This window comes from Nelumbo nucifera, chromosome 1 (assembly GCF_055504915.1).
Source record: "Nelumbo nucifera cultivar China Antique chromosome 1, China Antique-T2T, whole genome shotgun sequence".
NCBI classification, from domain to species: Eukaryota; Viridiplantae; Streptophyta; class Magnoliopsida; order Proteales; family Nelumbonaceae; genus Nelumbo; species Nelumbo nucifera.
In genome coordinates, this window is record NC_142649.1 from 211,774,901 (window position 1) to 211,919,079 (window position 144,179).

At 39.5% G+C, this 144,179-nt stretch overlaps 3 protein-coding genes across 10 annotated transcripts in view; 2 read left to right on the forward strand and 1 right to left on the reverse strand.

Moving 5' to 3' along the window:
* Positions 1-16,712: 16,712 nt before the first annotated feature.
* Positions 16,713-21,284, reverse strand: LOC104590595 (tetraspanin-8-like). The gene is made up of 3 exons (XM_088896096.1): positions 20,870-21,284; positions 20,559-20,752; positions 16,713-17,110 (listed from the first exon to the last, which is right to left on the reverse strand). Exons 1-3 carry the CDS (start codon positions 20,895-20,897, stop codon positions 16,775-16,777), a joined length of 558 nt encoding a protein of 185 aa, XP_088752222.1. The 5' UTR covers positions 20,898-21,284; the 3' UTR covers positions 16,713-16,774.
* A 357-nt stretch (positions 21,285-21,641) lies between these two features.
* On the forward strand, positions 21,642-109,015 carry LOC104590598 (glycerol-3-phosphate acyltransferase ATS12, chloroplastic-like). Of its 4 annotated transcripts, none has more exons than XM_088896094.1 (14): positions 21,642-21,802; positions 21,913-22,267; positions 26,658-26,755; positions 42,843-42,929; positions 43,197-43,294; positions 43,929-43,986; positions 44,709-44,810; positions 44,902-44,963; positions 45,052-45,162; positions 50,176-50,254; positions 56,975-57,094; positions 57,184-57,297; positions 105,548-105,725; positions 108,435-109,015. In XM_088896094.1, the coding sequence occupies exons 2-13, from the start codon at positions 21,979-21,981 to the stop codon at positions 105,680-105,682; spliced, it is 1,353 nt and encodes a 450-aa protein (XP_088752220.1). In that variant the 5' UTR covers positions 21,642-21,802; positions 21,913-21,978; the 3' UTR covers positions 105,683-105,725; positions 108,435-109,015. The 4 variants fall into 4 exon arrangements, with proteins under 4 accessions (XP_088752220.1, XP_088752219.1, XP_088752218.1 ...); XM_088896093.1 differs by having other exon boundaries at positions 105,548-105,704; XM_088896092.1 differs by having other exon boundaries at positions 105,548-105,678.
* A 26,871-nt stretch (positions 109,016-135,886) lies between these two features.
* Positions 135,887-144,179, forward strand: part of LOC104604806 (TOM1-like protein 1) — a 19,807-nt gene continuing 11,514 nt past the window's right edge. Inside the window, exons 1-2 of one of the 5 annotated variants that reach the window (XM_010269351.3) lie at positions 135,887-136,043; positions 136,284-136,966. In XM_010269351.3, coding sequence (XP_010267653.1) covers positions 136,448-136,966 — 519 coding nt within the window. In that variant the 5' untranslated portion in view covers positions 135,887-136,043; positions 136,284-136,447. The other 4 variants (XM_010269355.3, XM_010269354.3, XM_010269353.3 and 1 more) reach the window with 4 other exon arrangements.

Sequence of the window (144,179 nt, forward strand, 5' to 3'; positions counted from 1 at the left end):
TATTGGATGCCGCAAACTCAAACCAAAGTGCGTACTCCAGTTTCACCCCGCTTGGCCCGTGTAGAACAACGCCAGCTCTGCTTCCTTGCTGATTAGATGAGTCATCTGCATGGAGGATCCAGGGCTCCTCATCCCAAGTTGGCCTTGCTTTAACCGGGACCGGTGCTGTACTGGTTGAGGCCTCCTCTTTGTGTTCGAGCTCCGTCAGTTCGGGGACTGCGGTGCTGAAGGTACATTCTGCTACAAAATCGGCTAAGGCTTGGGCCTTAATCACCGTCTGAGGCTCGTACTGGAGGTCGTATTCGCTGAGTTTGATGGCCCACTTCGTCAGTCTGCCAGATACCTCGGGCTTGAGTAAGACTTGCCTCAGAGGTTGGTTTGTGAGGAGTACGACAGTGTGGGCTTGGAAATACGGGCGGAGCTTCCGAGCTACTGTGACCAGTCCCATAAAATATACTTAACATGCACCTTTGAAAAGTACTTGGAGCATTGCACAAACCAAAAGGCATCCGTCTATAGGCAAAAGTGCCAAACGGGAAAGTAAAAGTCATCTTCTTTTGGTCCTCTTAAGCAATCACTAATTGATAGTAACCTAAAAAACCATCAAGAAAACAAAAGAATGCCTTACCAACTAACCTTTCTAACATTTGATCTATGAAGGGTAAGGGGAAATGGTCTTTTCTAGTGGCTAAATTAAGTTTCCGAAAATCAATCACCATACGCCACCCACTTTGTAACCTCATTGGGACCAGTTCATTATTTTGATTTCTTACCACAGTGATCCTAGTTTTCTTGGGTACAACATGTATTGGACTTACCAACTTACTATCCGAAATAGGATAGACTATCGCTTCATCTAACAGCTTAAGGATTTCTTTCATTACCACTTCCTTCATTGCCGGGTTGAGCTTCCTTTGCGATTCTCTGACTGGCTTGGCACCATCTTCCAAAAGAATTCGGTGCATGCAAATTGATGGGCGAACTCCTTTTATATCAGCTAAAGTCCAACCAATTGCTGCTTTATGCTCCTTCAAAACCTTGATGAGCCATGCCTCTTGATCATCAGTTAACCCTTTTGCAATGATCACTGGCAATGATTCTTCATCACCCAAATAGGCATACTTAAGGTGATCTGGCAAGGTCTTCAACTCTAACTTAGGAGCCTACAAAATAGAAGGTAACAATTTCTTATGAGAAAATGATGATGGAATATTAGAATTTGTTAACCTTGACTCCAATATTGGCTCCGAAGCTTCACAGGATGAATCTTAACTCTTCCTTCACATCCAATTGTGCACTCAATTCAAGCTCCTCATTCATATCTTCTTTTTCAAAAAATTCCTACACAATTGAATCAACAATGTCAACTGAACAAATTGAATGACATTCATTGGGGTACTTCATTGCTTCAAAAATGTTAAATTTAACAATCTCGCTGTCAAACTCCACGGAGAGAGTACCCTCATCCACATCTATTTTGGTTTTGGCCATTTTCATAAATGGCTTGCCTAATAGAAGTGGATCTGAATTTGTGATAGTGTCTTCCTCCATCTTCAAGATTTAGCTGGAAATATTAGGTCATTAACTTGCACCAAAACATCTTCAACAATCCCCTCAGGGTAAGCGTTAGAACGGTCAGCCAATTGAATGACTACCCTAGTCTCCTTCAATGGACCCAAATTCAAAGCACAATAGATTGAGTATGGCATGACATTGATAGATGCACCTAAATCTAGCATGGCATGCTCAATTCTTTTCTTGCCAATCACGCAAGGTAAAGTAAACATACCTGGATCAGCACACCTTTCTGGCAAGGTTCTCTTGATGACAACTAACACATTCTCCCCAACCCTTACCTTCTCATCACCTCTCAGCTTCCTCTTGTTAGTGCACAACTCCTTTAGAAATTTTGCGTATTTCGGGATTTGCTTGATGGCATCTAACAAAGGAATATTTATCTCCACCTTCCTAAAGGTCTCCAAAACTTCTTGCTCGTACTCTTCTTTCTTAGATTTTTCCAACCTACTAGGAAAAGGTGGCACAATGGCATTAGAAATCTTAGGTAAAGGGGAATCAGGCTTTACCTTATTGGAACTCTCAGGTGGATCTTGTTCTTCCTCTTCTTTCTGCTCTTCATCCACTTTCTTTGGTGAAGTAGGTTGTGGCTGCAATTCCTTCCCACTTCTCAACACCATTGCACTAGCACTCTCCTTGGGATTAACCACCGTCTGTGATGGTAGTTTTCCAGAGTTTTGCGCCTCCAACTTGCTAATAGAAGTAGTAAGTTGACTGATTTGGTTCCCTAAGTTCTAGAGCCTTAACTATCTCATCTAAAGACATACCTGAACTTGAGGGATGATTTTGGCTTTGGGTAAGTGCTGGAATTGGAGGTTGTCTGTTGAAAGCTTGAGGCTGGAATCTCTATGGCCCACCTTGATTTCCATAGCTCAGATTGAGATGATCCCTCCACCCAGGATTGTAATAGTTAGAATAGGGATCATATTTGCGTTGAGGTTGACCAGGAAATCCTCCTATGGCATTGACTTGTTGCATTGAATCATCTTGCAATGATGGGCACATGTCCGTAGGATGCCTAGGAATTGAGCATATGCCACAAACCTTAGTCATTTTTATTTACCATGCAGCCAATTGACGAACCAAAGCAGTTAGATCAGAAATTTGACTTTCCAGATTATAATGGCTTACCTCATTAACACGTCTGATAGCTCCATCTGTTCTTGCTCCAAATTGTTGAGAGTTCTCAGCCATGTTGGAAATCAATTGCCAAGCCGCCTCAGGTGTTTTGTTGACTTAAGGCTCCTCCACTAGCTGCATCTACCATACTCTTATCCATAGGTTGGAGTCCTTCATAGAAGTATTGGATTAAGAGCTGCTCAGGTATTTGGTGGTGTGGACAGCTAGCACAGAGTTGTTTGAACCTTTCCCAATACTCATATAGTGTCTCACCACTAGACTGCCTTACCCCACAAATCTCTTTTCTAATATTTGCAGCTCGTGATGTAGGGAAATACTTATCTAAAAACACCCTATTCATCTCATCCCATGTACGTATTGAACTAGGAGGAAGAATATATGACCAGTCATTTGCCTTATCTCGTAAAGTAAAAGGAAAAGCTATCAGTTTTACCTGTTCCTCAGTCATACCATGTGGTTTCATGCTTGAACAGACAACATGGAACTCTTTAAGATGCTTGTGAGGGTCCTCGCCTGGAAAACCATGAAAAACAGGAAGCAATTGAATTAAACCTGATTTAAGTTCAAAAGCTACCTCAAGAGTGGGATATACTATGCACAAAGGTTGTTGATTCATGACTGGTGCAGCTAACTCCCTTAGTGTTCTTTCTCTATCAGCCATCTTTTCTTCTTCTTCAAAAATAGATCTATCACAAGTTTTCAAGTCAATATCGAAATTCACCCTTGGAGGTGAATGACCCTTCCTTTGCTTAGCCTCCCTTCTCAAACGACGGGTTGTCTTCTCAATTTCAGGAATATATTCTAGTTCACCTTTTTGAGAAGAACGAGTCACAAAACAAAAGAGGTTAGCACAAACGGAAGGCACGAAGCTAAGAAATTAAAATAGCTCCCTGGCAACGGTGCCAAAATTCTAACGGGTTGTTGAAGCCCTCAAATTTAATTCTAGTCCCACCCTACGAATAAAATTGTAGTAACAGTGGTACTAGGTCGAATCCCACAGGGAGCCAGTAATTAATTTCTCAGCCAAATGCACAATTTAAAGAGTGGGAATTTCAAATAATTAAATTTCTAAATTAAAATAATAATTAACACAAAATAGCAAATAACAATTAACAATGAAAATTCCAGTCTTACTAAACTCTGATCCAAGGGTTCAATTTGAGTCAATTGATCACCGATCATAGGCTAAAAATAGCAATGTTGCAATTCAAGCATTTAACTTTTAGATTTATTAGGATAGCCATAATAAACCTTATACCTTCCTAATTTAGTTGACCAAACCCAGCATTCAATCAACACTTATCATTAACCGACTGGGCACAATAGCGTTCCATATCAATTAATGATAGCAATAAATTCTATGAAAACAGTTAAACCAAAATAAAAATAATTGAGATAGCTGCAATTATTAAATTTTGTTCTGTTGATTCCCTTTAGGTTAAAACATGCCAACACATTGGTCAAAGGCTGTCACAAACAATTGACCCACAAAGATATTGACCTAATTGCTACTTGTACCACTATTCGTGACAATTACGGATCACTGAATCATGGATAGCCGTAGAAAGATCAATATCAATTAATTTGTTAGATTAATCAACATCAACTTCCATAAAAATATGCACAAGAATAAACGAATACTTGAATTAAAGGCAAGAATTTAAATTAAGCACATAACCTCACGGTGACACAATTGAACCAAAAATTCCCCTTGAATCAGAAAAGAGAAGCTCAGCCACTCATGGTTGTCATCTCCGTCGCTAAATTTTCTTCAGAAAATTAAAGGGGAATAAAGAGAAAATAAAGAAAAAGATGATATTGTATTGAAAAGAGAGAGAGAAGTAGTTGGGCGGCTGTGCATATGAAACGTACGTATATCTCTTTCAGCAAAAGAGACCTATTCCTACTTATAAGGAGAAGTTTCCTAAATTTTAGGAGCTTCCCTAAAAAAATAATCTCTAAAGTTAAGTCATAAAACAAATAAAACACTTCTAAAAGAGTTGCCCACAAGATTAGGACTTTTAATAGTTATTTCCTAATCCAAAAAGATAATAAAAGATTCAGAAATCATCAACATATCGTTTCTTCTCTCGCAGGAATTCAGACTTGTAGCTTCCTTACGACATGCCCGCGTTGTAACTAATGTGCGATTCTGATCAGCAGGCAACTTCAGCACTCTTCAGCCATTACAACGCACCCACGTTGTAACTATTGTGAGACTCTTTTCAGCAACTATGCAGCCCTTTTTGTCCTTTCATTCTTTCCATCATATTAAACTCCAAATTATACTTCAAATCCTCCCTTTTTAGCTCCAATTTGATTCAAGCCTTCAAATAAACAACATTAACACAATTATCATCAAAACTACCTCAAATTACACAATTATTAACCAAAAACCCAAGGAAAACAAGCAAAATCACATGCAATTTGTCAATCTATCAGCTGGCTACTGGGCTCGGGAGCATCTCTCCTTTAATCCCCCTGTCGATCTGCCTGGTTTTTATTACCTTTTTGTACAAAATTTTTTAGGTAGCCGTGACGGATGAGCTCTTCGATCTCGTCGTGGAGTTTTTTCAATCTTCGGTACTATGACCGTGATCTCTATGAAAGTGACAAAATACATTTTTATTTCTAAGGGTCGGGTCCCCCCTCAACCGGGGTGGCCACTTCACAAAAGAAGCATCCTTGACCGCCATGAGAATTTCCCCTCGCTTCGCGTTGAGGGGTGTGAAGCTTGTTCTTTCAACCGGGGGAGCTCGGGGGTGAAAATCCAACCCGTTCCCTCTCCTGGTGGGGGACTTGCTTTTCTTTCTCTTGCTGCCACCATTGTTCGAGCTGTAGTATTTCCTCTTTCTTTTCTCTACTAGGGCTTCAATCCGTTGGTTCATCTCCTCCTCAGTCCCGATGAACTGATCGGTGAGCTTAAGGAATCCTGTGATGTCTTTGGGTTTGTTTGCCACCACATGCCACTTGAATTCGCTATTGGTGATCCCCTTTTTTGCTGTCGTGAGTCTTACGACAGGGTCTAAGTCTGGGATTAGTAGGCAAGTGTCATTGAAAAGTTTGATGTAGCTTCGAAACGACTCTCCTTCCCTCTGGACTATACTGAGAAGGCTTTCTTGCGACCTCGGACACTTCTTACTGGTGATGAAGTGCGAGGTGAACAACTGTACGAGCTGCGCCCAACTTTTAACTGTCCTAGGCACAATGTTTCTATACCAAGTGCGAGCTACCCCTTTGAAGGTTGTGGAGAAAGCAACACACATGTAGGCTTCGTTAGTGAGGTGCATCTGGGACTGGAAAGAACCTATGTGGTCATTTGGGTCGAAAGACCCGTCATACTTATCCAGGGGGGGAACCCTGAAGTTCATCGGCATCGGGGAGGCCAGGAGCTCGAGGGACAGTGGAGAGGGTACAGAGAGGAGGGGAGCGGTTTTTGTGATTCTCGAGCTTACCTCCATTTTACCTTTAAGTTGCTCAGGTCGGCTAGGTCTCGCGAGCTGGCCTGGATTTACCGCCCGAGGTGCTCCAACATGTCTCCTTTGCTGTTGCTTGACAGGTTCCGTAGCAGTGCTGCTGACCTCCGCACTGTCAGATGGTGCTTTGGTCGGAAGTGACTCAAACTGCCGGCTACTACGGACTGAAATGTCTTTCCTGGAGTCCTCAGCTAGGACCTCGAACCGGTTTCCTACAAGAGTGCCTTCAGGTCGCGAAGGTCGAGGTGGATTGGTTTTGGTGGGCTGAGCATCTCTCGACCTACTTACTTGCTGAGAGATGAGAGGGACTTGTCTTTCTCTCCTACCGCGAGACGAGACCTGGGAGGTCTCTCCCCGGCAAGGACAACTGTTTTGGCGGCGAGGCTTGCTCGGGGTGATCGGACACTGAGGTGGTGTTGGTTGTTGGTTCTGTTGCAGTGGTGGGAACTGTTGCTAGTACATGTGGTGCAGAATTTGTTGTTGGTACTGCTGGAACTACTGGACCTGCTGCATTTGGGCTTGAATAGCTCATACAAGCCCACGGGGAGCGGTATGGTGAATTGGCCTATACAGACAGTTGGGAACTGAGGTTGCCCCCCAGAGACGTTTGCTTCGTTGTGTTGTCTGGCATTGTTGGGTGAAGCCATGGGTTTGATTTTGAGTTTGAGGTTTTTGGAATGGAGATACAAGGTTTTTAGTAACAAATTCCCACAGACGGTGCCAATTGATGTGGCGTAATCTGGCTACTCCCTACTGGAGATGATCTGGCTGCCAGCAACGATGTGAACTGGATAGTCTGCAAGAGGGGGGTCAAAGATCCCTGGGTGGCTCACCCGGCGGGGACACTCCGATGGCTAAGTTAGCACAGTATAGTAGTAGAGAGCTTGAAGATGATAACAGTGAGAGAGCTAGAGAGCGAAGATTACACACACAACAATAAAAATAGAACGTACCTTCGCCCCTGGGGGGGCTGAGTCTTTATATACTGAAGTCCATGTGGGTTGGTGGAACGGTTACTAGATCCTTACTGTATTGGGACTTGCTTGCGTGTTAGGTGGGTAAAATGCCATCAACCGGTAAGATTGTTCCTTCCCGTCTGAATCGGGGAGTTGGTAAACTAATGTAGTCGTTACAAAGTACGGTCTGTGGGGTATAGATTACGGAGGTGTGCTCCTCGAGGTTGCCATGCGGAGGTCTGAATGGTAGGCGAGCTGCCTGTAGGGTACCAGATTGTTTGATGGCGAGCTGATAGCGAGCTTATCGAGCTCGTGCTCTTTAGGTCCGTTCTGACATGAATGCCGAAGTGCCCTTGGACCGAGGTGATCCTGGTGCAATCTTGCACCAAGGTATACTTGTCCTGAAGTAGTCTCGACTGAGGTGGTTCATCTGTCCGGGCTCAATGTGTAACGAACTTGGTTCCGTTATCCTGGTCGCGATCTGGTGCTAAGACAATCTTAGTTCGGGATACCCTTAGCTTGGGGTATCCGTAGTTCGGGGTATCAAGGTACTCGAGGTCACCTTATAGCGAACTGGTCATGCTGAGCTGTCACTTGTGTTGAGTCATGTCCATGTGTCGATCTGATCACGTCAAGTTGTCACTTATGCCGAGTCACGTCCACGTGTCTCCCTGCCACAAGGTCGGGCCAAATTCCCCTTCATCATAACCCAAAAGGCAATTAAAGTTCAGGCTATAGTAGATTATTTGGCAAGAATCCCTTCTTTCGGTTACGATGCTTTAATGATGGATTTTCAAGATGAATCTATCTTAGAGGTACAAGGCCAAGCTTGTGAGAGATGGACTGTTTATTTAGATGGATCCTCCAATTTGAATGGTTGGGGAGCATGTATTATTCTTGTACATCCTAACGGTTTGCATTATCCTTTTGCTATTAGCTTGGATTTTGCTAATACCAACAATGCGTATGAGTGGAAAGCTTGTTTGAGAGCCCTCTACATGGCAAAAGATTGGGGTGTTAAGGAAGTGGACGTTTTTCGAGATTCCTTCTTGGTCATCAGCCAAGCCCGAGGTGATTGGGAGGTCCGGGATGATCAGGTGGCCCTTTATTATAATTGCCTTCAAGAGGTGTTGAAGAGCTTTACGAGTGTTACTTTTAATTATTTGCCTCGTTAGGATAATCATTTTGTTGATGCCTTGGCAGCTTTTGGATTAGCTACAAGATTTTTGGACCAGGATGACTTTGAACCCATTGACTTGTATAAGGATATGGAACCTACATATAGACATGAAGGATACACCCTCACGATAGACGAAGAAGAGTTTGTTGGGAAACCGTGGTTCTATATGACACTAAAAACTTTTTGGAGCATTAGATTTTTCCAGAAGGGGTGGATACCAAGGACTAAAGGGTTCTGGCAAAGTTAGCTAGCCAATTTATTCTATCTTAATGGATCTTGTACAAAAAGTCCTCAAGATTACCTTGGGTGAGGTGCCTAGATGAAATGGAAACACAAAAGAAACTAGAAGAAGTGCATGGTAAAATCTGTGGACCTCATATGAATGGGTGCATGTTAGCTAAGAAACACCTTCGAATGGGTTTCTTTTGGATAACAATGGACGAAGATTGCTACAAACATGTCAAAAAGTGTCATGCCTGTTAAGTGTTAGTAACAAGATTAATGCACCACCATCGAAATTGTATTGTTTCACATCTTCTTGGCCTTTTTTGCTCAATCCTTTATCTGAACCCCCAACTCACCCTCAAACATGGATAAACCATTTCGAACCCCACCTCTTGTCCAAATTCCCAAAGTATCCATGACAAATTACCAAAGTACCCCTTGACCTCATTCCCAAATCTCCAAAACTACTGTCTTTTCAAGCCACCAAAAATTCCTCTCATGCCCAAAATTCCCAAAAATACTCCATTCCAAACCCCCGAAAAGCCCTGAATCTAATTACCAAAATACCCTTCAAAGCCAAAGTTCCCAAAAATATACATTCCCCTAATTTCCCAAAATACCCTCTAACAAAAATTACCAAAATACCATTAACCCAATTCCCAAAATACCCCTCATTCCAATAATTAAAATACCCCTGACTAGGCCACCGAATTATCCATCAGATCAATTACCAAAATACCCCTGACCAAATTCCCGAAATACTCCCTTCTAATTACTAAAGTACCCTTGACCAGGCCATTGAATTACCCTTCAAGCCAATTACCAAAATACCCTTGACCAAATTCCAAAAATACTCCCTCCTTCCAATTACTAAAATACCTCTGACCAGGCCACCTGAATTACCCCCCGAACCAATCACCAAAATCCCCCTGACCAAATTCCCAAAACACCCCCTCCTTCCAATTACTAAAATACCCTTGACCAGGCCACCCGAATTACCCTTCAAACTAATTACCAAAATACCCCTTCAAAGCCAAAGTTTCCAAAAATATCCCTTCCCCTAAATTCCCCAAAATACCCTCTAACCAAAATTACCAAAATACCCCTTTACCTAATTACTAAAATACCCTTGACCCAATTCCCAAAATACCCCTCCTTCCAAACTTACCAAAACACCCCTTCTCTCAAAATTACTGAAAATACTCGTCATTTGCCCCTTCTTCCCAAATGCCTAAAAACCCTTAACCAAATTACCAAAACGACCCTTTACCAAATTTCCAAAAATATCCCTTCACCTAAATTCCCAAAGTGCCCTTAAACCAAAACACCCCTTTACCAAATTACCCCCTGACCTAGTTCCCAAATTACTCCAAGTTTCCAAAAATATCAAGTTGCCTTTCTTTCCCCAATTTACCACTTGAAGACACCAACCTAGTGAGATACCTCCCCCCAAACCCTAGCTTACCTACCTAGAACCCCCTTCCTCTCAGTTTTTGTTTAGAAACCCCACTTCCTTCCAATTATAAAATAGGGGACACAGTTCCCAATAGGGGGTCGGAGAAAAGAAGCTTGGAAAGGGGGGTTTTCACTCTCTCGTCATTTTCCTTTGGGGAAATCTGGAGCTACCAAATGGAGAGTTGAGAGAGAGATCTGAAAGAAGAAAATAGAGAGGGTCCGTGAGAGGGAAAGGGAGCTAGAAAAGAGAGAAGATGGGAAGAGGGTTTTCACTCTCTTGCCATTACCCAAAACCGTTATTTCGCCAAAAACTATTGATTTGGTTAGTGAATCGCTGACCTGGGCAGTCGAACTGTTCAAACCGTCTAACGGTTTTGGCCATTTTTTTGTCAAAACTGTCTAATGGTTTTGGCCGTTCAAACCATCGAATGGTTGGATCGTTTGACCTGGGAACCGTACCCCAGACCGGTTCGTTGTTTGATTCGGTTTTGAAAACCTTGCAATTTGGTGCATGTAGGGTTGCACACCTAATCATATTGCAACATATAAGCTTTTGCACTACACCCCAACTAACATGTCTAGGGTTATGAAATGGCAAATTAATTTGGTTATGTTAATTCCTCATGGCCCTGTTTGTTTCACGGGAATAGGGGTTTGGAATTGGAATCAAAATGGACTATTCCGATTTCAACTGTTTGGTTGGGTGGAATTGGAATCCCATTCTCATTCCTGGTGGAATGGCTATTCCTTCCCCTTTCCTTGAAATCCCATTCTTGTTGATTCCAACTTTCATTCCAATTCTATCTGAAAAACAAACTATGAAAATAGACCATTCCGATTACAAAAATTTCAAATCCGATTTCAATTCTGGTTTTGACTACAAACCAAATAGACCCATATTTCATTTTTCAAACTTAAAATATAATTTTGACTTCTCAATTTGAAAGTAAACAAAATTGGGATAACGATTGCGAGCCAAACCTTAGCCCATTTTTTCTCTCTGAAGAGCACATTCCATTAATAATTCTTTTTTCTTCAATTTTTAGATGAAAGCCACTTCTTATTCTTTTTCATTTGTTTTCTTCTTCTTTCTTGCTTGAAGACCTATAAAGCAAGAGAGAGAGAAAGAGAGATCTTTGCAACGTGACTATTAGATATAGCTGTTCTAAGTGTTCTTAATTATTTTTCAATCTTCCCTTTCCAAATCAGATTTATAAAATTCCAAGTGCCTTTTTTCTGGTGATGTTGAGAAATTCCATGAATAAAAAAAGAACGTTCATGTTTTTTTTTCCTAGTGGCATATGCAAAGAATGAAAGAACCCACAAAAATCTTTGGTTTGACTTAATTATTGCCAATAGCATTCATGAATTGCAAATACCTCAAGCTTAATAGTGCCGAAGCCATCCATCATTGACTCAACTCTTGTTAAGAGGCTGGCTTAGAATTCCAACAACTAGGGGAGGAGATAACCAGGTCTTGTTGTTGTGTCAACATATATACATGATTTAACACAAAGGCTTCTATTAGGATTGTTTAATTTATCAGTTTGTCAAGTGGTGAAAATTTTAAAACCAAAGGAAGCCAGCCACTTATAACTCCAAAATCACCATAATTATTACTATTCAGTATCGTTGTCTCTCAATTTGAGATAAGATCTAGCCCCGAAGGAGACCAGATTTGCTCCTCACAAAGGGCACCTCACAACGACTTCACAGGCACATCCCACCATGCATTGGGAATATCTCCCATGTTTATGCATTATTATTCATAGGAGATGTTCACAATGCATGGTGAGATGTGCCTATGAGTTCAGTGTAAGGCGCCCTGTGTGAGGAGCAGATCCCAATTCGCCCCAAAAAGGGTCCTAACAATTAGTCACAATAGCCTTTGCTGCCATGCATTGGGAACATCTCCCTCAGTTCCTTGTCTTTCATGGCGAGATGCTTCCAATGCAGGATTACAAAAGCTGTTGGGACCTATGTTTGGGAACTCCATTTGACCATTTCTATTGATCATTGTTGCACATTGGTAGAGACAAGAGAAAAGAAAGGGCTAGTTAGAGTTGTTTTTTTTTTCAATCTATTTATTCTCTTTTTGTCTAGCGTCCAATGAATTAATGGGCCAAAAGCTACCATTTCATAATCTCACAAATGCTAGATAGTTTACTATGCAAATGTTGATGTGATGCAATGTGATCGAGAGTGTACCTTGGCATACATTGAATTAAGTGTAAAAAATCTCAACTCATTTAAGGGTTTTTCAAACATTTTTGGGATTTTCAAACAATTTCAAGTAACATTCGTACATAGGGTTTGTTTGGTTCATAGTTGGAATTGGAATCAGAATGGTCTATTCTATAGTTTGTTTGGCTCAGGCAGGAATCAACATCAGAATTGGAATAAACTGAAATGGGATTTTATTATCGGGGGAGGGGAGGGAATGACCATTCTCTCAAACGGGGGAATGTCATTCTAGTAAGAATGAGAATCAGATTTCAATTCTTCCTAACGGAACAATTGGAATAAAAAATGAATCATTCCAATTCCAATTCTAAAGCCATATCCATGTGACCCAAATGAGCCCATATTTTTGTAAAAAATACATATGTGGAGTTTGGATTATGTCCCATCATAGGGCCACACCATCCTTTGCAGACGTGCATTGGGAACATCTTGCCTTGGAAGACAAGGGAGATGTTCCCAATGCACAACTGCAAATGTTGTTGTGACTAGATCCAATCTCACCTATGCGACGTTTGATGGTCCATATTTGGCATGAAATAACATTAAAAAATGTATACAAAATGAGAGGCATTGTTGTTGCGTGCATCACTACCAAACATGCCCTAAATTTTACAAAGTTGTACCATCAACAGATTTTCAAAGTAAGACATCTAATCTAAGACTCCTAAACCTGATTATACCCCTAGTCTTAAAAAAGGTAGCATACTAATTTCTCTTTGGGCAAATTTCTTTTAGGAAATTGACTAATTCTACCCTATTGTTTACATATTATCTTAAAGTACCTTTAAGTTTAGTTTTCTGAGAAATGACTAAATCCCCCTTGCCCTTAACATCCGTTAATAGAAAGATGGAAAAGATTATTTTACCCAATATTCTTTAAATTTTCAAAATGAAACATCTGAATAATACCTTGCTGGTTATCTCCTATTAGATGAGAAAACCTTACAAACCAAAACAATCTCCCCACTTTCGACAACCCATCCACCCTTCCGACAATGAACAATGATCCGCTGTTTGATCCCATTTTTCCTATAATCAAAAGTTCTGAAGACAAAAAAGATTTCTCCCTCAATCAAGGTGAATAATGGTTCCAAGTTTGACATCAGTAGCTCACTATTATCAAGAACCAATATGTTTTTCATAGCACGCGATAGCATTTTTAAGTTAGTATTGTGAGCTAAACATTCATCTTTGCCACTCATTCAAGGAGTTGGTCTTTCATTGAACTGAAGGGATGAGAGATCCATCCTATGGACGCCCAAAAGATTGCGGAATAAGGGGTGAATTTCAAAAATTTTTCTCTCCCTTCAACTGGGAATCGTATTCCCCATTTAGAAAATCATATTTTCAATGATCAATTCTGAACCATAAACTGAACCAGATCTGAACCAAAAAGGAGTGGGAAGGATTATACCTGATACGGAGAAGTAATATCTCCCAACGAAGGTGTTCACGCCCAAGGAATGATCCAAAGACTGTTCCCACTGAAGATGGCGCAGTGCAGGTGGAGCAGAATCAGCAGTGTTCTTCTCCAAGAACTCTGTCCTTCGCAAGAATCAACAAGATGGCACGTGAGCACAGCTTCCTTTCAATCCTTTCTCAAAGGACTGATGTCAAGATCCAATCTTGACTTCTCCCACAAGTGGAGATCGAACTGGCAAACAGGGCAGTAAGAACAGGGAGGCGGCAAGAGAGTATTTGCAGGGAGCAGAATTCTCTCTTCTTGATTTCAGCACTAAAGAAAACCTGATGATCTGTGTGTATTGTGTGTCTAAAGGCTGCCGCCCCCTTCTTCTTTTATAATCTTAAAGAGATCAGCTCTTAATCAGATTAGGAGTTGCTAATCCAAATCATATTTGGTTTAGAAGTCCCTTTAAGTGATAAGGGATAATCCTTATCTTATCTGGAGATCAGATCAGCCATCTCCTAATCTGATCAGGAGGTTTCCAGATCTAAATCTTATTTAGATCTTGGACTCTCTAAGTGGATAGGTTCTAAGCCCAATCCTATTAGCTGATCCACTTCAAATTTCACCCCTTTATTAACTAAATAAGCAGCTCAGTTCAAAATGGGCTTTAGGCCCATTAAGCTTATGTGCTCACTTAACCCTCTTAACTGCTGCCCAGTTGGGCTTCTTTGTATGGCGTGGGACCCAAGCATTGATCTACACATCAGCCACATGGGTTCGGCCCAGCCTTTGTTACAAGGCCTGGCCGAATACACTGTTAAAGACAGTGCACCCCCTGAAACCCATCAAATGGGCTCTACGGGCCCAACACTTACCCTAAGAGGTCCTTGGGCCAAGCCACCTTGTAACACCCAGAGACTGTGGGCAGATGCAAGATTAGCCTATCAGGTATTATCCTCAATGGTCTTACACTTAACCTCTCAGCCCATAATGATCATACACTGCCCGACAAGAGATGACCTCTCCCTCGGCTGCAAGGAACAGTGTTGCACTCTCCACTCATATGGATCCCGGGAATTAAAACCTTCTTGCAAACAATTTAGAAACCATATATATATACTTTTATATCTTATATAAAATATATTTTGCAAAACAAATCTCAACGGTTGAAATCGGCTGCCGGCAGTCTTGGTTTCCATCAGTGAGAGTGCATCCCCGATCATTACCTTTGTCCGACAAAGGGGCTGATCCTGTCACTATGATCACCCACTCAGATGAATTCTCGGACTGTCCCAACATACCCAGGTTTTGACCCCCGCTAAGGATCTCACTGATTGGTACATCAAAGATAGCCCAATCCGACACCTAGTGCAGTATCATAATCGAGTCTAGGGGTCGGGTGTAACTTTCCAGTTTTGCCCATCAATCTCCAAGGTGCAGGGCAATACTGGAAATCTGGTCCAGTTCAAAGATTCAATTAATCCTACACTGTATGTGCCTAGGGTCTCACCCTGGCAGCTGAGACAAGCCACCCCAACCGACTTGGTGGCACTACAGTGTCAGCCTTGTCATGATAGGTCTCCCCAGACCGACCCACTGGCTGTGAACATTCTAAACTAACACGAGTCTCATTAAGTGTCCAGTTTAAGGGTATTACACAGAAACATACCAAGGGAACATGAATCAAATATGTATCTTTATTCATTTACAATAAACTCATAAAGTACATCATTCTGATTGAAGCTAAGGGCATACAAAACTGTCTAACATGAACACCTAGGTCTTATACTAGTCACTATCTATGCCAAGTGGCCTTTCCCTAGAATCAGTGGCCATTGGAGGGAGATGGGCTAGAGTAATTTGGATTTTTAGTGTTGTTTGTCTCTGCATTGATTACAAAAATAATCTTTGTCACCCTTATGATTGCTGAAAATCTATGCAGGTTGGGATAACGTGATTTGTTTATCAACACTAATTATTGAAAATTGTTTATTAACATTATTACTGAGTTTTATTTTGAAATTTTAAAGAATAAAGGACAATGTTGGCCACAAAAAGGGCAATATTGGTTTTAAAAAAATTATATATTCGGTGGTCTCACATGTGAATGGATTGTGACGGAATACTAATGGATGTTAAAGGTATGGGAGGATTTAGTCAATTGTTAGAAACTTTAGGGGTACTTTAAGACAATATATAAATCATAGGGATAGAATTAGTCAATTTTCTAAAACTTGGGGATAATTTAAGAAATTTGCCCTTTCTCTTTAAAAGGGGTGGTGAGAGCTTTTATTGTTGGATTGGAACATGAGAAGAATCGAGATTTACTCCTGAGAGTGCTTTCTCACTTGGAAGACTAACCTCACAGCCACATCCCACCTTGTATTGGAAACATCTTCCCATAAATAATAAATACAATTTTTGGTGATGTTCTCGATGTGCTATGAGATCGATGTGAGAAGTGCTCCATGAGGTGCAGATCCGGACTCACATGAGAAATACCCATCATAGTATATATTCAATTCCATATTTCATTGTTTTCTCTTGCATACAGGCTATCAAAAGCTTGCCCGCTCGCCCACCCGCCAAATAGTACTCAATCAACATCCATCCACGTGGGGAAAACCCATTGGCCACTCTATTGAGTCTATTGTCCAAGTTGAGTCCTCTACAATTTGTTGATTTTTCACAATTACAGCCAGTAATGATGCACCACCACCATGTCATTTGGCTCTTCTCAAGCCCAATGGCGTCTCCTAACAGGCGCCCCACAAAATCAAATGGAAACACCTGTCCTCCACTCGAGTTAGGGCCTATTCGTTTGCTCTGAAGTCTGACATCTGAAAGTGCAATAATTATATTAAGAGGTATATTGGTATTGGTGAACTTTTCTTTCCTCTGAACTTTGAATGTAGAGAATGTTGTTCTGAACTCTGAATTCTAAAAATTATCAAATATCTATTTTGACCCCATATATTAGAGTTTTTGTTTGCTTTTTTGGTGTATCATTGAAAAACAAAAAGTTGTATGATTGCACTTTAAGAGATAAGAGATAGGAAGAAACGAACAACCATTTTTCTCTTAAAGTTAAAAGATTCCTCTTAAGAGATAAGAGTTAAGAGGAAACGAACAGGCCCTTAGTCCACAAGTTAAAAGCTTGTCCTATTGTCTCCCAAATTTCAACAAAAAACCCAAAAGCCCCATTCATGCTCGACCCTCTCTCCACTTCCATCTTAGATCGAAATCCACTTCTCCGATGTCGGCGTTCGTTCCGGTGATCACATCGCCTGGAGGTAATTAACTCCCTATTGAAGCAATTGAAGCAGAGCTCTCCGGTGGGCTTGTCCCAAGAAGCACAATCAGTGAGGGTGCTTGTTGTGTTTGTTTTGTTCCAGATGGTTGGCCTCTCATATTGGAACTTGCATGTTGTTAGAGGCTTGCAACATCCCAACTGCAATCACAACAAGCAAATGACTACATCAAATTTTGAAGTAATTGTGGATAACAATTTTTTAACTAGAAAACTTATAAATCCAAACTGTGCTCCAACACTTGACAACAGAGGACAACATTCTGGCAAAGCGAATAGTAGAAAACTAAACTTATAATCTAAATGGGATCTAATAGCAAAAAAAAAAAAAAGAAACCAATATTTTACAAACTCAATGTTAAACAATCAGTCAAAAAGAAAATTCATTTTCAATTAGTAGTTTTCTAATAAACCTAGTTACAAAAATGCAGTGAAAATTCAGTTATACAGTCATGGTGATAGATGGTAGATACCCAAACCAACTGTGATTTTTACCAAGTGAAGGAAATTTTCTCAAATGTCTGTTTCAAGGAATAATGCTATCAAACAGGAAGAAAAAGGTAGGAAATCCAAAAATGGGAGGGGATCTACCAATAGGTTTCAAGATCAAAATCTTGGCTTCGTTTGGGTGCGGTGTAAATACAAAAGTACACCGATGTATTTGGAAAATGGCCCACCAGGTCAGCGCAAAAGATGAACCGGTCATGTTTTAATTTTACACTGGAAGATCAGTGTAAATTATGAGGTATTTTCTAGTTATGTTTGGTGTTAATATGAGTGTAAAACTACACCCATAATTGATAATGATCGTTGGTGCCAATTTCAACTACTGTATGGTATCAAAACACACGTGTAAACATCTCATGAGGTTGCTCACCCTAGACAATATGGACCTAGGCCCAAAAATCACTCATCGCTACACCAAACCCATTAACACATGTAAGATAAGAAACACATTTCTTGTACTCAATCAAGCTTTATTATAATAGAATATTATAGGGATAATTTTAACAGCACTACCCAAAAGAAGAATAATACTAGCCAAAGCCAATTAATCATCTATTCTAAAATCTATGGTGGTTGTCTTGCTGAGCTCTTTTCCCAAACATATTTTTAACTGTTTGCTCTACCTCTGCACTCTCCAGGATTTATGCCAACTCTATTAGTTGATGTTGCCTAAAGCCCCAAGATGCCATGTCTGTCTACCATTGGCTAATTGTTCCAAAAGCAATTAAGCAAAACACCAAAACACAAGTAACCCTTTTCACTTCACATCTCATCATCGCACTGCCCACTTTCCTCCATATAACTGAGCTTTTATACTAAAATGCCCATTTTCTGGCCCAACAACCACCCTCCATAGATAACCATCTATATTGAACTCTTGCTTTTGCAGATACCTATGCACTTGTCTTTTCTTTATCAGTAACGATATTAGAATAATATATTTGTAAAAAACAATATCAGAATAATTGTTATTAGAAATAATAATCCTATACACGACAAAGGTGCTCTAAAACAAGAACAGATGAAGAGTAGCCCCATCGACAAATAATATGTTGATTCCAAAGACTTTGAACTGCATTAGCAGATACAATAACCTGCATTCTTGTACTCAATTGAATCTCAAAACAACTGAATCTCAAAACAAAGTGTCTAGCCTTTCAAATAGGATGTCTCAGGATCCAAGACCCCATTCCTTTACTCACCATCACCTTACATATACAATAATTTGCATTCCAATATCATGGACAACCTCAGTCTTGCAATAGGATGTCTCAGGATCCAACCTCACTTCCTATGGTCCCCAAATATGTCAAAACAAATATTTCTATCATTTCACCAAGTTAGTTTTATTACTGGTGGTTATACTGATTAAAAAGCATGTTCCTCCTGTTAAAACCACAAAAGGCAATTACACTTGTAAGCTTATTGGTACTCATTTCAAGCCATATCTAAATCAACTCTTATCATCTAGTTCACTTCCCTGAATATCAGTACATGAAAAAAATGGAAGAGACATCAGTATTTATGCAAAATTTGCTATTTTCATCTTGATTTGACAAATTGGAAATGGGTAAAACATGAAAGCGGGAAAATGACTTTTGACATAGCTAATTCAACACATATTAAAAGATAATTTTCCTAGAAAAAACAACATGATATGATGATTCTTCTACTCATTCATTGGCAGATTTTCTGTTAGATTACCCTTAGATGGAGAAAATAACTCATGGTTTCTTTTTACCAATTACAAAAGGTCGGGATTTTAGATCTAAGAAATACAAAAAGGGTAGCAAGGGCTGACACAATTACCCAAATCTAAGAAATACAAATGCAAAAATGACAAGACCAAAGGAATACAGATCCAGATAAAAAATAACCTATATTGAAAGGAATACGGATTCAATTGAATAAAAAATCCACATATAAGAAATACAACATCAAATTGCAAATCTAAGAACCAAAATAAAAAACATACATATTTGTATATATAACTTTTGTATAGATATTTTGCATACATATTTACATACATACACAAATATATGTATATATATTTGCATAAATACATTTATATATGTATAATTTTAGAGTGGGTCCATTGACCAACCCGAGTGCATCAAATTACAAGACGGGATGGGCTTGGGTTGGGAAAATTGGGCTTGACCTTGGGCTTGGGCCGAGCTCAGGCCTTAAGCCCAAATTTTAGGATCGGGCCTGGGTTGACCATAAACCCGACCCAACCCGCCCACTTGCACCCCTACCACTACCATTGTTTCCACTCCCTTTGTCTCCCTCTCTCTCCCTTCCCCTCTACCTTTTTCTTCTTCTTCTTCTTCTTCTTCTTCTCTCATTGTTTGTTCTCCTTGTAACAGGTTCGAATGCAGAACACAGGACGCTCCCAAGCATCTCATTGCCCCCATCTCGCAATGAACAAGAAGAAAATACATACCGAGGCAAATCTAGACGTTGTCCTTCAGATTTGAGGGAATGATGTCAACTCGTTTCAGATCTAAAGACAACCCAAAATATATTTGTTTTTCTATTGTGGTTTTCTTAGATCTTTAATTTTTTTTTTGTGTTATGGTTCTTAGATCTACGATTTGGTTTGTATTTATTAAATCTATGATTGGGTCGAGCTCGGGCCAGGTTCAGGCTACCTAAGGGCTAGGCCCGAGCCTGACCTGAAAAATAAAAGAACCCAACTTCTTGGACTCGAGCCCAGCCCAAGGACCGAAAATTCAAGCCCATCCCGTGTAAAATTCCGGGTTAGGCCCGCCCAAGTTGCACCCCTGGGTAGTGGATGGTGCTGGTGAACAAAACTCGATGGTGAACTAAACTTGGCGATGCTAGAGGCAAAAGAGTCGTTGCTTTTACATCGAGTTACTTTTGGTCGAGTTTTACATTGAAAAAATCAATGTATTTTATACATCGATTATCGAAGTAAAAGGCCTTAGAAAGTGAGGTTTTACACCGATACTCGGTGTATTTTTACATCCCATCCAAACGGTTCCGGCTTTTACATCACATCCAAACGTAGCCCAAAGAGTAAATAAAACGATATGAAAAAGGGAATGATGTTACACACCTGAATCGATAAGTGACGAGAATAAAACTGTTCAACTGTGTCGGTGGCATCGCTAATGCTATTGCAGACATAGCTATTCATCATGCAACTCTTGATCTTGTTCCAGTTTTTGTTGTTGTTAGCCCTCTTCTGCAACCAATTTGAATAGTCTCCCAGTTTATAATCCTTATACCCATTACCCGAGAGAACCTCTCCTGCACTCTTGTTAGTCACCACGAAAGTGAAGATTGTGAAGCAGAAAAGAAGAACAATGAGGAGGAACATCACGCATAAGTAAATCCAGAGAAGCCATGAGATCCTGTAACACGCACCTATGAGTCTGGCGAGAGACACCAACATGAGAAACACCCCAGAGTGATAATGGATTTCTCGAGGAACTTCTCAGTCAGTGCTCGCTCTATTTGCCAGCCATATTCCATCTCCCAAGATCGGAATCGAGAACAAAAAGACCACGGAGTTCAGAATTCCGATTAAGTTGTTACACACTCGGAACAACTTTCCTCGTTCTCGAAATATCAATACTACAAAAGCAGCTGAGATTAAGAAAAACATAGTAGGAAGAGAGATAGATCAACGGCGGATTAAAAGGAATATATATAATTATTTGTTCAGGACTCGGGACTTTCGTCGATTCAAAGTTTGTTCGTATGGTGATTTTATAAAAGGACGGGGAATACCTCCGATGTATCTGCTAGAACGGTCGGGCTTCTCTCCAACTCCAAGCTCAGAAGGGGAGTAGCGGGGAGTGATTTTGGTTTTGGGTGAAATTTGGAGCCCAAGGGACAAGCTAACCAGCCGTCCCGTTATGCTCCGCACGCGCAGAGGGGGAACTCGTGCGGGAGTACACTTGGCGCCATTCGATTGTGTGGGGCGCCTGGTCGTGGGGTGGGACGCAGATTTGAAATCGGAGGATTCGAACACGCAGTGGCCCAAACTTCTTTTCTTTTCCCTTTTTTCTGCTTTCCCTCCATCTGCATCTTAATTTCGAGAATAAATTAAATAAAAATTTATTCTGATTCTCACGAATAACAAACTTCTCATCGACGTAAGGATCGTAACAATCATTCTTCTGTCTCTGTATCCTTAAAAGGCAGACGTGAAAGTGAATCTCCGCCTCTAGTTCTCTCTCTCTCTTATCACATCTCTTTTTTTTGAACCTCCAATATTAAAAACAAATAAATCGAAAAATCTCTGTAACTAAACTTCCACAGTTCCACCGATACTAGTGATTTTGATCTCTTCAGGTAAACTATTCGAGATTCGAGGCCCAAAAATAGGGTTAGGGTTTCTGTTTTCGCTATCTATGATGCTTTTCCTTACCAAGAAACTCTCGTTGCTCGTTCTTTGTCTGCAGATTCAAAATTTAGAAGTGAATACCGCTACTAGAGCTACATAGTGTCATTTCTTTCTTTTCGGACTTATGTTGAATCTTTCGGTAGCGCCTTCTGTTTGTGGAATATTTCCCAAGGCTAAGGTTTATTCTACTTCGTCTGTTCCTTCATTGATGGTTTCTCCGATTTCTTGTTCTTTTTCGATCGGGTCGAACAACTATTCGTCCTGGAAGGTTGCGATGGCTGAGTTGGTGGATGATAAAGAATCCACTGGTAAGCGGGGTATTCTGGGAAGTGCGGCGGTTCTTGCCTCGGATTCAGGGGCGGAGAAGGAAGTCGGTCATTCACGGACATTTCTTGATGTTCGAAGTGAAGAAGGTTGGTAATTTGGGTTCATTTTCTCCAGGAGTATAGAATGTGATACGTGACTTAGGAGAACTCACCCCTAAAAGCTAGCGGTTAGAGGGAGGGAACCCAAGCACATATATACCCCACAACAGCATCCCATTCTACCGATATGGGATACCTCACATTAGCATTCCATACTACCAACATAAGACAACTGGATCGTAACAGAATGACTTTGTTCTGTCTCCTGTTCTTTACGAATTACGAGTATTGAATTCTTAACAGTACAAAAGTATGGAAACTGAAACGTAGGCCAGAATTAATCTTCCTGTGTTTGTAACAACTTGAAGTGCTTACCATCTATAACTGCTACTGCATTGATTTTCTAGGCTTTGGTTATTTTTGGAATGACGACGGTAGGAAAAATCTCTGGATGGGAATAGAATATGACATATAGGAAAGATGCTTTAATGGTAGGAATACAACGCGTAAGATTTTAAATCCCATTATTTGTACTTAATTCCTTGTTTTACTGTAGTTCTTTAGCTGAATTCTGGTAACCGATTGAGTAGATTTATCTGGGGTTAGAAGTGATGCTATTTGAAGCTTTGGTCCACATTGATTTTCTAGAAGGGAATAATAATGAATAGTGAATTTATTGCTTTAGTTTGACAATGGCAGACGATTGCATGTGCAATGCACATCAGTGCCAAATAAGCAGAGATTTGATCAATTGTTGATTACAAAGAAACTGTGTATACGTTTTTAATTTTTGGTCAGAATATGGTCAACTGTTTTCAAACTACATAAACTGTTTATTCTGCTTTCAACAAGTGCAATATCATGCAATCACTGCTTGGACCTAAAGTGAACAATTAGATCCATTCTGTCTGACAGTCCTAATCTATATTTGTAATTTTGGTAGACTGTTTACAGATTACTAAATGGGAGTGTTTTGAGTAGGAGTGATCATTTCTAGCCTGGCCCATCCTACAATACATTTATATGCTATTTCAATACAACATGCATATGTGTTTTATTATATTATAAAAATATCATAATATATGGTGCCTGATGTTTGCTGATGACATAGCATTAATTGATGAAACTAATGAGGGGTTAAATGCAAAATTAGGTTTATGGGAAACTACATTAGAAACAATAGGTTTTAAAATAAGGACTAAAACAGAACATATGCAATGTAAATTTAATAATAGTAAGAGTGCAAGGTACACTTTGGATCGGAAACCTAGAGATAACCCAATGTGACCTCTTCTGTTACCTTGGTTCAATAATCCATACAAAGGAGAGATTGAAGAGGATGTTGCTCATAGAATTAGATCAGGATGTGCAAAATGGAGGGGTGTATTTGGAATCTCATGTGATTGGTGAATATCACTTTGGCTAAAAGGAAAATTCTATAGAAGGAAAATAACTATATTTTGATTTATCAAAAAAAAAACAATATTTTGGTATTTTGGTGATGAAAATAAGTTCTTGGTTGGCCTATCAAGAAAAGGACTTAGCAGGCATGACAGTCACCCTGCCATTCCAAGTACTTTCAATCTTAGCATTGAGAATAGAGGCTGCCAAAATAAAAAGTATTTATTGGGTTGAGCCATTGAGGTTGGGATATGTTCTCTAATTTGTAGAAATGACATCATTATTTTTGTTATGAGTTAGGTGTGATATATGTTAGCCTTAGAAGCAGTATCAACTTCTTTCAGTGGTTCTCCGGTCTCAGTCTCAGTGACTTTTAATAAATGCTCTATATGGGGGATAAACATGGAAGAGATTGGAATGGAGAATTTTGTGTCTGCTTGTGTTGGAAGGCTGTTGGTAGCTCTTTAATACCTTGGTTCTCCTTGGTGCTAACCCTTGATCCGTGGATTTCTGGGATTTTGATTGAGAATATTGCAAAATTGTCTTGTTGAAAGAGAAAACATCTTCTTTTGGTGCACCAAAATTTATAAGACCATTTTGATTCATCAGATGCAATTCTCCTTCCTTGTGATCATCTATTAAGTATGATGTTCGGATTATGGACTATGTAGTACTAGTAGGTTTTATCAGGACAATGGTTGGGAATTTGAGTGTAGTAAACATTGTTAAGCAAGTATAGCAAACTGAGTATACACATCCTATTAGCTTTTGCAAAGGTAAAATAGTTCCACTCTGTATCACTCTCTAATGGTAACTAATCTCTATTATATTTTTAACTTTCTTCTTTTGGTCTCTATTATATTTTTTAACTTTCTGCTTCTGGCTGATGTTGGGCTTTTAGTTCTCTGAACATCCTAGGGAGCATGAGATAGATGAGGTGCTGTCTTTTACAGAGTTCCTTAGATGCATCTTCCCTTGTATGAATAGTCATGATAGAAGGTTGTGAGTTATTGAGTCAAGAAGGCAGTTCTCTTGCTCATCCTTTAGAGTTGTTTACAAAAGGCTTCAAGGGTTAGCTAAAGCCTTCTGGAATGGTTCCTCCTAGTCCCCTTCTCTTGGATAAGGGCATTAGGGTGGGAAGTAGTTCATAGAAAGATAAAAACTTGTCAAATGCTCCAGAGGCAAAGCTTATGAAAAAAGAAAAAAAAAAGATCCAGAGGAGAAGTGCAACATTTTTTCTCATGTTTGTGTCCTGCATATGCCTAGAGGGAGGCAATGGAGCACCTTATGTTTTCGTACACTGTCTTTTGCGTTTTTCTGTAAACATTTCTTGGCACTATTTGACATGCAAGGCTTTATAGTTAAGGATATTGGGGCCTTTTGTAAGGAGGAGAGTGCCAGTCTATTCCATGATTATAATCAATATATTGTTGATATTTTAGACTTGATTATGGTCTGGGTTTCTCATTGGATTATGTGCCCTGAGTTGTTTGGGGGGCCACTATATTATTTGTTTGTGAGAGAGTTGCTTGCTAATGTGCTAATCTAGATTGTCTCCTCCTGTTTCTGGTTCCCCTTTAAAAAGAGTGTCATCAAAATCTACTGAAATTGAGGGCCCTCTAGTATTGTAGGTATTTCTGGGTTTGTTTTGATTCAGAAGTCTGGCCCCATAAGGGTGGGTGGTTTAATTGGATGCTTTCTTATATCATTAGGAAAGCACAACTCGTTTTGATTGGAGGCTTTCTTAACTCATTTGGGAAACACAAGTCTTGGACTTCAACTTCATATTTATTAAATGGACTGCTGGAGCTGTCAATGCCATTGCAACTATGAGTTTCATCAAGCTGAGTTTTGTTGAGTATTTGGGTTTGTCATATAGCCCCTGCTTTTCTGAGTTTAGCCCCAATATCTGATGAGGGAAGTTAAGATTGCTTGGTGTGCACAAAGGACTACTTAGTGGACCAGTAAGAAGTATTGATCTGTTTCAAGTTGATACTTCTAGAACACCTAAAGGTAGGCTGAAAGGCTTATTTTGAGTGAACTGGTGAAATAGGATTCATTTATGTGACCCCAGATAATTGGCATAAGGCTTCATTGAGTTAACTTGATTCATATGGTTTTACTATTTTTGTGCAATACTTATTTAACCTCTTATTGTCCTATAACTTTTTTTTGCTGCTTTGGTCTATTTTTAATGTTTGCTACATTCTAAACTCTAACAGGCACTGTATCTATGCAATTTAACTCCTGGAAATACCAATTGTCACACCTAGAATCTGAGTATCTAACTGTGGCCTGTCTTCAAATATGAGTAACTTCTTAAATTTTGAAGATTTACTTTTTCTTCATACAAAAACAGTATTTTCTTTGTAGAATTTGATCTCCTTCCATAATTGTTTGCTGCTTTTTGTTTTGCCTTTATTCTTTGTCAAAATAGATTTCCACTTCTTTTATGGCTTGTATGGACTCTCTTGATTTTCCCTAATAGAGTTCTCTATCCGTAATATTTTTCTGGACCTAGGCAAGATAAGGACATTTTAGTCACAACAAAATCTAAATTTATAATAGTGGTATAACAATAATGATGTTAATTTCCCTTCTCAAGATTTATGTATTCTCAGTTTAATCTGTAACAATAATGATGTTGACACATGGAAATATATATTAAATTCTTTCAAGAAAGCCAGCATGCATAATCTAAGTTTGAGAAAACTGCGGAGTATGTTGACTTGGTTATTTAATGAAGGTCCCCTCAAAAAGAAGTATTTGTGGTAATCTTCTGAAAAAATTACATTTCTTTGTGGTTAGTTGTTTGGATGGTTTAGTGATGTAAGTGGCTAATAGAATTATGTGATGTTGCATCGATTCTCATTGAGAGGGTATTGCTTTACTTCGGACAGCCTTATCTAAGCTTGTGCTTTTGAACATTTTGTAGAGTTCCGAACATCCTAATCAACTTTTGCATGCATCATGCCTTTATTTGTAAGTTATTCTGGGATGTTTGCTTTCTTGTATTAAGTTTGACCTGTGATGGCAGAACTGCTCTTGGGAATTAGAAAGGAAGCAGAATCTGGAAGGCTTCCTCCTAGTGTTGCTGCTGGAATGGAAGAAGTATATGAGAATTATCGAAATGCGGTAAAATATCCTTCAGTACAAACAAAATTGTGTATGTGCATATTTAAAATATATATATATATATATATATATATATATATATATATATATATTAAGTTTGAATTGAAGATATTGAACTGTTCAATAAAGTCATCTTGCTTGGAACAATGCCATACCTTACTACCTCTTTTTAAAATGTTCTTTTCTGGAGTTGAAATGTTTAGTTAATTTCAGCTTTTAAATCTAATGTTTTTGGGGATTTTTGAAGAGAGAACTGCTGACAACCAAATTTGGAAAATAGGTAGATTGAGGAAAGGTATTCCACATTGGAGATTCTTAGAAGAGATATTTGCTTGCAATCAAGGGTGAGAAATGGGTTGTGGAAATGGGACCTAGGTCTAAGGAGAGGGTTAAGGGAGTCGGAAATGGGGCTGGTTGATGAACTTATAACTCTCTTAGGGACAGTCTACTTGGATCAATCTTGCTTGGGTAGCAGAATTTAGAAACCTTCTCCATCTAGTTATTTCACCTGCTCTTCTTTCTTTGATGTTCTCCTTCAGTCCTCTAACAGTGTCGGGAACTTTCCAACAAGGGAGGTTTGGTGTAGTCCTGTACCTTCAAAGATTTAGGGCTTTCTGCTGGGAAGTGGTACTCCAAAAAATCAACACCTTGGATTTTCTGTAAAGAAAAAGGCCAAACATTTGACTTTCACCACATGTTTGTAGTCTCTGCTTGGGTTCTGGTGGGACAACCACACATCTCTTATTCTCCTGTCCATTTATTCTCTTTATTTGTTCTTGGTTCTCTTCTTTCTTTGGTTGTAGGTGGACTCCTCCCATGAATGTGGTGGGTCTCTTTGACCCACATTTCTTCAGGCAACCAAGAAACACGGAAGGGTCATGTGGAGAGCTACAAAAGCAGCTATACTTTGGTCAATTTGGGAGGAAAGAAACAATAGAATTTTTAAGAATGAGTATAGATCCAAGGAGGAAATTGAACAAAGCATAACGATTAAGGTGATTCACTGGCTGAAAACACTGGATCTGTTTATGGATATCTTAGCTGATGATATCTACAGGAATTGGGGTGCTGCGGCAGGTACTGCTCCTTTCAAGCAGGTAGTACATGTAGTTTGGACTCTGCCAACACAACAATGGGTGAAGCTGAACTTTGATGGAAGCTCTATAGGTAATCCAGGTCCTTCATGTATATGGGTGTATTCAGAGATGGAGAAGGCAGAATAGTGACTATGTACTCAGGCCCAATAGGGATGGGAGATTCCTTGAGAGCAGAGGTCATGGTGCTGCTTCAAGGGGTAAGATTTTCCAAACAGTTAGGGCTACACCAAATGTAGAAGGGGATTCCAAATTGGTAATTGAATGGATGCAATCAGGTTGTTTGGGAGCCTGGATACGTAGACAGCTCATAAGGGAAATTTACATTGTAATAAGGGAGATGGATGCTTGCTTTAAGTGGATAAGAAGATCAGTTAATGGGCTAGCAAATACTTTAGCAAAACAGGGGGCAGTTAGGGAGAACTTGGGCAGCTTTATAATTCATCTTGTATTGGTTCAACACCCTACACTAGGGGTTGATGTCTCTTTTTTGCTCCTTGCTTAAAAATCTCATTAATGAAGTTACCATTTCCAATAAAAAAAGGTTGGTGGAAGAAAGGGATGGGATGGCAGATTCTTTCATGGTGTGTGTTGCATGGACTCTTTTAAATGGATGACATGCCAATGTCGGACATGCTTTGGAGTGTCTGACACTCCGCAGATTCTTGGGGACATTTCTATGTAACATTTCCTTTTTATCTCTTGGCTTATTTGACATAAATGAGTAGTTGATTGTCATTTTTTCTAATTAAAATTAATTGGTAAGTGCTAACAAAGGTGACATTTTGTCCCTCCTTTTACAGGTATGAACTATTTTAATATTATATATTTTCCCATATATATGCCCAAGAGTTTGTTGTTTCTCATCTTGCTGATTCAGACTCTTGGACATGTGTCGGATTCTGAATCATGTGTCGAAGTCCATACTTGCATAGTCACTTGTGGCAGGACAGGGAGGAATTTATAGCTTGACTCTTGCTTGAAGGAGAGGAAGAAAAATATAAGGAAGAGCCTGAAGATGCTATACTCTTCATATTTTAATTCCCTTTGTTGTTTACTGTTTCAGAGCTAAAATTGAGTTTGTGGGTTGGGGTTATCCCAAAAGATAAAATGTGATGGTGAGAGAGACTCTTCAAGAGGAAGGGGTTGGGGAGATTGTCTTTAACTTGGATAAGGATATTGCCTAGGTTTGGATGAATTCAATATGGGTTTCTTTCAGGCTTATAGTGCTGATTTATTATACGTTTTTGGGTAATTCTGTCATAGAAATCATTATTAAGAGTTTAAATGTAACACTTATTTTCCTCATCCCCAAGAAAGGATTCATAGAAACTAAAGGCTTTGGTTGAATCAGTTTTGAGGCTTGCGCTTATAATCTTGTTATCATTCCATCTCAAGGTGCTTTTGTAAGGGTATACCGTATACAGATTTTGGATTAGATCTTGATAGCTAATCAGTGTGAATGATATGTACAAATTGCGGAAATTTGGAGTTGATTATGATGATGTTGATGAGGGATTTTGGAACAGATCTTGATAGCTAATCAGTGTGGATGATATGAACAATTTTTTTTGGAAATTTGGAGATGATTATGATGATGTTGATGGGGGATTTTGGATTTCACTCTGAAGGTCCAGTTTTGGTGGACAAGATGAGTTTGGGGATGCATCTGATCTACCTTCTTGTTGTTATTAATGTCTCCCCCAAAATCTTTATCCCTTTTCTTTTCTCACCAATAAGGGTATCAAATAAGAGAAACCCCTCTTTATCATTTCCCACTGTTGAGTGGTGTCCTTAAAGTAATGCTTAGCTGAGAACCAAAGACTGGTTCTCATTCACAAGATTTTAGATGGGGAAAGCATTTAAAGGTCATAAGAACCAAAGACTGGTTCACATTCACAAGATTTTATCTTGGTTAGAAGAGGGGATTTATGGGGCTTGTCCTTGAAAGAATTTTAGGAAAGTCTACAAGAGGAACCCTTTGAAGGTTAAAACTATACGTGCCATTGCTATGGAGCAGTTGGCCAAAGACCAAATTGTCTCAAATGGTTTTTATTCTTAAAGTAATAGTGTTGGAGATGAAAACTTGATAGTTATTTGCATGTCTAAATTTGGGGATGGTGGTGATGAGAAAAATCATGTTATAGCACCACAAACTTCGTGATGTACTTTGCAGATTTGGAGTTTAATGCCATGGTCTTAAGAGAAGGTGGTGTTAGAATAGAATTTTTATTCTAAAGCCCTCATATTTTAAAATTTATTTAAATAATGAAAATGTTAAATTTATTAATAAAGTGATAATATATTAAACGATAATTGAGGATTAATTAATTAATTAATTACAAAATAATTATAAAAATATGTAAGCTACATTACTCAAAGGGGTAAAACATTAAATTATTGTCAAATAACAATAAAGGCATTTAAAAGTTATTAAAACTTATTTAAAGAATGAAAGTTTTGGAAACTATTAATAAATTTATAATTAAAAGATAATAAATGCATTGGACAATTACTAATACAACATGCAGATTTATTGATAGGGATAGAGTTGTAAAATAGATGTTTCTTAGAGGTTACAAGTACACATTCAGATTACTGAACAACTTCACTGCATTCAGAGATCCATAAAAAAAGAAAAGCAAGTTTTCATTGTGTTATGATTCGGCTTGCCTTGGAATTCTATCTGTCTAAGATCGGTTATGTAGAAAGAAGTAGAAAGGTGGAAGAAAGAGAGAAAGAGAGAAGGGAGAAAATCTGGTTCGAACTGGAAGTCTCAACATAACATTCTCCCAGTCGGCCAAACATTACTTATATTATTAAAAATAATTGAAAAGACATGTGCCCTTATTTAAGTGAGGAGCACTGGTTCCAACACAACATTACAGATCAGCAACATTAATCTAGGTATAAAGACAGAAATACCCCTACGCTAACACTCCCCCTCAAGCTGGTCAATATATATCATATACTCCCAGCTTGTTACATATGTAGTCCACTCTTCCCCGACTTGAGCCTTTTGTAAATAAGTTAGCCCACTGGTTTCCTATATTAACATGTGTAGTGTCTAGCTCTCCATTCAGCACCTTCTCCCTCACAAAGTGGCAGTCAACTTCAATGTGCTTGGTTCTTTCATGAAACACCGGATTAGAGGAAATATGAACTGCAGCCTGATTATCACAATAGAGCTTCATTGGAGTGTTGATGTTGTACCCTACTTCCTGTAGAAGGCTCCTTAGCCACACTAATTCACAAGCGGTGTGCGCCATAGCCCTATATTTTGCTTCTGCACTACTTCTTGCCACAACCGTCTGCTTCTTACTTTTCCGTGTCACCAGGTTACCTCCCAGGAAAGTGCAATAGCCTGTAGTAGACCGCCGATCAGACATAGAACCGGCCCAGTCAGCATCAGAATACCCTTATATTTAAAGTTTTCCGCCACTTTTGTATATCAGACCGCGACCCGGAGCCCCTTTTAAATATCTCACAATTCTCAGAACTGCATTCCAACGAGGAATCAGAGGTTTTTGCATGAACTGGCTTACCACACTAACCGCAAATGAGATGTCTGGTCTAGTAATGGTTAGGTAGTTCAGTTTACCCACAAGTCGTCGGTATCTGCCAGGGTCTTCAAACACTTCTCCCATATCACTGCTCAGCCTGGTATTTGTGTCCATGGGTGTTTCAGTTGGTTTAGCACCCAACAAGCCTGTTTCTTCCAGCAAATCAAGCACATATTTCCTCTAGCACAGGTTAATACCATACTTGGATCTTGCTACCTCTATCCCCAAGAAATATTTCAGCTTACCAAGATCCTTTGTCTGAAAATGATCCTGCAAATAAGTCTTCAGCCTGTCAATACCAATGTTATCATTCCCAGTAATAACAATATCATCTACATACACCACCAACAGTATTTTTTCTCTCGAAGAGTCATGACTAAATACAGAATGATCAACTTTGCACTGTTTCATACCAAACTTCTTTACCACCTCACTGACCTACCAAACCATGCTCGAGGAGATTGTTTAAGCCCGTATATAGCCTCCTTAGTCTGCACACCTTACCATCCTCCCCCTAAGCAACAAACCCTGGTGGTTGCTCCATGTAGACCTCCTCGAGTAAGTCACCATGCAAAAAGGCATTCTTGATATCAAGCTGATATAGCGGCCACTCATACATGGCTGCAAGAGAGATCACAACACGAACTGACCCTATCTTAGCAACCGGTGAGAAGGTCTCTGTGTAGTCAATACCATAGGTTTGGGAGTACCCTTTTGCAACCAATCGCGCTTTCAGGCGTTCAACACTACCATCAGGCATATACTTAACCGTATAAACCCATTTACAACCAACAGCTTGCTTCCCAGGAGGAAGAGCAGTGAGGTCCCAAGTATGATTATGATGAAGAGCAGAGTTCTTTCATGGCTCGGCACCACCCTGGAGAGGCAAGGGCTTCCTGGACATCCTTAGGGACAACAACTGATGATAACAAGGTGACAAACTGGCGATGGGAAGCGGAAAGGTGAGTAAGTGAAACATAATTAGAAATAGGATGAAGGGTGCAAGTGCATTTACCTTTCCGCAAAGGAATGGGGAGATCAAGCTCAAATGCTGAGTGCGGGTCTGGTGCCGGATCTGTCGACGGAGATGTAGCCGGAGGAGTAGTAGCTGGTACGCGTGGGCGATGTGTATACACATGACAAATAGGTGGGCGTTCAACAGGTGGTGGCACCGGAGGCAAGGGTTTGGTCACGGCTGGAACAAGGGGAAGAGGGTCGGCAACGGGAAGTGGAAGAGGAGGAGGTGACGAGGAGGAAGAAGCATCACTGGACCCCAAAAAGAACGGAGTAGACTCAAAGAAGGTGACATCAGCACACACAAAGGACCGTCGAGAACCAGGATGGTAACACCTATACCCTTTCTGGGTCCGAGAATAGCCAAGGAAGATGCACTTGAGAGAACGGGCATCAAACTTGTCATTCCCGGGACCCAGATTATGGACGAAGCAGACACACCCAAATACCCTTGGCGTAAGAGGAAACGAAGACAAAGAGGGAAACAAGACCTGAAACGGAGAATGACCATCAAGGATGAACGTGGGCATCCGATTAATCAGAAAGCAAGAGGTAAGCATTGCATCACTCCAAAAGGGTTTGGGAACATGCATGTGATGCATGAGGGATCTTGCTGTTTCCAAGAGATGGTGATTCTTTCTCTAAGCCACCCCGTTTTGCTGTGGGGTGTTGGTACATGAGGTCTGATGTATAATGTCGTGTTGGTCCAGGTATTCCTGAAATGATGAGGATAAATATTCACGGCCATTATCAGAATGGAAAACTTTGATGTGGGTACCAAATTGGTTACGAATCTCAGCATAAAATTTCTGAAAAATGGTAAACAATTCACTTCTTTCTTTCATTAGATAGAGCCACGTCATCCTTAAAAAATCATCTACAAAAGTGACAAAATATCTGTATCCATTATATGACATCACTTTATAAGGACCCCAAACATCTGAATGAATTAAAGAAAAAGGACTCGACACACGATGGTGTGTCCCAAACTAACACGACTCACAATCCAAAACAGAAAGCTGACTCAAAGACGGGACCAAAGACTTCAAGACTTTTAGCAATGGATGACCAAATCGGCAGTGCCACTAGAGAGGAGAAAGGGATGACTGGAGAGTTGTTGAAGTTCTACCACCACCACCGTCAAGATAATACAGTCCACCAGCTTCATGCCCTCCACCAATCTTCATCCCCGTCTTGAGATCCTGAAAAACACACATAGAAGGAAAAAGGGTAATGGAGCAGTTAAGTGATTTAGTCAGCTTACTAACAGACATAAGATTAAAAGGCAATTTAGGAACATACAAAACTGAGGAGAGGGATACAGGATGTAGGTCAACATTACCAACACCACAAATTGAGGATGTGGAACCATTAGCAAGGGTGACAGATTGTGATGTTGAGCAATGAGATAAGGACCTGGAGTTCCAATCATGTGATCGGAGGCTCCAGAGTCAATGATCTAGGGATTGGGTGTGGATGCTAGACAAGCCATACCTGAGTGAGCGAAAGTCGCCGTGTTCTGCTGTGATTGGATAAACCTCTCATATTCATCATCGGGAACACTCACCATCCCCTTCACGGGACCATCTGTGGATGTAGGAGGTATCTAATCAGATGAATGATTCTCTTGTCTAAAGCTGGAATTTGAGTCACTGGTTGCGGCATGATTGGCCCAGGTTGAGGGTGGACCGTGTAGATCATAACAATAGTTAACGGTATGTCCATCCATACCACAATGAGTGCATTTCCTCGGGCCTGAGCGACGTCCTCTACCACAGGCTCCCCCTGAATCTCTGCCCCCAGTACGACCACCTCCACGATTATAAGTAGGCCCACCATTGCCACTTCTGCCATACACAGAACCACTACCACCACCACGGCCAGACTGAGCTCCCCTAGATCCACCTCTAGCACCACGGCCTCTCGATACAGCAAAGGCAAATCTATCTGAGATATTAGAGTTCTCAGTAGATCCGATAGAAATCCTCTGGAGTCGAGCAAATACCTCTTCTAAGGAGGGGAGAGTTGATCCTCCTAATATCTGAGCCCGTACTGGTTCATATTCAAACTTCAGTCCCACCAAAAATCTAGTCACATCAAGTTGTTCTCTCTATTGTTGCTGAATCTTGACATCAGAAGTGAGAGGGTGATAGACATTCAACTCATTACGTATGTTTTTCATGTTGGCATAGTACTCCTCAAGACTCTGATTGCCCTGTTGCAGGTTAAAGTACTCTTGATACAACTGATACACTCTGGTTGTATTGTCCTGACCCGAATACAATTTCTTCGCATGGTCCCACACATCTTTGGCAGTGTCAAGAAACATGAAGTTTACACTAATCCTGGGTTTCATAATATTCCACAACCATGTGATGATCTAAGCATCCTCTTGCTCTCAGTCTTCATACTCGTGATAGTCAATGGGGAGTTTCTCTTCTCTTATGTGTTTTACCTTCTTCTTTGCCTTCAGAAAGACTTCGACGGATTTAGCCCAAGGCACATAATTCTCTCCATTTAGTTTAATGGAAGTCATCTGAACATTCAGGTAGTCTGTAGGCACCATCACATTAGGTTTACAATCACTGTTATCTCCCATTCTGTTATCACCGATTCTGCACATTTGCTGAATTCTATTACCACTGAATTCTGCACATTACACACAACTAGATCACACCTGTCACACTGATTTCAGCACTTGTTGTTGCTGAAAAGTGTGCTCTTTACACCACAAACCCTACTCCTACGACTACCTGAAATCTCACCACTATATGATCATAACTCTTCCTTCGAAATACACAAAAACCAGCATAAACCCTAGCACACTACTGTCTGAAACCCTAGCATATGGTCTGAAACACACTTCCTATTTGATCCATAACAGATATCATGCACTGAAATCTCTTACCTTATCACTGAAGTAACAACCACACGAGCAGAAAATCAGTCCACACAAGACAGCCACTACACCACACAGATCGGCCCTCTATTCTTCATCGATTAAGGGAGGGCGATCTTAGAAACCACAACAACCGACCACACACGACCTGACTTGAGGCATAGAAACCTCCAAGGGAAGAGGGCGATCACTCCTTTTCAGCCCTTTCCCTTATCTCCAGTCGAATGCAGAAAAAAAAACAAGAGAAACCCTAGATAGGGTGCGTAGAGAATAGATATCTAGGCAGATTCAAGTGGCTCTGATACCATGTTATGATTCGGCCTGCCTTGGAATTCTATCTGTTTGAGATCGGTTATGTAGAAAGAAGTAGAAAGGTGGAAGAAAGAGAGAAAGAGAGAAGGGAGAAAATCTGGTTCGAATTGGAAGTCTCAACATAACATTCTCCCAGTTGGCCAAACAGTACTTATGTTATTAAAAATAATTGAAAAGACATATGTGCCCTTATTTAAGTGAGGAGCACTGGTTCCAACACAACATTACAAATCAGCAACATTAATCTAGGTATAAAGACAGAAATACCCCTACGCTAACACATTGCTTAGAGCTCTGAACCATTATTGGAACTTTTTTGCTTTCAGATATCAGAGTTTCAGATTTATCGAACACCACCTTAGTCTAAACAAATTTCAGACCTTTCTTATTATTATTGTTAAAGTGAGCCAAATAGGGGTAGTTTAGTCATCTCATGTTTATTAAGTACCTTGCTTATGTGGCAGTTTTATTAGAGATTCTCTGCCCACACTTAAGTAAGGGCAGTTTAGTCTTTGTAAAGGTTATTAGAACCTAATAAACATTAGGGGGTTGAGTGAACAGTGAATGAATCAGTTTTGACTAAACCCTCCTGTTCTCTCTTTCTCTTTTCTTCTTCTTCATCTTCTTCCTTCTCTCCTGGTTTGGGTTACTATAGCTGCATTCGAAACATGGTATCAGAGCGAGGTTCCTGACCTGCTTCAGTTTGTAAAGCATCTCAGTTGTGTTCGTGACACCTTCTTCTTCGTTTCTGGTTAGTTAATGGAGAGAACTGGTTCGCCCTAGGTATGAGACATCACAGCTCGTTTCTCTCTGCTGCGCACAGTCTTTTTCATCAAGGAAAGTGATTTCAGCAGTGAATGGTTGGTTGATACTCTCAAAGGAAGGTTGGTTATCTAGTCCTTTTGTGTTGCTGGTATTTTTGGGTAGAAACCCTCCAAGAATCAGTTAGTACTGATTGGAACCTAGAGAACTAGGTTCATTGTTGCCCTAGAACGGGCTGTGTATAGTAGCCGAATGGTGTAGGGGCTGTTGTAAGTGGTTGAGTGGGTTAGGGCTGCTGCAGGTGGCCGAGTGGTGTAAGGTGTAATGCAGTGACCTAGCCGAGTTCTTTGTGGTTGTGTACTGCCCTCTTAAATGTGTTAAACAAGTCTGAACTGGGTGTAGCAGATTTGACTGTGTTATGTAGCTTGTGGTGCACAACTTCTATTGAGTGGTTGTAAGAGGGCCTACATGTGATTAGTGAGTGCTAAATTGATGCTTATGTGGTTTGTGGGTTTGTGAAGACAGTAGTAGTGTGAATAAGAACAAGGCGTGGGCTCTCACTGTTGTGTTTAGGGGCTGCAATAGGTGCTGAAATATCAAACTGTGAATAACATTAGTCAGCTTGTAGCTGAGAAGTCAAATTAGATGCAACTGTGAAAGAGTACAATGACAGCAATAGGAGATGGGTACAATGATCAGAAACCTAGTGTGGTGGTTTTCCCCGACTACCTAAGGGTATAGATGACCTCAATTAAACTGAATGGGGAAAACTACGTTCCATGGGCTATATCTGTGGAAGTTTTTCTCAAGGCAAAGAGGAAAGTGAAGCATGTAAAAGATGAGAAGCCACCGGCCGACTCTCCAGGGTTTGATGACTGGGAACAAGAAGATACTCAAATCATGACTTGGCTGTGGAATAGTATGAAGCCCAAAATTAGTGCCAACTTCATGTTCCTTGATACGGCTAAGGATATATGGAAGCATGCTAAGAAGCTATGTTCTGGACAAGATAACACAACAAGAGTATATCAGCTTTATCAGGAGTACTTTGATTTACAACAAGGAACCAAAACACTAGAAGAGTACTATGCCTACATGAAGAATATAAGGAATGAACTCAATGTCTATCATCCCCTCACTCCAGATATTAAAGTTCATCAATAGCAAAGGGAACAACTAGATGTTACAAGATTTTTAGTGGGATTGAAGTCGGAGTATGAACCAGTTAGAGCCCAAATATTAGGGGGCTCTTCTCTTCCTACACTTGAGGAAGTATTCTCAAGGCTTCGTAGAATTTCTTTGGAATAGATAGAGAACTCTACACAGTCTGATAGATCAACACTTGTGACAGCTAGAGGAGGTGGACATAGTACAAGAGGGGGAGGTCATGCTCCCCGAGGAGGTCGTGGCAGTTCCATGATTGGTCGGGGTGGTCGTGACTCAGGGGGAGGCCGTGGCAGAGGGAAGAATAACTCTACAAGGAAGTGTACTCATTGTGGTAGGGAAGGACACACGGTGAATTTCTGTTATGACCTACATGGCCCTCCCTCTAAATGGGCTAATCATGCTGTAGCATGTGAGGTTGATATCAATGACAATAAACAGGCAGACCGAACTCCTCCCACATCTACATCTACTTCTGGGAGGGAGATGGTGAGTGTACCGCGTGATGAGTATGAACGGTTCCTTTAAACTACTTCACAGCATACCATTGCCACACTTGCCCAATCAGGTATTGCTTGCATGTCATCTAAAACCCCTCCTTGGATTATTGACTCTGGAGCCTCAGATCATATGACCGGGACTCCAGGTGTGTTCTCTTCTCTTTCTGAAACCTCCACATCACAAACTGTTACACTTGCCAATGGGTCCTCATCTCCTATCTGTGGTGTTGGTAATGTTGACATGGCTTCTGTGCCCTTATCATCTGTTTTATATGTACCTAAGTTTCCATTCAATCTTATGTCTGTTAGTAAAATAACCAAAGCTCTTAACTGTTCTGTTACCTTCTTTCCTTCCACTTTTGTTTTTTAGGATCTCAAGACGGGGAAGAAGATTGGTGGGGGGCATGAAGCTGGTGGATTGTATTATCTTGACGGTGGTGAATCTTCAATTGCTCTTCAGACTTCACTTTCTCCTCTGCAATGACATTGCCGACTAGGACATCCATCTCTCAAGGCTCTCAAGATTTTGGTCCCGTCATTGAGTCATTTGTCAGTTTTGCAATGTGAGTCATGTCAGTTTGGAAAACATCGTCGTGTGTCCTTCAGTCCAAGAGTTGAGAGTCGTATGTTGAGTCCTTTTTCTTTGGTTCATTCAGATGTTTGGGGTCCAATCAAAATTGAGTCTTATAATGGGTACAAGTATTTTGTCTTCTTTATTGATGATTGTTCAAGAATGACATGGATTTACTTAATGAAAGAAAGAAGTGAATTGTTTTCCATTTTTTCAAAAATTCCATGCTGAAATACGCACACAATTTGGTGTTTCAATCAAAATTCTCTGTTCAGATAATGGTCGTGAATACTTTCTTACTTCATTTCAACAGTATTTAGAACATGGCATTATTCATCAGACCTCATGTGCATTCACCCTTCAACAAAATGGGGTAGCTGAACGGAAGAACCGTCAACTTCTTGAAACTGCTCGGTCTATTCTTCATCACATGAATGTTCTTAAATGGTTTTGGAGTGATGTTGTACTCACTGCATGTTTTCTCATTAATCGGATGCCCTCTTTCATCCTTCATGGTCGGTCCCCCTTCTCTATCTTGTTTCCCACTTTATCTCCATTCCCATTAACTCCTCGTGTCTTTGGTTGTGTGTGCTTTGTCCACAATCTGAGTCCTGGAATAGACAAGCTAGATGCACGCTCAATTAAATGTGTCTTCCTTTGCTACTCACGGACTCAAAAAGGGTACAAGTGTTATAATCCCATTACTCGGAAGTGCTATGTCTGCCCTGATGTCATTTTTTTTGAGTCTGTCCCCTTCTTCTCAAGTCTTGAAGCACCTTCGTCTCCACCCGTACTTCCTCTTCCTCTTCCTGTCAGTGATCCAGTTCCAGATGTTGTTGGAGTAGACTCATCACCTCATCCAGTGCAGATCACCACCGAACGACCACCAATCCGGCAAGTGTATACACGTCGAACGACACCGGCCCCTCCTCCAGCTTCTACCTCATTTGCGGATCCTCTCATGGCTCCTATTGTTGAACCTTCAGACCTTGACCTACCCATTGCCTTACGGAAAGGTAAATGCAGTTTTACTCTCCATCCCATTTCCAATTTTGTTTCATTATCTCGTCTTTTTACCTCACATCGCCAGTTTGTTTCACTTTTGTCCTCTGTTTCCATACCTAACAATGTTCAAGAAGCTCTTAGTTCACCTGGGTGGCGGCGGGCAATGAAGGAGGAACTTTCTGCTCTTCAACATACTCAAACGTGGGAACTTACTACTCTCCCACCTGGTAAGCATGCTGTGGGCTGTAAATGGGTGTATACTATGAAATACTTGCCAGATGGTAGTGTGGAGCGTCTGAAGGCCAGACTTGTTGCTAAAGGTTACTCACAGTTGTATGGAGTGGACTACATGGAGACATTCTCTCCGGTGGCTAAGATTGGTTCTGTTCGTGTACTAATTTCCCTGGCAGTTATGTATGATTGGCCTCTGTTTCAGCTTGATATAAAGAATGCCTTCTTTCATGGTGATCTTGTGGAGGAGGTATATATGGAGCAACCACCTGGGTTTGTTGCTCAGGGGGAGGATGGTAAGGTATGCAGATTGAAGAAGGCAATTTATGGGTTGAAACAATCGCCGCGTGCTTGGTTCGGGAAGTTCAGTGAAGTGGTGAAGAGTTTTGGAATGAAGCAATGCCAGGTTGATCACTCAGTGTTCAGCTATGACTCAAAAGCTGGGAAGATCCTATTAGTGGTCTATGTGGATGATATTGTCATTACTGGCAGTGATAAATTGGGGATTGGCAAACTAAATGTATTTCTGCAAAACCATTTCCAAACAAAAGATCTTGGAACATTAAAGTATTTCTTGGGAATAGAAGTTGCCAGGTCAAAACAAGGTGTAAATCTGTGCCAAAGAAAATATGTTCTTGATCTATTGGAAGAAACAGGACTGTTAGGTGCAAAACCGGCTGAGACCCCTATGGAACCAAATGTTGTTGAGCAGTGATACAGGAGAAGTATTTGAAGATCCTGGAAGGTATAGATGACTAGTGGGGAAGCTGAAATATCTGACTATCACGAGACCTGACATATCCTTTGCAGTCAGTGTGGTGAGCCAATTCATGCAGAACTCTCGTATACCTCATTGGGATGCAGTTCTTAGAATTGTAAGGTATTTGAAAGGAGCTCTAGGCCGTGGACTATTGTATAAACCAAGAGGAAAACTTGAAGTAGTGGGGTATACAGATGTAGACTGTGCAGGCTCAGTGAATGATAGAAGATCTACTACAGGCTATTGTACATTCCTTGGAGGAAATCTTGTGACGTGGAAGAGTAAAAAGCAGACAATTGTGGCCAGAAGTAGTGCTGAAGCTGAATATAGGGCCATGGCACATACTACCTGTGAGTTAGTGTGGTTGAGGAATCTTCTACAAGAAATTGGGTTTCACATGGATAAACCTATGAGACTGTATTGTGACAATCAAGCTACACTCCATATCTCATCCAATCCTGTATTTCATGAGAGAACAAAGCACATAGAGGTTGATTGCCACTTTGTGAGGGAGAAGGTCCTTGCTGGAGAGATAAACACAGAACATGTGGGCTCGAATGATCAATGGGCAGATTTGTTTACAAAAGCTCTAAGCTTAGGGAAAGTGAACTATCTATGTAACAAGCTGGGATTATATGACATATATTCTCCAACTTGAGGGGGAGTGTTAAAGTGAGCCGAATAGGGGTAGTTTAGTCATCCCATGTTTATTAAGTACCTTGCTTATGTGGCAGTTTTATTAGAGATTCTCTGCCCACACTTAAGTAAGGGCAGTTTAGTCTTTTTAAAGGTTATTAGAACCTAATAAACATTAGGGGGTCAAATGAACAGTGAATGAATCAGTTTTGACTAAACCCTCCTGTTCTCTCTTTCTCTTTTCTTCTTCTTCATCTTCTTCTTCCTTCTCTCCTGGTTTGGGTTACTGTAGCTGCATTCGAAACAATTATTATTATTATTATTTTTTGCTTTTGTATGGTTTGAATGAATCTGTCAAGAAAAAGAATGAGGTCTCTAAGGCAAGCCAACTATTTGAGAAGAAGTCAATACTAGAGTTCAAGGGAATCAATGAGGAATTTGAGGATGCAAGGAATCTTAGGAAGACCTCTCTAGCAGTTAGCAGATCTAGAAGGAAGAGGAAGCACCAAGATGTATTGGTTTCAAGTGTCTTTTCTAGATTGAAAAGAGGTTTATTTGGGATTGGACCAAATAAGAAGGTGTTGAAGCCATTGAGGATGAAGTAGAATTCTCCTGCTTTGCCATTTTGGGTGGTTGGTGGTACATCTGTTTTATTGCTTCTTTTTGGGCATATGGGAATCTGGTTTCTCTAGCATTGGGGTTGAGCTTGTTGTTGGAGTTTCCTGAGGCTTTCTTGCTCAGGGTGAGTTTTGTTTATTTGTGGTTATTTGTTCTGGGGTGAGAGTTTTTGTCTCTCGGGTTGTGTGTCTATTGACAGGGAAGAGCAGTTGAGTATCTATTGGAGGAAATAGCTTCTGTCAATCTAATTGGTCTTTCAAATTGTAATAGCCTAGATTGCTTACCAGGTTGTAGGAAAGCCAAAAGTTTATTGAAATTTTATAGTGATGTGGTAGTGCAATGTAGCCATCTAGGGCTAGGGGCACTTATTGTATCCATGTTAGGGGGGGAGGGGGGAGAGGCAAAAAAGTGGTGTTGTAAGGGTGTTTGTTGGGTTCTAATCTTTGCCTTTTGGTTTTGGGTCCTTTTGTCTCTGTTGGTTGTGTTGAGGGTGTTGGGTTTTGTTGGCTGGGTTTAGAGGGTCGTCAGATCCCTTGCTCTTCCTTCTTGCTTTTGGTCTGGTCCATTGAGCTATCCCTTTGAAATTATTTTGTAATCATTTACTATATATGGCAGCCCAGCACACGTGGCTCCTGCCAATGCAGGGTCTGGGGAGGGACAGATGTACACAATCATACCCATGCATACATAGAGAGGCTGTTTCCAATATTTGAACCCTGGTCACCCAGGTTGCAATGGAACAACCCAACCATTGCATCAAGGTCCACCTTCATTATAAAGTATCTATTTGGAAACAATTTGTTTGAGTAAAATGAACAAAACTATGGAGCTTTTTGATAATCTTGGTTCTCTGATATGGTAACCAGTTGAAATTTCAAATTAGAATAGGCTGTTTGCCATTATATTTCTTTCTAAATGATTATTGTGTGTGTGTGTGTGTGTGTGATTCTATGTTCAGGTTCTTCAAGGTGGGGATCCCAGGGCAGATGAAATCATATTGTCAAACATGGCTGTTGCATTTGATCGTATGTTGTTGGATGTAGAGGTAAAATTCATTTATATGTTTATTTACTGTCAAATTTGTTTTATATGATGCAGATTCTCTGAAGATATTTCACATGAAAATTTTGTGAGCAATGCTAGGCTGTCCTAAGCTCCTTAAACCACAAAAGCACAAAACTTGAACCTGAAACTTTGTGCAAGTGAAGGGGTTATGGGATGTTAAGATTTGTCCCTTTGTGACCCAAGGGGCTTATTTGATGGCATTGCTCAAATTTTATGTGTCTTGTATGATGGTGCTAAACATTTGCAGGATCCTTTTGTATTTTCACCACACCACAAAGCAATAAGGGAGCCTTTTGACTACTACATGTTCGGCCAAAATTATATTAGGCCATTGATTGATTTCAGGTTGGCCAATGCTTTGTTGTGTTGATGTCTTAGTTCCATTTGTTGGCATGGTTTGAAAAGTAGCTCAATGATATGTAAGTTCTCCAAGTTGCTTACCCTAGGGTTCATTCAAAAAAGGCAAGACATTACATATTATCTAGATGTTATGTTATGAATAATATTGGCCAGATTGCAAACTTTGGTAATCAATCTAACATTCATTCACTGGAAGGAAAAAGAATTCTAGTGTTTTGCAGTTGTTTCTTTCTTTATCATCATCATTATTTTAATATTGTGCAATACTACACTGCTGTTCTGAACATCATATCATTTGGTCAATTTGAGTTGTGTGTGTGTATCGGCCGATACACACAAGGAATAAGATTTTGCAACATATTGGTTTGTATCAGCCGATACATATTGTATCAGCAGGGTACCAACATGCTGCTTCAAGCAATTTGAGTTGTTTTAAACGGTAATAAACATTAAATGCAGCCTCTCTTTAAATTTTGAATAAAAAACTAAAAAAAAGGCCGAAGGTTCAAAGTACCGATATACCCCTTCCTTCATATCGAGGTGTATATTGATATTGACATGTATTCCACCTTATGTTATTCTCTAAGTCTTTTCTGAAGTTAGCTCTTTTTGTCTTTAGGAGATCATACATTGGCAACATCTCCATCTTCAGTGATGTGGAAAAAAAGCTTCAGCAGGTAACTAACTTCAGTCAGTAGTTTTGTGGTTGTATGCAAGGATTAAAATTTCGTCATGTATCGGGGGCATATCGGCCGATACATATTGTATCAGTGACCCTATGCTATGCCCCTATACTAAGTGCTTTGGGGTCTGACCTATTTCAGGGGGTAGACAGGCCTTAAACTGATTCCCCTGAACTGGTTTGGAAAAATACCAAAGAAAGGAATAAAAAAAGTGGCTAAAGATGTCGATATTTTGAACGTTGGTTGTATGTTGGATATTTTGCAAGTAAGAAAGTTTACTTGCATTGATAAAGCCTAAGTGCTTTAACAAAGTGTCGTACACAGAAGTGGCCTAAAAATTAGCAGATTTATGTCTACCTTGGTTTAGTGCTTTATTTATTTATTTATTTTTCAATTGCTTTAAGTGGTACTGGAGTTTCCTTAAATCTATGGGCTGTGGTTCTGATATAACAATTGCTGGTGGTTGGGCAATAACCTGAACAAAAACTCTGATAGTTGGGAGTCTTTTCTACATGTTATTGCATATGATTTGTTCTCCTCAATGATAGTTGAACACTTGCAAATCATTGATTAAATTTAGAGTTGAACCTTAGTGATCGACTACATTTATTGGTCTGGAAGTTCCATTATTTTATTTTTTAAAATTATTCAACAATTTTCACCTTTTCCGTTCATTCTTTTTTCTGCACATACTCATTGCCTGTGATGGAATGTAGGGTCACAATGTTGTCTTGATCTCCAACCACCAGACAGAAGCAGATCCAGTTATTATTGCATTGTTGCTGGAGAAGACAAATCCACATATTGCTGAGAACATGGTATTACTTAATCTTTCTATATGGTATTCCTGCAGAATGATGCTGGGTAAGTACCTTCCATGAATTAATTGCTTTCCTCCTTATTCCACAGATATATGTTGCTGGAGATAGAGTTGTAACAGATCCTCTCTGCAAGCCCTTCAGCATGGGGAGGTGCTTATTAAGCTTTCTGATATGCATGATAATAAGCCAATTACTTAATTCTTATGAGTTATAAATATTTTAATTTCTATTTATTCAGGAATCTTTTTTGTGTGTATTCAAAAAAGCACATGTATGATGTTCCTGAGTTGGCTGAGATGAAAAAGCGAGCAAATACCAGGACTTTGAAGGAGATGGCAAAGCTTCTAAGGTATAATTGTTACTTTTATTATTTATATTCATTCCTCCAGTCCGTGGCTCAAGCTTAGGAGAAAGGAACCTTGAGCTGAAAGAACAACCCCCCCCCGGTTATAAGCTTTTCCTGGTTCAATTTTCAAGGAAACCAAGTGTGCTCCAATGAAAGCACTCCTTAGGGTAACCTCGTAACCTTATACCATTATCCCTTGCGTGGACCAGGAGACCCTTCTTGGCGGCCCCAAACCTTTTAGATTTGAAAACATGTGTTTGGAAATTCTAAAATTCATTGATAAAATAAAAGAATGGTGGATGGAAGGTGGAATCAATGTAAGGAATAGAGGAGTGAGATTCATGAAGAAACTGAAGAGATTAAAAGAAAAAAAAGTCAAAGAATGGAACAAAGAAGAATTTGGGAGATTATAAGAATCAAAAGAGAGAATTGTTAAAAGGATAGAGGAGCTGCTGCTAAACCAAAAGGAGGCCCGAAGAGAGTGTAGTGTGGAGGAAAGATCAGAAAGGTGGAGCCTAAAAGTGGAATTAGAAGAGGTTTTGAGGAAAAAAATCTCTGGGCGACAAAAGTCAAGATGTAAATGGCTTTTAGAGGAGATGGTGATACAAAACTGATTCCTAGCATTAAGATTGAAGGTCAGGTGATAACTACAGAGGAGGAAATTGTCAAGAGTTTTATGGACCATTTTAAATCGATCTTCATCTGCTTAGGAGAAAGGAACCTTGATGTGGGGGAGTTGGATTGGAATAGTGTACCTGAAACCCAAGAAGCCCTCTTAGAAAGAAACTTCAATGCATAAGAGGTTCATAAAGCAGTTTTTGCAATTGAAAGATCTAAAGCTCCAGGTCTTGTTGGGAATTCATAACAGATGAATTGATTGATGTATTTTTTGAGTTTCATTATAAAGAGAAAATTTCACCGGGACCAAATGCCACCTTCTTAGCCCTAGTTTCTAAAAATGAGGCTAAAACTCCAAAGGGCTATAGTCCTATAAGTCTTGTGGGTAGCCTTTATAAAATCATTGCCAAAGTCTTGGTACAAAGGTTAAAGACTATTTTGCCATTGGTAATACCCCAAAATCAAGGAGCTTTTGTAGAAGAGAGACAAATAGTGGACCAAATCCTAGTAGCAAATGAGTGCATGGCAGTAAAGAAGTTGGGAGGGATGGAGAAAATGGATTAAAAGTTGTATTAGTTCAAAACATTTCTTGATTCTGATAAATGGAGTCATTAAGGATTTCTTCCCGGCTAAAAGAGGTCTAAGGCAAAGAGATCCCATCTCCCCTTTGTTTTTCACTTTTGTTGCTTAAGCAGATTGATCATTAAAGCTAATCTAAACAATCTGATTAAAGGCTTGAGAATTGGTAGAAATGAGGTTGTTGTGGCTCACTTGCAATTTGCAAATGGTATAATCATTTTTTGTGAGGATTGGTAATGAATCTCGTTTGAGGAATTTAAAAGACTTGATTGATGGATTCCAAAGGATCTCAAAGTTAAAAGTGGATTGGGGAAAGAGTTGTGTGGTGGGAGTTAACATGGGAGAGGGAGACATTCAATTGATGACAGGAATACTAGGTTGTGAGGTTAAAAATTGACCCCCAGAATACCTTGGCTTGCCTTTGTGGGGTAACTCGAGAATAAGAGTTTTTGGAAACAAATTGTAGAAAGATTTGCTAGAAGGTTAGCAATGTGGAAGAGGAGCTACATTTCTATGGGAGGAAGAATCACTTTGATCAAATCCACCCTAGCCAATCTGCATACTTATTAGCTGTCTACCTTTGGAATTCTGGTTAACATAGCAAGGCTGTTAGAAAAAATAATAATAGATTTCTCGTGGGAACTGGGAGATAAAAAGGAAGGATCACTTGGTAAAATGGGAACAAGTGTGTAAGTCTAAGGAACAAGGTGGACTGGCCATTGGGAATTTGATTAAGGGAATACAACTCTTCTAGGAAAATGACTTTGGCTGTTTCCTCTAGAAGGAGAGAGGCTGTAGCATGGAGTCATTGGAAGCATTCGTGGTATGGTGGAAAATGGTTGAGATGCAAAGTTGGCATCTCATGCTTCGTCAAGCTCCCCTTGGAAAGCAATAATTGAGGTAATACCAACGTTTCTCAATTTCATTCGTTTTGATGTGGGGTGTGGGGGTAGAGTCTTATTGAGAAGATCTTTGGATTGGGGTCTTGCCCCTTAGATTGCAATTTCCGGTATTATACTCTTCATCAAACTACAAGGCTGAACCTGTTTCTAGATTTGGTATGCCCTCAAAACATGGTTTGGATTGGGATCTTGGATTCAGAAATGGGTTTAAATAATGAGTTGGATTCTTGTTCTCCTACTATCAATATTGGAAAAGGTCTTTTTGGATCAAAACTCTGATGGTACAATTTGGTGTCCCTCCCCTGATGGCCTTTTCTCTTGTGCTTCCTTTTTCAACCTTCTTTTTCTTTTAGAACCTTTGGGGGTGAACTTCCTAGTGAAAGAAATTTGGTGCAAACCTATCCCTCCTAAAGTACAATCTTTGTGTTGGGAAGTCTTCCTTTGAAACTTACACCTGTGATGTGCTACAGAAAAGAAGGCCTAACAAATGCATCTCTCCTCATGTGTGTATCCTTTGTAAGGCTAGTGATGAGACCCTTCCTTGTTTATTAATCTCCTGCTCTTTTGTGTCTTGCACTCTCTTGTTGGTTGCAGATGGGTCCTGTGTGGTGAGTTTGTTCAACTTCAACTTCTTGAGGCAATAGAAAAAAGAGGAAGATTTTTGTGGAGGGCAGTAAGAGTAGCCTTGCAATGAACTATTTGGGAAGAAAGAAACCAAAGTATCTTTAATGAGAAGAGTAAGTTGTAGGAGGAAATGATCGAAGCCATAATGGTGAGGGTTGCACATTGGATTAAGATATTGGAGCTCATCTAATTTTGGGATGTCTCAACCAATGACATGATTAGGAAATGAACTGAAGTGGCACAAACAGATAGACATAAAGAAAGTGTAAGAATGGAATGGAAGCCTCCAGAGATATATAAGCTGAAGTTGAACTTTGATGGCAGCTCTTTGGGCAATCCAGGGAGGGCAAGTATAGGGGGGGTATTTAGAAACCACCAAGGAGTGGTAGTGGCTTTGTTTTTAGGACCAATTGGCATCGGAGTCTCGGTTCGGCCTGAAATAATGGCTCTTTTACAAGGAGTGAGATTCACAATTTGTCATTTCATGGACCTAGCAAATCAACTCAGCACCTTGAAAATATAGATATACTTTTAGGGAAATTGATCTTCTAGAAAGAGGTTTAATTCTAAATTCAGCTAGGTAAGAACTGCAAATGGGATGGCGGATGTTAAAAGAAGGGGCTGATAGACCTTTTATTTTGGGCAAAGTTGTAATCAGATATAATATGGGCTGGTGAATTGCTATAACAATTGTATTAAGCTTCTGATTTAAATAAGCAATAAAATTCTTTTGCTGATAAAAGAAAAAAGTGTATCAAGAGTTTCCATCAAACAAAACTCATTGTTTTTTTTTATTCTTTTGTTCTGACCTCTTGGCAGTTGACATGACAGGTCATAAGCTATTATTATCAAACATCCAAAATCACTCTAGTTTCAATATAAGGTGTATATGACAGTTAGAGTCCAGTGGGTAGGCAGATCAGCAAACTCGATGGCTGACTCACTTGCTAAATGGGGGGTCTCTTGGGATTCTTTATTTTGGGCTACCTTGTAAATTAACTTATGTTCATTTGAATTTGTAATTCTGTGATCAATCTTAAAGGAAAGGTCACACCTCGTGCCTTTCCTTGGGTTGCCTGTAACACTTATCTGCTGGATTAATAAAATGTTAACTCATTTTATATATATATATATATAATGGTGTATTGCTGACCCTGAAAACAAATATGATATGCTGTGTATTAGTATTGTATTGGTGCTTTGAGCCTTGCTCCAGTCTACATTAGCCCTATACTCCACTCTATGTTGGAGTTTCCCTAAAGTTATACAAGCTGGCCAGAATTTCAAAATTTTAATTAAAAATAGGGTTTTATCAAAAACTCCCCTTGATTTTCTAACATTCTCTTAAACTTATCCTGACTTTTTTGATACCTCTAGAGACTGCCCTGTCAGTCATTGGGGGTGAAGAGAAGGGTGACAATGTGTCACCTTGTCCCTTGAACAATCCAGCCTACTGACCCTAATGATTAGGTGACTAAAACATCAGCCACTGGGCTGAAGAGAAGGGGAGGCAATGGCTCACCTTGTTTGATGAGACCTCTCTTGGCAGGGAGGTGCTTTCTTTGCCATCTCATTCGCCATGATTAAGTAATGTTTGGTTTGCAAACATGGGGATGGTGAATCTTGGGAGAAACGGCATTCCCATTGGTGATGTGAGGTATGTGTTCCCTCCATTTCACTACAAAACCACAATTGCCATAAGCCTTTTTAAATCAAGTGTGCCATCCTTTCCCACCCATTCTTTTGAGGTCTTGAACACATGAAACTTTCAATCTCTAATTCCATGAGCTGCTTTGTACGAAGCCCCTTGAGGCAAGCCCAAACAAGTTCATTTTAGGGTCTTAAATTCTTAACCCATATATTAAAAATGGTTTAATAATTTTAATTATAGTTCCTTATTAAGAATAAAAAATGAACAATATTAGCAAAAGGGGGTTCTTGCTAATATTATTCTTTCTTTCTTCTTAATATAAGACAACTTTTAAGAGACAAGGAGCTATTATTAAAATTATAAAACCATTTTTTATAAACAGCTAAGAATTTAACTGTATATAAATTAGAAAGTAAATAAAAAAACCAACCTACATAGTATTGATCGGAAAAATAAAAGCCATTGATTTCTATTTTTAAAATTTGCTGGACTTTTTCTTCAGTTTCCATCTTAAATGTAAAACACCTTTACCTTAAGCATTTATAGTTCACCACTGGCTAACTGTAGATTCTGGAACCCATTCTATTGTCCCACCATCTCATCATAATCTTCCATTTTTCTGATTGAGATATTTGAATCTAGGGGTGGATCACAGATAATATGGATTGCACCTAGTGGTGGTCGAGACCGTCCAGATCCAGTCACAAAGGAATGGCATCCAGTCAGTTTCCACTTGAAATTTTCACCAAATATTTTTCATCTTTATATGTTTTTAGTTCTTCTTATTTCTGATAGCTTTTGTTTAGTCTTGATAACCATCCTTATAGCTTTTTATTATTATTATTTTTTGTTTTTAGTTCTTGCTGTTATGATTTCTTTGATTCTTTCCTGTTGGATTCCAAGATCATTGTGGACATGGCACCATCTTTTGAATGTGCATACGTATTTTGAAAGTTTTGCATTTCTTCTCATGATTAATAAAGTTATTTCTTTTGATAGAGAAAATCTTGACATGTAGTTGATAGGGATGGGTTCTTCCTTGACAGTAAAGAGACATCCTGTGCTTGAAGTTGAAATATTTGTTAAAGTCAGATGCACAACATTTTGTTAAGTGCAGGGGCATCCCCAAGACAATGGAAGATTCATCTGCATTATTGGGAATCACATTTTGTATTATTCTTTCATTTTTTTGGTAAATAGTTAGTTTTGTAAATTCTCATTGAACACTTTTGACAGCATATAACTTGAAAGCAAGAGAGAATGGTGACAATCTATAGAAACAACTAGTATTTATTTAGTTTTGGGGATAGGCCAGAAGATGCAGCTTTATATATTTACAGCACTTGGTCATTTCTCTTATAGAACCTGGAGAGACCACCCAGGAACTCTCTTGGATAGTGTTAGTGGTGTTAGTGAAGGGGTATTTCAGTCTTTGTACTTGTTGAGAATGCTGATGTGTACTGTTATGTTAGTTCGAGTGCCTCTTACTTAAAGAAGGGCACTCAAGTCTTTTTCAATAAGTCAATAATATAATAATAGGTTTGGCCGAATCAAGGGATTAACTTTTTTCCCTAATTCGAACCAGCCTTTCTCTCTTTTCTCTCTTCTCTCTTTTCTTCTTTCCTCTCCTACTTCTTGCTGTCTACTTTACTCTACAGTCAACGAACAAGACAGAATTCTATGGCAGGTCAAACTTCAACATGGTATCAGAACTAGGTTCACCAAATCAGACTTGCTAGAATTCTGCCTTCTGCGCATTCGAATTAGGGTTTCACTTGGGGTTCTCAGTTGTGAGTTGGAGACTGGGAAAAGGGCTGAAAAGGAGTGATCGCCCTCTTCCCTAGGAGGTCTCTATGCCTCCGATTGTGTCGTTGGTGATTGGTTGCTGTGGTTTCTAAGCCCTAGTTAGGGCTGGTACGTGTGGTGCAGTGGTGTCTCAGCCCTTCGTATGGTTGGCCTTCAGGCGATGAGGTAAAGTTTTTTTTTATATTTTTTTTTGTTATGGAATACATGAGAGGTGTAGTACAGTTCGCATGATGGGTTCTCAGATTGCAGTATGCTAGGGTTTATGCTAGGGTTTATTCTGGTTTGTGTGTGATTCGAATGGCAATAGTGTCTACTTAATGGTGAAGCTTCCTATAGTTGTGGATTAATGTTGGTGGTGTTACAAGTGTGGTTTTCAGCTTTTGATATCGCTGAAATCAGTGTGTAGACCTCGGTGAGTAGGGGTTGTGGTGTTGTAGTTTTCAACATTTAATACTGCTGAAATCAGTGTACAGACTTCGGTGAGTAGGGTTTGTGGTGTTGCAGTTCTCAGCTGTTGAAATCAGTGTGCAGATTTCGATGAAGTGTCTGTGTGTAGTGTGCAGTGTGTAGTGCTCCTAATTCAGTGCTCAGAATTAAGGGAGTTCGGCAATGGCAGATAACAGTGATAGTAAACCTAGTGTCATGATATCTACTGACTACCTGAATGTCCAAATGACCTCCATTAAACTGAATGGAGAGAATTATGTCCCTTGGGCCAAGTCTGTAGAGGTTTTTCTGAAGGCGAAGAAGAAAGTGAAGCATATAAGAGAGGAGAAACCCCCCGCTAATTCTCAGGAGTATGAAGACTGGGAACAGGAAGATGCACAGATCATTACATGGTTGTGGAACAGTATGGAACCCAAAATCAGTGTGAACTTCATGTTTCTTGACACAGCCAAAGAGGTGTGGGATCATGCCAAGAAACTGTATTCAGGTCAGGATAATACCACTAGGGTATATCAACTGTATCAGGAATACTTCAATCTGCAACAGGGAAATCAGAGCCTTGAGGAGTACTATGCCAATGTGAGGAATATCCGTAATGAGTTAAATGTCTATCATCCTCTCACTTCAGATGTCAAAGTTCAACAGCAACAGCGAGAGCAGCTTGATGTAACACGGTTTCTGGTGGGGCTGAAGTCTGAGTATGAACCAGTACGAGCCCAGATACTAGGGGGATCTGCTCTTCCATCTTTAGAGGAGGTGTTTGCTCGTCTTCGGAGGGCTTCCATTGGATCTATGGACTCTAATGTCTCCGATAAATCAGCATTTGCAGTGTCAAGAGGCCGAGGTGGCAGAAGTGGGACTCGAGGAACCCAGCCTGGCAGGAGTGGTAGTGGTGGATCTACACACATCCGTGGTGGTGGTCGTACTGGAGGCAGAGATTCAGGGGGAGCTCGTGGTAGAGGACGTGGCTCGGGTCCACGGAAGTGTACTCACTGTGGTTTGGATGGACATACCATTAACTACTGCTATGACTTACATGGTCCTCCCTCGACGTGGGCCAACCATGCCATGACTAGTGACACCAGTTTCAGCCCTACACAGGAGAAACGGTCAGCTGACCCGATGCCTTCTACTCCCTCAGATGGTCCAGGCAAGGAGATGGTGAGTGTTCCTCGTGATGAGTATGAGAGGTTTGTTCAATCCAAGTCGCAGCAGAACACAGCTTCCTTTGCACACTCAGGTATGGCTTGTTTGGCATCCACACCCAACCCCTGGATTATTGACTCTGGAGCCTCCGATCACATGACGGGAACTCCAGGTGTGTTTTCATCTCTCACTCATTGCTCAACATCACAATCTGTTACCCTTGCTAATGGCTCCACGTCATCTATCTGTGGTGTTGGTAATGTTGACCTAGACCCTGTATCCCTATCCTCTGTTTTATATGTACCTAAGCTTCCATTTAATCTTATGTCTGTTAGTAAGCTGACCAAGTCACTTAAGTGCTCCATCACTTTTTACCCTTCTATGTGTGTTTTTCAGGATCTCAAGACGGGGATGAAGATTGGTGGAGGGCATGAAGCCGGTGGACTGTATTATCTTGATGGTGGTGGACGAACGTCAACGGCTCTTCAGTCATCCATTTCTCCTCTCCAGTGGCACTGTAGATTTGGTCATCCTTCGCTGAAAGTGTTGCAGTCCTTAGTCCCTTCATTGAGTCAACTTTCTGTTTTAGATTGTGAGTCTTGTCAATTTGGGAAACACCATCGTGTTCCCTTTCGTTCTAGGGTCGATAACCGTGTGTCGAGTCTTTTTTCTTTAATTCATTCAGATGTTTGGGGTCCTTATAAAGTGATGTCATATAATGGATACCGATATTTTGTTATTTTTGTTGATGACTGTTCAAGAATGACGTGGCTCTATTTAATGAAAGAAAGAAGTGAATTATTTTCCATCTTCCAGAAATTTTATGCTGAGATCCGCAATCAATTTGGTGTTCACATCAAAATTTTCCGTTCTGATAATGGTCGTGAATACTTGTCCTCATCTTTTCGAGAATACTTGGACCACCATGGGATTATACACCAAACTTCATGTACCTATACTCCGCAACAAAATGGGGTTGCTGAGAGAAAGAACCGCCATCTTGTAGAAACGGCACGCTCCCTCATGCACCACATGAATGTTCCCAAAACTTTTTGGAGCGATGCAATGCTCACCTCTTGTTTCTTAATTAATCGGATGCCCACGTCTATCCTTGATGGTCGTTCTCCTTTTAGTGTCTTATTCCCCAACATGTCTCCGTTTCCGCTTTCTCCTCGGGTATTTGGGTGTGTCTGCTTCGTTCATAATCTGAGTCCCGGGACTGACAAGTTAGATGCACGTTCCCTGAAGTGTATCTTCCTTGGTTATTCCCGAACTCAGAAAGGGTACAAGTGTTATCATCCTAGTTCTCGTCGTTCCTTGGTATGTGCTGATGTTACATTCTTTGAGTCTACTCCGTTCTTCGTGGGGTCCGGTGCTGCTGCTTCCCCCACATCACCACCTCCTCTTCCTCTTCCTGTGGCTGATCCACCTCCTTTGGTTCCAGTCATGCCTACGTCCTTGCCTCCGGTGCCACCATTGGTTGACCGTCCACCCATCCGTCACGTGTATACACATCGCCCACGTGTACCGGCTGCAGCTCCTCCAGCTTCATCACCGTCGACAGATCCAGCTCCAGCTTCGACACCAGCCTCCGACCTAGATCTTCCTATTGCCTTACGGAAAGGTAAGCGTACTTGCACCCTTCACCCTATTTCCAATTTTGTTTCACTTACCCACCTCTCCGTTCCCCATCGCCAGTTCATATCTTTGTTATCCTCCGTGGTTGTTCCTAAGGATGTCCAGGAAGCCCTTACCTCTCCAGAGTGGTGCCGTGCTATGGAAGAAGAGCTCTCTGCTTTGCATCATAATCACACTTGGGATCTCACCGCTCTTCCTCCTGGGAAGCAGGCTGTCGGTTGTAAGTGGGTGTATAGTGTTAAGTACTTGCCAGATGGTCGTGTTGAGCGCCTGAAGGCGCGGCTGGTTGCCAAAGGGTACTCCCAAACCTATGGCATTGACTACACGGAGACGTTCTCCCCGGTTGCTAAGATAGGATCAGTTCGTGTCGTCATCTCCCTTGCAGCTATGTCTGGTTGGCCTCTCCATCAGCTCGATATCAAAAAATGCCTTTTTGCATGGGGATTTGCTCGAGGAGGTCTACATGGAGCAACCACCTGGGTTTGTTGCTCAGGGGGAGGATGGTAAGGTATGTAGACTTAAGAAGGCTATTTATGGACTTAAACAGTCCCCTCGAGCATGGTTTGGTAGGTTCAGTGAGGTGGTCAAGAAGTTTGGTCTGAAACAGTGCCAAGTTGATCACTCTGTCTTCAGTCTTGACTCTTCGGCAGGTAAAATAATATTGGTGGTGTATGTGGATGATATCGTTGTGACTGGGAATGATAAAATGGGCATTGACAGATTGAAGGCATTCCTACAGGAACACTTTCAGACAAAGGACCTTGGCAAGTTGAAATACTTTTTGGGCATAGAGGTAGCAAGATCTAAGCATGGCATTAATTTGTGCCAGAGGAAATATGTGCTTGATTTACTGGAAGAAACAGGATTGTTGGGTACTAAACCGGCTGAGACACCTATGGAAACAAATACGAGGCTGAGCAGTGATATAGGTGAAGTGTTTGAAGAGCCTGGCAGATACCGACGACTTGTAGGCAAACTAAACTATCTAACCATTACTCGGCCAGATATTTCATTTGCGGTTAGTGTGGTGAGTCAGTTCATGCAGAAACCTTTGGTCCCACATTGGAATGCAGTGCTAAGGATTGTGAGGTATCTGAAAGGAGCTCCTGGTCGTGGTTTGCTGTACAGAAGTGGTGGAAAACTGGTAGTAGAAGGATACACCGATGCTGATTGGGCAGGTTCTATGTCTGATAGACGATCTACCACAGGCTATTGCACCTTTCTGGGGGGTAACCTGGTAACATGGAAAAGTAAGAAGCAAACAGTTGTGGCAAGAAGCAGTGCAGAAGCGGAATATAGGGCCATGGCACATACTGCTTGTGAACTAGTGTGGCTGAGGAACCTTCTACAGGAGATAGGATATGACATCAGTACTCCAATGAAGCTCTACTGTGACAATCAGGCAGCGGTTCATATCTCTTCCAATCCAGTGTTTCATGAAAGAACCAAGCACATCGAAGTTGACTGTCATTTTGTGAGAGAGAAGGTGCTGAATGGGGTGATAGAAACTGCATATGTTAGTACGGGAAACCAGTGGGCAGACTTGTTTACAAAAGGCTTGAGTCGGGGGAGAGTGGACTACATATGTAACAAGCTGGGATTATATGATATATACTCACCAGCTTGAGGGGGAGTGTTAGTGGTGTTAGTGAAGGGGTATTTCAGTCTTTGTACTTGTTGAGAATGCTGATGTGTACTGTTATGTTAGTTCGAGTGCCTCTTACTTAAAGAAGGGCACTCAAGTCTTTTTCAATAAGTCAATAATATAATAATAGGTCTGGCCGAATCAAGGGATTAACTTTTTTCCCTAATTCGAACCAGCCTTTCTCTCTTTTCTCTCTTCTCTCTTTTCTTCTTTCCTCTCCTACTTCTTGCTGTCTACTTTACTCTACAGTCAACGAACAAGACAGAATTCTATGGCAGGTCAAACTTCAACAGATAGAACAGCTCATTAGAAGGTTGCAAGCTGTAATGTCTGAAGTAAACAAGCTGTTATCTGGGATTTCCATTTTAGCCAATGATTTGGTGCCGATCTGCTAGTTTGCTGAGCTAATCTCTTTATGATTCATATGAAGATAAATTTTATGATTCTTTTGACCAGTAACATCTAAAATTTTATATTTGTTGCTCAATCTAATGCCTGCTGTCCCATTCACAATAGTATGTTTCTTCTATTTTCTTGGCTTTTTCTTGTTTCTTTCCATCATCTAGTTTTATCTTTACTAATACAGTGAAACTAATGTATGCAAATATATACAAGGTTGAAAATTGTCATATCTATGTGTCATTTACATTCCTTGTTTCCTTGTTCCCTTGTTCACTTCATTATTCTTGTTTAACTCCATTCCCTCTTCTATTTTCATAATGCAACTATTTTTGTTTTTAACTGATATATTGGGAGCAGGAGCCATTTGATGTTTCTTCAGTAGACAATATGAGAAGACTTGTAGAACATTCAGGTGTTCCAGGTCACTTCTTTCCTTTAGCACTGATATGCCATGACTTGTTGCCCCCACCACCCAAGGTCACTTCTTTGACTTGTTCTGTTACAGTTTTTATTTTGAGTTTCTGTTTTTTTCTTCAATTTAATTAAAACACAATCTCTTTCCCTAGGTAGAAAAAGAAATCGGAGAGCAGAGAGTGATTTCATTTCATGGAGTTGGATTATCAGTAGCCCCAGAAATTAACTTCAGTCAAATTGCTGCCTGCCATGAAAACCCTGAAAAGGTTTGCTCGATGTCTTATCTGTGTTTTTTTGGTAGATTTATCTGCATGGGTTACAACCATGAATTCTTGAAGTATCTTATTGAGCTTTATGTTTGATTGGCTCCTTTTGGTTTGCTATGAATCCTGCATTCCATTGAATTAGCAACAGTCAAAATTGGTTAGGTAAAACCTGATATCTATAACAATCCTCACATTCCACAAATATGGTTCTGTTAGATCTAGTACACTCTGGATGCAATCTGAAGTCGCGACATAGTTGTCAAGGTGACTAGGTGATAAGGTGCCCATGGAGGGTTGCCTTGCTTAATTGCCTAACTTTTTTACATATTGGTCTTGGATACTTTTATATTCTTAACTTTTTGAGATTATAATAAATAATATAGGCATTATTAAACTAAATTATTCAGTTTTAAGTTCCAATACTAGTTTCTTTTCATTATTTTTTTTTTCATTTGTTAGGGTTCAATCAACATCTATTTTGCCTTGAACTCTCAAAGACTTACAAAACTTGATCTGATAAGCATGGGAGCACTCAAAATTTTATCCAATCAACACATGTTGATTATTTTTCATCATCATCTTCAGGACAAAAATAGAGACTAAGCCCCTCTATTTTCTGAATTTTCTCTTTTTCTTCCATTTTCATGATTATGTTGATCTGTATATTTCAAATGAAACACATGCATTTTTTAGGAAGATTGTAGACAATTAATAGTGGAAGATAGTTGCCAATTGCTATGTAACCTAAGAAATTACCCTATGATTCATTTTCTATTAAAACAAAAGTCATCACCTAGATGACTTGGTGACAATTAATAGTGAAAGATGTGTTTTATTAAAAAACCCATCACCTAGCCTCAGCTTGATGCCTTGAAAACTATGCATGTACGGCCCACTGTCATACTTTGATAATCAAGAAATAAATGTATTAAAACACAGATATGCTATAATCAAACGAAAAAACAATCCAATGAGTGCATCCTATTGTTGCTACCCCAAAAGACACACCAACAACCTGCTAACATATGAAAAAATAGAGATTTCCTCTAGGGTTCACTACCTTACTATGACAATTTAGAAATATCAAGGTAGGTAGCCTAACATGTTGAGCAATTAGTTTAAACGACCATGACACTCTCATGCAACCCTCCAATAAAACATTGTTTTCTTGGTAGAAAAGTTGCTGAATAGAAGAGAGAAGGAAGAGAAGAGAGGAAGAGAGAAGAGAGGATTTGGAGTCAAAAAGATGGGCTGGTGGCGCCAACATTTCTATTTATATTAGGGCAACAAAATAAAAGAGGGAAAAATACAACAGTGCCCTGGTAGTTGACTACTAGGAAATCTCTTCATCTAGTAGCCGACTACTAGGAGCAGTCTTTGTCTAGTAGTCGACTAGTAGAAGCAGTATATTGTTAGTTATTGACTACTAGCAACAGAGTACATTATTTCAACACTCCTCCTCAAGTTAGGACATAGATGTCAATCATAATGTTTAGTAGGGGTGCAAGCCGGGCAGGTTGGGCCGGGTTTATGGTCAACCCAGGCTTGACCCTAAAACTTGGGCTTAAGGCCCGAGTCCATCCCACACTTTAATTTGATGCACTCGGGTTGGACTTGGGCCCAGGTCGGGCTCGGGTTGGTCAATGAACCCACTCTAAAATTTTACAAATATAAATGTATTTATGCAAATATATATACATATATTTATGTATATATGTAAATATGTATGCAAATGTTATATATACAAATATGTATGTATCTATATGTAAATATGTATGCAACATTTACATATATACATATATGTATGTATAAATGTATATAGTTGGGCCGGGTTTGGGCTAGGCTCGAGCCTGACCCAAAAAATAAAAAAGCCCGACTTCTTGGGCTTGAGCCCAGCTCGAAGACCGAAAATCCAAGCCCAGCCTGTGTAAAATTTCGGGCTGGGCCCGCCCAAGTTGCACTCCTAATGTTTAGAAAACCAGATCAGATCAGCCAGTCGGGCTGGTTGAACTGTGATCTGGGACCTTGGCCAGTTTGGTCATACCCTAATAATCAAACTTGATAAAAAACCAGTTGATTGGCTTGTTTAACCGGAAAATCGGTGTACCAAATCCCGGTTTTGTGAAACCGCCCGGGTCCTTAACAATTGAAATTTTAAAATGTGTATAGCAAGACTTGAACCCATGACCTCTAATTTCTATATATTACTTAATTACCATTAGTCCACCTCTTTACTTATGTTAATTAATGACTCTTTATTTTACATATTACTTTATTATGCACATTTTTTAAAGAAAATGTAAACTAAGGAAGTTGCCATTTGTCTATCATATTTAAATATATTAAAAGTTGTAAAATATTATATATAGTATTTATATGACCCGTAGTATATACATGTATATGTCACATCATCACAGTTCGACCTTGGTTGAACCTTTGACCTGTAAACCTCTCCCTTCTCCAATTCTATGCCTGGTCTGGTTTTCTAAACATTGGTCAATAATGCCCAACTTATCACATAGATCATTATACTGTAAGTGATGTAAACCCTAATGCTATGTTTGGTTTGAAGGAAAAGGTAGGGAAAGGAAGGGAAATGTAGGGAAACCAATACAAGGTTTGTAAAGGCTTTCTTACCTTTCCCTTCCTTTCCCTACTTTTTCCTTAAAAACCAAACACAACCTAAGTGGAGATGTTTGTAAGCTGCTCTTTAGAACTAATATATGGTGTACATACTTTTCCATTAACAAGTTTCTCCCTGATAAAGTGCTTATCTACCTCAATACCGGGCTAAGTCCTATCATGAAGAACAAGATTAGCTACAATGTTGATAGCTGCCTTGTTATCACAATATAAGAACATGGGATTATCCATAGTAAAACCTAGTTCTCCCAACAATTTCTTAATCCACATGATCTCATCCACTCTATGAGACATAGCACGGTATTCAGCTTTAACACTAGACTTGGCCACAACACTTTGTTTCTTGCTTCTTCATGTAACTGGGTTCCCTCCTACAAAGGTACAATAACCACTGGTGGATTTTGTCATCAATAGATCCAACCCAATCTGCATCTGTATATATCTTAACCTTTAAATGCCCATGTTTCTGGAATAACAGCCCAACACTTGGAAATTTCTTAAGATATCTGAGGACCCTCTTAGCAACTTCCAAGTGAACAGCCTTGGGAGCATGCATGAACTGGCTAAGAACTGCTACAGCTAGACCTGTTCATGGGCCGGGTAGCCCACTCGTCCTAAGTCGAGCTTGCACAAAATTTTAAGCTCGTGGGCTCAAGCTTTCCCAAATAAGCCTAACTTGATAATATTAAATATATAATAGAAATATGATATATATAACTTTACAATATATATAATATAGATATTATATAATAGTACAATTAATAGCAAAAAACATTATATATTAAATGTATAAAATATTATACATTATATAATATATTATTAATAATATATAATTAATATATTACAAAATGCATGTCAAAGTCGGGCTTCAGGCTTGGGCCTGGGCTTCGCGCATTATATAGGGTTAGGTTCGAGCTCAAGATCTAGGCCCAATAGTCGGGTTGGGCTCAGCCTCAGGCCTGATGATTTTTTGTTTATAAAGAGGCAAAGCCTGGCCTAGTCCGACCCATGAATAGGTCCGTCTACCTACAGCATAAGCAATATCTAGGTGTGTCATGGATAGATACAAGAATCCTCCCACTAGTCTCTGAAATTGCTTCACAACTTTGATTGTTTCACCTTGATAATCACCTAACTTATGGTTTGGATCAATAGGAGAGTTAGCTGGTGTCACCCCTTGCTTGCTAAAATCTTGCAACAAATCTATGATGTATTTCCTTTGGGAAATGAAGATACCCTTTTGTAAATGAGCAACTTCAATCCCAAGAAAATACTGTAAGGGACCTAGATCTTTCAACTCAATTTGAGTAGTAAGAAACTTCTTTAACTTCTAAGTTTTAGTTTCCCAATCACTAGTGATCACTATGTTGTCAACATATACTATTAGAGCTGCAATCTTTCCTTCCCCTCTCTTCCCGAACATGGTGTGATCAGATTGGCATTGCTTGTAGCCAATCTGTTGTATTGCTAAATGAAACCTACTAAACTAGGCTCTTGGTGATTGCTTTTGGCCATATAAGGACTTCTTCAATTTGCACACTTTTTGTTCATTGCCTTGAGCATGGAAGCCGAGAGGTTGTACCATGTACACCTCTTTTTCAAGATCACCATTAAGAAATGCATTTTTTATATCCAGCTGGTGAAGCTCCCAATCAAGATTAGCAGCAAGGGAGAAAAGGACCTTGATAGAGTTCATCTTCGCCACTTTAGCAAATGTTTCTGCATAGTCCACTCCATACACCTAAGTAAATTATTTTGCTACTAACCGAGCTTTACTACCATCAACTCTATGCTTTTACTGTGAAAACCCACTTACATTCTATTGGTTCTTTTCCTAGATCTACCAATTCCCATGTGCCATTTTTGTGTAAGGCATTGATTTCTTCTTTCATTGCATCTATCCGTTTAGGAACTAAGAGGGCTTCTGCCACACTTTTGGAAATAGGAACACTGTCAATAGAGGAGAGGAAAAGGACGCATCCATGGAAACATAGAATTTCAAAAAGGGTCACTTTCAAAAGGATGCATCCATGGAAACATAGTATTTCTTGGAGACTAGATCAAATCCCGATAACCTTTTGGGAAGAGGGATACCCTAAGAAATCTGGTGCAAACATATCCATTAAAAAGTGCAACCTTTGTGTTGGGAAGTGCTCCTTGGGAAGATCAACACCTGTGACTTGCTACAAGAAAGATGGCCAAATAAGTGCCTTTCTCCTCGGGTGTATCCTTTGCAAGTGGTGAGATCCCTACTCATTTATTGGTTACCTGCACTTTTGTGTCTTGTGTATGGAAATCCGTTTGTTCTCTTTTTTGTTGTAGATGGGAATCCCCGTAGGATGTGGTAGGCCTGTTCAACACCATTTTTTTAAGACAATAGAAGAAAAGAGGAAGGATTATGTGGAGGACAGCAAGTGCAACATTGATTTGGATTATATGGGAAGAAAGAAACTAGAGAATCTTTAATGAGAAGGGAAAATCAAAGGAGGAACTGATTGAATCTATAAATAGTAAGAACAACATATTGGGTAAAAAGTTTGGACCTCTTTTTAGAATTCTCAACAAATAACATAATAAGATCTTGGACTGATGTGGCACAAACAGTTAGACCTACAAAAAGTGTAAGAATGAATTGGAAACCTCTGGTTACCAAAAAAAAAAGATTTGGAAACCTCCATCTTTTAATAAACTGAAGCTGAATTTTGATGGTAGTTCACTGGGCAATCCAAGAAGGATAGGAATAGGAGGTGCTTTTAGAAACCATGAAGGAGTGGTGGTGGCATTATTTTCAGGACCAATTGGTTTTGGAGATTCAATATAGGTTGAAGTGATGGCTCTCTTACATGGCTTATGACTTGCAGTACAAGTTGGAGTAAGGGAATTGGAAGTTGAAGGAGATTCTCTAAGAAAACACAAGGAATGGTACGAGAATCAAGTTTACCACGAGTGGGAGACATATTTTGGATGAAACGACACCCAAAAACACAGTGGAATAGAGAACAGGGGAGCTTTGGGAAAAAGAAGTTGATGTGGGGCCATATACTTTGTAGAGAACACTGATGTGGGCCCCACGACTGTGGTCCCCACTGTGTTCGTATGACAGCACATGTAACCTTTGATTAGTTTGTCAGTGTTAGTTGGTAGTTATCATAGACAGCTTGTTTTCTCAGTTATTTATTTGTTTTATTTGCCATGTAAGCATTAAGGGCAATTCTGTCCTTTCCTACATTTAGTGAACATAACTATAAATATTGAGAGAGTGGCGGCGGCAGATTCATTCGATTTGTCCCTCCTTTCAAAACCCTTGTGTACTTTTGCTGCTTCTCCTTTCTTCTCCCTCTTTCTTCTACTTTTCTCAATCCGAAATCTATTGGAATTCAAGACTGACTGTAGTCTTGATCGACTACTTGGTATCAGAGCCTATCTAGGGTTTCTCATGTGAGTCTAGTCCAGCCGACCACATGAGAACTGTCTAGGGCTGGAAGCTTACAAAGGACTGTTCGTTGGCTGATTCTTGGAGGTTACCAGAAAGGTTTAGCAGCTGTTCGAAGACTTGTCGAGGCTTGCAGAGTGTTTTGGTAATCAGGAAGAATCAGAGAAGGTTTGATTCAGGCCACGATTGAAGGTAGCGATCAGAGTTCTCTGGGTAAGTCTTTATTTTTCCCTTGAGATTGCTGTCAGTCAAGATAGGTTGGACCTATCTAGGAGGAGCGGCTGAACTCTCCTATTTTCTCTCAGAGGTGATCAGTTTCTTTTAGGGTTTGTCATTAACCCTACGGCTAGACTTGACTGTGAATTCTTTGGACATTGCGGCTGAGCACTGTTTATGTTCTCACAAAGATCTTCCTAACCCTACGATTAAAACCCTAATTCTGCTTCAGCACTACAGATTGCTTTCTAAGTGGGTTTCAGACCTGTTTTTGGCTTCCGAGCCTGTTTTGGGGGTGAGAACTGTTATTGGATTGCATATATTTTGGTTGCTGATTGGTTTCAGATCAGATCTGAACTGATTTCATACAGATTTCTGATTGTGATCGATTGTTTAAGTGCTGCTTTCTATTGTAGTAACCCTGATAGTTCTTAACTACTGATTCTTGACCAAGAACGGAGTTCAAAAATCAGAGAGAAGGTGTTTTTGGGAACAGCAGTTCTGGTAGTATGTCTGAGACTGCGTTTCAGATTACAACTGTGAGATTTGACGGATCCAATTACTTTGAATGGGCCCAATCAGCCATGATGGCTATTGGGGGAAGGGGAAAACTTAGCTACCTATTGGGAGATGTGAAAGAACCTTCCAAGGAGGACCCAATGTATACCAAGTGGGTTTAGGAGAACTACTTGGTTATGACATGGCTGTGCAACTCTATACAGCTACATATCAGCCGAAATTACTTGTGGGCAAAGACAGCCAAGGAGATATGGGATGTCATGAAAGAGACCTACTCCCAACCCCTTAATGTTGCTAGAGCCTATGAACTGAAGTGTGAGGTGAATAATCTTAAACAAGGAGAGAAACCAGTCTCTGTTTATTTCTCTACCTTGAAATCCTTGTGGCATGAAATTGACCATCTGGAGACTCTTGAGTGATAAAGTCCAAAAGATGCACAGACCCATAGAAAGCAAGTCGAGACCAATAGGGTGTTTGAATTTCTGGCTGGCCTGAATTCAGATTATGACATTGTGAGCCAGTAGATACTGACAAGAGACAGTGTGACCCTCTCTCAAGCATACTCCCTGGTGCATAGTGAAGAGACCAGGAGGAAGGTTATGATGCAACATCAACCCTTTCCCCTAGCCCTGCCGGCAGTTAAACCCCTGCCACATCTGCATTTGCTCATTTAGGTACTCGGGCCTCAGCCTATCATACTTCAGCTCCAGGTAACACTGAACACTGTTGGATAATAGACTCAAGTGCATCTGACCATATGACTAGCTTGCCATCATTGTTCACTACTTATCACTTGTCTTCTGGTAGAGATAAAGTATCCATTGCTGATGGCTCTCTTGTTCCTATTTCTGGCAAGGGTGACATCAAGTTGTCTGATACTATCTCTTTATCCTCAGTTTTGCATGTTCCTAAACTTGATACTAATTTGCTTTCAGTCAGTAGCATTACCAAACATCAAAACTGTTCAGTAACATTTTTCCCTGACCGATGTGTTTTTCACGACTTGGAGACGAGGAAGGTGATTGGGACTGGCTGTGAGACGAATGAGATCTATCTGCTTGGAGAAATTTCACATTGGAAAGAGCCAATGGATAAGAAGTCTTTTGTTTCTCAGTTTGTGAGTCCGGTTATGCTTTGGCATAATCGATTAGGTCATTTATCTTTTCGGTCCTTGAAGAACCTGTTTCCTACTTTATTTGAGTCTGTTGAGATGTCAAATTTAAGATGTGAGAGTTGTGAGCTTGCCAAACATTGTAGAACATCTTATTCCTTGAGTAATAAAATAAGTAATAATTCTTTTGATATTGTGCATACCGATGTTTGGGGGCCATATCACATCCCTTCTATGGGTGGGTACAGATATTTTCTGTTGTTTGTTGATGACCAAACCCACTTTTCTTTGGTCTACCTTATGTGTTCTCGAGATGAGGTTCCCGCTCTGACCCAAAACTTTCATCAGATGATTTTAACCCAATTTGGGGTCAAAATCAAAGTCCTCAGATCTGATAATGCAAAAGAATACTTTGCTAAGCCACTAGCCTCTTATTTACTTGATCATGGGGTTATTCACTAGAGCACTTGTCCTCATACACCACAACAGAATGGGGTTGCCGAGAGGAAGAATAGGCACATTTTGGAGGTGGCTAGAAGCATCATGTTTACGTCCAATGTGCCTATCCGTTTCTGGGGTGATGCTATCCTCACGGCAGTGTATCTCATTAATCGGGTTCCTTCCCAGGTTCTTGATATGAAGCCTTCATTTACTCTTCTATACCCAGATGAGGAGTTGTTTACTATTCCTCTTAAAACCTTTGGTTGTACCTGTTTTGTTCAGCTTCTTGGACTTCATCATTCCAAATTTGACCCTAAGGCCTCCAAATGCATTTTTCTCGGTTATGCACAAACTCAAAAGGGTTATTGCTGCTATGATCCTGTTTCAGGGAGGAGATTTGTCTCGATGGATGTCACCTTCTTTGAGGCACCCTATTATCCTAGGGTTTCTCCTCAGGGGGAGAGTAGTGAGAATTTGGGTCTTTTTCCTCTGGGGGAGCGTAGTGAGAGTGGGGTTAACTCATCTGAGGTTGTTCCTTTACCCATTCCATTGAGTGATGAAGGCTGTAATGGTGAGGGTTGTCAGAGGGATCAGGAGTTGAAAGTCTATCACAAGCGATGCAGGCAGGTTGATCTCGGTCATCGGCAGTCTAGGCCAGCTCCAGTTCTTTTTGCGGATCCAGATCCAGGTACTACAGTCCCAGGGCCCACTGAGAAACCTTCCACTGTTGCTACTTCCCCTCCTTCAGATGACCTTGACCTCCCTATTGCAGTCCGTAAAGGGAAACGACGTTGCACCACATCCACAGCTCACTGCATTTCCCAATTTCTATCCAATGATCGCCTGTCTTCCTCTTACAGGTCCTATCTCACTTCCATTGCCGATATCCCTATCCCTAGAACAGTGCAAGAAGCCTTATCAGTTCCAGAGTGGAAAGATGCAACGAAAGTTGAGATGGATGCCCTTTTGAAAAATAATACTTGGGAGCTAGTTGATCTACCCAGAGGAAAGAAACCGGTTGGATGTAGATGGGTATTTACTGTGAAGCATAATGCTGATGGCTCCATTGAAAGGTACAAAGCCCGGTTGGTTGCAAAAGGGTTTATTCAGACTTGGAGACTTTTGCTCCAGTAGCAAAGATGACCACTATTCGAGTTCTATTAGCCCTTGCAGCAAGTTACTCTTGGCCCTTGTTCCAGATGGATGTTAAAAATGCCTTTCTGAATGGAGACTTACAGGAAGAGGTCTACATGCAGTTGCCCCCTGGATTCTGTGATACAGATACAGGTAAGAAGGTTTGCCGACTGAATAAGGCATTGTATGGATTAAAGCAATCCCTTAGAGCTTGGTTTGATAGATTCAGACTAGCCCTTGGAAAATTCGGCTATGTACAGGCCCAGTCAGATCATACATTGTTCGTTAAAAGAGTGAACTCTTCTTTGACCTTGCTTGCTGTATATGTGGATGATATTGTAGTGACAGGAAATAATAATAGTGAGATTGAGTCTCTCAAACAGCTCCTTCATCAAGAGTTTGAGGTGAAAGATCTTGGTGCACTGCGATATTTTTTGGGTATTGAGGTTGCTAGATCTAAACAGGGGATCTTTATTTCTCAAAGGAAGTATGTTCTAGATCTGTTGTAGGAAACTGGAAAGTTAGGTGTCAAGTCTGCCGATACACCCATTGAACAAAATCACAAGATCAGTGTAGAGGGTGGAGAGCCTCTCGAAGACAGAGTTATGTTCCAACGGTTGGTTGGAAAGCTCCTATATCTCTGTCTCACAAGGCCAGACATCAGTTATGCAATCAATGTTGTCAGCCAGTACATGCATTCCCCTATAACTACACATCTTCTTGCAGTTGAGAGAATATTAGCATACTTGAAGGCATGCCCAAGTAGAGGTATATTGTAGAGAACACTGATGTGGGCCCCACAGCTACGGTCCCACTGTGTTTGTAGGGTAGAAGGTGTTCTAGTCTTCCTAGGGTCAGTTGTTGGTCATTTAGTTGTTTCAGTTGTTATTTGTTTCAGTCTTACTTTGCTCTATTTGTTATGTAAAGACTAAGGGCAGATCTGTCCTTTCATGTAATGAGTATAACCTATAAATATTAAATAAAGTGGCAGCGGCAGAACATTAAGCTTTTGTTCCTCCTTTCAACTCTTGTGTTCTACTGCTCTTCCTCCCTCTTTCTCCTCTCTTCTCTATACCTTTTTTCTTATTTTCGAACCTGAAATCCATTAGGGTTCAAGACTGATAACAGTCCTGAACGTCTACTTGGTATCAGAGCTAGGGTTTCTCATGTGAGTCTAGTCCAGCCGATCACATGAGAACCATCTAAGGCTGAAAGCTGAGAAAGTAGAGTTCATTGACTGATTCTTGGAGATCTCCAGAGGGTTTAGCAGCTGTTTGAAGAATTGCCACTGTTGCAGCATGTTGGTGATCAGGAAGAATCAGGGAAGGCTAGGGTTCGGGTAACCTTGGAAGGCAGTGAACAACATCCTCTTGTAAGTTTTTTTGATTTTCTGAGAGAAGTACTATCAGAGAAGATAGGTTGGACCTATCTAGAAAGGGCGGCCGAACCACTCTAGGGTTTTATCTTTCTATTCTCTAGGGTTTTGTCTTTACCCTGCGGCAAACCCTAATAGTTCTCTCCTCAACATTGATCCGTTTTAAGGTTTCATATTAACCCTACTACAAGCCTTATCCGTACGGTACTGTCTGGAGTGTACGGCTAAGAATTTGCTTTTAGGACTGATTAAAACCCTAATTCTGCTTCAGCATATCAGATTATTCTCCAAGCTGTTTTCAGTTTTCTTTTGGAGTTTCGAACTCTTCTAAGGGGGTGAAAACTGTACGGACTGTTGCTGTTGTGTGTGGTAATTGGTTTCAGATCAGTTTTATACCTGTTTCATGCACATCTACTGTGAGTACAGATTGGCTCTATACTGATTTTGTGATTGTGGTTGATAGTCCAAGTGCTGTTTTGATTGTAGTAACCCTAATTTTGAGACTACTGGTTCTTGACTGAAATGGAGTTTAAGAATCAGGCAGAAGGCAGTTTTGGGAACAGCGGTTATGGTGGTGGTTATGAGACAGGTTTTCAGATTACAACCGTAAGATTTGATGGATCAAATTTTTTGGAATGGGCCCAATCAGCCATGCTATTGGGGGAAGGGGCAAAGTAGGGTATCTCTTCGGAGATGTGACAGAGCCTTCAAGGGAGACCCTATGTATACCAAGTGGGTCCAAGAAAACTACTTGGTTATGACATGGCTGTGTAATTCTATGCAGCCTCATATCAGCCGAAATTACTTATGGGCAAAGACAGCCAAGGAGATATGGGATGTGATGAAAGAAACTTACTCCCAACCCCTTAATGTTGCCAGAGCATATGAATTGAAATGTGAGGTGAATACCCTTAAACAAGGAAAGAAACCGGTTTCGGTCTACTTCTTTACCTTGACGTCCCTGTGGCATGAGATTGATCACTTAGAGACTCTTGAGTGGGAGAGTCTCAAAGATGCTCAGACCCATAGAAAGCACATCGAGACAAATAGGGTGTTTGAGTTTCTAGCAGGACTGAATTCATAATATAATATTGTGAGGCAGCAGATTTTGACCAGAGATAGTGTGACCCTCTCTCAGGCATACTCCTTAGTGCACAATGAAGAGACTAGGAGGAAAGTCATGATGCAACCTCAGCCGCTTACACCTGCCTTGGTAGTTGTCAAACCCAAAACAGGGGGTGATTCAGAGAGGGACAGAAAGAAGGAAGATAAAAGGGATGTGGTATGTGAGCATTGTAAGAAACCTAAACACACAAAAGAAACATATTGGAAGCTGCATCCACATTTGGTCCCAGCAAAGTTGAGAAACAAGAAGGGTAATGCTCATGTGGTCGTGACTACTGATTCAGCATCCTTGTCTGGCACAAGAGGCACACCCTTAGAGACCTTAGTTGCAGTTCGGGCTGCTCTAATACAGTTGGAAAAGGAAGTTGGCAACTCAGCTTAGTCACCGCAATCACCATCAGCCCCTGCCACATCGGCCTTTGCGCATTCAGGTCTTCGAGCCTCAGCCTACCATGCCTCAGCTCTAGGTACTACTGAACCCTGTTGGGTAATAGATTCAGGTGCATCCGACCATATGACTAGCTTGCCCTCATTGTTTACTACTTATCACTTATCTTCTGGTAGGGACAAAGTTTCTATTGCTGATGGCTCTCTTGTCCCTATTTCTGGCAAGGGTGACATCAAACTGTCGGATACTATCTCCTTGTCTTCTGTCCTACATGTTCCTAAACTTGATACTAACTTTCTTTCAGTTAGTAGTATTACCAAACATATGAACTGCTCAGTAACTTTCTTCCCTCACCGATGTGTTTTTCAGGACCTGGAGACGAAGAAGGTGATTGGGACTGGCCGTGAGACGAATGGGATCTATCTGCTCGGGGAGAGTTCTCGTCGGGAAGAGTCAGTGGATAAGAAGTCACTTGTTTCTCATGTTGTGAGTCCGGTTATGCTTTGGCATAACCGATTGGGTCATTTGTCTTTTCGGTTCTTAAAGAGTTTGTTCCCTACTTTGTTTGAGTCTGTTGAGTCGTCTCAGTTGAAATGTGAAAGTTGTGAGTTTGCTAAACATTGTAGAAACTCTTATTCATTGAGTAATAAAAGGAGTAATAGTTCTTTTGATATTGTGCATACTAATGTTTGGGGGCCATATCGCATTCCTTCTATGGGTGGGTACAGATATTTTTTGTTATTTGTTGATGACCATACTCGGTTTTCTTGGGTTTATCTTATGCGTTCACGAGATGAGGTTCCCGCCCTGACCCAAAACTTCCACCAAATGATCCTAACCCAATTTGATGCTAAGATCAAAGTTCTTAGATCTGATAATGTAAAGGAATACTTTGCTAAGCCATTGGCATCGTACCTTCTTAATCATGGGGTTATCCACCAGAGCACTTGCCCTCATACACCTTAGTAGAATGGGGTTGTTGAAAGGAAGAATAGGCACATCTTGGAGGTGGCTAGAAGTATTATGTTTACCTCCAATGTCCCTATTCGCTTCTGGGGTGATGCTATCCTCACGGCGGTATATCTTATTAATCGGGTTCCTTCCCGGGTTCTTGATATGAAACCTCATTTTTCCCTTCTATACCCCAATGAGGAGTTGTTTACTATTCCCCTGAAAACATTTGGTTGTACCTGTTTTGTTCAGCTTCTCGGTCCCCATCACTCTAAGTTCGAACCCAAGGCCTCCAAATGCATATTTCTTGGCTATGCACAAACTCAAAAGGGTTATTGCTGCTATGATTCTGTCTCAGGGAAGAAGTTTGTATCCATGGATGTCACTTTCTTTGAGGAGACACCCTACTATTCTCGGGTCTCTCCTCAGGGGGAGAGTAGTGAGCGTGGGGATTTGGGTCCTTTTCTTCAGGGGGAGTGCAGTGAGGGTAGGGCTAATACTTTTGGGGCTGTTCCTTTACCTATTCCATTGGGTGATGAGGGCTGTAGTAGCGAGGGGGATCAGGAGTTGAGAGTCTATCACAGGCGATGCAGGCAGGTTGATCCCGGTCATCAGTAGTCCCGGCCAGCTCCAACCTCTTCTGCGGCTCCAAGTTCAGATATTACAGTCCCAGGGCCCACAGAGAGTCCTTCCATTGTTGCCACTTCACCCCCTGCAGACGACCTTCACCTTCCCATTGCCATCCGTAAAGGAAAGCGGCATTGCACCACATCTACAGCCCACTGCATCTCCCAGTTCTTATCCTATGATCGCCTATCTCCCTCTTACAGGTTCTATCTCACTTCCGTTGCTAATGTCCCTATTCCAAGAACAGTGCAAGAAGCCCTATCAGTCCCGAAGTGGAGAGGTGCAATGCAAGTTGAAATGGATGCCCTGTTGAAAAATAATACCTGGGAGCTAGTTGATTTTCCCAAAGGAAAGAAACCAGTTGGATGCAGATGGGTATTTACTGTGAAGCACAATGCGGATGGTTCCATTGAGAGGTACAAAGCTCGGCTAGTTGCAAAAGGGTTCACTCAGACTTATGGTATAGATTACTTGGAGACATTTGCCCCGGTAGCCAAGATGACCACCATTCGAGCTCTATTATCTCTTGCAGCAAGCCACACTTGACCTTTGTACCAGATGGACGTTAAAAATGCCTTTCTGAATGGGGACTTGCAGGAAGAGGTTTACATGCAGTTGCCTCCTGGATTCTATGATACAGAGGCAGGTAAGAAGGTCTGCCGGCTCAATAAGGCATTGTATGGTTTGAAGCAGTCACCTAGAGCTTGGTTCGATAGATTCAGACTAGCCCTTGGGAAGTTCGGTTATGTACAGGCCCAGTCAGATCATACACTGTTCATCAAGAGGGTGGAGTCCTCTCTGACATTACTTGCAGTATATGTTGATGATATTGTGGTGACAGGAAATGATAGCCATGAGATTGAGTCCCTCAAACAGCTCCTTCATCAAGAGTTTGAGGTGAAAGATCTGGGTGCACTACGGTATTTTTTGGGTATTGAGGTTGCTAGATCTAAACAGGGGATCTTTGTCTCTCAGAGGAAATATGTTCTAGATCTGTTGGCGGAAACTGGAAAGCTAGGTGTCAAACCTGTGGATACACCCATTGAACAGAACCACAGGATTAGTGCAGAGAGCGGGGAGCCTCTTGAAGACAAGGTTATGTTTCAGCGATTAGTGGGAAAGCTCCTATATCTATGCCTCACTCGGCCAGATATCAGTTATGTAGTTAGTGTTGTCAGTCAGTACATGCATTCTCCTAGAACCACACACCTTCTAGCAGCAGAAAGAATATTAGCATACTTGAAGAGATGCCCGGGTAGAGGTATACTGTTCAAGAACAATGGTCACATGAAGGTAGAGGTCTATACGGATGCCGATTGGGCTAGAAGTGTTGATGACAGAAGGTCTACCTCTGGATATTGTGCTCTTGTGGGAGGTAACTTGGTCTCTTGGAGGAGTAAGAAACAGAGTGTTGTCTCCCGATCTAGTGCCGAAGCTGAATACAGGTCAATGGCTAACGAAGTGACTGAAATTCTTTGGCTGAGATCACTACTTGAGGAGTTGGGTATTGAGTATGAGAAGCCCCTGATGTTGCATTGTGATAATCAAGCGGCTATTAATATAGCACACAACCCGGTATAGCATGACAGAACTAAACATATTGAAGTTGATCGACATTTTGTACGAGAGAGGGTCTCATCACAAGAAGTGTCTCCCGTACATCACCTCCAACATGCAGCTGGCAGATATCCTCACCAAAGTTGTACCACGGAATAAGCTAGAGGCGGATCTATCCAAGTTGGGAATGATAAACATTTATTCCCAACTTGAGGGGGAGTGTAGAGAACACTGATGTGGGCCCTACAGCTACGGTCCCATTGTGTTCGTAGGGTAGAAGGTGTTCTAGTCTTCCTAGGGTCAGCTGTTGGTCATTTAGTTGTTTCAGTCTTATTTTGCTCTATTTGTTATGTATAAAGACTAAGGGCAGATCTGTCCTTTCATGTAATGAGCATAACCTATAAATATTAAATAAAGTGGCGGTGGCAGAACATTAAGCTTCTGTTCCTCCTTTCAACTCTTGTGTTCTACTGCTCTTCCTCCCTTTTTTCTCCTCTCTTCTCTATACCTTTTTTCTTATTTTCGAACCTGAAATCCATTAGGGTTCAAGACTGTACTGTTCAAGAACAATAATCACATGAAGGTGGAGGTCTATACAGATGTTGATTGGGCTGGGAGTGCTAATGACAGGAGGTCTACCTCTGGATATTGTGCCCTTTGTTGGAAAACGTGGGGTTACTGGTGTAGATGCATATTTGGTAGTTAACATCTATATTTGGTAGTTGTGTAAAAATAGGAATGTGTGAATATATATTCCCAGGATTGTGGAAGAGTATAATCCCTTAAATATGGGGATTAAAATAGTTAGTCCCTTAATTATAGGGATTGATTTAGGAAGATGTTTTCTATTTATTGCAGCAACTTACTGTATAAATATTCTGGTTGGCAATGGAATGATAAGATCAGTATTTTTTACCATTTCAAAACATGGTATCAGAGCTCTAGGTTTGCCAACCTTGAGATTTTTTTTTTCTCCGGCCTTCATTGCCAAATCTTTCCCCTGCTTTTCTGGCCTTTAGTGCTGATCTGTAATCAGCAGTGTTTCTTTTCCTCGTTTATTCTTCTTTCCCGCTAGCCTTATTCTTTCTCCATTGACAATGTCCGACGTGACTGCAACAAGTGCTCCCGTCCAAACCGATGAAGGAGCAACGAATTCTCATCCTCATACCGGTGATTTGCAGAATATTCAAGCGACATATAGACTGAATGGCCAGAACTATTTGAAGTGGTCACAACTAGTGCATGCCTATTTGAAGGGAAAAGGAAAAATTAGTCACCTTCTTGGAACAGGGCCAAAATTGGGCGAGCCAAATTTTGATGCTTGGGACGAAGAGGACTCCATGATTATGTCATGGTTGTGGAGTTCAATGACACCCGAGATTAGTGATACTTGTATGTTTCTTCCCTCTGCAAGGGCTATTTGGGACGTTGTCCGACAAACCTATTCCAAAGCACACTGCTCGTGTCGAGGTCAAAGTGAAGACAGTGGCGGCCAAACAAGGGAGCAGAAGCGTTACAGAGTATGCAAATCTGCTGCAAAATTTGTGGCATGAGCTTGATCATTATCGGGTTCTTGAGACAAAGTGCCCCGATGACGTTGTGATCTTGAAGAATTTTATTGAAAGAGATAGGGTGTATGATTTTTTGGTCGGACTGAATGCTGAATTTGATCAGGTCTGAATACAAATTCTCGGCAAAGAAGAAGTGCCTCCATTGAATGAAGTTATAGCCCTTGTCAGAGCTGAGGAAAGCCGTCGTGGAATCATGCTTGAGCCTAAAGATCCCGAAGGTTTTGCTATGGTGGCAAGGGAAGGAAATTACCGTGGTTCAAAGGGTGAGAACAATCACAACTTGACTCGTGACACAACCACCCATGACTCTAACGATAACCTCTGGTGCACCTATTGCAAGAAGCCCAGACACACAAAAGATCGCTGTTGGAAACTTCATGGGAAACCTCCCACATCCAGCAAGGAATGGGGCAATCGAGGAGTTTCGAAAGAAGTTCAACAGGCCCATAATGTCTCTACAATCCCGCAGCAAGAACACTAAGTCAGGGGCCATTTAATGATGAAGAAATTGAAAGACTAAGGGGTTTCCTGGGATCCTTGAAACTAGGAAGTGGTTCTACCTCTCTTGCATGCCTCGGCTAGTGTTTTTCCATGGATTCTTGATTCTGGAGCTACTGACCACATGACACCCTCTTCACTACATTTTCTCACCTAGCGGATTACCATTACCTGATGTAGACGCAAAGGAAGTCGAGGGGGGGAGAAGTAGAACCCATCTAGCGGATTGCCCTCCCATACAACTCCAATTGGTCATGGAAAGAATTAATGATATCTTCTTTGGGATCAGTCACGGAAGGGTTCATGGTAGTGGTAGATGATTGAAACTCCTGAGAGGCCAAGTTTGCTGCATTAACCTTCTTCTGACCTTGCTGTCTTGACTTGTTATTCTGGTTTGAGTTTTTACTCAACTCTTGGGCCCGCTTTGGCTTCCCATGAAGTTCCCAACATGTATCCCAAGTGTGTCTAGACCAGTGTTTTAAAATGCGAAGGCGTGACGCGAGGCGTTCCACTACCTAGAGGCGTGAGGCGTAATTCAAAATGCAAGAGGCGTAAGCCTCCCGAACACAAGGAGGTGTAAACCTCCTTAAGAGGAGGGGGGTTATGAGGAGGATGAAAAGGAAGGGGGGATCTCATTTTTTCTTTATTTCTAATAAAAATCTTTTATATTAAGAAGAATAAAGATGCACAACAGTTGTTCAAAGGGGAGGTCTTGTCGAAGGGACAGGGGGCAAACCATTTTCTTTCCCCTTATCTTTTCTTCCCTTAGTGTGTCTAGACCAGTGTTTTAAAACACGGAGGCGTGATGCGAGGCATTCCACTACCTAGAGGCGTGAGGCGTAATTCAAAACGCAAGAGGCGTAAGCCTCCCGAACACAAGGTGTAAGCTTCCTTAAGAGGAGGGGGTTATGAGGAGGATGAAAAGGAAGGGGGGATCTCATTTTTTCTTTATTTTTAATAAAAATCTTTTATATTAAGAAGAATAAAGATGCGTAAAGTTGTTCAAAGGGGGGGCAAACCATTTTCTTTCCCCTTATCTTTTCTTTTCTTCCCTTCCCTTACTTTTCTTTTCTTTCCTTTTCTTTTTTTTTTCTTCTCTTTCCTTTTCTTTTCTTTTCTTTTCCTTTCCTTTTCTTCCCTTATTTTCTTTTTTCTTTTTTTTTCTGTATTTTCATATTAGATGTGCATGAGGCACAAGAGGCATACGGCTCTAGCACGCCTCACGAGAAAAGCGCAAGAGGCGTAGCCTCAAAGGTGTCAGTGCCTCTGGCATACGCCTCAAGGCGTTTTGGGAGCGCCTCGCCTGGAGGCGCGCCTCCAGGCGTACGCCTCTCACGCCTTTTAAAACATTGGTTTAGACTTCTGACAATGAGTGCACCATAGCTTATCCTTGTCATCAACTTTCTTCTGGAAGTCACTCTTCTTAAAGGAATTACCACCTCCTGTAACAACACTCCCTTTGGCTACTAATGCAATCTGCTCCCCCTCAGAATTATTCATCACATTCCGTTTGCTCTCTTCTAACTCTACTAGGGCAAACACTTCTTGCAATGATGGGAGACTAGAGACTTGTAGGTTGTAGCATCTACGTCACATTTCTAGTCTATGTTTTGATAATGATCTAATTCTTTCCAAATAGAGGTCGACAAAGAGGCCTTTCTCTCCCTGCTTACAAGTTGAGGAGGCAGCCTGCAGTTGATATATTTTGGCATAATGTTGTTGTTCTAATATGTAGATTTGGCCTGCTCCCATATCTCATGAGCTGTTTCTGCCCACATGGAGGTCTTTCTCACCTGTGGTAGAATGGACAATAATAGCCATGACATTACCATGCTGTTTTCCTAGTCCCACCTATCATGTTCTACACCTCCAGACTGTGGTTCTTTAACTCTACCATTGATATACCCCACTTTCCCCCTTGTAATTATGTAAAGCTTGATTCCCCTTAACCATTCTAGGTAATTTAGACCATCAAAGGGAATCACAGCCATGGGAAAACTCATGTCAAAACCTCCACTCTTACTAGAGGTCACACCAAACCAATGATCTAAAAGGCATGCCTTAGGTGCGCCTAGGCGCACAGGTGAGGCACATTTCGGGGTATGCACCTCACCTAGGTCCTAGGTACAGCCCTTTCAAAAGGCGCACGCCTGATGCGCTTTGCACCTCAGCCCAGGCGTGCACCTTTTGAAAACTTGACACTTTTTTGCTTTTTTTGAACTTTTTAAGAAGTCATTTTATTAGGATGAATGAATGTCTTCTTAAAAAGCAATTAAAACTATAATCATTATTTTTTGTGTGAAAACTAAGAATTTAAGACCTAACGTGGACTTGTTTGGGCTTGCCTCGAGGGGCGTGGCACAAAGGCAGTTCGTAGAATCAGGAATGTAATATGTTTTACATTACATTAGCTACTTGAAGTAATGCAATTGAGTGAAAAAAGAGATTAGAAGTTTTACATGCTTGAAAATGTTTTATATGTTTGATTTTATTTTTAAATTCTCATTTGAATATGCTTTACATCTTATGTTTATGTATTTTAATTTTAGATAATATATTTTTTAAAACATTATTTTAAAATTTAAGTTTATATTTTTTAATAATATTATGTTCAATATTTTTTGAATTTTTTGGCATTTTTTTGAATTTTCTGACATTTTTTTTATTTTTAGCACTTTTTTTGTATTTTTGCGCCTTGCACCTCTGGCACAAATTGACCCCTGCGCCTTGCGCTGTTAAAACACTGCACCAAACATACCAGAATCCTCAGAAGACATGGTACTTGTTCTCAGTTCAGTCACAATTCAGTCAAGGTACTATTTCTCAGTTCAGTCAGACTCACAGTTTAGTCAAGATATTAAAACTTAGTCCAGTCATAGTTCTAGGCACAAATTAGATCTTGTTCTCACACAGCATAATCAAATTTGACCACACAACATTACTTGTTCTTAGATTACCACACTACTGAGCCAGTTCAGATGAAAAACATATCAGTATCAGTTCTGACCAGTCTCTTCAAGCAATAATTTACCATTTTTTTTGCCACACGACCACTGTAGTTTAATAGGAATTAAGAGAAAAAACTGCTGTTGCAGCAGTTACAAAACATGCGGACCTGAACAGCTCACCTTCTAGGGCACAAAGAAGGATCACTCGATCCACATAGGCTGAGAAGAAACACTTTCACAGCTGTTACAGGTCAGTAGACCTACATAACCAACTCACCTGGGTATAGAAGGATCAGTCGATCCACAAAGTTGAGAAAAAAATTGGGAACACCCTTCACAGCATTTGGTTTCCCTTCCCTTGGTGTTTTCTGGGCCCATGACCAAGAGGGAAGAGGAATAATTACACAGCAAGTCTTCTCACGTCAACCGGACCTGCCTTTTCTCTGGATTCGATCCACAATAGGCAAAAGAGGAAAGAAAAAAAATTGGAGGAAGAAAAAAAACTGTTTGCACTGCTCCTAAACCCAGATCTGTCGCTTTGATACCATGTTTTCTTGGTAAACACACAGTAGAGTATCAGAGCAGTGAGAAAAGAGAAAGGAGAAGAGAGAAAAGTTTTGGTGTCAAAACTGCTGCTGGCGGCGCCAGCCTTTTTTGTTATTTATATTAGGGCAACTCACTTTAAAATAAAAGAAAGTAAAATTACATATGTGCCCTTGTGGCACTAAACTAAAGAAAAGACTAACATATTCAACAGTGTTGATTAAATCCTAACAAATAAGAAATTAATAAAAAAAAATTAGTTTATAAACACAAAAAATGAATATTTTTGTTTAATAATGTCTATTTTATAATTATAATCTCAAAAAATAACAATCTAAAAGTATTTTATAAGACAATATACAAAACTACTTGGCAACTGGGCGAGGCGAGCCTCCAAGGGCGCCTAGGCACCTGCCTAGGCATCGCCTTAACAACTATGGTCTTACCCCTATAAATCGCTTTGGCTATAAAACCGGTGAAAACCGGTTAACTGGACGGTTTAACCAAAAAACTAGTGAACCGGTCCTAGTTTTGTAAAACCGTCTGGGTCCTTAACCAATTAAAATTTTAAAATGTATTTGATAAGATTTGAACCTATGACCTCTTATTTTCATACATTGCTTAATTACCATTAGTCTACCTCTTAACTTGTGTTAAGTAATGACTCTTTATTGTATATATTACTTCATTACACATGTATTTTAAAAAATATAGATTAAGAGATTTGAACCTAGTCATTTGTTTTAAAAATTAAGGAACTTGCTATTCATAAATCATATTTAAGTATATTAAAAGTTATAAAATAAATTATATACAGTATTTATATGACCTAATATATATATATCATCACGGTTCGACCTCTGGTTTGACCCCAGTTGCACCTTTGACTCATGAACCTCTCCCTTCTCCGGTTCTCTAAACATTGCTACTAATACAAAATAAGTTAACAGGCATTTTTTGAACATGTAAAACATTAGAAAGGTAAGAGTCTAAAAGGAAGAGAGATGGTTCCTTGACCAGCTATGGTGGAAAAAGATCCATCAACTAGTCTCACCTTGTCCCTACTAGAGAGGAGATGATAGGACTCAAAGCAATTTGATTTACCAGTCATATGATTTGAAGCTCCTAAATCAATTGTCCAAGGAGAGTTAGGGAAATCAGAAGTCACATGAAAAGCCGTTGTAGAATTACCTGATGTAGACACAAAGGAAGTGGATGGGGTTAGGGCAAAGTTATCCATTTGACGAATTGCCCTACCATATAACTCCAAATGGTTATGGAAGGAATTGATAAATCTTCCCTGGGATCAGAACCAAAAGCACTTTCTTTAATCACAATAGGCAACAAAGTTTCCTGAGTAGCCATATTTTCTGCACTAGATTTCTTTGAACCCAGCTGCCCTGTCTTTTTATTTTGGTTTGAACCAAATTTATTTCATTACTCTTGAGCCCATTTTGGTTTCCCATGAAGCTCCCAACAAGTGTCATGAGTATGCCTGGAATCTTGAGCCCATTTTGCTTTGAACCAGATTTCTTACTTAACTCTTGAGGCCATTTTGGTTTCCTGTGAAGCTTCCAACAAGTGTCACGAGTATGCCTGGACTTATGACAGTGAGTGCACCATAACTTATCTTTGTCATCCACTTTCTTCTGAAACTCCCCCTTAAATGAATTTCCACCACCTATACCAACGCCACTTTTTGCCACCAAGGCTATTGATTCACCCTCAGAACTATTCATCAAACTTCTCCTACTCTCCTTAGACCGCACTAGGGCATACACTTCTTGGACTGATGGAAGGTCCTTACTTCCTAGGATCTGAACTCAAATAGGTTCATATGTAAGATTCAGTCCCAAGAGAAAGGCAAAAACTCGTTGTTGTGAGACAAGCTTCTTGTAGTCTTGTGCATTCTCATTACACTTCCAACTCATATTCTGATAATGGTCCAGCTCTTTCCAGATAGATATCAAATCAAAGTAATACACAAAGAGACTTTGGCATAGTGTCATTGTTCAGAATAAGTAGACTTGGCTTGCTCCCAGATTTCATAGGCTGTCTCTGCCCACATGAAATTCCTCCTCACTTGAGGCTGCATAGATACTAATAGCCACGACATGACAATGCGGTTTTCTTGGTTTCATTTTTCATTCTCTGCACTCTTCCAGACCTAGGTTCTTTACTCTTCCCATTGATATACCCTAATTTTCCCTTGCATACAACTTAATCCCCTTTGACCACTCTAAATGGTTAAGCCCATTGAAGGGAATAACAGCCATGGGAAAACTCAAATCAATTCCAGAAGTGGCAGAGTCCTTAGATGCCATAACAAAAAATTTTAAATTCTGTTCTCAGTCCAAACACAGTCCAACAGTAAAGGGGAACTAAGAATTGATAATTTTCTTCAGTTCAGGCGCAGTACAATTAATGGGAAGAAATATACAGCTTCAGATAGCAAAAAAATAATCACCATAATCACTTATGAAACAAAAAACTGGACCTGCATCTATCAAGACACCTAACTGTTGTTACAACAAACACAGGTCATCTCTGACCTACATTCCAAGAAAGAATCACATGATCCACAGAAAATAAAAAAAAAAAAAGGGTCTAAACCCTTCACATCAGTTGTACAAACCTGTTGCAGATTTTTTCTTGGTACACGACCAAGAACAAGGAAGAAAAAAGGCTAAAGAGGACTCTCAAACCTGTCTGATCTGTGTTCTCAAGTTCTTTGAGAGAAAAATCCAAAAAAGGAAACCGAAACTCAATCTGTTCTGTTCTTTTGGATTATCAGACCTGCTCTGATACCATGTTTTCTTGGTAGAAAAGTTGCTGAATGGAAGACAGAAGAAGGAAGAGAAGAGATGATTTGGAGTCAAAAAGATGGTCTGGCGGTGCAAGCATTCTATTTATATTAGGGTGACAAAATAAAAGAGGGAAAAATACAACAGTGCCCCGGTAGTCGGCTACTACGAAATCTCTTCGTCTAGTAGTTGACTAGTAGGAACAATATACTGCTAGTAGTTGACTACTAGCAACGGAGTACATTATTTCAACAAACACAAACATGCTATCAATCAAATGAAAAACCCAGGACAGGTTTTGGCTTTATTTTCTAAGTCAGAAGGTGTTGGTGATCTCTCAGGGCAGAGGTCTGTGTTGGAAGGGGTAAGAAGAGCAAAAGAACTAAATGTACAAAATCTAATCATTGAAGGGGACTCCAAGGTAGTTATTGGCTGGCTGGATAAAGAAGAGAATGGACTCTAGGAATACACAAATGAAAAAAAAAAAGAAATTTAAGTGGCTGTCAAGGGTATGGTAATAAGGCTTAAGTGGCTTCAGTGCTAACTCCTTTGCTGATGCCTTACCTAACAGGGGGTAGGAAGGGTTCATTCATTGTGGGCATGCTTGTAAATCTTTGGTTGTATCTTGTCTGTCCTTGGGGAGGGCTAAGAGAGTTTACCCCCTCTCTTGGATGTTGTATTCATATTTTCTTCTTATTTAATGAAATTTTGGTTATTGATAAAAAAAAAATCAAATGAAAAACCAAACTACCTAGTGAGTGTATGCCTGGGTTATTTGGTTTTGATGAGTTCACATGGTCATAACACTTTCTTGCAATCCTGCAATAAAACACAAAAATGCTAACAAACAATTGGAAAATCAAATCACACAGTGAGTGTATGTCTTTTTACTACCCCAAATGATACAAAAACAACTCGCTAACATATGAAAAAATAGAGACTACCTCCAAAATCTACTACCTTACTATACAATAAAAAAATGTGAAGTAGCCTTACATGTTTTGTGATGTGTTCACGGTCACATTGATTTCTTGTGACCATCCTGTTGGTTCGGCTGATTTAATGTATATGTTAGTCATTGTTGGGTCTTAAGTCATTAGTTATTGGGCCTAAACTCGTTTAATGTTTATTTGTCTAGGTTTCCCATCACTAATCAGGGGCATTCTAGTCCATTCATGTAACACTATTTGATAAACATATATATAAGATAGTAGGGTCGGCTGAAAGGTTTTGAGCCGCCATTCTCAAACTTTCTCCTCTTCTTTTCTTCTTCTTCTTCTGCTGCTGTGTTCCAGCAAACATGGTATCAGAGCATTAATCCATCTCCTGGTTACAGCCGCCGCCACCTTTTCTACTCTTATCTATTCTTTCTTTTTTCTTCTCTATCTTGGTCGCTGTGAAGAAACCCTAGGGTTGACCGTAGAACACAGCAAGATCTGTATCTAGGGTTTCCCTTGGTTGTAGGGCCCAAGGGGAGTTTGTCCCAAAAGCTGATGCCCTACTAGACTCCTTACAGCAGGTAGTAGCCATTCGGCTGCTAAGAGAGATCTGTGTGGAACAGATCTAGGTGGAAGGACTGATTTCGGCAGTCCTAGTGTAGGTCGTAGGGGTGATTACAGTCTACGACAGCAGAAGTCAGCACAGTGCAGCGGTGGGTTGCTCTTGGTTTCAGATCTGTTACGAGTTCTCAGGACTGTAACAACCTCGGTAAGTCTGAAACAGTATTCTTTGTACTGAGTTTGCAATCGTGATCATTGTAAGAGGGAGGAGATGTCTTCAATATCGGGGGAAGTGTCTTCTAGGGATAATAGATCTGGTGGGAGGTCTCCTAATCTGGAGAATCCAAATCTGCACAGCTTGCAGATCACCAGTGTGTTGTTGGATGAATACAATTTCAGAGAATAGTCTGTTTCTGCCATGCTCTTCATTACTTCCCGGGAACTCACGGGTTATTTAGATGGGCAGAAGAAGGAGCCTGAAGTGGATAGTGTGGAGTATGCAGTTTGGCGTAAGGAGAATGCTATTGTTATGTCCTGGCTGCTTGCTTCAATGACTCCAAGAGTAGACAGGACTGTTCAACACTTTTCCACTACTGCTAAGATTTGGGAGAAAGTATCTAAAACTTATGGACAGAGAAAGAACAATGCCAGAATTTATAGGCTAAACCAAGACATTGCTGCCTTGAGACAAGGAGATATGACTGTTGCAACGTATTTTGCAACCCTAGAAGGACTGTGGGAAGAGCTTGATCACCACCTTATTCTTGATTGAGAGAATGCCAAAGACAAGGAGAGGCATGATAAACAAATTGAAGAGGGTAGAGCCTTTAAGTTCTTGGCTGGTTTAGACCCAATGTATGAGAGCATAAAGTCTCAAATTTTGGGAAGGGATGAAATGCCTGATTTACATCATGTTTATTATCTAGTAAGGAATGAAGAGGTTAGGAGGAAAGAGATGCAAGTTGTCACTCAAATATAGCCAGCTGAACAGCCTGTTGAACATTCAGCCCCGATTTCTTCAAATCAAAAGGGAACAAGTATTCAGACAAGAGGCATATTAAGTGCACTCATTGTGGAGGTGAAAGGCATGTAAAAGAGACGTGTTGGGTTCTTTTGTTAGACAGTTTTGTATGCCCTTAGCTTCAATCAGAATGATGTACTTTATGAGTTTATTGTAAATGAATAAAAGTGCATATTTGATTCATGTTCCCTTGGTATGTTTCTGTGTAATACCCTTAAATTGGACACTTAATGAGACTCGTGTTAGTTTAGAATGTTCACAGCCAGTGGGTCGGTCTGGGGAGACCTATCCTGACAAGGCTGACACTGTGGTGCCACCAAGTCGGTTGGGGTGGCCTGTCTCAACTGCTAGGGTGAGACCCTAGGCACATACAGTGTAGGATTGATTGAATCTATGAACTGGACCAGATTTCCAGTATTGCCCTGGACCTTGGAGATTGATGGGCAAAACTGGAAAGTTACACCCGACCCCTAGACTCGATTATGATACTGCACTAGGTGTCAGATTGGGTTGTCTTTGATGTACCAATCAGTGAGATCCTTAGCGGGGGTCAAAACCTGGGTATGTTGGGACAGTCCGAGAATTCATCTGAGTGGGTGATCATAGTGACAGGATCAGCCCCTTTGTCGGACAAAGGTAATGATCGGGGATGCACTCTCACTGATGAAAACCAAGACTGCCGGTAGCCGATTTCAACCATTGAGATTTGTTTTGCAAAGTATATTTTATATGAGATATAAAAGTATATATATTATGGTTTCTAAAATGTTTGCAAGAAGGTTTTAATTCCCGGGATCCATATAAGTGGAGAGTGCAACACTGTTCCTTGCAGCCGAGGGAGAGGTCCTCTCTTGTCGGGCAGTGTATGATCATTATGGGTTGAGAGGTTGAGTGTAAGACCATTGAGGATAATACCTGATGGGCTAATCTTGCATCTGCCCACAGTTCCTAGGTGTTACAAGGTGGCTTAGCCCAGGGACCACTTAGGGTAAGTGTTGGGCTCATAGAGCCCATTCGATGGATTTCAGGGGGTGCACTGTCCATAACAGTATATTCGACCGGGCCTTGTAACAAAGGCTGGGCCAAACCCATGTGGCTGATGTGTAGATCAATGCTTGGGTCCCACGCCATATAAGGAAGCCCAACTGGGCAGCAGTTAGGAAGGTTAAGTGAGCACATAAGCTCAATGGGCCTAAAGCCCATTTCGAACTGGGCTATTCATTTAGTTAATTAAAGAGGCAAATTCTGAGATGGATTAGCAGATAGGACAGGGTCTTAATCCTATCCACTCAGAGAGTTCAGATCTGAATATGATTCAGATCTAGAAACCTCCTAATGAGATTAGGAGAAAGCTAATCTAATCTGCAGATAAGATAAGGGTTTATCCCTATCACCTAAAGAGAAGTCTTATCCAAATATGATTTGGATAAGTTGCTCCTAATTGGATTAGGAGCTGATCTTTTAGGTTAACAAAAGAAGGGGGCGGCAGCCTGAGACACACATCAGATTTCCTTCAATGCTGAAAACAAGAAGAGAGAATTCTGCACCCTGCAAATACTCTCTTGCCGCCTCCCTGTTTTGCCAATTCGATCTCCAGTTGTGGGAGAAGTCAAGATTGGATCTTGACATCAGTTCTTTGAGAAAGGATTGAAAGGAAGCTGTGCTCACGTACCATCCTACTGATTCTTGCGAAGGACAAAGTTCTTGGAAAAAAACACTGCTGATTCTGCTCCATCTTGCACTGCGCCATCTTCAGTGGGAGCAGTCTTTGGATCCTTCCTTGGGCGTGAACACCTTCGTTGGGAGATACTATTTCTTCAGATCAGGTATAATCCTCTCCTACTCCTTTTGGTTCAGATCTGGTTCAGTTTATGGTTCAAGAATGATCCTTGAAAATATGATTTTTTAAAATAGGGAATGTGATTCACAGTGGTGATAGCACAAAGAACATATCAACAGTTGCTTCGGTTAGTTTTGTATGCCCTTAGCTTCAATCCGATTTGATGTACTTTTGTTATTTAGTGGAAATAAATAAAGTGCATGTTTGATTCATGTTGTTTGGTTTAATTCTGTGCAAAACCCTAAAACTGGACTTTTATAGAGATTGGTGCTAGTTTTAAATGTTCACAGTCGTTGGATAAGTCTGGGGAGATTTATCCTGCCAAGGCTGATACTGGTGTGCCACCAAGTGTTGGAATGGCCTATCCCAGCCACCAGGGTAAGACCCGAGGCACATGCAGTATGGGATTACTCGAATCCTTGAACTGGACCAGATTTCCAGTGTTGCCCTAGACCTTGGAGACAGATGGGCAAAACTGGAAAGTTACACCTGACCCCTAGACTCGATTATGACACTTCACTATGTGTCGGATCAGGCTGTCTTTGATATGCCAATCAGTGAGATCCTTAGATGGGGATCAAAACCTGGGTATGTTGGGGCAGTTTGAGAATTCATCTGAGTGGGTGATCATAGTGACAGAATCAGCCACTTTGTTGGACAAAGGGTAATGATCGGGAATGCACTCTCTCTGATGGAAACCAAACTGCCGGCAGTTGATTTCAATCGTTGGAATTTTGTTTTGAAAAATTAATATATTTATATATATATATATATATATATATATATATATATATATACGGTTTCAAATTGTTTGCAAATGGTTTTAATTCCCGGGATCCATATGAGAGGAGAGTGCGGCACTGTTCCTTGCAGTCGAGGGAGAGGTCCTCTCTTGTCGGGCAGTGCTTGATCATTAAGGGCTGAGAGGTTAAGTGTAAGACCATTTAGGATAATACCTGATGGGCTAATCTTGCACCTGCCCACAGTCCCTGGGTTTTTATAAGATGGCTTGACCCAGGGACCACTTAATGTAAGTGTTGGACCCATAGGGTCTATGTGATGAACTCAAGGGGTTCATTGAGTTTTTCAGTGAATTCGGCTGGGCCTTGTATTAAAGGCTGGGCCTTGTATTAAAGGCTGGGCCGAACCCATGTGGCTGGTGTGTAGATCAATGCTTGGGTCCCACGCCATACAAAGAAGCCCAACTGGGCAGCAGATTGGAAAGTATTTAGACACTGAACACTTAATGGGCCGAAAGCCCATTTCGAGGTGGGCTGATATGATCACCCATCCATGGGGCGAATCTGAGATTAATGTTAGTAAAAGGATTGGGCCTTTAGCCTTATCCACTCTTGGAGACCAAATTCAAATTAGATTTGAATCTGGTAACCTCCTGATAAGATCAGGAGTAAGCTAACTTTATCTACAGATAGGATTAAGATAATCCCCTATCCAAATACTGATTTGGATTGGGATAACTCCTCATTAGGAGGTTTCTTAATCAAGAAGAAAGGAGGAAAAACCCTAAGAGAGAGAAATCATCAGATTTCGAACCACCTTTTGAAGAGATATAGGATATCTCCTGCGATTTGAGATAAGATCTCATTCATACTCCAGAAAAAGAAGAAGCAATTCAGCCCTTTTTCGCTCTTGGAGTTCTCCTCCTGCCGCCGCCTTCTACCCTTCCAAGATTTGATCTTTGTAGAAAAAGAAAGTCAAGAAATCTGTTCTTGACATTAGTCTTGCAACAAAGACTAAAAGATTCAGTGTTTAGTGTTTCCAGAGGATTCTTGTGAAGGATCCAGTGTGTAGGACGCACCCTGCTTGTTCTGTTCCATCCACAGCCGTGTCATCTTTAGTAGGAACGGTTCTTGGTGCATTCTTTGAGCGTGAACACCAACTTTGGGAGATACTGCTTCTCCGGATCAGGTATATTCCTCCCATTTTTCTTTTGGTACAGATCTGGTTTGATTATGGTTCAAGTAGGATCCTTGAATATTGTATTCTAAATTTAGGGAATATGATTCCCAGATGGGAGAAGGTAGGAAAATTTTGAAATTCGCCCACCCATTCTGCAACCTTTGTGGCGTCCATTAGATGGATCCTACCATTCTTTCAGTGGTATCAGAGCCACAGGTTCGAATCTTGAACCAAAAGAAAATCAGATCTGACCCTGCGCAGATGGATAGAAGGTGTTCTTTCAAGATTTCTGCAGATTGTTTTTCTTTATTTCAAGAAACTGTTTCTTGTTAAGGGCGATTGATCTGAAATTAATTTTTTATTAAATCCAAAATTTATTTAGAATTGTTCTTTATTTATTTTGATTTAATGGACTGTTCAAACCTGGAGATCGCAGTGCAGATTTGGCGCAGATGGTCTGCGCACCCTTTCTCTTTTCTATTTATTTATTTCATTTAATTCGGTCTATAAATAATTTTTTTTATTTTTATTTTAGATTGAATGTATAGGATTTGATCAAGAATGTAATTAACAGAAATGGGATTTCTGTTATTTTTCTTGATTAAAGAAGAAGGAAGAAGATGGCGGCGCTGGAGATTTGCAGATGGAGAAATCGCTTTCTGCGATTTGTAGTTTGTGAAACTGCAACCCTTGTGATTAACCTCTGTTTTCCAGGTGGTGCGAACAGTTCATAGATTGATTTGTGATTGTTTGAAATCAAAATTATTAATTTCAGATCTTTCATGAATTAATTCTTGAATTGAAAATCAGTTTTGGACCTTTTCGGACTAGATTGGACGAAAACTGTTTGGACCGAATCTGGGGTTCGAAAGGGACTATTTTTCAGTCCTATAGTCCATATGTCTTACACTTGTTGTTCCAAATCTGATGTTCAATTATAGGGATTAATTCGGCCCACCTGTAAAGCCCAGTTTTAAAGGGTTAAAACTACAAAAGCCCATTACTATGAGATAAGCTGTATGGGCCGAATTGCTAACTACGATTCAGCCCATACACCTAGTAGACATTAATTGTTAATGACTTAGATTTTAATGGGCTATTCGATGGGCTTTACAGCAGTTAATTGATTGGTTCAATTCTTCCTTTACATATGATGTTTGGATGTTTGATGTGTTGCGACCATGGGCCATAAGTACTTGGCCCATGAAGACTCGTTAGTGGCTCTTGCGCACACCATGGCTGAATGCACATCATTGCCATGGTGTCCCTCAAGGTCATTGGATGACTCCTCTTTGCTTGGTGGGCCCCACAACCCTGAAAAAGGGATGCGTACGGAACCCCTAGCCGATTAAGGCCCACCAGAAATCTGACTTTATGAAAGTTAGTGGGAGCCACTCTGGTTTGACCTAAATTAAAAATAGGGCGTAATTTTGTTCCCTCCAACAAATATGAATGCATGTGATAGGGAGATCCATATGATGGACTCTCTAAAGGCCTTCCGTCATTAGCACAATGATGGGTCCTTCAGTAATGAGGAAACGCACCATAAAATTGGGCTATCCATTTGCTGTTGGATCTATTAGAGTGTTTCATAAGATGATAGGGGCGTCATAGACCGATGTGGGAGGGGCTTCACCAGAAAATGGGAACTCTCTCACGGTACCTTGGCATAACCTGAATATGATGGGTGTGCACTCACTGGACAGAAAGGTTTACTTGAAAATGGCTCTGAACCTTGTCTTACAGAGGCCAAAGGGAAACTCATTTGATGAGTGGATATGATCCGTCACAAAAAGGTGGTGGGGTTATGCAGCTGAAACAGTTGGCTTCACGCACCCCATGTGATTTCCCACATTTCCAGAGACATTTCGTTGTCTCCGTCACTGAGAAAGGAGGGAAATCTCAGAGATGAACAAATGGGAATGGAACATAGATTAAAAGCCATATCTATGTAGGTAACATGAATCAAACTAAGGTTGTGGACTAATGATTTTGCTGTTTTATCAGAAAATGGCAAACGGTCAATTTGCAAAGCTTCCAGACGATAACAAGCTTAAGGGCCCAAACTATGCCGACTGGTACAGAAATCTTATGCTGGTCCTAACTTCCGAAAAGTTAGACAAGGTGGTGAAAAATCCTACCCCGGAACGTCCGGGTGATAGGGCTTCTGAGGCCCATAGGAGGGACTACCAAGATTGGGAGGATAAGAACTCCCTAGCCCGCTGCTTTGTCATTGCCTCATTAGACAACTCAATACAGAGGCAGTTCGATCAGATCGAACTAGCCAAGGACATATTGGACAGTCTAAGAACAATGTATGAAGAGCAGAACCGTTCTACTCGACAGAAGGTCCTGAAATTGTTCATGACCGCGCAGATGACCAAAGGGCAGAAAGTTCATGACCATTGTCTTCGGATGATGGGATACATTAACGAACTTGAAGCTCTTGGATCCGGGCTAGATCTTGGCACGCAAGTGGATGCCATCCTCAATTCTTTGCCCTCTTCCTTCAATGCGTTTACAATGAACTATAATATGAATAAGCTGAATGTCAGCGTCCAGGAACTCAGCAATATGTTGCAGAGAGCCGAGGATCTACTCAAGAAGGATGAGCCTATGGTTATGCTTGCCGAAGCTAACAAATCGGGCAAGAAAAAGAGAAAGGCAAAGAAGCCCCAGAAGAAAACTGCCAAACCTAAGAAGCAGAAGAAGAACAAGGCATCTAATGTCTGTCACTTCTGCAAGCATACCGGCCATTGGAAGAGGAATTGTCCTGCCTACCTGGAAACTAAGAAAGGTAACATCGAAACTTGTGTCATAGAAACTAATATGTTAGTTACTTCTGTGTCTTGGTGTGTTGACTCCGGGGCTTCAACTCATGCGTGTAACTCACTGCAGGGGTTCAAAGTTAGCAGAAGGTTGAGTGAAGGTGAAGTGACACTATTCTTGGGAACAACTGCAAGTGTTGCAGCTGCGGCAATAGGAACCGTAGAATTAGTTTTTAAAGAAGGAATACTTGTACTTAAAGATTGTCTTTATGTACAGAACTTGAGAAGAAATTTAATTTTTGTTTCTAAACTGTGTGCTGATGGATATACTGTTTATTTTAGTAATATGATTACTGTTAAACGGAATAACAAATTCATCGCATGCGGGGAACTAGAGAACGGTCTCTATGTTCTACATCCTTCTCTGGAAACTAACTTAACCGAAACTACGTCGGTCGAAAATCCCAAGAAAAGGAATCGTGATACAGTAAGTCCCACGTGCCTCTGGCATTACCGACTTGGCCATATCAGTGTTGACCAAATCACAAGGCTGGTAAAGGATGGTCCTTTGGATTTTCTAACCGAAGAAAATCTTCCCACTTGTGAACCTTGCCTTCAAGGTAAGATGTCTAAGCGGCCATTTGACGGTAAGCCTGAAAGATCTGAAGGCACTCTTGACCTAATACATACTGATGTATGTGGTCCCCTGAGTGTTAGGACACGCAACCAACACATATATTTCACCTTTACAGATGATTTTTCACGATATGGTTATGTGTACCTAATGAGACATAAGTCTGAATCCTTTGAAAAGTTCAAAAAGTTTAGACAGGAAGTCGAGAAACAGTTAGGGAGAGAAATTAAGGCCCTTCGATCAGATCGAGGTGGCGAGTATCTCTCTGACGAATTCAGGGACTACTTAAGGGACAATGGGATAGTGTCATAACTAGCTCTCCTGCTACACCTCAACTCAACGGTGTTTCAGAGAGGAGGAATAGGACCTTGTTGGACATGGTCCGGTCGCTTCTCGTACGCTCACAATTACCCACATCCTTTTGGGGATATGCATTAGAGACTGCTATCTACGTGCTGAATCGGGTTCCAACCAAATCAATTCCGAAAACTCCATATGAACTTTGGACCGGAAGGAAGCCAAGTGTAAGACACTTGAAGATTTGGGGTTGTCCTGCACACGTTAAAAGAACAAGTGCGAACAAGTTGGAATCTAAAACCAGCCGTTGCCTGTTTATAGGCTACCCAAAGGATTCGGTGGGTTATCTATTCTATGACACAAGTGAGCAGAAAGTGTTCTACAGTCGAAACGCCCAATTCTTAGAATCCGATTACATCCTGGACATCCATCGTCAGGAAATAGTTCTTGATGAGGAGAACTTAGGAGCAGTGGGAGATGTCCCACAAGTTCCAGGTAATGACCAACCTAGAAGGTCCACCCGGGTATCCAGACCACCAGTCCGATATGGTTATGACCAGGATAGTTACCTGGTGGAAGCCTTGACTAGTGAAGAAGATCCCGTGACTTACGCGGAAGATATGTTAGACATAGACTCCTAGAAGTGGGTGGAGGCCATGAGAGCTGAAATGGACTCAATGGAGACCAATGGAGTCTGGACTCTAGTGGATCCGCCCTCCGGGGTAAAAGCAATTGGTTGCAAATGGATCTACAAGAGGAAGAAGGGCCCCGATGGCAGGATTGAGACCTACAAAGCTCGTTTGGTGGCGAAAGGGTATACTCAGAAAGAAAGCATCGACTATGAGGAAACCTTTTCGCCCGTGGCCATGCTTAAATCCATTAGGATCCTGCTAGCTGTAGCAGCGTACCATGACTACGAGATTTGGCAAATGGATGTCAAAACCGCGTTCCTGAATGGAGATCTTAGTGAAGATATCTACATGCAGCAGCCGCAAGGCTTCATTGTTGCTGGTCAGGAACACATGGTATGTAAACTCAATAGATCCGTATATGGACTTAAGCAGGCTTCTAGGAGTTGGAACATCCGTTTTGATTCTGTAGTCAAAACGTTTGACTATGTAAACTCAATAGATCCATATATGGACTTAAGCAGGCTTACAGGAAATCCAGTGGGGATAAGATCACCTTTTTGGTGTTGTACGTGGACGATATCCTACTCATTGGGAATGATGTAGGAATGTTGACTTCGGTCAAGGTATAGCTATCACAGCAGTTCTCCATGAAAGATCTTGGAGAAGCTTCATACATACTGGGTCTTCGACTCTATAGAGATAGATCGAAGCGGATAATTGGATTATTCCAGGCTGCTTATATTGACAAAATTGTCAAAAGATACAGCATGGAGAACTCCAAGAAAGGAAACGTTCCTTTCAGGCACGGAGTCACTCTCTCCAAGAAGATGTCTCCCAAGACTTTTGAGGAGATTGAGAGCATGAAAGACGTTCCCTATGCCTCAGCCGTAGGGACCATCATGTATGCCATGCTGTGCATTCGCCCGGACATTGCTCAGGCGGTGAGTGTGGTAAGCAGATTCCAGGCAAACCCAGGGCAAGAGCATTGGACTGCTGTGAAGAACATACTCAAATACTTTCGAAGGACAAAAGGGTTTTGTCTGGTATTCGATGGTAGTTCACTGCAAGTTCTAGGGTATACCGATGCCGATTTCCAGTCGGATCCAGATGATAGAAAGTCTACATCTGGGTATGTTTTCACGATAGGATCGTGTGCTGTTTGCTGGAAAAAAAGCAAATAGGGGTCCACTGCAAACTTCACAACCGAGGCCGAGTACATTGCCGCAAGTGAAGCTGCCAAGGAAGCCGTGTGGATGAAGAAGTTCATACACGAATTGGGAGCGATTCCATCCAGCACATCACCCATCCCGTTGTTGTGTGACAACAATGGAGCGATCGCCCAGGCTAAAGAGCCTCGGGCTCACTCGAAGTTAAAGCACATCGAGAGAAAGTACCATGTACTGCGGGAGATCGTTGGTAGAGGGGACGTCCTAATTCAAAAGGTAGCATCAGCGGATAATGTGGCAGACCCATTGACTAAGCCACTGACACAGAAGGTGTTTGAGAAACACGTGGATAGTATGGGACTCCGGCTTATACCAGATTGGACCTAAGTGCAAGTGGGAGCTGTTAGACAGTTTTGTATGCCCTTAGCTTCAATCCGATTTGATGTACTTTTGTTATTTAGTGGAAATAAATAAAGTGCATGTTTGATTCATGTTGTTTGATATTTAGTTTTAAATGTTCAAAACCATTGGATAAGTCTGGGGAGATTTATCCTGCCAAGGATGATACTAGTGTCCCGCCAAGTGTTGGGATGGCCTGTCTCGGCCACCAGGGTAAGACCCAAGGCACATGCATTATGGGATTACTCGAATCCTTGAACCAGACCAGAATTCTAGTATTGCCCTGGACCTTGGAGACAGATGGGCAAAACCCTAAAACTGTGCCCTGGACCTTGGTTTAATTCTGTGCAAAACCCTAAAACTGGACTTTTATAGAGATTCGTGCTAGTTTTAAATGTTCACAGTCGTTGGATAAGTCTGGGGAGATTTATCCTGCCAAGGCTGATACTGGTGTGCCATCAAGTGTTGGAATGGCCTATCTCAGCCACCAGGGTAAGACCCGAGGCACATGCAGTATGGGATTACTTAAATCCTTGAACTGGACCAGATTTCCAGTGTTGCCCTGGACCTTGGAGACAGATGGGCAAAACTGGAAAGTTACACCTGACCCCTAGACTCGATTATGACACTTCACTATGTGTCGGATCAGGCTATCTTTGATATGCCAATCAGTGAGATCCTTAGATGGGGATCAAAACCTGGGTATGTTGGGGCAGTTTGAGAATTCATCTGAGTGGGTGATCATAGTGACAGAATCAGCCACTTTGTTGGACAAAGGGTAATGATCGGGAATGCACTCTCTCTGATGGAAACCAAACTGCCGGCAGTTGATTTCAATCGTTGGAATTTTGTTTTGCAAAATTAATATATATATATATATATATATATATATATATATATACGGTTTCAAATTGTTTGCAAATGGTTTTAATTCCCGGGATCCATATGAGAGGAGAGTGCGGCACTGTTCCTTGCAGCCGAGGGAGAGGTCCTCTCTTGTCGGGCAGTGCTTGATCATTAAGGGCTGAGAGGTTAAGTGTAAGACCATTTAGGATAATACCTGATGGGCTAATCTTGCACCTGCCCACAGTCCCTGGGTTTTTATAAGATGGCTTGGCCCAGGGACCACAGTGTTGGGCCCATAGGGTCCATGTGATGGACTCAAGGGGTTCATTGAGTTTTTCAGTGAATTCGGCTGGGCCTTGTATTAAAGGCTGGGCCGAACCCATGTGGCTGGTGTGTAGATCAATGCTTGGGTCCCACGCCATACAAAGAAGCCCAACTGGGCAGCAGATTGGAAAGTATTTAGACACTGAACACTTAATGGGCCGAAAGCCCATTTCGAGGTGGGCTGATATGATCACCCATCCATGGGGCGAATCTGAGATTAATGTTAGTAAAAGGATTGGGCCTTTAGCCTTATCCACTCTTGGAGACCAAATTCAAATTAGATTTGAATCTGGTAACCTCCTGATAAGATCAGGAGTAAGCTAACTTTATCTACAGATAGGATTAAGATAATCCCCTATCCAAATACTGATTTGGATTGGGATAACTCCTCATTAGGAGGTTTCTTAATCAAGAAGAAAGGAGGAAAAACCCTAAGAGAGAGAAATCATCAGATTTCGAACCACCTTATGAAGAGATATAGGATATCTCCTGCGATTTGAGATAGGATCTCATTCATACTTCAGAAAAAGAAGAAGCAGTTCAGCCCTTTTTCGCTCTTGGAGTTCTCCTCCTGCCGCCGCCATCTACCCTTCCAAGATTTGATCTTTGTAGAAAAAGAAAGTCAAGAAATCTGTTCTTGACATTAGTCTTGCAACAAAGACTTAAAGATTCAGTGTTTAGTGTTTCCAGAGGATTCTTGTGAAGGATCCAGTGTGTAGGACGCACCCTGCTTGTTCTGTTCCATCCACAGCCGTGTCATCTTTAGCAGGAACGGTTCTTGGTGCATTCTTTGGGCGTGAACACCAACTTTGGGAGATACTGCTTCTCCGGATCAGGTATATTCCTCCCATTTGTATTTTGGTACAGATCTAGTTTGATTATGGTTCAAGTAGGATCCTTGAATATTGTATTCTAAATTTAGGGAATATGATTCCCAGATGGGAGAAGGTAGGAAAATTTTGAAATTCGCCCACCCATTCCGCAACTTTTGTGGCGTCCATTAGATGGATCCTACCATTCTTTCAGCTTCTTCTCCCATGGGACAGACTGCTAATTCCTCTGTATCCGAGTCCTTGGGTTTCACTACTGATGAGGTAGAGGTCCTTAGTTGGGCTTTAACCCGTGTAAGGACTAATTCTCTTGCTTCCACCTCCCTTGCCAGATCAGGTATTGTCTCTGCTTTTAGTGCAACTAGTTCTATTGACTCTACTTCTTGGATTATTGATTCCGTTGCAACTGGCCACATGACACATATGTCCTCTTTATTTTCTTCCTATCACTTATTGTCTAGTCAAGATAAGATGAGAGTTGCTGATGGTTCTCTCTCCACCATCTCTGGGAAAGGAGTGGTTGACCTAAGCAAGGACCTCTCTCTTAAATCTGTTCTGCATGTTTCCAGTCTTACTTCCAATCTCTTATCTGTTTCAAAGCTTACCAAGAATTTGAACTATAGCATAACCTTTTTTCCTACTCATTGTGTCTTTCAGGACAGATTGACGAAGAGAACGATTGGGAGCGGTCATGAGTATGGAGGTCTCTACTACTTTGATGTAGACATCAGTTCGGCCTTACAAACATCTGCTGCTAGTAGTCAGAATAATGTGGAGTCAATAGCTAGGTTACATTTGTGGCATGCTAGGCTAGGTCATTTACCTTTTTCATCATTGGAAGGTGTTGGAAAACGTGGGGTTACTGGTTCAGATCTGAAAATAGAATTGTATATATTCCTAGGATTGTGGAAGGATTGATTTAGAAAGTTTTTTCTTTCTATTTCTTTCTTTCTATTTTTGTACTTTCTATTTTCTCTTCTTTCTATTTTTTCTTCTTTCTATTTTCTTTTCTTTCTATTTTTCTTTCTTTCTATTTATTGCAGCAGCTTACTGTATAAATATGCCCATTGGCAATAGAATGTAACAAATCAGTATTCTACCATTCCAAAACATGGTATCAGAGCTCTAGGTTTGTCAACCTTGAGATTTTTTCGGCCTTCATTGCCAGTTTTTTGTGTTTTTCTCTTCTGGCCTTCAATGTTGATCTGTAAACAGAAGTATTCCTTTATTCTCCTTTCCTGCTGGCCTTATTTTTCCTCCATTAACAATGTCCGACATGATGCAACAAGTGCTCCCGTCCAAACCGATGAAGGAGCAACAAATTCTCATCCTCACACTGGTGATTTGCAGAATATTCAGGCAACATATAGACTGAATGGCCAGAATTACTTGAAGTGGTCACAACTAGTGCGTACCTATTTGAGGGGAAAAGGAAAAATTAGTCACCTCCTTGGAACAGGAACAAGGTTGGGTGAGCCAAATTTTGATGCTTGGGACAAAGAGGACTCCATGATTATGTCATGGTTGTGGAGTTCAATGACACCCGAGATCAGTGATACTTGTATGTTTCTTCCCTCTGCAAAGGCTATTTGGGATGCTGTCCGACAAACCTATTCCAAAGCCCATGACGCTGCTCGTGTCTATGAGGTCAAAGTGAAGACTGTGGCGGCCAAACAAGGGAGCAGGAGTGTTACAGAGTATGCAAATCTTCTGCAAAATTTATGGCATGAGCTTGATCATTATCGGGTTCTTGAGACAAAGTGCGCAGATGATGCTGTGATCCTGAAGAATTTTATTGAAAGAGATAGGGTGTATGATTTTTTGGTCGGACTGAATGCTGAATTTGATCAGGTCCGAATACAAATTCTTGGCAAAGAAGAAGTGCCTCCATTGAATGAAGTCATAGCCCTTGTCAGAGCTGAGGAAAGCCATCATGGAATCATGCTTGAGCCTAAAGATCCCGAAGGCTCAGCCATGGTGGCAAGGGGAGGAAGTTACAGTGGTTCAAAGGGTGAGAACAATCACAACTTGGCTCGTGACACAACCACCCGTGACTCTAACGATAACCTCTGGTGCACCTATTTCAAGAAGCCCAGACACACGAAAGATCGGTGCTGGAAACTTCATGGGAAACCTCCCACATCCAGCAAGGAATGGGGAAATCGAGGAGTTTCAAAAGGAGTTCAACAGGCCCATAATGTCTCCACAACCCCGCAGCAAGAACACTCAAGTCAGGGACCATTTAATGATGAAGAAATTGAAAGGCTAAGGTGCTTCCTGAAATCCTTGAAACCAGGAAGTGGTTCTACCTCTCTTGCTCTCTCAGGTGAGTCTTTATCTCTAGGATTACATGCCTCGGCTAGTGTTTTTCCATGGATTCTTGATTCTGGAGCTACTGACCACATGACACCTTCTTCACTACATTTTCTCACCTATACACCCTGTCCTAGTAATAGAAAAATTTCTGTTTCTGATGGTTCTTTGACCACAGTGGCAGGGATTGGGAATATTCAAATTACTCCATCCCTATTACTTAAAAATGTGCTTCATGTTCCTAAGTTATCCACTAGCCTTATCTCTATACATAAACTCACCCAGGATGTGAACTGCAATGTTGTGTTCTTCCCTTCTTACTGTGTATTTCAGGACCAGGTTTCGGGGAAGAAGATTGGACTTGCTAAGGAAAGAGATGGACTCTACTACCTTGAAGCAACCAGCAAATCATCTCACACTGTTATGCATGTCACACACGAGTCATTCTTATCTACCTCCAATAAAGATTTAATTTGACGTCATCATTTCCGTTTTGGTCATCCTTCATTTCCTATTTTAAAAACAATGCTTCCTTGTTTAAAGGAATTGATGTTGAAACCTTTCATTGTGATGTTTGTGAACTTGCTAAGCACAAAAGGGTTTCTTTCCCAATCAGCAATAAAAGATCTTCAACTCCTTTTTATTTGATTCATTCGGATATATGGGGCCCTTCTCAAATTCCCAACATTACTGGTTCAAGATGGTTCGTCACCTTTATTGATGATTGCACTAGGGTCACATGGATTTTTCTTCTTAAGTCTAAATCTGGTGGGTACGATTCTTCCCAACTTTCATAACATGGTCCAAACTCAGTTTAGTGTGAGAATTAAAAGGTTTCGATATGATAATTCTACAGATTATTTTAATCAGAATTTGTCCCCATTTTTTCAGAAAGAAGGCATTGTGCATGAATCCTCCTATTTGCAAACCACCCGAGCCTTTCTCTTTCAAAATCAGGTGCCAAAACAATATTGGGGGGAAGTTGTCCTTACTGCTGCCTACACCATAAATAGACTACCATCTAAAGTTCTTGACAACCGAAGCCCAATACAAATCTTTTCTCAATTTTACCCTGATATTCGAGCCTCAAATAATCTCACACCAAGAATTTTTGGCTGCATTGCCTTTGTTCATGTCCATAATAAGGGAAAATTAGACCCATGAGCAATCAGGTGTGTCTTCTTGGGATATTCCCCAACTCAAAAAGGTTATAAATGGTATCATCCAGCCACCAGAAACTTCTACACCTCCATCGATGTCACATTTGAGGAAGGAAAATCTTTTTTCACTCAACCTCATCTTCAGGGGGAGCCCTCATTAATGGAAGATAAGGCCTCGGATCTACTCTCCCTAGATGTATTACCCTCCTCACAGACATTCAATTGTCAAGAATCACATCCCTCTGAGTCACATTCCTCTGAGCCCCACATTCCCAAGTCTCAACAAGAGTCAAACAACCCGACCATTGAACCAAATTCGGACACTGTTAACCCCACGAATGATGTGCATGATAATGTGAGATATATGCAGGTTTACTCTAGGAGGAAAAATCCAGATCCTCAACCTGTGCAAGTCCAAGATTCAACTCCTAATCCTAGAATTGAGGGATGCTTAGATCCTGAACCTACACCTTCACAGTTTGAGTATGAGTATGACCTACCTATTGCACTGAGAAAAGGAACCAGAGAATGTACCAAACGCCCATTGTACCCTTTAGCCAAATATGTATCATTCCAAAGATTCTCTAAATCCCATAAAAGTTTTCTAGCTAGCCTTAACACCATTCCATTCCTAATACTCTAGCCGAGGCACTTTCTAATAAGGAGTGGAGAAAAGCCATGAGAGTGGAAATGGAGGCATTAGAAAAAAACAACACATGGGAAGTTGTAGATCTACCAAGAAACAAGAAGACGGTAGGTTGTAAATGGGTGTTCACAATTAAGTACAAATCTGATGGGTCATTAGAAAGGTACAAAGCACACCTGGTAGCCAAGGGATATACACAGACTTATGGGGTAGATTATTAAGAGACTTTTGCCCCAGTAGCTAAAATGAATACAGTAAGGGTGTTACTGTCGTTGGCTGTTAACTATAATTGGGATTTGCAACAGTTTGATATAAAAAATGTGTTTCTCCATGGTGATCTAGAAGAGGAGATATACAAGGACATTCCACCGGGTTTTGGAGAAGGCATTGAAGGGAACAAAGTTTGTCGGTTGAAAAAAGCACTATACGGTCTCAAACAATCTCCAAGAGCATGGTTTGGAAGGTTTACGAAGGTAATGCTGAGTACAGGTTACAAGCAAAGTCAAGGTGACCACACATTGTTTATCAAACACATAGCCTCAGGGGGAGTTACTGCACTATTAGTCTATGTGGATGATATAATCGTTACTGGGAATGATAAAAAGGAGAAGGAAGCATTGAAAAACTGCCTTGCCAGAGAATTTGAGATAAAAGACTTGGGGAAACTAAAGTATTTTCTCGGAATTGAAGTTGCACATTCTAAACAAGGCATCTTTATCTCTCAACAAAAGTATGTTGTTGATCTTTTGAGAGAAACAGGAAATATGGCATGTAAACCAGCTTCTACGCCTATAGATCCCAATCATAAACTTGGAGAAGCCAACGAGAATGCAAGTGTAGACAAGGAGATGTTCCAAAGACTAATTGGAAAACTCATTTATCTTGCACATACACGACCGGATATTGCATATGCTGTAAGTGTAATAAGTCAGTTTATGCATAATCCTAAAGTTCATTTGCAGGCTGCTCATCGAATTCTGCACTATTTGAAAGCCAATCCAGGAAAAGGAATTTTATTGAGGACTGACTCTTGAAGCATATACAAATGTCGATTATGTAGGATTTCCAGTAGATAGACGGTCCACTTCTGGTTACTGTACCTTCTTAGGAGGAAACTTAGTCACTTGGAGGAGTAAGAAGCAAAATGTAGTGGCTCGGTCAAGTGTAGAGGCAGAATTCAGGGCTATGGCACAAGGTGTGAATTACTCTGGTTGAAGATAATTTTAGAAGACCTGAAGATTCCACGAGAAGAGCCTATGAAACTATATTGTGACAACAAGTCAGCCATCAATATTGCTCACAATCCTGTTCAACATGACAGGACGAAGCACATTGAAATTGACCGACACTTTATAAAAGAGAAACTGGACAGCAAGTTGATTTGCACTCCCTATGTGTCTACAAAAGGACAACTGGCCGATGTACTTACTAAAGGGATCAATAGTACACTTTCGGAGAATTATAGCCAAGCTGGGAATGGAGGATCTCTATTCACCAGCTTGAGGGGGAGTGTTGGAAAATGTGGGGTTACTGGTTCAGATCTGAAAATAGAATTGTATATATTCCTAGGATTGTGGAAGGATTGATTTAGAAAGTTTTTTCTTTCTATTTCTTTCTTTCTATTTTTGTACTTTCTATTTTCTCTTCTTTCTATTTTTTCTTCTTTCTATTTTCTTTTCTTTCTATTTATTGCAGCAGCTTACTGTATAAATATGCCCATTGGCAATAGAATGTAACAAATCAGTATTTTACCATTCCAAAACAGAAGGGTTGTTTCCTGAATTATTCAAGGGTATTTCAAGTCAAAGTTTAGTTTGTGAAGTGTGTCTGTTGTCAAAATAATGTAGAACTGTTTATCCAATTTCTAGTAATGAAATTCAAGTTCCTTTTGATTTGGTTCGTTCTGATGTTTGGGGCCCTTCACCTCTTGTTTCTGTTGATGGCTTTTGTTACTTTATCAATTTTATTGATCACTACTCACGATGCACATGGATCTACTTGTTAAGAGGACGCGATGAAGTGCCACGGATAACCATGGCATTTTGTAAAATGATTGAAACACAATTTGACAAGAAGATTAAGCAATTCCGGTTAGACAATGCTGCTGAATATTTTGAAAGATCCTTGAACCTGTTCATGGAGGATGCTGGCATGCTACATCAGTCATCTTGTGCTAGTACCCCTCATCAGAATGGGGTTGCTGAGCGCAAGAATAGACACCTATTGGAGACCGCTCAAGCTTTACTATTTCAGCACAAGGTTCCCAAGCCCTATTGGTCTCAAGCAGTCCTTACCGCATCATATCTAATAAATCGGATGCCATCCAAGGTGTTGGGTATGAAAACTCCTTTCTCTGTCCTTTGTCATAATCTTCCAGACTTTCCTCTTCCACCTAGAGTTGGTTGTGTATGTTTTATACATGTAAAGGATCCAGAGAAGACCAAGCTGGATCCTAGGGCTACGAAAGGAATCTTTCTAGGGTACTCTCCTATACAGAAGGGTTACAAGTGTTATGATCCCATCACCAAGAAGAAATATGTCACAAAAGATGTGGTATTTTTTGAGTCTCAATCCTATTTTCTTTCTTTCCAGAATCCTCTTCAGGGGGAGACTAGTGGTATGGAAGAGGATTCTTCTTCCCCCTCCTTTTTTGTGCCTCTTTCTGCCTCGGGCCTTCCATTTTCTCCTCCTGGTCCTCCTAGTTGTAGCATCCCGGGTGAACCTAGTGAGGCTCCCATTGTGCCTGTTACCACTCTTGATGCTGCAGATGTTACTGAGGACTCCAGTAGGCAACAAAAAGATATAAGAATCACCTACAACAGAAGGAAAAAGGGCCCTCTAGCTCATGGCAGCAACCAATCGGACTCGGATCAACCTGACTCAGCAACTCTAGGTAATCTTATCATACATACTTCTGATTTGGATCTCCCTATTGCTCTTCGTAAGTCTACCCCGTTCTTGTACTATCCGACACCCCATTGCTGAATTTGTTTCTTACTCACGTTGATCTCCTCGTTATTATTCCTTTGTGTCTACTCTCTCCTCCGTGCATGTCCCTACTAGGTACTCAGAGGTAGTGTCTGACCCAAGATGAAAAGAGGCTATGAATGAAGAAATGAAAGCCTTAATGAAAGCAAGGACTTGGGAATTAGTGGATCTACCAGAAGGGAAGAGCACTGTCGGATGCAAGTGGGTGTTCACTGTAAAGCATAGGGAGGACGGGTCCATTGAAAGGTACAAGGCCAGACTTGTGGCAAAGTGGTTTACTCAAAAGGAAGGGATTGACTACAAAGAAACCTTTGCTCCAGTAGTGAAGCTCAACACAATCCGGGTTTTATTGTCATTAGCTGCAAACTTCTCATGGGAGTTGCATCAGCTAGATGTGAAGAATGCTTTCCTAAATGGCAATCTACATGAAGAGGTATTCATGGATCCTCCACCAGGTTATGTTTTTGATAGGAAAGTGTGTAAACTGAGGAAAGCATTATATGGTCTTAAGCAGTCTCCTCGGGCTTGGTTTGAAAAGCTTTGTGGGGCCATGAAGAAAGTGGGGTACACTCAAAGTGGGGCAGATCATACCTTGTTCATAAGGAAACAAAATAGCAAACTTACAGCACTCATTGTCTATGTGGATGATATGATGATTACTGGGGATGATCTGGAAGAGATAAAAAGATTAAAGGAGTTATTGGCTTCTGAGTTTGAGATCAAAGACTTGGGCCATCTAAGATACTTCCTTGGGATTGAAGTTGCTAGGTCAAAAGAGGGCATCTATATATGTCAGCGGAAGTATGTCCTTGACCTCCTAGAAGAGACAGGTATGATGGGGTGTAGGCCAGCAGATACTCCAATAGAACAGAACCATGGTCTACAGGAATCAATAGGAGAGGACTACCTTGATAAAGAGAGATACCAAAAGCTGGTAGGGAAGTTGATATATCTGTCTCTCACTCGACCAGATACTGCTTATGCTATACATGTTGTCAACCAGTTCATGCACTCTCCAAAGATCCCTCATATAAGAGTAGTGGAAAGGATTCTTAGGTACTTAAAGACTTGCCCAGGAAAAGGAATTCTGTTCAGATTGGGTCGAGCTATGGCTCATGGTGTTGCTGAACTTCTGTGGCTTAGGACCCTTCTTAGTGAGCTTGGGATAAATATCGAGTGTCCTCTCAGGTTGTACTGTGACAACAAGGCTGCCATCAACATTGCAAATAACCCAGTGCAACATGATAGGACGAAACATATTGAGATTGACCGACACTTTGTTAGAGAAAGAATAGTCTCAGGGGAACTCTGCATTCCTTATACTCCTTCCGAGATGCAGATTGCAGATGTGCTAACAAAAGGGCTAGCTTCAACGAAATTCTTGGACTTACTTGGCAAGCTAAACATGATTGACATCCATGCTTAGCTTGAGGGGGAGTGTTGGTTCGGCTGATTTAATGTATTTGTTAGTCATTGTTGGGTCTTAAGTCATTAGTTATTGGGCCTAAACTTGTTTAATGTTTATTTGCCTAGGTGTCCCATCACTAATCAGGGGCATTCTAGTCCATTCATGTAACACTATGTGATAAACATATATATAAGATAGTAGGGTCGGCTGAAAGGTTTTGAGCCGCCATTCTCAAACTTCCTCCTCTTCTTCTTCTCTTCTTCTTCGGCTGCTGTGTTCCAGCAAACACATCCAACAAAGCACTAACTTGTTTTCAATCAAATGCAAAATCAAATCACTGAGTAAATGCATGCCTGGGTGATTTGATTTTAATGAGTTCACATGGTCACAAGACTCGCAACATTTTCTTGTGACTGCAATAAATTATGAGCATGCTTATAATCAAAAATAGTGGGTGAAGGTTCCTTTGACTCCTTGGAAGCACTTAGATCTCGAAAAACTATCCAAAAAAAATCATCCACTATCTATCATTTCCTAAAGTTCTATCCTCGATTTCTAATGTTTTCATACCATCATAACTTTGGCACTGTTTCTGGTGAAGCTGTGAAGTTGCATTGACTTCCACAAATTACTTCCCATTCTACCTGAGCTGAAATTTACACCAAAACTGAATTTGAAGCCCTTATGACCACTCAATAAATGTTTGGTGAAATAGATTTTCATTGTAATCCTAGTCCCTGAACTATTCTTCTTACTTGTAATTTTTGGCATGTTGGTCAACTTCACTAGGCCTTCAGAGATAGTACAACTCGGGAAGACTTTGTGTTGAATGACTTGAATCTATCTGCTCTACGTTCAGGTCCAAGTTATATTTTTATTCTTTTTGGCTAAGAACTGGCTTATTGGTTTATCTACAAGACCACAAGCACAAGCAGAGCCTTGGTTTCCCAAGTGAATGATACCTTGTTCAGGTGGATTTCAAGGTCTGCTATCTCATCAGTGGATAGTCTGGTTAAGCAAAGAGTTGCTGGACCTGTCCTATTCTTGGGTGCTGATATCTGGGTTAGTTTTTCTTCTCCTAGCTTGTAAATACTAGGTTTGGGATATGTATCTTTGTATGTTATTTTCCAATTGTGGTGCTCTGCTCCTTCGTGGAGGAGGCTGCTCATACCACTCTTTATCTTTTGATCATTTAAAAATTTATTGGTAATGAAAAAAGAAACACCATATGCACTTACCCTATATCGCGTATAGACTGTCCCATTGCATTCTTATCTTGAAGTCTGCCACCAGTGGTGGACTCCTTCAACTTCAAAAAGTCCAAGTAGCTTCAGTTGTTGAGATTTTAGATTTATGATGTCCAGGTGAAGATAACACAGATACAGACACAGGAAATGGGGATATGACTCCATTTCCAAAAATCCTGGACACTAGGAATGTAGTAGATGTAAAACTTTATTATCTATTTTTATTTTGCATATTATCCAGAAGGTAATGAGATTTTATAATATTTACTGGGTTTTATTGAGGAAATATGATTTGTAACTAAAAGTTAAATAATAGATATAAAAAGCTCATATTCTTGTCAATTCTTTTGATTAAATGGTCATCAATGAATTCTAATGTCCTCAGTTTCTACTAATTTGGTTCTAATGGAATTTACCAATCATTGCAGGCTAAGATGGCTTTCTCAGAGGCTCTATATGGTTCAGTAACTGAGCAATACAATGTGCTGAGATCTGCCATACATCAAAACCAAGGACTTGATGCATCAAACGCTGCAGTCTCGTTGTCACAGCCCTGGAAGTAATAAACTTTTGTAGCTTTTCCATGTAATGCTCCTTTATTCTCAGGTTTGCCTTCCATTTTACAGGGTTGATTGTGAAATAGTTGAAGTACTAATTTGATTAAAGATGTCCTTGAGAATTTTAATTTCTATATCCTTATTTAAGTCTTTATATTTTTTTCTAGGTGGCATTTTATGTGTATAATTTTGACAGAAATGTGCTTATTTCATTTGCCTACCTTATTGAGGCCATCCATAAACAAAAACCACTACTAACCTAAAACAGCAAGAAAACAATGCTATGCCAGAAAAATTCCCAATCTAAGGATGTAGTCTTCATTCATTGATAGAAAATAGGGTATTCATTACATAACTAAGAAATAAATTATCAGTTTTGTACTTTTCTTATTATCAATATGTTCTCTTGTTATTTTGCGCCCGAGGCACAAGGTGGAAGGCGAGGCATGTGCAATGCCAAAAGTTAAAAATATTAATCATAATATTAATTAAAAATATAAACTTAAATTTTAATTTCTTTTAAAAAAAACTGTTATCTCAAATTAAAATGCATAAACATATTTAAAATGAAAATTTTAAAATAAAATCAAGCATAACATATAAAACATATTCAAGCATGTAAAACTCTCAATCTCTTTATTTTTTCCCCAATTGCATTACTTCAAATAGTTAATGTGATGTTAAACATAATTTATTCCTGATTCTATGAGCCACCTTTTGAAATTACTGCATCTGGGACCTAGGTGAGACGCATACCCTAAAATGTGCCTCAGCGTGCCTTTTAAATCACTGATGGAGATCATCAATATCATCATCATCATCCATGCCTTATCCCAACGTCCTCAATGGAGATCATTTTGCTATTTGTGCACTCTGAATTCTGGGAAATGTCTAGGTTATGCTTTGGTTCAGATTTATGGTCTACTCTTGATCTGTATTGATAGACGTAAACTACATTTTTCTCCTTGATATTTGTTATATTGGTAAAGCCTGCATTCTTAGTAATGGTCTTGGTTGGCTGAATTAGGTTTCAACAGGAATATTGTTGTACTCATCTTTTTCTTTTAATAAAAATTTCCCTTTATCTATAAAAAAAAATTCCCTAGGGAATATTGTTGTATTTTATGTACAATCATGAAAACCAAAATGACAGAAAACAATGTTACATTTGCCTACTTCACAGGCTAGGTCCCTAGTACAAGTTAGCTCTATTGGCTACTTTCTTAGCTAAGGAATAAATGAAGGGGTTAGCAGCTGAAATGAAATATTCAAACATGATGCCAGAGATTTAGTTCATTATTTTTTGAATGTATAGCCAAGGAACTGTTGTTGCATCTACTAGTCTATTGCAGGTTGTGAAGCTCCCTCTATTTCTAATCCATCATAACCTATTGAGTAATGACTCACCCAAAGTGTTGTGACAATGATAATAATTTTGCTGAAATGGACTTGATGGAGCCAATTGGACAAGTACATATTACCAGTGCCTCATGGAATTTCTAAAAACCCCTTGAATACCTGATCTCCCAGTACTACAGCTATCAAAATTTAGATTGATACCATTTTGTCCAGGGAAAATCAATGAATGGGTGAACAGAAGCTCTTGTGCATGAAATAGTGACACATACTGCCAGCCTCTCATGATATCATCCATGCTAGAAGCAGTATTATATGGGCTCTCCTAAGGCTATGTTTGGTTTGAAGGAAAAGATAGGGAAACCCATAAAATATTTGTAAAGGTTTCCCTTCCTTTCCCTTCTTTTTCCTTCAAACCAAACACAGCCTAAACAGATGAAGTGTCTATATTGAACGCACATCACATTTTAACACACCATAGTTAATTGAGGGACACTGCTACTTAATATTTTCAGTTCTCTCTATCATTTTAATAAAAGAACAACCAGCATAAAAAGATGCCTTTTTTCTATAAAATATTATGGTATAGGATGGAGAGGAGAAAGTCCTACTAGGATGAACATGGGTAAAGAAGGTGAATTGAGGATCTGAATTATGAGAGGAAGAAACTTAGATCTGGATAGAGAAGAGACAGATAACAAATATTGCACCTTTAGATTAAAGGGTAGACAAAGAGAGAGAAAGAGGACCACATACAAACCATTTCTTATAAAAAAAGAAAGGACCACACACACACAGGTAACTTTTGTTTGATGCATTGACAACACTAATGTTGCTTATGGAATTAAAATAGGACTACATATTGTAACTGTGCAGTATGTATCTATTATGTGATAGATGCATATGAATAAATTTGAAGAACATATTTATAAAAAAAATTGAACATTTTTCAAGAATTAAGGATATCTGTGTTTTACTCGACAGGGTGTTGGGAAATTAAGAAACAACATAGCCGTGGAACAAACATACCCAAGATGAATAGGTGTTAAATGCCTCTTTGAAACATATTGTAGCTCTAGTAAGTGTTAACAATATAGAAGGTTGACTAAGGTCATGTTTGGGAGTGCTTTATGTTAAAAATAAGTGCTTAATTCATATTTGCATTTGGGTCCAACTTTTTCAACTAAATTCATATTGGTGTTTGGTAGTCTTTTTCTCCAATAAGCACTTAAATAAGCATTTGTGACTATTTTGTCTTTCATTTCTTTTAAATTTTATGAAAATACTTTTATAAAAGTACTTTTACGAAAGCACTTTTATGAAAGCATTTTTACGAAAGCACTTTTATAAAAGTGTGACCTCTAATATTGTGTTCTTATGCACTTCATGTTATTCATTGCAGGCTATGTGAACTATTTTCAAGCCTTCCATACAATTGACATTGTGGTTAGTCCAGTGACCTTAGTCTATTATGCATTGCAAGGGTAAGAGAGAAAGTTCCAGTTTCCAATATGAATTTGGCTGCCTTCTGTTGGATGTCTCTATGCTTGCAATTTTCTGCAGAAGAAATTACTTGTGGTAGTGGATATATAAAATGGAGATCAATTAGATTTTTGGGATAAGCGGCTCACTGTACAGAATTTTTGGGAGAAGCCTGCCCCCCCCCCCCCCCCCCCCCCTCCATTGCCTTGTATCTCTAACTTCTCTTGGTATATATGTGTTGTATTCTTTTAATCAGTTCCTTAGCTTGTACTTAAACATTTTATTTTTTCATATAAAGAAACTCAACACAGAGCCGTTGTAATTTGCAATATGCCTGAAAATATAAAGTATCATCTTAAAGAGAACAAGACTATTTGCTGGAAGGAGACGACAGCTTTCTGTTGACAAATTATGTTGATGTTGTAATGACACGTGACCAAATGGTCAATTTTTCTTTGTAACATAGATAACTACTATCAAGTGTGGCAGTTATTTGCATTGTGTTTGGTTTGAAAGAACGAAGGGAAAGGTAGGGAAATCTATACAACAGTGCCTTTTTGTCTATGTTTTGATGTTTGAGCACTTAAACTACCAATTTATCCTAGGGCTGGCAATCTTGACCTCAATCCATTTGACCCACCCACCCATACCCGTCCATTCTATTGGTGGGTCAATATGGGTCGAGTAACCCATTAAGGTCGGTGGAAAAGGGTTAGGGTGGGTTAGGTCGAAGGCACCCTTTAAGGTCAAGATGGGTTGGGTTGCATAGGTATGGTGTGTTGGGTCAAAGTCAGCTCTATCTATATTAACCAAATTTTAAAAAAAAAAAAAAAAAAACAATTGAAATGACTTGAACTCAGACCTCCTAAAGCATCTTTATGTCATTACAATTCCAAACCACCATGCCACATTTCATTGAGATTAAAAGTGAAATAAAATAGATTTTATTAACTTTCGTGTTCACATGCAATTTTACACAAAATCACTTCTACAAAAACAATTTTATAAAGCAATTTTATGATAATGACTTTTACAAAAGTACTTTTATGAAAGCATAAAAGCATTTTTATAAAAGTACTTTTATGAAAACGCTTTTACAAAAGTACTTTTATGAAAGAAATTTTATATAAGTACTTTTATGAAAGCATAAAACTTTTATAAAAGTGCTTTTACAAAAGCACTTTTATGGAAGTACTTTTATATAAGTATTTTTACAAAAGTATTTTTGCGAAAGCACTTTTATAAAAGTTATGAAGTTTTTGCATTTTTTTTGTAATTTTTTGTTGTTTTCTACATTTTTTGTAATTTTTGGTATTTTTATGCATTTTTTACAATTTTTTGGTGCTTTAATGCATAATGTTTACATTTTTTGGTGTTTTTTCATGCAATTTTAGTATTTTTTGCATTTTTTTACAATTTTCTACTGTTTTCTACATTTATCTACATTTTGTGCATTTTCAAGTATACGAGTTGACCCGACTCATTTTTGTCACATGGCAAATGGGTGGGTTAAGGTGGTTTAGGGTTAGGGTGGGTTATGACCCTTTAACAAGAATTGATGATGGGTCATGGTGGATTGGTGGGTTAATATGGATGGCTTGGTATTCAACCCTTACCCAACCCACCCATTTGCCACCCCTAATTTAACCAACCAATGTTGCTTGGTTGGTAAGGTCTCTAGCTGGTGGTAGTGGAGATTTTGGAACAAATCCTATTGCCACCAAAGTTGGGGTAACTCCCCATTGTGTAGACCCCATGAAAAAGAAAAAAAAAATCGACAAGGAGTACTACAGTATTACTACTACCAATCTATCATATTAAGAATTTGCCTTTGTTTGTGCACATCATTAGATATAGATGTAGAAGACCTTAAGATTGACCATTTGTGCAATTGATAGTAATGAGCGAAGCGAGGTTCGTTTGGGAGGTCTTTCACAAACACGCAACAACTTCTAGTGTTACATGAGCTGAGAAACTTGAAAAGTTGTTAAGCCATATCTATACTATGACTCTGGATTTCTTGCCCACAAGAACTCTACCCACAATACACCACCTTCGTGCATTGGGAACATCTTGCCATGCATAATACTATGTAGAGGATGAGATGTTCCCCATGTGTGGATGTGATGTTATGTGAGCGGACGTGAGCAGAATTCTTGTGGACAAGAGATTCGGACTCCTATAAAATCTATAAAAGTACGAATGGGGCATAATGGCTTCTAGAATTTTCATTGGGCAGTTTTCACCCTCATATATCTATGTCTATTGAGGGTATATATGTACTTTTATTTTAATAAAACCTCCTTCCACACTAAATGATATGACATACGCCCAACTTCCTCTCCTGCCTTCTTTCACTAGTTACAAAATTGTGGCATCGCAAAAGCCATTTTGAACAAAAGTCAGAAGGTCGAACAACTCCTACATTTGCCTATATCGACTGAACTTCCATTTTCTTCTATGATTCATTTTGTTCATAAATAGCATCAATTGCATCGTTTTTAGGTTTTTCTCCTGTTGAGTTTATATTCTACATCTTTTTCTTTCTTTTCAACAGAATACAAAATGGCATTTGGAGGGTGTTGTAGTCATAGTGATGTCCATTGTTATTTTCAATTACCCATTGATATTGTTTATAAGATCCTTAGAGAGATCGTTTGGGTCATGAGAAAAGTGTTTTGAGCAGATGAACTATTGAAATCTGTGTTTGTTCCATATTGGATTCATTCCAAGAAAATAAGTGAAATGAAAATTTGAATTTTGAGAAAAAAAAATTGTTGTTCTTTTCGAGCATGAGATGTCAACAAACTAATCATAAATTCCTTGCAAGTTTCAGCATACTGGAAAGGCTACGAGGAGGGTATATCAGTTTCTTCTTTTCATTTCCTTCATCTTTTTGTCTTCTTTTTGTATTTGGGATGCCTAAGAGCGTCAAATGTATGATGATCCTAGCTCTTCTCTCATGACTTGTATTTCTCTCTCCGTTATTCATTCATGACTGGTATTTCTCTTAGCTTTTTTATCTCCTTCTTACAACTATTAATTATAAGGTAAATCTCTTAAACTACCCCTATTATCCACGAAATTGACAAATTGTACCCTTACTATTTAGATATTGTCTTAAGCTACCCTTGAGTTTTCTTACAATTGTCTAACACCTCCCTTGCTGTTAATTTTCTATCACACTCCGTTCACATGTAACATCAAGTTAGTGTTAATTATTTTAAAATTCCTAAAATACCCTTATTATTCACCACTGTTGTTGGATGAAAGCAAACCCATCTGCTGCTCTTGGGCTCTGCTTTAAGGAGAGGCTTGGCGAAGATGAAACTGATGATGCCACCACCGGCGCATCAAAAAGGCTCAAAAACGCTTGGCCAAGGAGCGAGAGGAGATACTAAACGCCAACAGTGGTGGCAAATCTGCCAAGAACTTCACCGGCAAAGAAATGAAGAAGGCAACTAATAACTTCTCTAAGGATCGGTTGCTTGGCGTCGATGGCTACGGAGAGGTCTACAAGGGCATCCTCGAGGATGGCACCATCATTGCCGTCAAGTGCGCCAAGCTTGGGAACACCAAGAGTATAGATCAGGTCCTCAACGAGGTCAAAATCCTGTGTTAGGTGAACCATCATAGCCTCATTCGACTGCTTGGATGATGTGTTGGCGGGCGGTCAAGTTTCAACACTGCGGTGAAAGAAACAACATTGCTTTCAAGTTTCAGCACTTATAATATCCTTACTTGATGCCACTGAGAAGAGGCTCAATGAGAAGAGGCCGCTGAGAATGGAATCGTGTTCATCGAGTAGAAAACAAGGGAAAAATGAATCGGTCTACACATTCAGTTGGGTTTTATTTTAAAATTTTGATGAATAGTGAGGTAAATTTGATATTTCATTTTTTTCTGTTAGTGTTTAAAGGCGTGTCAATTGTCAGAAAACTTAGGGTAGTTTAAGACAATATCTAAACAGTAAGAGTATAGTTTGTCAATTTTGTGAACAATAGGGGTAGTTTAAGAGCTTTACCCTTAATTATATCGTTGAAAACCAATATGTCCCTTTCTCTTCTTCCCTCCTTCCCTCTCAATCTGTCTCAATCGAATTTGAGTTGCAAATTTAGGATGCATTTCATTTGTGCAGAGAGCCCAGTGATCAGACCACCAACTTTGAATATCTTCCATTTTCATCCTATGCATATAGAGCCATTTATTGCAAAGGTATGGGATTCAAAACTAGGAAGTTTTTTTTTTTAATTCATTTCTTCTAAGCTTCGTTTAGTGATAATTTGAAATGGTTTTCTTCTATTTTTCACAAGTGTAGCTTTAATTTCTACAACAAGCAGTGGTACAAAGAAATCATCAGGGCTGGCCATGGAGTTGGCTAATCCTCGGAAGGATTTGGCTAGTATTGAACCACCCAAAACTGTCAAGGTAGGATTCGAGATAAGATATTTAGAAGAAACAAATTAATTATCTCGAGATTATTGATTTCCAAATATTATTGTTTTCTGTTTCAATTCAGTACTTCATCCTTGTTAAAGTTCAATTTTTAGTATAGAACTTATGTGATGGCATATTACTTATGCCAATTGATATTAAAGGGCAAATATAATACAATTACAAGAATTTCCTTCTATAGAAAAGAAAGAAATACAAAAGGAATATGAACAAATTTAAATATTCACACCTCATCTACTTTACACTAGATCCTATATTTCCTAATATGGCTATAAATGAAGTCTTATTGTGAATGGATTCTTGTACTACTATTTTTTAAAGTTTATCTTATATTTACATTTTTTTTTGAAATATCTCCATAATGGTGCCCTATAAGCTTTCATTAGGCCTACATCAATTTATTTCCTAATTTGTTTTTGTTGTGAAATAGGTGTTTTTTTCTTTTTCCTACAAATGTTGAATGTTTATTTTGCTTTTATTTTTAAACGAATTATGTTTCCAGATTTGTTGTTAAGCAATAACAAATAATTTCCAATTGGGGATACTTGAGTGCTTCTATTGTTTACTATCACAGATCCAACATAGGCCACACACACAAAAGGTCGATGTGTATGGCTTTGGAATTGTTCTATGGGAGCTCATAATCGACATGCTTCCCTTCTAGAATATAACAACAGTGTAGACAACATTTGCCATTATGAACAAAGGTGTTAGGCCTATTATCCCCAATGATTGTCTTCTTGGACTGAGGGAGATCATGACATGCTATTGGGATGCCAACCCCAAGGTTTGCCCACCATTCACTAAGGTTGTTAGGATGCTTGAGAATGCAGAGATGGAGATCATGACTACCATCCGCAAGTCCCATTTTAGGTGTTGCAAGACACAACCAATGATAGTTGACTAATCCATAATCAATATAAAGAAATAACAAAGAAAACAAGAAGCAAATGGAAAGATAAAAATAGGGGTGTCAACAGTATTCAAAAATCCAATTTCGAATTCGAGATTCGGCATAATCGAATCGAATTCAGATAATTTGAATATCTAATCGGTTGAATTCGGATATTCTATTCATACCGAATAGCTAATCAGATTCGAATTCGGACATGACCTGATTCGATTCGATAAATATCCGAATTCGACTAATTATTTAATTCTTATATATGATATATAAAATTTTTAAATGTTTTATATAATTTATATATTTATATACTTTATATAAATAAAATATTTATTTTATATATTTATTAATTACCTAAAATAATTAATAAGTCGAATTCGAGTCAAATTGAATATTTGAATATTTAATTGGATTCGAATTCGAATATTAATTTTCGATATCCGTCAGATATCGAATCGAATTCGGATATCAAATTTTTTAATCAGATTCGAATTCGGATATTGCCTTATCCAATTCAAATTCGATCCGTTTTCACCATGGTTTTCAAAACCAGACCGGACCGGACGATCAGTTCGAAAAATTGAGACCGGTCACCTGACCAATTCTGTTTTTCCCCAAAACCGTTGATTTTGGTCAGCAAATCATTGAACCGGCCGGTTAACCGTTCGAACCATTTGAACGGTTTTGAACGTTTTTCAATTTTTTTAATTTTTTTATTTTTTATCAGAACGGGCCAACCATTCGGCCGTTCGACCTGGTAACCGGACCCCTAACCGGTTCGGTTGCCGGGTCGGTTTTAAAAACCATGGTTTACACCCATAGATGAAAATGCATGCAGAAGGTGATTTTATGTGAGCTATGTGTATCTACCAGTCTTCTTTTTTCAGATAGGAAACAAAAAAGAATTGTTATACAAGGACTACCAGTCTCTGGTTTCTAGTATGTATTGGGTTTACTATTGGTATCTATTGGTTTTTGGTTTTTGGTTTTTAGTTTTATTTTATTGGACTATTGTTGCTGAAATAGTAGTAGTAGTAGTTTCTGAACATCTTCCGTATTTTGTTCTTAGTCTCCTATGTCCAAGCTTGGGAAAGATGATGAATCCAACAATATCTGCAACAGAGTAAAGGTGCAGCACTATGAATAATACAATAAAATTCTGATGGACCATTACTGATGAACAAAATTATATGGTTTGATTTTCATATTATTGAATATTTGGTGGCATCACAAATATTTGTTGCTTATTGATAGCAATGACTGGACTATGAGTAGTGCTTCATAATCTTCTTTGATGTGGCTATTTGTGTATTTAGTTTATGTACAATGATTTACCAAGTAAACTTCTCTATATTGTACTCTTACTATATACATTGATTGTAATTTACACAATGATTATCGTGCTTCACCAATTGGCAACATATCTAATACTTCATTGTGCTTCTCTCAATCGGTGCTTCATCAATGCTAGAGAGTCCAAGTTAGACAATGGAGATCGATTTTGACCAAAATGTTGGTGTAGAAATAGGATTGAAGATCAAAGTTCAATGTATTGAAAATGGCCCTAAGCCTATCTAACCACTAGATAGGAATATTGCACGTACGCACGTTTCCAAACAAATGAAATTACATCAGTTTGAACTTTTTTATTAAATTATGTTGGCCTGATGTTTTATCAATGCATATATGTCAAGGAAGGTTTTAACTTTTAACATTCAAAACAAATGATATTACATTATTATTTGTATTTAGGGAATTGATATATTAGTGACCTTGAAAACGTACCATGTGTTTGATATATTGGGATGGGTTTGCTCAAGTTGCACCCTTAACAGGAGTATATACAGGTCAATTAACATTCACAACTTGGAGATAATGCCTTACACCTCAAAGGATGCCAATTACCAACCAACCACCAAGAGTCATTGATGCTTTCTGCTCAAATATCTTCTGGATGGTTCCTTTACTATTTGAAATTGAATCTTCTATCCACACTATCAAGTATCAACCTAGGCAGCGCATGCTTAAAGGACTCAACACTCTAATTAATCAAAAATTGATTTATTCTATGCAATGTATTGAAATTTATTTTACAATTCTTTTTAATTTTCCATACTTTAATCACTATCATGACAACCCCTCACGTATAACGCACGTACCCACTTACTAGTTTGATAAAAAAACTGAAAAAACAAAAATAAGTTGACATTAACAAAAAAAAATCGATTTTACAGTGAAGCTATTACCTTAATAGCTTCTCCAAAACACTCAATCACCACATATCAATTAATTGCTTTGGTTGCGCTTCTTATGCTCAGTGCTGGGTGCTCCTCACTTGCTCCAAAAATTTGTTATTGTTATTTGTGAGAGAGACCTAGGAGTGTTAGTATGTGATTGTCAGGGACAATGATTTTTTTTTTTTTTTTGTGAATAGGAACTACGATCTTGTAACCTTTATACCTAATCGTTGATTTTACCCATTATTTTAGATGAATAATTGATATTTATCCTATTCCTATCTATATCTATATTCTATACAGATATGAATTTGATCAGGTAAAGTGGTGGTTTATATTGGGCAAATAACCGACCCGCATAAGTTCCACAGCAGAGGTTCAGCCATTCGACCCATTCCTGACATGAGTTGTAGGCTATGTCCGTGACTCTATTCAACTGTACTGCACAGTCGCTTGTCAAGCTAATTCTATGAGCATTTTGACTTGATTCAGAACATCAATTATAGTAGAAATAGCAAGGTTTTTTAAAGTCGGACTCGACAGGAAACCGTTTTAGGACCATTTTTGGGTCGAACGATCTGATTGTTTAGTTCGAATGGATGGTCTGTTCTGACTTAAAAAACAAAAAATAGCCAAAAACCGTTATCTGGGTCAATAGTTTGACAATTTGGTCGCCCGGGTCAGCGGGTCACTGACCAAATCAATAGTTTTTTGTCACAAAATGGTTTTAGGGTGAAATGGGACTGGTTACCTAACCGGTTCTTGATTTTTTCGATCCAACTTTTAAAACTATGAGAAATTGTGAAACCCATCATTCCCCTCAGTGTCCTCCCTATTTCTTTCATAGAAAAAAAGCAAAAGAGAATGGAATATCTATTCGACCAACTTTGGTGTGTATAGTGTAAACTTTTTCTCACCTTAGGCCCCATTTGACAATCTTTCCACACGGGCTGTTGGTTGTTTAGAAGCCCAGCAGCCTGCATTTTCGTCTTTTTCCATTTAGTTGGGGAAAGATCTAACCACTGAAAGACTTTGCCCCGAAAAGATGTGAGAAGCTCGATTCAAACTTATTTCAAGAAGTTAAAAATGTAGCTTCTCGCCATTTTATATCTCATCTTTGCACAAAAAGACACACTTCCAACCAAACAATCTATGGGCTGCCAAGATCTTTATGTAAAAGCCCACTGTGTCATTTGACTATTAGATCTTCTATAAGATATTTAGAAAAAGACTTGCCAAACAACACCTTACTTACTTGAGCTTCACACTTCAATGTAAACAATTAGTCCATCCATTTACATAATTTGTATGTGTATCATCTTCGTCATTTTGATTTTTATCTTTTTCTTTTCATTTCCTTCGTTAAGCTCTATCTAATTCTATATTTAAAGCATATTAACTAAATTAATCAAGTAATAAAACAGTCAACATCTCATCTTAGGCGATTAAAAAGAAATCAATTTTATTTTAATATTTAACAATGATTTTTTATTGCACAAGTTTTCTCTTAAATTAAATTCACCTAATGTTAGCAAATGGAAAACTATGAAACTGGAACCTAAAATTCTAATTAATCACTATTAGAATTGCACAAGTTTTCTTGATGCTTTTAATTCTCACTGGACCAATGCCACAAGGTCGTTTCTTAACCAAAATCATGCAGTGAAACGATCAATGTCTGCTTGGGGTAAGAATAAGTATGGTCACATTGAAAAACACATTCGGAGACTAGAACAACACCTTCTGACTTACAGAATATGGATGTTGCACTTGCAAAAAACATGGGTGCTGAAGAGGATGCCTAGGAATGGCAACGGGTAGATATACGTGTAAATTGCCCTACCTATTTTCGAATTTGTTTATGTATTCCTGATTTTAAACCTGTTTTAATTATAGGAAGGGGGAATCCATCATATGGATGGACGAACCATGCTAGGTAGTAGGGCGAAATTTCAAAAAATTTCTTTTACCCTTCCGAGTTTTTCAAGGATCGTTCTTGCACCGAATTAGACCAAATCTGAAACCAAAAAAAGGGAGAAAAATACCTTATATGATTTCTACACAAGTAGTTCCCAAAGTGGGTGTTCACGCCCAAAGAGGGTACCAAAACCAGCTTAGGGTGAAGCCGGTTCAGCAACACAATCCTTCAGCAAAACTGCAATCCAACAACTTGAATCGAGCAAGGGAGATGAGCACGAAATTAATCTGATTTTTCTTGCAAAAATCAGAAACCAAGACTGATCAAGATCAATCACCAAGTGGAGAACGAACTAGGGTTAGGGCGGCAAGAGTAGAAGGAGAGAACTAAGAGCAGACGTGTGTCATTTGGAGCACTTCGCCCCCCCTCTATTTATAAGCCTTAAAGATCAGCTCTCCTAATCTAATTAGGAGCTTCCTAATCCAAATATTTATTTGGATTTGGAATCTTTAAGTGGATAAGACTTATCTTCTTATCATAAAGGCTTATCCAAACCCAAATTCGCCCAAGTCACATGACTTCTTAATTAATCCAATTAATTATGGGCTTTAGGCCCATTTAACAAGTGGCTCACGTCTCCTTTTAATTGCTAGCCAATTTGGCTTTCTTTGTATGGCGTTGGGCCCCAACAATGACCTCACATAAACCCATATGGGTTCAACCCAGTTTTTGCGAAAAAGCTTGGCTGAATTCACTATCAAAAACAGTGAACCCTGAGTCCATCAGTATGGGCTCTTAATGGACCCAACATTTACACTAAATGATCTTTGAGGTCAGCCATCCTATGAAGGCCCAAGGACAATGGTCTTAAGTGAGTTTAACCCATCAGATAACAACCCTAAATGGTCTTACACTTAACCTCTTAGCCCTTAATGATTAAACACTGTCCGACAAGGGAAGACCTCTCCCTCGGTTGCAAGGTGCAGTGTTGCACTCTCTCCTCGGATGGATCACAGGAATTAAAACCTTTTGCAAACATTTTTCTTAAATATATATATATATATACTTTCATATAAATATATTTTGCAAAACAAATCTCAAACAAGTTTGAAATCGACTGCTGGCAATTTTGGTTTCCATCAAAGAGAGTGTAATCCCGATCATTCACTTTGTCCGACAAAGGAGCTGATCCTGTCACTATGATCACTCACTTGAGTGAATTCTCAAACAGCCCCAACATACCTAGGTTTTGACCCCCAAAGGATCTCACTAATTGGCATATCAAAGACAATCCAATTCGACACCCAATGCAATGCCATAATCGAATCTAGGGGTTAGGTGTAACTTTCCAATTTTGCCCACCAGCCTCCAAGGTCCAAGTGTTTCAAACAAACACACACTACATGTGCTTCGGGTCTAACTCTAGGAGTTGAGACAAGCCACCCCAACCTACTTGGCAGCACATTAGTGTCAGCCTTGGCAAGATAAACTTCCTCAAGTTCTAAACTAACACAAGTCTCATAAGTGTCCAGTTTAAGGGTAATTACATAGAAACACACCAAATATAACATTAATCAATTGTGTACTTTTATTCATTTACAATAAATGTATATGTACATCAATGTGATTGGACTTAAGGGCATACACTGTCTAACATTAATTTTGACTAATTTTTCCTCTCAATTTTCTAAATCCGATAAATCCATTCTAAATTCGTTTAAAAAAAGTTTCTTAATGCTTATAATCTGACTTGAACCCAGACCAATTAATAATAATGCCAAATCCACTAAGCCAGAGCCATTATTTCCATCTTGTTGCCCCTAATAACAAACAATGCACTTCATGATTGGCTTAAAGATGCACATGGTATGTGGACTTCATCTTAACGGGAAATTAAATGCATATTAATTGATTATTTTAAAGAACTCTCCCACTCATCCGTTCCTGATATTCCTTCATTTGCCATTTCATATGACAATGAACAACCATGTCGTATGCCTGATGAACATGAAATCAAGATTGCAGTTTTTAGCATTGGTGCTTATAAGGCATTGGGAACTGATTGGTATTCATGCTTTTGTAACTTAAATCGTACTTTGCTTTGCTTAATCCCTAATGTTGACATAGTTGGAGAGACTAAGGACCTTCATCCCATTAGCCTATGCAACGTAACTTATAAGATTATTGCAAAGATTATCACTATATGTGGATGAGGAACATTATTCCAACACTACTTTATCTCTCTCTTTCTTTCAATTAGCACTCACACCTGAGCGGCATATTACTAACACAAAAAGATGAATGAGGTTTACCTGGATTCATTAAAGGAAAGTTAAGGGAACATTTGGATCCCTTTACATGGATTAACAAAAAGATGAGTGAGGTTTACCGAGCTGGCAAAACTATTTACAAAAGAGTTCATATGTCGAGCTCTCCTTGCTAGATCATGAGCTGGCAAAACGACATCCCTGCTTACATACATGATTTTAATATTTTCAAAAAAATATAGAAGTTCCAAAATATGATCATAAAGTGCTTGTTGGTCCCACGGTATATGCTTGTCTATCCCTTTCAGCTTCGTTAACACTGCTTTAGCATCTGAAAACAAAAAACCTATCTTTACACCCATACAAAAAAACTTTCTTAGTCCTCTAATCATTGTCTAGAGCCCAGCTGTTGCTGGGGATCTTGCCAAGCATGGTTCACCTTCTGCAAGGATAAGATGAGACCTGTAAGTGAACATGTATATACCAGTAGATGCAGTTTGTGTGAATAGATTCCATGAGCCATCAACAAGAATGATCGGAAAGTCTGAGGAGAAAATTTGTTGTAAATCCCATTCTGATTGAGGATTTGATGGATTGAGGAGTTTATGCCCTGGTTCTTTGTAACTGCAGTAGCTTTCAGCCTTTCTCAAAATTTGAAGGGGGTTCTAGGTTGGCTTTGTTAAATATTTGATCATTTCTTGCATCCCATAGGCTTCTGAAAATGGGACATATCTTTGCAATATAGTTATACTTTATCACTTTATTTTCCAAATGGGAATTGTGCTGCCACCACCACTGGATTAGGTCCACTTGGCCAAAATTCAAAGAGTTCTGGTACCAAACCAACCTGAGCCTGAATCCAGACCGCCCTAGAGAGAGGGCACTACAGGAAAAGGTTCTCTTGGGTTTCTAAAGATTCTTTACAAAAAGTACACTCAGTTTCTTCTTTTCTTCTACAGCTCCATATTTCTGTCTTAGTTCGAACAACTCTATGGAGAACCTTCCGCATGAAGATTTGGCATCTGTGGGAGCACGGCCTTTTCCAGATTCTAGGCCAGCTTAGAGGGCTTATTTGTGTTTGGAGAGGAGTTTCTAGGAGTAAGTGATAAGTTGAGTTTACTGTAAATTCTCCATTGCTTATATTCTTCCAAAGAAGTCTATCAGGCTGTTGCATGTTCATTAGAGGATTACTTAGTATTGCTTCTGCACTTCTTTCTTCAAACAGGCTATTGAGGAGGTCAACATTCTAGGTCTTATGATTTGTGATTAGCTCACACACTTTCATGTGGGGGAGTTTAGGGTTCTTAGTTCTTTTGGGCGGGATGTTGCTCTCAAGTTAAGGCACCCATGGGTCCATAAATGCTAAAATAGATCTGCCATCTCCAATCTTCCAAAAAAAAAGTGATTTTTTAGTTCATTTTTTAATTTGATAATACATTTCCACCAAAGGGAGTATGAGGCTTTTTCCATCCACCAAGTAATGTGGCTTCTGCATTCCATGTCACTCCCATAGATTCCCCTTGGATTATTGACTTAGGGGCCTCAAATCACATGACCGGTAAGCCTAACCTATTCCATTCTTATAGCCTTTTGTCAGGAAGGGATAGAGTGAGACTTGCAAATGGTTCCTTTTCTTCCATTGCAGGTCAAGGATCGATGTCCCTTCCCCATGACCTTAACCTGAATTGTGTATTGCATGTCCCTCAACTTCCCATAAATTTGCTTTCAATTAGTAGCATTACAAGTTCTTTAAACTGTAGTGTAACCTTTTTTGCTGACTCGTGTGTTTTTCAGGACCTAACTTCTGGGAGGACGATTGGTAGAGGAAGCCTAGTGGACGGTCTCTACATTCTCGACAACAAAGCTAGTCTTTCTGTGTCATCCTCAGAGTTACATAGTCAGTCAAATAAGAGTCAAATTTTGTTGTGGCACAGTCGTTTAGGTCATGTTTCTTTTGAAGTAATAAAATGTTTGTTTCCACTTTTATTTAAGTCGTGTTCAGTGTCAGAGTTCATGTCTCAAACATGTCAGTTGAGTAAACAATGTAGAACAACTTTTCATTCCAACAATAAAAGATCAAGTGTTCCTTTTCATATTGTGTATTCTGATGTATGGGGGCTTACAAATGTAACCTCTGAGGGTGGATATCGATATTTTATTACATTGATTGATAATTACTCTCGCTATACATGGGTAATCCCTATGCGTAGCAGAGACGAGGTTCCAAAAATAGTGCAAGACTTCCAGAGGATGGTGTTTACACAGTTCCATGTTGAAATACAGATCTTCCAATTCAATAATAAGAAGGAATACTTCCATGGGGAGCTAAATGAGTTCTTTGCCTCCCATGGGTCTATTCATAGAAGCTCATACACCAGAACACCACAACAAAATGGGGTTGCAGAAAGGAAAAACAGGCACCTCCTTGAGATAGCCCGTGGGATGATGTTCCACATGAATGTACCAAAAAGGTTTTGGGTGGATGCTATACTTATAGCTGCGTATATCATCAACCGAATGCCCTCCAGAGTGTTAAATTACATGGCTCCTCATCAGTTACTGTACCCTCAGTCACCTTTATTTTCCATCCCCACGAAAGTCTTTGATTGTCGGGCCTTTGTCCACGATTTGTCTCCATCCAGAGGTAAGTTAGACCCTCGGTCCATTCCTTATGTCTTCCTGGGGTACCCATCCTCTCAAAAGGGGTTTTGATCCAGTCAGTCGTAAATATTTTGTGTCTATGGACGTGTCCTTCTTTGAATTCGAGCCATTCTTCCCTCCTCCTCAGGGGAAGAGCCATAGTGTGGAAGAGGAGAAGTAGGTTCAGGTGTCCCTTCCTTCTATTCCAGACCTCACTCCCTTCCGTGTCTTCCAGCGTACTCGTCAGAGAGATCAGCAGTGTGATAGAAATGTGGAGCAGCCAACCACTAAGCAACTGACATCATCAAAATCCCAGGAGGTAAGTCCAACCCCTAACCCTTCTCCCACTGTGGACGATCTAGACATCCCTATTGCTCAATGAAAGGGAGTCAAGTCGTGCACTACCAAACATTCCATTACCCACTTTGTTTCCTATGACCATATCTCTCCCATGTACCGAGCCTTCCTATCAGCAGTTGATTGTGTCCCTGTTCCCAAGAATGTTGCGGAAGCCTTAAAATTCCCCGAGTGGATAGGTGCCATGAAGGAGGAGATTGATGCCCTCCACAAAAATCAGACTTGGGAATTGGTGGATCCTCTAGAGGGGAAAGAACCCGTGGGGTGCAGATGGGTGTTCACAGTTAAGCACAAGGCAGATGGAACAGTTGAAAGGTACAAAGCAAGACTAGTAACCAAAGGGTACACACAGGTATATGGAGTTGACTATGATGAGACTTTTGCCCCGGTGGCTAAGATGAACTTGATTAGGGTTCTCCTATCCTTAGCTGCTAATTTTGATTGGGAATTACATCAACTGGACATAAAGAATGCCTTCATGAATGGTGACTTGGAAGAAGATGTATACATGGTTCAACCTCCTGGATTCTTTGCCAAGGGAAGTCAAAACAAGGTGTGCAAGCTGCGGAAGTCTCTCTACTGCTTAAAACAGTCTCCCAGAGCTTAGTTCAATAAGTTTCACATGGCAGTTCAAGAGATGGGGTTCCAATAGTGCCAGTCTGATTATACACTTTTTGTGAAGAGATGTCAGGAGCAGGTTGCCGTATTGATAGTGTATGTAGACAATATCATCATTACAGGGAGCTGGAGTTCAGAGATACAGAAATTGAAACAATTCCTTGCATCCAAGTTTGAAGTGAAAGATCTAGGACTCCTAAAGTATTTCCTTGGGATCAAAGTTGCCCGTTCAAAAAGGGGTATTTTTGTCTCTCAAAGGAAATACACCCTTGATCTATTACGGGATACAGGTAAGTTAGGTGCAAGGCCGACAGACACTTCTATGGATGCGGACCACAAGCTAGGTGACTATATTGGTGAACCTCTGAAAGATGTAAAGCAGTTCCAAAGGTTAGTGGGAAAGTTGATTTATCTATCCATGACCCGTCCAGATATTGCCTATTCAGTTGGAGTTCTGAGCCAGTTTATGCATTCTCCTAAGAAGCCACACATGGAGGCAGTAGAGAGAGTCCTTAGATACCTGAAGAAACATCCAGAAACAGACCTACTATTTAGTAAACACAATCACCTGAAGGCTAGATGCTGATAGGGTAGGAGAAGTGGATGATAGAAAGTTCACTAGTGGGTATTACACATTTGTGGGAGGAAATCTGGTGACCTGGAAGAGCAAGAAGCAAAGTGTGGTAGCAAGATCAAGTGCAGAAGCTGAGTATAGAGCTATGTCACATGGGGTGGCTGAAGTCCTTTGGCTAAAGAACCTCCTAGGTGAGCTTGGAGTTGTTGTTCATAACCCTATGTCTCTTTATTGTGACAACAAGGCTGCAATAAACATCGTCAGCAACCCGGTCCTACATGAGAGGACTAAGCACATTGAGGTGGATAAGCACTTCATAAGAGAGAAATTGGAAAAAAGGGAAATTTATATCCCTTATGTCAACACCAAGGAACAGCTTGCTGATGTCCTCACAAAAGGACTTCCATGTTTGAGGCACAATGAGCTATGTGACAAGCTGGGCATGATAGACATCTTCAGCCCAACTTGAGGGGGAGTGTTGTAAGGCTTGAGTGTTCATTGTAATTGATGTTAGTGGGACAGTTTCAGTTACTTTACTAGTCCTTTCTTTTTTTTTCTTTTCCTATTGTTCTTATTCTAGGATATGCCGCCAGGGGCATATTTATAATTTTGTTTTTTTATGAAGATTAATATAAATAGAAAACTAGCGGCTGCCAGTACTGAGTTTTTTGGCCTTTCCTTTCTATCATCCGTACCTATCTCTCTCTCTCTCAATCATCACAAGAAACTACAGGTTGAACTACCAGCCCACTAGAAATTATTTTGCATTCTGTCCAAGGTTCTACATAAGGATGAGGAGAGAAGATTTGTTTGCATGGTATACACTAGTATACTCTAGGTAATTGCTTTTATGAGTGTTGTACGACCTGCTTGGGACAAGGTTTTTGCTTGCTAGTGCTCTATCCTTTGGGAGAAGTTGTCTAACAGCTGATGTTTGTGGTTATTTACACCATTTTCTCCATCTTCCAGCCAGGTTCCCAGATATTTTGAGCTATAATTTATAATTTTCATTTTGACTATACGGCTCAACAACTTTTGGTGGGTTCTGTGCATGTTCCTGCTAAACATCACACCAAATTTTGTAGTGTTAACATGCTATCTTGAAATCTGTTCAAAGAGCTGGAGGATGAAATTTATATGGTGGAATGATTTGGGGTCTGTTTTGCATAATAAGAAGCAGTCATCTACAAACAGCAGATGGGTAATGGGTTGTGAGTTTCTTGAAAGTTTTATGCCTTGGATCTTTGAGAGGTTCTCTTCTCTGTTGAGGAGTGCTGAGAGAGTCTGCATTCCTATGATGAAGAGGTAAGGTGAGAGGGGGTCTCCTTGCCTTAAACCTCTTTTGGTTTTGAAAAGACCCATGGTTGTCCCATTGAGTTTGACCGAGAAGGATGTTGTGGATATACATTGCCAACCAGATCACACCAGTCTGGTGGAAATCCCATTTTCTTCATTAACTCAACTATAAACCTCCACCCCATTCTATCAAAAGCCTTGGCCATGTTAATTTTCAAGGTTGCCAATTTCCTCTTCCCTTTTTGGGTTTTGAGTTTGTGAGTGATTTCCTTGGCTAGGATGACATTGTCTATGATACTCCTTCATTGAATGAAGGCAGCCTAGTTTTCTTGGATTAGGTTTTGGAGAAGTGGCTTCATTCTGTTAGCTAGGACCTTGGCTAGAATTTTCTACAGAACATTACTTAGGCTGATTGGTTTGAAATGTTCTGCTTTCTCCACACCCCTCTTCTTTGGTATGAAGACCAGGTTGGTATGGTTTTATTTTTTATTTTTTAATTCTCTTTGAGTGAGAGAAGTTTTGTATCATCCCTATAACATCATCACCCACTAGTTCCCAAAAGTGTTAGAAGAAGAAGGCAGTGAAGCCATCAGGCCCAGGAGCTTTATGACAATTCATTTGAAACAAGGCTAGCTTGACTTCTTCTTTTAGGAGAGGTAACATAAGCTTTTGGCTTTCCTCTACTGGTATTTGATTGAAATGGAGTGATTTTAAGAGGTTTAGGTCAAATTTCTCCTCTTGACCTGAAGTTTGCAGGAAATGTGTTTTGAAGAGGTTTGCTATGGCTTCGGGTTCAGAAGCCCATTGGTCTTGGTTATCTTTCAGGTTTTCTATTGCTCCCCATCTCCTTCTGAATTTTACTCTCTGGAGAAAGAATTTGGTGTTTTTGTCACCATCTTTAAGCCATAATTCCCTAAATTTCAATCTCCAGAGTTGTTCCTTAGCTTGAACCATTTGTTGTATTGGCTTTCTAGTTCATTGAGTCTATTGCTATCTCTTTGGCTTGCCTAAATTAACAGGATTTCTTACTCTAGTTGTGTTAGGTTTTTCTGGATATAACCATAAGTATTTCTATTCCAGTTTTTGAGGTGATTTTTCAAGAATTTAGCCTTGTCGTTATTAAGTGGGCTCTGGATCCAGGAACTTGTGTACTCCAATGATCACTTACCAACTTGTGAAGTTCATTGTGGTTTACCCACATTGGGAAGAAGTGGACCTGTTTTTTTTTTTCCTTTTGATTGGGTTGGGTTTGTATCTAGAAGGATTGGGGAGTGGTCAGAATTTATTGTCGGGAGGGTGGAGAGTTTGGTGTCAGGGAAATAGGTTAACCATTCCATACTTGCAAGGCCTCGGTCTAGTCTCTCTCTCTCACTCCTCTTTTCCCTTGTTGCTTGTTTGTCCAAGTGTAGTAAGGACCAGTGAAGCCAAGGTCAGAAAGGGCAAAATTGTTAATTAAATTCCCCAGGTGCTGAGAGGGTCTTGATCTATTACTAGGTCCCTCATAATCTTCCCAATGCACAGTATCATTTAAATCTCCTAGTAGGAGCCAAGGGGTTCCTTTCAGATAGGGCTTTGTAGTTTCAAGGTGTTGCCAGAATTCAGCTTTGTCCCCTCGGCTGGGTTTCCCATAAAGAAGAACAAGATTCCAAGGTTCTGAGGACTCATTTAGGTTTCCTTGCAGCTTTATGAGCCTCTGAGAACTATTAGTGACTATAATGTTTAGGTTATCTTACCATGCACAGAGGAGACCCCCACTCATTCCTACTGAACTAACAGTTTTGGAGTTAAAATAGCCAAGGGACTTTGCAAGATTTGAGGCTTCTGACTCTGACATTTTGGTTTCGGAGATGAACAGAATATCTGGATTTGTGGTTTTGCAACATCTTCTTACTGTTCTCTGGATTTCTCTACCCTTACCCCCCTTACGTTCAAGCATGGATTTTCATTTTGGAAATATAAACGTGTAAATATAACGAAGGATAGACTACCAGTATATAACTCGAATCAGAAAAATACTCATTTATTTGAATAAAAATAATGTAGAGCAGAGAATATAAATTGGTGAATACCTGAAAAACTAAAGTTGTTAAAGATACTGCCCTCTGCTACTGCTCCTTCCAGAGATAGTCCCATGCATCTATCCACGAAGTGTCTTCTAAGCACGATAGGCTTTCCAAGTTTCTATGAACAGGGTCAAGATCTTGATCGTTTTGGATCATTGTATTTTGAGAAACAAATTTTGGTTCTGGGATACTAGAGCTTGAGAGAGCGATAGCTTCAGATTGTTGGGTGCAGGTGTTGCTCGAGGTTCGCATTTCCTGGATCCATTTTCTCAGAGAAGCCATTGATTGACGCCCGATTAATTCTTTGAGAGAGGGGTCAAGATTTGCTGGTAATTCTAACATTGCTTGCGAATCCAAGTGATCTTTTAGAGAGGATTGATATCTAAAGGGTCTTCATCTTCTCCCCGAACCAATTGAAGGATTAATTATACCATATCCGCCTGTCGCCATTGAGTATATTTGATATTGGCCTTCCTCGGGAATGGGGCCAATATTAATTATTTCGAATTTTCCTTCTGCCTCAGGAGTTGGGTTCGCGATAATTGGGCTTCGCTTCAGTTGCTTCCGAGTTGAGGTGTTACCTGACTTGACTCTCTTCCTCTTAGATGACTCGGTGAACTCGCCTTGACTCGTTTTTGCAGCTTTCTCTTTTGCTTTGTAGTTGCTTCTCCTCGACGGTTGTGAACAGTCCATTAGCCGTTGCCGCTTCTCAGCCATTTCATTTTTGGAATCTTCCTTTGAGCTTTGGTCCCCTCTATAGATTTGGAGTTGCTTGCATGTCTCTCCATTGTCTTGAGATTTCTTTTGAGTAGGAAAACTAAATGGCTTCTCTGGTCTGTACTCCGCTCTCAACCACTCTCCTGGCTCATCTAGTTTCCTTTCTTTGAGCTCCATTGAGATTACACTGAGTGGGACAGCTTTGGAGATGAGCTTGCATTTCTTCCAATTGTGTCCAACGAGCCCACAATAGAAACAGAGATTGGTGAGGTTTTTGTAGGCAAATCTGATCCATACTGGGTTGTTGTTGTTTTTCTGAAAGAATCCTTGTAATAATGGTTTCCTTAGATCAACTTCTATATGGTATCTTACCATGTTTCCTCTGGTGGATTTCCCTGGCTCAATTTCAATATTGTCTTCAAGGACTCTACCCGCAGCCGAAGCAAAAACTTTACAGTTTTGATTGGATATGTAGTGCCTTGGAATATTGAACATTTGAATCCAAACCTTCTAGTGCCACAGCTTGATTTTTTCTCCTGTCAATTCATCTTGCCTGATCGCCACCAGCATCCAGCTACCTCTTATGAACCAAGGTCCACTGTTTAGAACCTTCTGCATGTTATCTTCTTCTTTGAAGATAAAAACCCATATTCCGCTGTCGCTGTGACCAACTTCGATGTGACGAGAGGGAATGCCATGCATGCTTAATAAATGTATGGATATTCTCCAAAGTGACTTTAATATGTGGGATGATTCTCCCCCTTACAGTCTTCTTCACTACTTCAAAGGCTTCCTGCACCGGCTCCACATTTATTTCTAGGTGGGGATCGACCAATATTACATGTTTTTCAAGCTCTAGACCCAGTTCCTCGACCTGTTATGTAAAACCCAGAAAGCCTGTCTTGCCGCTGACCTCCATTTCGAATAGAGAAAGTCTCTAAAACTTGCCGCAGTAAAGGGATTGGGAATTTAGTGGACAACCATTTATTTAAGATTGAGAGAGGAAAAAGGAGGATTTCAGGAGATTTTTGGTTCAGCACGTTGAGTGCGAGAGAAAATACCTCTTAGATTTAACCTATCCCATTCCTATGTTGTTGGTCATATTTTAATCACTAACGCAATTATTGTGCATGAGCTTGTTCACACCATGAAATAGCAAAGAGGTAAAGTTGATTATTTTATGTTAAAATTAGACTTATCAAAAGCCTAGCTATCATAGAGTTGAATGGCTGTTTAGATCTTAATGACGGTACTTCAGTCCTTGGGTTTTTGTACACAATTTTGTAAGTTGATCTCATCTGACAGTGTTGTTAAATGGTGACACGGGACCTTAATTATTTTACTCCTTGACGACGACTGAGGCAAAGGTAAGCTAGGTTGTCCCTCAGCTCTCTCTCCTTAATTAATTATTCATCTTATGTCTTGAGGTTCTCTCTTCATCATTGTCAACTATTAAGTTGAACGACCTCCTTTTTTATGGTATTATACGATTTGGCCATTCTGGATCAGACTGAATCATCTATGTTTTGCTAATAATATTCTTCTTTTTTATGGTTGGAAAATAGATAATAAACAACCGAATGTTCACTTTGTTTTCCTCTAGGGGTGAGGGTGTCCATTTCAATCCTTCATCAATCATCAATAGAGCACATACAAGCGGCACTCTTCAATCACATTATTGATGCTAAGCTTCACATGATTCTGATACAATTGATCAAGAAGCTTTAGATTCAGTTACACATCTTGGTCGCCGCACAGGTCTCCCGGCCCCCACCTCAAGGGATGCTTAAACTAAATGTTGATGGAGTGGTAGGCACTTCATCATGTTCTAGTGCAGGTTTCCTTTTGCATAATCACGTCGGTGAGTGTCTTTTTGCTCGTGTTGTACCATTTGATTCTCAGCCCCCTCTTGTTACAGAAGCCATGGCAATGGTGGAAGGTCTGAAATTTGCAACAGAACTTGGTGTTTCTCACCTCTTAGTTGAAAGTGATGCACTCTCCCTCTCTCTCCTTAGATGTTTGTTGATAGATTCCATAGAACCACCGTGGTCTATCAGCATTCTTCTGGCTGCATTCAAACATCTATTGCCTCACTTTCAGAATATCCCGGTAACCCAGATCGGCAAACAGAACTGCACATCGACTAGCAAAATTCTCTCTTTGTTTTCTTTTGAATATCATTGTACAAGAGATTGTTACTTAGATTAGTTGAATGGATTAGTCCTTTGGGCCTACATTAGTTGAATGGATTACTTCCATGGTTTGATCGTCTAGTTCGAACAAACGGCCTGCTTTGACATCAAAAATTAAAAGCAAAAAATTGAGTGTGTGAGATCCATTAAGTAGTATCATGCGTGTTATGTTATTTGAGCGTGTGATTCATACGACCTGAAAATAGAACTGTTCTGGCCACCGGTTTTCAAGTCGACGGTTTGACTGTCCGGTTAAAACGGACGGCCCTTTTTGACAACAAAAATAAAAAATATATATAAAAAATGGCCAAAACCATTGAACGGGTCAACGAGTCGACGATTCAGCCGCTCGGGTCAATGGATCGTTGATCGATTCAACGGTTTTTGGCCAGGGACCGAGGTTGGGGTAAAACGAAACCAATTGCCTGCACGACTTCCAATTAAAAAAACAAAAAAAAATGGTGCTTCGATCATCCGGTTCGAATGAACGGCTAGTTCTGACAACAAAAATTACAAGCAAAAAATTGAGTATGTGAGGTCCATTAAGCAGTATCATACGTGTTATATCATTCAAGCATGTGATTCATATGACCCGAAAATGGAACCTTTCTGGCCACTGGTTTTCGGGTTGACAATTTGAATGTCTGGTTCAAATGGACAGCCCAATTTGACAACAAAAATTTAAAAAAATTTAAAAAATGGCCAAAAACCATTGAGCGAGTCAATGGGTTGACAGTTTGACCACCCAGGTCAATGGGTCATTGACCGATTCAACGATTTTTGGCCAGGGACCGGGATTGGGATAAAATGGAACCAATTGCCTAGACGGTTCCCAATTAAAAAAAATAGCCAAAAACCATTAAATGGGTTAATCGGTCGATGATTCGACCGCCCGGGTCAATGGGTTGTTGACTGATTCAACGATTTTTTGTCAGAGACTAGGATTGGGGTAAAACGGAACTGGTTGCCTGGATGGTTCCTGGGCCAAAATGTCCATCCGTCTGGGTCAATAGCGGTTCAAAAATCATGGTTTTTTATGCTTTTGGATTTTCACTATTCAAAGGTTTCTTCTACTGTGGGCTTTATTCGAGTGTGTGGTATGTTTCTTTTTTTTCATTTTCTTCTTCTTCAAGATCCTCTAAAACAGTCTAGGGTTTACCACCCTTTTATTTCTTCCCTTTTGTTTTTTCTTTGGGTTTTCTTGTGTATTTTTTTTTTCTTACAAGACGATTTGCTTTGTCTCTTTCTTTGATTGCATTTATGTTCAGCTCTGACTCAAAGCGGAACTTTGGACTCGATTTTCTGATTTTTTTCCTTGGTTTTTCCAGTTTGATGGATTTACTACTAGTTTTTTTCTGTGTTTAAGGTCACTTTGGATTTATCTTTCAAGGTTTTGAAATCCCTTGCAATGTCCACTCGTCCCATGACTATGACTACAAAGTTATTTCGTCTAATTATTGACATCTACAAGAAAAATGACCCATAAATGAAAGCATTCTAACCACCAATTTCCATGTCGATGGTTTGATCGTCTGGTTTGAACAGATGGCCCGTTCTGACAACAAAAATTAAAAAATGGCCAAAACCGTTTTAGCTAGGGTCAATGGGTCGTTGACTGATTCAACGATTTTTGGCTAGGGACCGGGTTTGGGGTAAAATGGAATCGGTTGCCTAGACGGTTCCCGGGCCGAATGGTCCTACAGTCTGGGTCAACTAGGAGTTCTCGATGTAAAACAAAGAACAACTATGAAGTAGAACTTAGAACTATCACTATATGATTGTGTTCTTTTATATAAGATGCTTTGCTAAAGCAATATTTAAAAAAACAAGTACATGATGATCTCTTTGAAGTCTTGATATGAATATCAAGACTTGGTTACTTATAATTGCAAATTTTTTATTAGAAAACCATTATCTTTTTTTATATAACAAATCTATATATATAGTAAAACGAAGCGGTCAAGAAATTTTCTCCTTTTTTTGATTTTTTTTTATTTCATTTCATTTTTAAAACAACTAATGAGATGCACTTTCCCAATAACCTAAATAATCTCTTCTCCTAAAATTTATCCTAAACTACCTCGCTCACTTTCTCTAGAATTATCTCTAATTCGAGTTTGGATCTCCTACCCATGAGAACTCTGCTCACATTTATCGCAGCCACACATTTTATTATGCAGGGGGAGATGTTCCCAATTCATGGGGGGTAGTGTATTGTGAGTAGGCGTGGGCAGAGTCCTCGTGGGTAGGAGATCCGGAGTCCTCTAATTCCTATTTATCTCCACAATTATCTCTAATTTAGTAGAGAGTTTCTCTCCTAAATTATCTCTAATTCTTATTTATCCTCTCCCCTACATTTTATCTATATCTATCTAAAGAAAGTTTGGATTAAAAAATTTAAGAATTATTTAAATATTCTAACAAAATTATATAATGACTTTAAAATATTTATTAAAAATACAAAAAATAATTTTATATTTTTACAAAATATATCACGAAATTATATACTAACAATTTAAATTATGTTTTTCTAGATTACCAATTTAAATGCTTTTCAAATATTTAATAATACATAATAGCTTTAAATAAATAAAATTCAAATAACAAAAAAAATTAAATATTTTATAGATTATTTAAATAACTATATTTTAAATAGTTAAAATAACAAAATTATCTAATAAATAATTTTACATTGTTACAAAATATATCACAAAATTATGTACTAAAAATTTAAATTATCTTTTTTTGGATCATCAATTTAAAATTTTTCAAACATTTAGTAATATGTAATAGCTTTAAATAAATAAAATTCAAATAACAAAAATATTTTATAGATTATTTAAATATTTAAATAACTAGATATTTATCATAACTAGATTTTAAATAGTTAAAATAACGACATTATGTAATAAATTTAAAAAATTTCTTTAAAGCAAAAAAATAATTATAACATAATATTGAAATTAATAATAATTTAATATATTAAAAAATTAATAATGAAATTATGTAATAATAGTATAAATTATTATTTTATGGATTATTAAATTCCATAAATAACTAATATTTTACATATTATTTAAGTATTTAAATAAAAATATTTAACATAACTAGATTTTAAATAGTTAAAATAGAGAAATTATGCAATAAATTTAAAAAAAAAATCTGAAAAGTAGAAAAATAATTATAACATAATATTTTAAATAACTAATTTCACTTTTATCAAGTAACAATTCGAGAAAATAACTTTCAAAAAAATTAATATTTATTAATAATAATTTTAAACTCTAAATCTGTATTTATTACATAATTATATATACTAAAATTAATATTTATTGTATTTCAATAATTATTTATTGTTTTTGTGATAAATGTATTTTCAATGATTATGTATAAATTTATTTTGTTTTGATATTTAATAGAAAACCTTCAATAATTATTGAAGATTAAACTACTATTAGTGAAACTTTTAAGTTTAATTTATTGTACTTATTATATTTATTGCATTTCTGTTATAACTTATTGATTAATATTTATTGGAGATTAAATTATTATTTGAGATTATATTATGTATTGACTAAGTTAATATACTTTTAGTGCTTATTTTATTTTTGTAATTATTGTATTTTTTTATTATCAATATATTTTCAATAATTGTGTATTTTTGCTATAAATTTTCAATAATTATTGGAGATTAAACTATTGTTATTTATTAGATATGAGACTACTAATTTAGCTGAAATTATGAGTGTTCATGAGTTGGTTCAGTTCGGTCGTAGGCTATTTGGCCAACCAAATTGACCTGGTTAGGTTGGGGAGTTGGTCAACTAAAATCGACTAACCTTTTGTGAAAACCAATCCACTTAAGTTGTATCAGTTTGGGTCGATTTTTTGGTTTGGTCAGTCGGTTCAAAAGATTTAAACTTAAAATCTTAATTTAATTTTAAAAATTATAGTGCAATTATTAAAAAATAAATTTAAAAGTTAGATTTATGATATAAATCATTTTAGACTAAGAAATATGGAAAATTTCCCACTTTTTCATATTATATTATATATATATATATTGGTTGGTTTACAAATGGCCAAAGTGAAATTGATCCAACTTGGTTGAATTGGGAAAATTTTTAATCAAAGTCACTCTAAAATACTAGAAAACCGACCAACTTGGGTCGAGTTGATCGAGTTGGTTGGCTTCATTAGTTTGATGAATAAAACTAACTGAAATTAATTATTGTTATTTTTGTATTATAAAAAAATTATTAAAAGTAGTATATAAAATATGAATAATTATTAATTATTTAAAAATTTGAAAATATAAAGCAATTGCACACTCTTATGTGATTCTATTAGGGTCATTTACTAGAACACATCTTATAGTTTTATATATTTACTTAAACATATCTTATAGTTTTCATTTTATTAAAACATCCCATATATTTTACAACTTATTTACTTAAACAACCTTTCATTAAGGAGTGTTTGTTTTGCCATTAGGTCCATGATTTTATATTCAAAACTATCCTTAGCACTTTTTTTTTTGTACAAAAAACAAAATTAACCAAATATAGTCAATAGAGTGGTGTCTTATAAAGGGTAAAAATGATATTTTATTTTTATTTTCTTTTGATTAAATTTATTTAAATGAACATTAAGATCAACGATATCATTTTTTATTGTCATCTAATAGAAGATTGATTAAATCCATTGCAAATTATAAAAAGTATTTTAATAAATAATCCTTTTTATTATTTAATTTTCGTTTAATAAATCCCGCATCGTATGAATCCCCGCTAGTATAGAAATATTACAATTTGAATCCAGCCCTCCGCTAGTTATCAAAATATCAAGTAAACCACTTACTCTAGGCAAGAGGGAGTGGTTGACTTTGTCATTTTCAGACATTCCGATCCCTCCAATTCCAATCTAGGATAAGGGGATTCAATAGGAAACTTCCATGACGATGAGGATATTTTGGTCAATCCGGAAGACTAAGACGATGAGGTCCATGGCCAACCGTGTGGGTCCGGGAAAGCGGAAACGCTGAATTTACTTGGAATGTGAGAGGTTTACTTTGTCATTATTTCAACGACTCCATAAACGATTTTGAATGGACCGATCCAACGGTTGTACGGTAAAAGGAGTATCCATCTTACGGTAACAGGAATTAAGACGTAGTTGTATATGTGATATATACACAAAAAGCCAAAAAAAAGTAATGCATATGAGGCAGACCGCAACTGCAGAAGAGCTCTCTCAGTCGTCGTCGTTGCAAACGAAACTTCAAGTTCAAGGTACTCCTGAAATCTTTCTTTATCTTTTAGAGCCTTTGAAGCTCTGGTGGTTGTGATTCTTCTTAATCTTGTTAGGTTGGTTTGATCAGTGAAGTTGATTTTTTTTCTTTTTCCTCTTTTCCTGTTATTTTCTGCAAGTTTACACGATCTTTTGTTGAATTTTTTCCCTTCTTCGTTTGGTTGGAATTTTCTGGGTTTTGTTTTTTTAGAGTTTTGTAATTTAGTTTGCCCTTGATGCAGTGGGTTTCAGTGATTTTTAGGAACTTTGATCGGGCATAACTCAGTCTGAACAGTTAAATTTGGTGTTTTGATGATACTCCAATTTGGGAGTGGGAACTTTTCGTGGAAGGAATTAGTTGAGGTTTTGACTTGGTGGTGCGGAATTTAGGAGTGGGGTTTTGAATATGAGTGATAATTTGATGGATAAAGTCACCGCCTTCGGGCAACGCCTGAAGATTGAAGGAGTTGAGGTGGGTAGAAAGATGTCGGCTGGAATGAGCTCCATGAGCTTCAAAGTGAAGGAGCTCTTCCAGGGGCCGAACCAGGCTGAGAAGGTTGTGGAGGATGCGACTGCTGAGACGTTGGATGGACCTGATTGGGCGACCAACCTTGATATTTGTGATATGGTTAACAATGAGAAAATAAACAGCATAGAATTGATCCGTGGGATTAAGAAGCGGATTATGCTGAAGAACCCCCGGGTGCAGTACCTGGCTCTTGTGTTACTAGAGACAGTTGTGAAAAACTGTGAGAAGGCATTTTCAGAGGTTGCCGCAGAAAGGGTCCTTGACGAGATGGTGAAGCTGATTGACGACCCTCAGACCGTTGTAAATAACCGGAATAAGGTTCTCATTCTTATCGAAGCATGGGGGGAGTCGTCTAATGAACTCCGATATCTGCCTGTTTATGAGGAAACATACAAGGTATGCATACAGTTTTAATTTGCTTTTAGTCCTGTTCTTTTGGTATACGTGCCCCATTTAGCAGCAAAGGTTCTGTTTTATTTTGCCTTATAAGTAATACAGGTAATACTCTCTTCAAAAAATAAACATCTCATTCCATACACACATACAATACACTTGCACATTTCAAGCTTGATGTCTTTGCCTTCCGTTACTTGTTTAACTTTTGAAGTCCCATATAGCATTTAGGAAATCAGAAAAGATATGTTTTAGGGAAGATTGCACATATAGGCCAAAAAACAGGCGACACAACCCTCGAAGACTTCAAAACCTACACTGATAAGCATGGAAGAACTTAAAATTTTGTCCAATCAACATACATTGATTATTTTCTTCTTCCTCTTCCATTCATTTTTTCTTCTCTTCCTTTCCTAGGAAAAATATAGAAATTTGGATCCTCTATTTTCTGAAATGTCGTTTATTCTTCCATTTGTTTGATGAATATGTTTGATTTTCTATGTTTTAATGAAGTTTATATGGTTGCTTGCTTGTTATGAAACCTAGGGAATTGTCTTAGGGTTCATGGTTTTTATTCAAAAAAGAAAAAGAAAAAAGTAAAAACATTGCCTAGGAAACTAGTTGACAAGGCATCTCCGTATCATCTAGCCTCACTTCAATGCCTTGAAAAGTATGCCTCTAGGGTCCACTCCCTTAAGAAACAGAAAGGCAGTTAAACATGTGGATCAATGATTTCAAATGGTCACAACACTTTCTTTTGACCCTCTAATAAAACACGACATCATATTAACCAAATGAAAAACTGAATCACCCAATGAGTGCTTGACTGTTTAATTTGGTTTTGATATGTTCACATGGTCACAACACTTACTTGCGACCCTCTAATAAAAAGACATTAATCAAACAAAAAAAAAAAACAAATTATCTATTGATTGCATCTTGCTGTTGCTACTCCAAATGACACACAAACAACTTATTAACATATGAAAAAATAGAGATTGCCTCTAGGGTATACCATCTTACTATGACAATTTAGAAATACTAGGATAGATTAACATGTTGAATGATGAGTCCACAGGACCACAACACTTTCATATAGTGTTTTAAGACTTGGACTGAACACAGAACCAAAATGGTTGTCGGCATTGGGTCACAGGTCAAACAGTTTGACCACAAGTCGGGATACACTTTGGATACACATAGATACAGACGAAAAATCAAGACATGCATGGATACGCTAGAAAATCCAAAAAAAAACCCTACAAAATATATTAACAACAATAAAAACGAATTTCATATGATTATAACTAATCTATTTAAACATAAAAACCATACTTTAATGGTTTATATGAAGAAAGTATTGGAACATAATTGGTAACCGTTGAAAAATAATAGAAGAACTAAAATGTATGTGTGTATATATACTAATATTTGTTAGTTAATATTTTATTGAAGCGATTTATTAGTTAATATTTATTATATATAGATTGATAATTGATCAAAAAAGATATAGATTGATAATATTTATTTTTACCAAAAAAAGATTGATAATATTTATTATGTATATAGACTAATATATACCTTAACTTTTTAGAAAATAAATATAATTTGTATTAATCTTTATTATTATATAAATTTTAATAACCAAATTATAACATTTATTGAGAAACATCCACCAAGAGAAGCAAGACTACTTAAGAATCAAAATACATATTATTAAGACAAGAAATTAAGGTATGGCATATTGGACTAATTGTCATTGTCAATTAAGCAATAAAGGCTTAATTAAAAGTGATATAAATGAGGAGAGATAAATTAAATTTGAATTTGAATTTAAAAAGTAGAAATAGAGGGAAATTAAATTCGGAGTATCGGATGATACATAATGCGTATTGGTCCATTTTGGGAACGGTCCAATATGAGGCCGATACGTGAAATGTTAAACCTTGAACTATATATAAAAGATTTTATAATAATATGTACATGGGCGGTAGCTATATGGTTAAGATATTTTTGTAGAAATGACCAGGGTTCAAGTCTTCCAAGTTGCATTTATTTAGAATATATACGTGTTTGATCAATATTTATGTTAAAGGAGACATAAATGATCACAAAAGACACTTAGGGTTAATGATTAAAAGCTAATACATGCAGGTAAGAGGCAAGGTTTTGAAAATCGACTTGGAAATGGACCGCTTTAGCCAATGTTTTCCAAGTCAGCAATTCAATTGTGTAGGTCAAGCGGTTCAACCCGTGACTTCATAAATAAAATAAAACATAAAAATATTTATAAGTTCTGAAAATATACTATAAAATATTATAATAATGAAAAATACCATCAAAATTAAATAAATACAAGGTAATGAGGCATATCTGGTCTGATCAGGGTTTTGAAAACCTATTTGATGCCCCATATACCATAAAATATGATCCACTATCATTTATAAAAAAAAAAACAATATGATCCACTAACTGTTGCCCAGATTGAACAATTTAGCGGTTCGACCATCCTAGGTCAGTGATTCCTTGACTAATTCAAAATTTTTTTTTTCAAAAAAAGCAGTCTAGTCCAAAACCAGGCCTGGAGCCATGACCGATTCCCAGGTCAAATGATCTGACCATCCAGTCTGGTCTGGTTTTCAAAATAGTGGTAAGTGGTCTCAAAAAGAATAATATATTCAAAAAACATAAAATATGTTATGGAGGTTTTAGTATTTACAAAGGATTATATATATATATGTACTATAAAGTCGGGTTTGGGCCAACCCAACCAAAGTTGCAGCCTTATTGTGAGTGCATATCTAGGTGACTTGTTTTCGATTAGTCCACATGGCCACAACACTTTTTTGCTATCCTCAGCTAAAACATAGGCATCCTCTCAATTAAGTGGAAGACAAAATTTCCCAGTGAGTGCATGCCTATCATTGCTACCCCAAGTGATACATGAACCACCCGCTATCATATGATAAAATTGAGGCTACCTCTGAAGACATGCTATAACTTAAAAGATAAACCAAATCACCTAGTGAGTGTATGGCTGAGTGATTTGGTTTTCATGAGTTCACATAGTCGCAACAATTTCTTGCAACCATCCAATAAAACACAATCATGCTGCTATCAATCAAATGAAACATCAAATAACTCAGTTAAGGCATCTGCTTTTGCTACACCAAATGATAAAAAGAACAATCCACTATTATATAAAAGAGATTACCTCTAGGATTCTAGGGGGCTCATTAGAAGCTGGAGAGTTGGGAGGGCGGAAACCCCTCTTACTCACTTGCAGTTTGCTGACGACACGATTCTGTTTTGTGAAGGCGGTAATGTGAGCTTTATTAGGAATTTGAAGTTGGTGATACAACTGTTTGAGCAAATATCCAACTTGAAAGTTAACCTTGGGAAAAGTTGTGTTGTGGGGGTGAATTTGGAGGAGGGAGAGATCAGGGAGAGTGCTGAAGTATTGGGGTGTGAAGTCTCGGGTTGGCCTTTGAATTACTTAGGGTTGCCTTTAGGGGATAATCCCATGAGAGAGAGCTTTTGGAACCCGATGGTGGAAAGGTTCGAAAAAAGACTGGTGTCATGGAAAAAGAACTACCTCTCTCTTGGTGGGAGAATTACTCTTATTAAGGCCACACTTGCTAATTTACCTATCTTTTTCCTATTGGTGTTTAAAATCCCAGTGAAGGTTGCTAATAGATTGGAGAAGTTAATGAGAGATTTCCTGTGGGAACTGGGAGAGGAAAAGAGGGATCATAGAGTGAGCTAGGAGATAGTTTGTAGGAGTAAGACGTGTGGTGGCTTGGGGCTTGGGAATATTAGGAGAAGGAATATGACTTTGTTGGGAAAGTGGTTGTGGAGATTCCCATTGGAGAAGGAGAAGCTTTGGGCTAGAATAGTGGCAAGTATTCATGGGCTGGAGCATAATGGATGGGACGCTGGAATCAGAGCTAGGACCACAAGCAGTTCTCCTTAGAAAGCCATTCATGACCTACTACCAATTTTCTCCCCTAATATCAGGTATGATTTGATTTCCGGTAACTCCATAAAATTTTGGGAACAAACCTAGGTGGGGAGTGCCCCTCTAAAGGATCAGTTTCCTTCTTTGTTTGCTCTTTCTGATTTGAAAAATGAGCCAATCTCGTCTCTTACCACCCCGTCCTCTTCCATTTCTGGGATTGGGTGGAACTTGGGGCTAAGAAGGGATTTGAGGGACTCAGACTTTGACAATATTTTGAGCCTTATTGCAATTCTTGATAACGTTGTCTTAGACCCCACTAGGGCGGACTCTAGAATTTGGACACCTTCTCCCAATGGCATTTTTACTTGTGCTTCTTTCTTCAAAGTCTTAAGTCAGTTCACCAGTCCTACCTCCCCTCCTTTTCCTGTTGATGAGGTTTGGTGCAGAGCAATACCTCCTAGGGTTGGTAGTTTTTGTTGGGAAGCCTATCTGGAAAGAATCAACACTGGTGATTTACTCCAAAAGAAGAGACCCAATACTTGTTTGTCACCTCAGTGGTGTGTTCTTTGTAAAGCGGATGGGGAGACTGGTTTTCACCTACTGGTGTCTTGCCATTTTGTGAGGTCAATTTGGGAATGGGCTTTGTCCCTATTTGGTTGTTGTTGGAACCCCCCATCAGACTTGCAAGGCCTTTTTTCCCCTTATTTTTTCAAGTGGCGGATAAAAAGGGGAGAGGACAATGTGGAGAGGACAATGTGGGAAGGGCTGCAGTATGTTGGACACTTTGGGAAGAAAGAAACTCTAGGATATTCTCAGAAGCTCAGAGAGGAGCAACAGATCTGAGGGCTATCATTCGTATTAGGGCGGTACAGTGGCTGAAATCTTTGGAGCTTTTCACAGATTACACTGTGGATGACATGTTGAGGAAGTGGGGTGAAATTGCAAGTTGCACACAAACTAAGTCAGTATTGAGTGTGGCTTGGACCCCTCCACCTAGTGGATTCGTGAAACTAAACTTTGATGGGTGTAGCAGGGGAAATCCGGGACAATCGGGGATTGGGGGTGTTTTTAGGGATGAAAATGGGGTCATTTCTGCCATGTTCTCAGGCCCAATTGGAGTGGGTGACTCCCTTAGAGCTGAGATCTTTGCAGTTATGGAAGGAGTCCAAAAAGCTAAGGAGTTGAACATCAGGAAACTCTTAATTGAAGGGGATTCAGAGGTGGTGATAGGGTGGCTGCTTAAAGATCACAATGGCTTATGGAAGTACAATAACGAGAGGAGGAAATTCAAGTGAAGTTAGGATACGTTGGGTTAAAATATCGGCTAATTCCCTAGCTGACGGTTTAGCTAAACAAGGGGCAGAAAGGGATTCACTTTTTTGGGCCAAGCTGTAACTTTAGTGTGTTTTCTTTCTTTTCTCTTTCTTTTTTCCTTTTCTTGAGGTTCTTTGTTGCTCTTGGAAGATAAGCGTGTTTGTCTTCCTTTTGTAAATCTTCTATTGATGAATTAATGAATGTGTTATTGATCAAAAAAAAGAAAATTACCTCTAGGATATACCACCTAACTATGACAATCAGGTAATACCAAGGTGGCTTAACATGTAGAGTGACACGTAGGTGATAAGGTGCTCATGGAAGGTTGCCTCATTTCTTGGATAATTTTATATTATCAACTTCCTCAGATTATAATGATAAAATAGACATTATTAAATTAAATTATTCAGTTTGCCTCACTTCTTCTTCTTCTTCTTTCATCCATTCTTTTTCTTTTCTTCTTTTCTGGACAAAAATAGAAACTAGCCCCTTTAGTTTATGAAATTTCTTTTTTTGTCCATTTTTTATGAATATGTTGATTTTCTATGTTTTAGATGAAGTTTTTACATTTTTTATGAAAATTATGGACAATTAATGGTGAAAGATGGTGCTGCTTGCTATGGAACTAGGGAATTACCTTCGGGTTTGTGATTTTTATTCAAAAAAATGCCATTGGTTAGGCAACACCTAGGTGACTGGGATTAATATTGGGGACTTAAAACAGAAATCTTTTAGACATCCTTCAATCTTCTCCTATTGGGTTTGAGCCTTTCCCCAAGGCCTGAGACAGCATTCATTTTGAGGTTTGATGATAGTCTAAGAAGAGCCTCGGACACCCCATTGGCAACAAGTATATGAGTCATCTACAATTCTGCAGGTGTCATCTCTTGGGTGTTCAGTGGCCTGGTTTCGGCTAATGATGTGTCTGAGCCAGAGGTTCAGGCTTTATTGGTGGGGCTTCAGCAAGCAAAAATTCTTCAGGTTACTTCTTGGTTGGTTGAAGGAGATTCAAGAATCACAATAGGCTGGGATAAAAAGAGAAGTGCAGGACTGTGGAGGATTGCCCATTTCTTGCATGGAATACTTGACATTTCGGCCTCCTTTCATTGTTGTTTCAGATGGATTCCTATGAGTCTTAATTTTTTTGCTGATGTTTTAGCTAAAAGTGGGGTGGGAAGGAATATGTTGTACAGTACAAATACTTTCCAATTTTGTAAGGGGGATTTTTGCTTTTTTTTTTTTTTTTTGAAGCCCTGTCTGTACATCTTTTCATGTACATCCTTCCCTTTTCCTTTTGAATGAAAGCTACCTTTTCTTTTGCATGTAGGAACAGAGGCAGCAATTTAGGCCCCCATTTTTAGAAATACATTGTTAAAATTCAATGCACATCACTAACATTGTATAGATTGAAATCAGACAGTATGTAGGAAAATGTAGGGCTGCAACATGGATGGGTCCAGCCTGAGCCCAAGTTGACCCAACATAATCTTTTGCATGTATTGGGATAAGATTTTTGGTCCCTAGGTTTGTAAACTCAGGTTGGGTTTGGGTTGAGGCCCAGGTAGCCCACACAAATTTCTTTATATATTACCCCATGTGTAGATGTGTGTGTGTGTGTGTGTGTGCGTGTACATAGTTGTCAAGGTGTCGCCTAGGCTCCCTTGGCTTGGTGCCTTACCCAAATGCCTTGACTTTTAGCAACTAGGTGCCTGCCTAGGCAACAAACATGACAAGGCAGGTGCCTTTTATAATATCATTTATTTTGTTGTCTCTTATTAATATATGTGTTGAAAGATTTTATTATATGCTATATATATCAAGTACACTTTGTTTTAATGTTTTACTATTGAAATTTAAAAGGTCAAAGGGTTTTTGAGAGAGAAAAAGAAAGAAAAATAGTAGTATTTTTTACTTTCCATCTTGATTATTTATCATATAAAGTTA

Excerpts from the sequence above, each read along its gene's own strand:
- LOC104590595 (XM_088896096.1), bottom strand. The coding sequence starts at position 20,897 with ATGTTGGTGTCTCTCGCCAGACTCATAG. Across the intron at positions 20,753-20,869 it reads GTCTCTCGCCAGACTCATAG|GAGAGGTTCTCTCGGGTAAT; the intron begins GTGCGTGTTACA and ends ACAAGAGTGCAG. Across the intron at positions 17,111-20,558 it reads CTCGTCACTTATCGATTCAG|TTGGGATGTTGCAAGCCTCT; the intron begins GTGTGTAACATC and ends TTGTGATTGCAG.
- LOC104590598 (XM_088896092.1), top strand. The coding sequence starts at position 21,979 with ATGTTGAATCTTTCGGTAGCGCCTTCTGTTTGTGGAATATTTCCCAAG. Across the intron at positions 26,756-42,842 it reads ATGAGAATTATCGAAATGCG|GTTCTTCAAGGTGGGGATCC; the intron begins GTAAAATATCCT and ends TTCTATGTTCAG. Across the intron at positions 57,298-105,547 it reads GCCATGAAAACCCTGAAAAG|GCTAAGATGGCTTTCTCAGA; the intron begins GTTTGCTCGATG and ends CAATCATTGCAG.